The sequence below is a fragment of the Girardinichthys multiradiatus genome, chromosome 6, assembly GCF_021462225.1.
Source record: "Girardinichthys multiradiatus isolate DD_20200921_A chromosome 6, DD_fGirMul_XY1, whole genome shotgun sequence".
In the NCBI taxonomy this organism is placed as follows: Eukaryota; Metazoa; Chordata; class Actinopteri; order Cyprinodontiformes; family Goodeidae; genus Girardinichthys; species Girardinichthys multiradiatus.
Genome location: NC_061799.1, coordinates 2,052,012 through 2,196,190, shown reverse-complemented (window position 1 = coordinate 2,196,190; position 144,179 = coordinate 2,052,012). Strand labels below are relative to the sequence as shown.

At 41.4% G+C, this 144,179-nt stretch overlaps 1 protein-coding gene across 1 annotated transcript; it reads left to right on the top strand.

Moving 5' to 3' along the window:
• The first annotated feature begins 72,355 nt into the window (after positions 1 to 72,355).
• On the top strand, positions 72,356 to 143,805 carry LOC124870278 (proenkephalin-A-like). Its single transcript, XM_047368870.1, has 3 exons — positions 72,356 to 72,586; positions 72,957 to 73,103; positions 143,016 to 143,805. Exons 2-3 carry the CDS (start codon positions 72,960 to 72,962, stop codon positions 143,598 to 143,600), a joined length of 729 nt encoding a protein of 242 aa, XP_047224826.1. The 5' UTR covers positions 72,356 to 72,586; positions 72,957 to 72,959; the 3' UTR covers positions 143,601 to 143,805.
• Positions 143,806 to 144,179: the final 374 nt, after the last annotated feature.

The following is a 144,179-nucleotide window of genomic DNA, read 5'->3' as shown; positions in this document are numbered from 1 at the left end:
AGATCATCTTCCACTTTTTTTAAAAGCGGGTTGAGGTTTAGTTTTGTTAAGTCTGCAACTCTAGGAGAAACATTAATACCCAAGTATGTAATGTTCCCTGACTGCAGTTGTGCATTAAGGGAATTGTGGAAAGAACAATTAATTGGAAGAACTGTCGATTTCAACCAATTTATAGAATAATCCGAAATCTTGAGAAATAATTTATCAATCCAATTACCTAAGAGACAGAGCTTTGCAAATGCTAGAGAAAGAGTAATACATAATCTGCATAAAGACTGATTTTATGTTCAATATTCATGCATTTGATGCCTTTAAAATCATCAGTTTGCCTGATTGCTGCCGCAAGTGGTTCAATAAAAATTGCAAATCATGAGGGGGAAAGTGGGCATTCCTGCCTGGTGCCCCTCTGAAGATAGAAGCTGAAAGATGTTTGGTTATTGGTCCTGATAAGTGGCATTGGGGAACTGTATAATATTTATAACCAGTTTATGAAAGCTTCCAAACCCAAATTTAGTCAAGGTTGCAAACAAGAATTTCCAATTAACTATCAAATGCTTTTTCTGCATCTAGAGATAATATATTAGTCACAATAGTTTTTACTGAAGGAATAGTCTATTAAATTAAGTAATCTGCATGCATTTGTGGATGAATGCCTCCCTTTTATGAAACCAGTTTGGTCAAGATGTATTATGAGAGGAGTTACCTTTTCTAGTCTTTTTGCGACATTAATAAGGGATATGGGACAGTAGCTGGTAGGAAGTATTGGGTCTTTTCCTGGTTTTAACAGGAGAGTAATGTTGGCACAATTCATACTTAGCGGAAGTACTCCATTTTCTTGAATGTTGCTGGAAATATTTTCCAGAATTCTTTGTAGATCTCTGTTGGGATTCCATCTAGGCCTCGAGTCGGCGCTGTTCTGTAAACATCTGAAGCTTCAGCCCCAGAGGTCCAGGAGATAGGTCTAACAAAGCACCTGGGTACCACTGTATTTAGGAGCTAGTCTACGTGCACCGCCATTCAGTGTGTCTGCATGTACAGGCCTCTGTGAACGGCTTAGAGAAAACTAACTTAACAAAACATATATATATACCTCATCTTGATTTTCGCTCATTTTACAAGGTGTTGTTGTCGACCAATAGTGAAAAATCGTCTGTCCGCTTTTCTGAGAGTGCAACCACTCTCACCAGGGACTGAATCAAAAGTACAGCAAACAGTGAATGCTTGGTGGAGAAAGCGGGTTGGGTGATACCAACTTTTTGAAAGGAAGTTTTTCCCTATAAGTTTTAAGCATGCTAGGTCCCCAGTTTTTTTCCCTGTACCTGCGACCCTTGGGTTCAATACTTAGAAATCATGGAATCCTCTTTCACTGTTATGCTGACGATACTCATATATATATGCCATTAAGAAAAGAAGCCCTCTTCATTAAACACCTTCTGTTGTGCCTTAAGGAGTCAAAGCCTGGATGGCAATACATTTCTTAATTTTAAATGATAAAAAAACTGAAGTGATGGTCTTTGGTCCAAGTGGCTCTTGTAAATGTCCCTATATTAATTTGGGCTCCTTAGCGCCATATTCGGCAGGTCGGAGCAGTGGTCAAGTCTAGTTTTTATTATCTTAGGCATCTGACAAAGGTAAAGACAATTCTTTCAAAGCAAAACTTTGAAACAGTAATTCATGTCTTTATTACATCATGCCTCTATTACTGTAATGCTCTTTACCTTATATTCAGCCAGTCTGCCCTAAAACGTCTCCAGTTGGTCCAGAATGCTACTGTCTGTCTGTGCACTTTAGAGTCCATTTTAAGATCTTTTTATTTGTTTTTATATGTCTACGTGGTCTTGCCCTGTCTTACCTCTCTGAGCTGCTTCACTTATATTTTCCTCCTCGATGCCTTAGGTCAGCTGATAGATCCTATCTATCAGCTGACCTGATGACCAAGATGCTTCTGGAGATGCTGAGGTCTAAACGTAAATTTGGAGAGGACAGAGCCTTTAGTTTTGCGGTGCCCACCCTATGGAATGAGCTCCCATTGCAAATTAGACGTGGCCCCTCACTGTCCATTTTTAAAAGTTATCTGAAAAAGCACTTTTGTTCCTTTGCTTTTGGCAGAGTCTGAGACGTCTTCATTTTGTTGGTTTTACCACTGTTTCTATTGTTTTGATCTTATTGTTTTTGTTTTTAACTCAATCTTTTTAACTTGTGTTATGTTTTAAATGTTAATTGGATTTATCTGTGAGGCACGTTGTTGCAGATGTGGTTGTTTTAAAGTGTGTTATAAATAAAGTATTGGTAGTAGTAGTTTGTTGTACAATCTCCACATACTCTGTCAGTTCTCATGTTTGACAACCCAGTTTCAGGCTTGCTCTGCTTCTACTTGTTTCCACATGTGCACACAAACTGTTTTGCACTCTCTGCAACACTGATGCATGGGCCCTCTCTGTTCTAGCTATACTATTCACTAGGAAAGCAGCTGCATGACAAGTAAGCCTTCCTTCCTTCTCTCCCCCATCCTCCAAACACACACGCACAAACAGTGCTAGAGAGATGACAGACTTCATAAGGTTAATCTTTATTGAGATCTGTGATAATGAAAGCTGAAATAAACAGAGCACCTTGGTGATGTTAGCAGAACACCTTTTTCCAAATTAAAAACATGTTTTGTTATACCTATGCTGATAATGACAGGAATCTGGACAATAGAACTAAGGGTATATAATGTCTCAGCTGTGTTGAAAGGTAGGACATTTGGCTGTGCCTTATTTTTTATAAATGTCTACATATAGATATAGATACATAGATACCCATCTATATATATGTTGTTACGGCACTTAATGTTTTGACAGTAAGCTGACAGGAAAGGGGTGGAGAGAGGGGGAAGACATGCAGCAAAGGGCCCCTGGGCCTGGAGTCAAACCCACGACAGCTGCGTCAAGGACTGAAGCCTCTGAATATGGATCGCATGTTTTACTTCTGCGGCACTGCCATGCCCACGTTTATACTTTTAAGTGGTATTCTATATGAACATATTATGTAAAGACAATAATCCTTGAAAAAAGTAGAAAAATGTATCTATTAAAATAAAACTGGTTTAAGCAACTCCCAAAGAAGCCTATTATAACTAGCACATATCATGGGGTTTTACAACTGCAGCTTGCTACTCCTCACCAACTGATGGCTGATATCGCTGTTAATGAACATGAACTAAGAAAACCAGAAATGCAGCCCGTGCTCTAGTTCATTCCAAAGGTTTTCAAAAAGGTTGAGCTCAGTACTCTGTGCAAGTCAGTCAGGTTTCTCCACACCAACATTACTTCTGGCAATGCAGTGTATATACTGTATACTCTACATTGATGCCCTAGGTCTGGTCGCTTGGCTCTTTGGCCTGGGGGCTGCTGCTCCTGTGCTTTTGTTGACAACATACCTCTATGTGGCTGCGTATGACTGCCCTGGGTTAATGCCTTGTCTCTGCCTGCCTGGGGCTGCTGTGGCCTTCGGGAGCTAAGTCCACTTATCTTTTGCTGCTTCTGAAGCTGTCCAGGTGTAAAGTTTTTTAAAAAACAAAAATTTTATTTAGCTTTCCTCCTTCAAGGAAAAAACACAATTGCAAATAGCACCGCCCTGCTATGACATCACATCGTCATGTGACAGTGGAAGGCCAATGAATATGCTATATAGACAGGAAGTAGTGGCTGCTGGGAGATGCTTGGGTAGGCGCTGGGAAAAGTTTGCTGTAGGAGCCTCCTACAGGTGCCAGATTGTGCAAAAAGTAGCAGGGTTTTTTGGTAAAAACCACGGAGTGGTTAAGTTTGCTAACATTAGCCTAGTAGCTCATTCATTTCAATGGGGTAGCTTAGCCTAGCCATTCCACCTATATTGCATGGAGCGGTTAGCCTTGGATATTAAAGCCAGTTTCTCCAAATATTCTTAATTTAAAAAGTCTCTATTATTGCCCAATGTTTATAACATTGATACACACATTTGTGGTATTTAAAAACGTAGCTTTGAATGTTATTTGCCTATTTTGGATTTATGTATTTAAGCTATGCATCCAAAATACATTTGTGTGCATAGCATACATTACTCTTTATTGTCAATCTACAGGGGTTGGACAATGAAAGCTGCATTTTATCAGCACAACAGTGAAAATGTATCTTATGCTGCCTGATGATTTTACCCACTGCAAGCATATACAGGGGTTGGACACTGAAACTGAAACACCTGGTTTTAGACCACAATAATTTATTAGAATGGTGTAGGGCCTCCTTTTGCGGCCAATACAGCGTCAATTTGTCTTGGGAATGACATATACAAGTCCTGCACAGTGGTCAGTGGGATTTTAAGCCATTCTTCTTGCAGGATAGAGGCCAGGTCACTACGTGATACTGGTGGAGGAAAACGTTTCCTGACTCGCTCCTCCAAAACGCCCCAAAGTGGCTCAATAATATTTAGATCTGGTGACTGTGCAGGCCATGGGAGATGTTCAACTTCACTTTCATGTTCATCAAACCAATCTTTCACCAGTCTTGCTGTGTGTATTGGTGCATTGTCATCCTGATAAGTGGCACCGCCTTCAGAATACAATGTTTGAACCATTGGATGCACAGCTCAAGATTTGCGCTCCTTGCACCATTGAAACCGAAGTTTGCCTTTGGGATGAGTGACCAAAGGTTTGGCTATAGCAGCCCGGCCGTGTATATTGACCCTGTGGAGCTCCCGACGGACAGTTCTGGTGGAAACAGGAGAGTTGAGGTGCACATTTAATTCTGCCGTGATTTGGGCAGCTGTGGTTTTATGTTTTTTGGTACAATCCGGGTTAGCACCCGAACATCCCTTTCAGACAGCTTCCTCTTGCGTCCACAGTTAATCCTGTTGGATGTCGTTCGTCCTTCTTGGTGGTATGCTGACATTACCCTGGATACCGTGGCTCTTGATACATCACAAAGACTTGCTGTCTTGGTCACAGATGTGCCCGCAAGACGTGCACCAACAATTTGTCCTCTTTTGAACTCTGGTATGTCACCTATAATGTTGTGTGCATTTCAATATTTTGAGCAGAACTGTGCTCTTACCCTGCTAATTGAACCGTCACACTCTGCTCTTACTGGTGCAATGTGCAATCAATGAAGACTGGCTATCAGGCTGGTCCAATTTAGCCATGAAACCTCCCACACTAAAATGACAGGTGTTTCAGTTTCATTGTCCAACCCCTGTATTTTTGATAGTATTGATTAATAATTAATGTGAACCAGACATTATTTATAAGGAAGGTTATCTTTTCAACAAGTATATTGTACAATATTTGTTACTTTTTGATGCATTCATTGTAATACAATTTTGTATTATTTATTTGTGATGGTTATGATGGATTACGTGCACATGGATTTATACTGGTCCTGTTTTTATATAGGCCAGGTATTGATGGCGAGCTAGGAACCTACTGCTAAGGCAAGAAAACCTGAAGCTCTACTCAGCCCAGAATTCACTTGTTGTACATCACCTGCTCTGATTGGGCCAGTAGGAGGCTTCACAGCCACCCTTTTAAATCACTGTCCGTTTGCACCTCATTGCTCGCGGCCTTTCTACATAAACTCTGAAGATCTTTCCCTCTGTTGTTGAACCTCTTGGACTTTTGCCTGCTGGGCCGTTGAACTGGATGTTGCATGTGGCATATACTGCAGCTTGGACTTGGATTTCTCTTGAACTCGTGACCTAAGAGAATATGCAGAAGTCTTATTGGATTTTGAACTGATGAACTGTGATTTAAGATTTGAATGGCCATTTGTCTTGATATCTATTTGTGTTATGTTTGTTTTCCTGCACAATATATGGTACCAACTAAAAAAAATCAATTGCTGGTGTTCAGTCTCTTACTCCTCTCCTAGAGTCAACCTTTGAGAATCTTCTGTTTCTAGCCTAAACCAAGTTAACACACATTGGAATGAAAGCTTGTCCTGGAAAAACTCTTCTGAGGAAAAAATACCAGTCATTGTCAGTAAACCAGCAGAAACTGCATGATCCTAAATATTATCAGTGAATCAGTAGAGGACACAATCTCAGTGACGTTGATCATGTGATAATTCTCTTCAGACTTAAAAAAAAAGACAGCTCCAGACAGCCAAGGTAACCCAGTAGAATTAATGTGTGTATCATACGCTTTGTTCTGTTGGTGTTTATACACATGCTTGTGTGACTATGGCAGGGGCTGATATTGCAGCAAGCAGCACAAACTGGGCAGGGCTCACAAGACGGATAGAACATATAAAGCTGCTGGTTATTTATTTGGTGGCTTTTAGAAACTGTGTTTAAGAGTCAAACAGCAGGGCTCTAATAACAAGTTTTATCAACAGAAAATAATTTCTTCTTCTTATGCTTAACTAACTGGTGAGGGCCTGATTTTGATGGTAAGTAAAGCCAGCACCTGTGTCAATACAGCAGATTTTAGAGACTGAGGAATACGTTTTTCTACCCACAGTCTGACTGCAGCTGGTGCAACCCTGTTTTTTAAACATGTTATATCAATAATTGGGTCAGATGTTTTCTAATTTTAGACCACAAAAGCTCAAAGAACCCAACTCAAAGAAGATGGATGGACGGACGGACGGATGGTCATGTCACAGTGAGCTGAAAGCAGTACACACTGACGGATGTAAATCTTTCATCTTAAAATGTTTTGTGCTAACATAAGTATTAGCTTTAATGTTATACCACTCTTTATTGCACTTTTCACACATAATGCCACTTGTTGCAAGAAGCTCGGGAATGTACAAGTGCATTTCATTGTTTAGTCTTTTAATTTAAATTGTACTGTGTAAAAACAATGCTCACACATTGAATTCCTAAATGTGTGTGTCTTTATTTTGGTATTGCAGCAAAGGCACTTTACAAAACATCCTAAGCCTTCCTCCTGTTTCCTGCTGTCGTTTGATGGACCTGTTTGCTATCTGCCAAGCCATATAATAGTAGGACTCTTGTGAAGGCTGAATAATGTAATTTGCTTAATCAAGAAATGGAATTTGAGACCCCTAAAGTCTCAGTGCTTGTAATGTGTTGTTTATGGTTTTCACATGTTGTGCTACAGTCCTGTATGTATACATGTAACGAAGGGGTCTTCATTACTGGAACTATTTTACTGTGGTAATTTGTACAGCACTTTATAGGCATCTGTGCACTTTAACCATTTTTACTGCTGCACTTTGAGCATTGATTAGGACATCAATAACCAATTCAATGCAAGAAGCTCTAAATATATTATTTTGACAATTAACATGTAGCCTCAAGTTCCAGGCCCTGAACAGCTGCTCCTCATTAAAGTGTGGTGGTTGTCTGTGAGGAAAATGGAATTACTTAGAAAAAATGAAGTGAACTGGTTGGTAAAATTTAGACAAATGTTGTGTAAAGTAAGTGTAAAGTGTTGGTTAAAATGTGATGACTTTGTTAGGAATAACCTTTATTAATATGACTCATAGCTGTTTTTCCCAGTTATAACATAGTGATATAAAGCATAAGTTCTAATGTTTCCCTTTTGTTAGAATAGGATAAGAATGCTCATCAACACACAGTACAAGGATAAATGGCCCAAGGGTTGTCATAAATGACCTGAGGCTGGGGCACTGGGTTTGAAAGTGGAGCAGCCTTTATAACTGGTTTGATTAGAAAGCCACGGCACACTTAGATTAAGGATGGACACCCGCTACTACACAACTTACCAGATAGACACCACAATGGTGACACATAGTCTGCTGGTAATCAGTGAGGGAGGGCACATCCATTGCATTGGAGTGCCAGATATAAAACTACATGTGACCTTCTTTCGGGGCTCTCGTCATCCTTTCACAGACGGCGACGGTACGAGACGGGAGCTCCGAGACGTCTGACCACCAACAGGGTGCGGTAGCTCGGACAACTTGTTGTCTTTTCTGTGTCCTCTCCAGGGTATTTGGACAAATGCTTCCCCAGGGGTCCAGACACCCTCGAAAGGTTCGGGACAGGCCGTGGGATAAGAGCGTGTGGGATTTCTATACATGGGTTTTTGGTGTTTACATAATGGCAAGGTAAAAATATTTCATTGTAAATGGTAAAATGCATATTTTTGTATTAAGTTGGATGGATGGATGGATGGATGGATGGATGGATGGATGGATGGATGGATGATGGAATTTGGTAAGCCTGCCTGTCAATAAATGGTTTAGTCCTTAAACAGTTGAGATTCTTTAAGGCTGCCATTTGTCATTTGAGAAGAGAGATGGTTATTGCTGTTGAAAAGCTTGACATTAATTGTCCATAAAGTTGTGCTTCAGGAAAACAAAGGAAGACCTGCCGTTTCCACCATGCTCTGCCTCAGGCTTCATCTCAACTGCAAATCCAACTGCAAATGGCCACCTTGTTATAATACACATAGAAATTATGTAATACTTCCAAATTATTCTTTCACATAAGAACAGGATAAAATTTCTTGTATGAACCCTGTCTGTGAAAAATCCTACATATTATGCTGTTGTCTTTAATAGAGTTCCAAGCTGTATGTGCTGAGTAGCTGAATAAAAACACATGAGACCTTTAACTGTTTAATCTTTTCTGATTTCTCTTCAAGGCATGTGTGAGTTGTAAATAGCCATGACTATGCATATTGCAGAAAATGTAAGTTTTATGTTCCTAAAAACATCTCTAGACTCCACGGGGCTAAAGACTACAAAGTAGGCAAAATAAAATCATCATAGACTCAGACCAGACTATCAACCAGATAGTATTAATAAATTAGCCTATCATAAAAAAATTAATAAAATAAAGGGTTTTGTATTCAAATTGCAAACACAAACTGGTGCATGCTTTTATTTTCAGTTTGCTTCCAAACAATCAGGAAGTTGAACCTCTTTAAAAATGAAAGACATTACATCTAAGACTTCCTCGGTTGCCTGTTTGTGACAGGATAAAATTAATTTATACTTAGTATATAAGGCACTAAATGGAAGTGATGGCTGATGGAGACTTTGAAGCTTCGTCGTCTGAATCAGAATATGATTTAATTTAAATGCACTTTGGGATTTAACATTTATCCGCATTTACAATGGTAACACAGAGCCTAGATTAAAGTGTTGGACTAAAATCTTCATTTAACATTTATATCAGGGAAAAAATATTTTTCTGTTGGCCATCACAATAAATTCTATTGCAATACATTAAAATTAGCAACATTTTAACATATTGCTCCCATCTAATAATTCATATTACATAATTCAATTATTTTTAACATAGTTATTTTCCTTCACAAGAGGAGGATGGTGTCATATTAACTTCAGAACCAGGAGACTCTAGTTCAGCACAACTCAGAAACAAGACAGTTTTAAGCAGGTTTATTGAAATTATGTTTTCTGGCAGTAACAGGACTCTGTAGGCGTCTGGCTTCCAGGAGCAGCTCACTATGAGAGAGAGGAAGATTAATATCCAGTAAGTGGATTTCAATGATGAAGATGATGAAGCAAGGCTTACTTTCTGATGATTATGTTGAGGCTGGGGAGAAGTGAACAAACCACAGAGAGCGAGGTTGGCAGGCCGGTGTGCTGTGTGAACAGGTTTCTCCAGTTGTTGATAGGTGTACGAGGGTAGACTAGCAGGGCATGTTGAGCAAGGACTTAATCTGCGATTTGGTCAGGTGGATCCAAGCAGATTCTTGGGCTGTGGTAAATTCATTGAAGTATTTACCAGCTTCATAGGAGACGTGAGAGACTAAATGGACATCCTTCAATCAAACGAGATGAGAAAATGTTGACAGGTGGGTGAGACTTCCGGTGGCGGGATATTCTAGGACGGAACTTCCAGTGGCGGGACATCCTAGGGCGGGACGTCCGGTGGCGTAACCGGATATCGTCATTAACCGGATGTTATCATCACAAGGCGACAAATCTAGAACCAACCAATTAAAACAAAAGTATGTGTTTAAGGCTGTTATTTAATTTTATTATTTTACTGTATTATGTAATTGTATGTTTTTAGATGTTTTTACATCTAATAAAAAAAGAAAACATGCAGTCTCTTTAAAGGTACCATTTAATGCAGGCACGTCACACGAAATTCTGATAAAAAGAGAAAGCCTGACAGAATTGTAAATTCCCTTTGTTTTAGCGCAGGAGTTATTTAGATGGATGTTTTTACATCTAAAAAACAAGGAACACAAAAAGTAGATACAGAACCTTTCTTCCTCTGCTCAAATGTTTGAGTAATCGAATCTGCACCAGCAACTTGTAGAGATGATCTAAAACAGAGAAATAAATGAACTAACAAAAAAAAAAATTGTTAAAAAGTAAGCCAAACATGGAATTATCTAAACTTTTATGACTGCTCAATATGCTGTTTCCACATTAGAAATGGATTCTACAGCTAAAAGACTTTGTTTGGAATCATGAGAGACTCCATTTGGTAAAATGGATGATAGTTTTAGTTACCTTAAACTTTTCTTTTTTCATCTTAGAGCAATAGTTATTGAGGATTTAGAGAAAACAGTCATCCTGCAACTGCTGCCTCATCCTTCTGATTCAAAGTCTTCTTCTCATACCACGTAGGAGGCGGAGGTTGTATCCTGTAGATGTGGTCTATGTTAAACGTCACAAGAAACTGAAAAAAAAAAAAGTTAAAAAGTACTCAGACATGTCACTGTTTATTGAATTAAGCCAGACATCCACAGCTGTTTCTTGCGGATTGCCTCAGACAAAGTCTTCACACCGACTGTATTTGTGAAGTAATTAAAGCGACGGGGCTCCTTCCCTGCCCAAAGTGTCGACCATTGTCTCAGACAATCCACATCCACTGTTTATTGAACAGGTGATCATACCTCAGACACGTCACTGTTTATTGAATTATGGCGTCTGTGGTTTTGCGGAGGTGTCTCGGGAGCTGTGTGTATATTCTTTAATGCAAAACACAAAAACCAGAGAGCAAAGTGTACCGGAGTCAAATTCTTTGTTTGTACATACAAACTTGGACTGAAATGTATTTATTGATTTACTGAATAACAGAAGTATTTTAAAGTCTATTCTTTGAGATATGGGGAGCCAATGTAATGACTTTAGAACTGGGGTGATGTGCTTCACTTTCTAACTTTTAGTGAGGACTAGAGGGTGACACGGGAGTGGATTTTCTCTCCTGTCCCATCCCGCTCCCACAGAAAAATGCCTTGTACCATCCCAATACAGGCCAGCATACAAAAAAAAAATCCTGTCCCATCCCACTCCTGGTAAATTGACTCCCACTCCCATCCCGCTCCCATTTAAGGTAAGGTAAGTTTATTTATGTAGCGCTTTCAGCAACGAGACACTTAAAGCGCTGTACATATAATTACAATACAATCACAAAGCAAACTAGAAAATTTCGGAAGAAATTTAGACGGGGCCTGCCTCTTGGTGCGTGCTTCTCGGACCGGAGCTTGCTATTTAAAATTCATTGTCTATGCTATTATCAGTTTAAAAAAACTACTAGTAACTCTGGAAGACTGAGGCTTTTATTTTGAAATTTTCAGTAAGCCTTATTTTAAAAAGGGCCAACATAGTCCCATTTCCAACACTTGATGAGTTCCAAAAGTAATGTGAAGCCCAGTACTCCAATTATTTATAATTTAAAATGTAAAGGCATGTTTTGTCTTATTTTGAAAATCTAGCATTGTTGTCCTTTCAGCTCTGGGTTACTTCCATTAGTTATATACAACCTACTTGCTATTTTAAAACCATTGTCTATGCTATTATCAGCTTTCATAAATCATTAGTAGCCATGGAGGGTTGATGAAAGAAGTTGCCCTTTAGGGTTAATCACTGTAGTCTGGGTGTTGGAACAACAGTACATGCTGTTTAAGTACCCCACACAAAATGGCCGCCGTGTAGTTGCCTCCTATGAAGATGGTCAAAGGGTTAGGGGTCAGGTCAGGTTTAAGCCATATAAATGAATGAAAATCAATGGAAGTCAATGCAAAGAACTCAGAAAGATAGTAATCCATGGATGTGTGTGAGACACAGAGAGGCAGAAAGAAAGACAGAATCACATATAGACATATAGAGTAGGAGATACACAGAACTATAAATAGAACAGTGAGGAATGAATCAGCCAATCAGCAAAGAGCGTTAGTGTAACTTGACACCTGCCGTTTCTCACTCACGCAGCAACCTCACTCTGTGTCTGCCTCTGGCCTGGCTTTATAACATGGAGGCGCATTCTCCCGAACTACTGCCCATAACTCGGAAACCGAAGGGGCTATCGATGTCATTCTTGGACCAGTTTTATCAGAACGGACAGGGGAACGAGAATATTAACACATTTTTGCTGAGAATATAAAATTAAGGGCACAACACTAGGTGAAAAGAAAGGGAAATTGGAGAAAAAGACCAAAATGCCTGAACATGCTCCCAAACAAAGTCTAATATCTCGGAAACCGTACATTGTATTTGAAAAACATTTTAACTGTTGGTGAAAGCCATCCCTCGGCCCCAATCATGGAGATTTTCATAGCTCTATGTCATTCACAGTATAAAATAAGATGATGGAAAGAAAGGGTTTCACTCATGGATTACTGGTCAAACTCATTGAAAATACATGGGAGAAGGCCTACAGAATTCCTCTGACTCTTGGCAATCGAGGGGGGTTTGACAGAAAACCGTGAGAGCTAGAAATATTTTAAAGATATTGTTTGAACGGAAAGGCCTACCCCTACAAACTGACCGAAAATGGTGACTTTAGAGGGAATTTTGTGGCCGTGAGGACGAGTTAAACATAATTTTTCCTGAAAAAATCCCCTCTTTTTACACTCTAATAACTGCCGTCTCCACTGTTAAAGAGTGTGATTTTTGTTTTCTTCATTTAGTCTTTTGGCAATTTCTTTGAAAGACCAGTTAAGTCCTTGTTTTTAGTTGTAGTAAAGGCCAGTTAAAGTAAAAAGAATAATAATCAAGAAATAAAATATCAAACAAGGAAACAAATCATGCCTATCTTAGTTGAATAAACAAAATGTACATAGTTGTATTTTACTCATTTATTAAGTGATTGTTTCCTTTGAATAATGACATTACGTTTATGTTTCAAATTGCTGAAATGAAAGAAAAATGCAACTAGCAAGAGAACTGTACTTGGTGAACAAAAATGCAAAAAGGCATTACCTTCACAATTTAGAAACTGTACCTCAATGGTTCACAGCCCTGGTCCTCAGGGACCCCTTCCCTGCAAGTTTTAGATGTGTGCCTGCTCCAGCACACCTGCTTCAAATTCTGACATGACCTCCTATACAGGCATCAAGAATGGAGGGTCAAACTGGACAAAATTAAAACAATAAAATCATCATTAAATATTAAGTGTACCACTAATTACGTCATGTCATCTTTAAAAGTATACTTAATTATTCAGTGGCACATTTAATGGTACATTATCCCTTGATAAAGCCTTTCCCCTCTACTGTTGCAAAGGCTCTTAAATCATTAGTGCACATGCGAGCAATTTTGTTGGTCAGATGAGACTTGACATGTGATGGTACTTTCGTTTGACGAATGAAGAGATGCAGGGCTGATTCAATCCAGAATCTGCCTAACAAGTGTGCCTTAATCACTGGTGTACTTGATTACGACTAAACACGTTTTACAAGCAGCATAGTGCATGTTGACAGCACTACATTCAACTCTCCTGAAGTTCAGTAATATTTGCGACTTTCCTGTCAGCTCTATAAGTTTAATAGATTAGTTTAATATAAGTTCCTTTTTTTTCTAATTTCAAGTATGAACTCTGACAGCAAATAAACATGTTTAAATCTTTGTAAACAGATAACAGTACCGTTGTGAAAATGAGAGGAATAGGCATGTAAATGCCAAGTGTTACAAAGTATTAGAACCTAAATACTCAAATATAATTGTACCTGGAGTTGTAACAGTTGTAAAGCTGTGTCCTTTTTGTTTGTTTTGTTTTTTTCTTGTTTTGCCTTCTGTTTTTGGTCATTAGATGTAATAAGCAAAAGAAGAGTGTGGAACTCTCTTATACAACTTTAAAACCTAAACGCATGAAGCAAAACCAAAGAGCATGAATAATACATACAAACCAGAACTTGAGGACCTCCCACAATCATTAGTCTGCTGTTTGGGAACATGATTGTTTTTCAGTCATACACAATATTGTAGAAAGAAAGGTGGTTTAATTAAAGTTGAGACCGGCATTGTTGAACAAAGATAAGGTGTGTAGCTGGCTCTATGTTGAACTTAATTTCCCCCTTGAACTGGTATAACTCAACTAAATGTAACTGGTATAAAGAAAAAAAAAAACTTAAGTACAAATTCAGCTGCTTGTGGCATTCAAGTAGTCCTTTGCTAACAATTCAGACCATACCATACCAAACCAAACTATACCAAAGCCATAACAAATGCTTTATAGCTGTAGATGTGGAACGTAACTTTGTCAAAGCACCACATTTTAACACATATAGAAAGGTATTAGAATTACATTGTGTTTTTTTTCATGCTGCTCCTCAATAGATATATTTTGCAGATTATTGAAAAAGCCGTGTTTCAGCAGCAAACAACTTCCTAATAATGACCAGCCTCTTTGATGTCTTCCAGTCAGGCTTCCTTGCTCACCACAGTACGGAGACTGCCCTTGTCAAAGTGTTCAATGACATCCGTATAAATGCAGCCTGTGGAAGAACCACAGTGCTGGTATTATTAGACCTTAGTGCAGCATTCAACACTGTTGATCACTCCATTTTATTAGAGCTCCTGGAAAACTGGGTCAGCCTTTCTGGAACAGCACTCAATTGGTTTAAATTCTACTTGAAGGACAGGGTCTTTTTGTGTCTGTAGGTAACGTTACATCAGAGACCACAAAAATCACATGTGGCGCTCTCCAAGGGTCCATCTTAGGGCCCCTTCTATTCAATATCTACATGCTCCCCCTAACTCAGATTTTAATAAACAACAACGTAAGTTATCATAACTATGCAGACGACACACAGCTATACGTTACGATGTCACCAGGTGACCATGAACCCATTCAAGCGCTGGGTATATGCTTAGAAGAAATCAATGCTTGGATATGCCAACATTTTCATCAGCTGAATCAAAACAAAACTGAAGTAATAATCTTTGGACCAAAGGAAGAGCGTTTAAAAGTTAGCACACAGCTTCAGTTAATATAGCTAGAAACCACCAATCAGGCTCAAAACCTGGGTGTAGTGATGGACTCAAACCTGAACCTTCAAAGGCACATAAAGGTAGTAACAAGGTCGGCCTTCTATCACCTAAAGAACATCTCCAGGATTAAAGGACTAATGTCTCAGCAGGACCTTGAAAAACTAATTCATGCGTTCATCTTTAGTAGAATTGATTACTACAACGGTGTCTTCACGGGCCTGCCTAAAAAGTCAATCAGACAGCTGCAGTTGGATCCAGAATGCTGCTGCCCGCGTCCTCACTACAACTAAGAAAGTGGAGCACATCAACCCGGTTCTAAAGTCCCTACACTGGCTCCCTGTAGCTCAGAGAATAGTGTACAAAAGACTCTGAATGTTACATAGGTATAGTTGGTTTGAATTCAGTGTTGAGCACTAATGTTCATGCTGCGGTATTCTGTTTAATGTTATTTTGTCCCTTACGGGATACCGTAGTTAGAGTAGTGATGACGTCACGTGGCTGTACCCAACATTACTGATATTTCGGTGGATAAATTTGGCACGAACTGTTGCGCTAATCCAGAGGGAGGGATTTTTCCGTTGTTGTTGGTGTGTTTTCCTCATGTATGCATTATTGACAAGTAAGTTGTGGGATTTTTGGGTGTTTATGGGGACTATATGAGCAGTTAGAGGTTTATCTATTTTATGTTGTTCGCCTGTTGCTAAGTCCGAGCTAGCTGTATTGTATCCACTCCGTTCATTATGTAATGTGTAATGATGTGGTGTAATGTGTAGTGGCAGGACTACTCGAACTTATTTTGTGTATTCTGTTTGTTCTAGGAAACCACACACACCCACACATACACACCCATCTGCACGCTATGTAAATGGACATGAACTCAGCTGAACCTGTACAGCAAACACTCGCTGCTGTAAGAGACCTGTAAGTTGTTTCACCCTAAGTTCGGAATACAGAGCAGTTGAAAGAGTTTGCCTCCTGTCTTCATTAATCTGACTGCTGCACCTCAGTCTAACATCCCGTGATGAGCTGAATCCTGGCCTAAGTGGTGTTCTTGCCGACACTCCAGATTGAGAGCAGTGCTAAACGCGTACAGTACCTTACAGCCCTCTAACATAAGCTACCTCAGCTACAAATAGAGTTTAAAATACTTCTGTTAGTCTATAAATCAGAATCAGAAAAGCTTTATTGCCAAGTACGTTTTTGGACATACAAGGAATTTGTTTTGGCGTAGTCGGTGCAATACAATACAAATTAAACAGTATAAATATATCTACAATATAATATAAATATATGTGCACAGTTTTAAGTGAGTGAGAGTAAATATAGAGCAGTATAAGATGCAAGAGCAATACAACAGTGCAGGTGATCATTGTGCAAGTATGGCAGTGCAAGTAAAGCAGGAGTCCATGCTGAGCGTTAATGTAACGCTCAGCATAAATCACTGAATGGCTTAGCATTAAATGCATTCCAGACTTGTTGTCAGTGTATCAACCAGCCAGACTTCTCAGGTCATCTCGCTCAAATCTACTCTGCATACCCAAACCAGAACCAAACATGGACAAGCAGCTTTTAGTTCTTATGATCCACTAATCTGGAATAAACTGCCAGAAAATTGTAAAAGCGCCGAAACCCTAAGTTGCTTCAAATAAAGATTAAAAACTTATTTGTTTAGAGTGGCCTTTGACTGTGCCATCTAGGCATGATTATTTGCGTTTTCAATTTTCCTTTCATTTTCTTGTCCATCATTCTATTCGCTTTATTGTATTTAACTTTTTTAAATTACCTCTGTTGTTTGATTTTATCATTTGATTTGTTTTTCTGTGTTTATTGGGGCCTGCCATAGCAATGCATAGGAGAGTCTCCCATGCAATGCATGGCAGGCACCTATTATTATTCACCTGGTCAAAACCTATCCACTTTAATGCGGCCCGAACTGCAGCGCGCACCCCCACAATATGCAGGTCCTTCTCAAAATATTAGCATATTGTGATAAAGTTCATTATTTTCCATAATGTCATGATGAAAATTTAACATTCATATATTTTAGATTCATTGCACACTAACTGAAATATTTCAGGTCTTTTATTGTCTTAATACGGATGATTTTGGCATACAGCTCATGAAAACCCAAAATTCCTATCTCACAAAATTAGCATATTTCATCCGACCAATAAAAGAAAAGTGTTTTTAATACAAAAAACGTCAACCTTCAAATAATCATGTACAGTTATGCACTCAATACTTGGTTGGGAATCCTTTTGCAGAAATGATTGCTTCAATGCGGCGTGGCATGGAGGCAATCAGCCTGTGGCACTGCTGAGGTCTTATGGAGGCCCAGGATGCTTCGATAGCGGCCTTTAGCTCATCCAGAGTGTTGGGTCTTGAGTCTCTCAACGTTCTCTTCACAATATCCCACAGATTCTCTATGGGGTTCAGGTCAGGAGAGTCGACAGGCCAATTGAGCACAGTGATACCATGGTCAGTAAACCATTTACCAGTGGTTTTGGCACTGTGAGCAGGTGCCAAGTCATGCTGAAAATGAAATCTTCATATCCATACAGCTTTTCAGCAGATGGAAGCATGAAGTGCTCCAAAATCTCCTGATAGCTAGCTGCATTGACCCTGCCCTTAATAAAACACAGTGGACCAACACCAGCAGCTGACACGGCACCCCAGACCATCACTGACTGTGGGTACTTGACACTGGACTTCTGGCATTTTGGCATTTCCTTCTCCCCTGTCTTCCTCCAGACTCTGGCACCTTGATTTCCGAATGACATGCAGAATTTGCTTTCATCCGAAAAAAGTACTTTGGACCACTGAGCAACAGTCCAGTGCTGCTTCTCTGTAGCCCAGGTCAGGCGCTTCTGCCGCTGTTTCTGGTTCAAAAGTGGCTTGACCTGGGGAATGCGGCACCTGTAGCCCATTTCCTGCACACGCCTGTGCACGGTGGCTCTGGATGTTTCTACTCCAGACTCAGTCCACTGCTTCCGCAGGTCCCCCAAGGTCTGGAATCGGCCCTTCTCCACAATCTTCCTCAGGGTCCGGTCACCTCTTCTCGTTGTGCAGCGTTTTCTGCCACACTTTTTCCTTCCCACAGACTTCCCACTGAGGTGCCTTGATACAGCACTCTGGGAACAGCCTATTCGTTCAGAAATTTATTTCTGTGTCTTACCCTCTTGCTTGAGGGTGTCAATAGTTGCCTTCTGGACAGCAGTCAGGTCGGCAGTCTTACCCATGATTGGGATTTTGAGTGATGAACCAGGCTGGGAGTTTTAAAGGCCTCAGGAATCTTTTGCAGGTGTTTAGAGTTAAGTCGTTGATTCAGATGATTAGGTTCATAGCTCGTTTAGAGACCCTTTTAATGATATGCTAATTTTGTGAGATAGGAATTTTGGGTTTTCATGAGCTGTATGCCAAAATCATCCGTATTAAGACAATAAAAGACCTGAAATATTTCAGTTAGTGTGCAATGAATCTAAAATATATGAATGTTAAATTTTCATCATGACATTATGGAAAATAATGAACTTTATCACAATATGCTAATATTTTGAGAAGGACCTGTATACATCAAAACGTCCGGCTCGGTCCCGGGAGGTGTGCTATTACTTTTATTGCCGTTTCGAGTTACCATGGCGACGTAATTTACAAAAAACCACCCCCCAACATCCCCATAGGAATGAATGGAGTCAGGGGTGGAGGAATCCTCAAAATTCCATGTTTTTGAGGCACTACTGTATCACCATACTTTCACTTAGAAACACAGTTTGACTTTCAGTTTATAGACAAATCCGCCGGCTTTTCAGAAGTGAAAACGGTTTGTTGATAACTGCTACGGTTTCGCTAAAATTAGACTCCAAGCGACACAAAGTTTGCGAGAAAATCACACTCGTAACAGTGAAGATGGCACTTACTAGAGTGTAGAAAGAGGGGATTTTTCCAGAAAAAATTAGTTTCAACTGGCCCTCACGGCCACAAATTTCGCTCTACAGTCACAATTTTCGGTCAGATTGTAGGGCCGGGCCTCTGCTTTCACACAATAATTTCAAAATTGTTCTAGGTCTCATAGATTTCTGTCAAAACCCCCTCGATCACCAAGACTCACAGGAATTCTGTAGGCCTCCCATGTATTTTCAATGACAGTTTGACCAGTAATCCATGAGTGACACCATTTCTTTCCATCCTCTTATTTTATACTGTGAATGACATAGAGCTATGAAAATCTCCATGATTGGGGACGAGGGATAGCTGTCGCCCACAGTTTAAAAACATTTCAAATACCATGTACGGTTTCCGAGATATTAGACTTTGTTCGGGAGCATGTTCAGGCATTTTTGTCTTTTTCTCCATTTTCCCTCTCTTTTCACCCAGTGTTGTGTCTTTATTATTATATTTTCACAAATAAAGGATGAATATTAATGTTCCCCTGTCCGTTCAGATAAAAACGGTCCAAGAATGACATCGATAGCCCCTACGGTTTCCGAGTTATGGCCAGTTGTTCGGGAGCATGCGCATCCATGTTATAAAGCCAGGCCAGGGGCAGACACAGAGTGAGGTGCTGCGTGAGTGAGAAACAGCAGGTGTCAAATTACACTGACACTCTTTGATGATTGGCTGATTCATTCCTCACTGTTCTATTTATAGCTCTGTGTATCTCCTACTGTATATGTCTGGATGTGATTCTGTCTTTCTCTGTGTCTCACACTGGGACACACACCCACCCACACACACACACCCACACACAGACACACACGCATGCATGGATTACTATCTTTCTGAGGATTTTGCATTGACTTTCATTGATTTTCATTCATTTCTATGGCTTAAACCTGAACCGACCCCTAACCCTTTGACCATCTTCATAGGAGGCAACTACATGGCGGCCATGTTGTGTGGGGAACTTAAACAGCATGTACTGTTGTTCCAAAACCCACACAACAGTGATTAACCCTAAAGGGCAATTTCTTTCATCAACCTTCCATGCTTACTAATGATTTTTGAATGCTGATAATAACATGGTTTTAGAATAGCAAGCATCTTCTATATAACTAATAGAAATAACCCAGACCTGAAAGGACAACCATGCTTGATTTTCAAAATAAGACAAAACATTCTCTACAAAATAAAAGCCTTTAAACAATAGATGATTGCAGGAGTGGGCTGTGGGGTGTAACCTGTGGACTGATTAACAGACATCCTGACAGACATTAAAGCATCTGGCAAAACATCCACTCAATTTAATTTGGTCTGTGCACAGATTTTAGCCAATTTTGTTTTCAATGTTTGGTTCATTCTTTCAACCTTGCCCTGTGACTGAGGATGATACACTGTACCAAAAGCATGTTTCAGTCCCAACATTTGCTCCACCTGTTGCAGATCTTTGCTCCTGAACTGAGTTCCATGATCAGATCTTGTCTTTTCCGGGAAGCCATGTCTGGGAATATAATGATTAATTAAACATTTTACCAAATACTTACTGTCTTCCTTTCTTGTGAGCCATGCCTCAGGCCATCTTGAATATCCATCCACACAGACCAACCTGTATCTATATGCTCTCGCTGTGGATACCATGTCTGTGTAGGCAATGATGATCTCCTTCCCAGGTGGGGTGTGGATTTTAAACTTACCTGGAAATGGATGCACAGTAGGTTTTGGATTAAATTGTCCGCAAATAGAACAGTTCCTGATCTTCTCTCTCACCATATCTTTTAAATATGGGTGCCACCATTGTTCTGGATTGATAGGCACCTGCAAAATACCTACATGTGATGTTCCATGTGCCTCTTCCGAAATGTATTCTCTCATTTTTGGTGGCTTCACAACTTTTATCACCAGGGCCTTTTCTCTTCCACACAGTAAATTCCTCAAGTGGAGAACCCCTTTTGTGATGTTGTTTGATTTTTTCCAAGTTTAGATGTTCAAAGGTCTCAGCTTCAACACTTACCAAATTGAAGCTGCGTACATAACCTGCTACTTTTTAGGCAACAACAAGGCTCGAGCCATAAATCTCATTTAATTTTCATGTTTGATTGGCTTCTGTGCTGCAGTCACAAATCCACTTCTCAACCATTGTTTCAAATCAACATGTCTTTTTCCATATTATCTAGCACACAGCTAACATACTGAATCACCTCTATATCCCCCTTTTTCTGCAACAACATTGTTGTTACAGAAACATCTAAATAAAAAAGATAGACAGTAATCCTGAAAGAGCAATTGTGCAGCAAACCTCCGCAGCTGTTTAAACTTAATGAACAATTCTTCGCATCTGTGTTTCAATTCAGTGATGCATTAAGATTTTTCCAACCCTGCTCTTTTACCAAAAGACTCCGTGGTGCTGTCAAACCAGTGTACTCAGGGACATAGTTTCAGCTATTGGCAGTCAAACCCAAAAATGACAACAAATCTTTGTTTGGGATGATGTAAAATGGCAGATTTTGTGCAGGAAAAATATGGGTTCCTGTTGTTGAAATAACTAGTCCTAAAAAGTAACGTGTATTCTTCAATCTGTTTTTCATTTTACTCACTTCGATACCTTTTTTTTTTTTTTGCAAGATGTAAAAAAATAGAGTTGGTAGCTTCAATACATGCGGTTGCTGTTTTGGTTGTAATCAGAAACCACTTCCGCTGGCAACATGCAGTCCTGGAGCTGGCAACCTGGTGTCTCTCAGTTGCTGATTCCAATAAGTCGGATTATTAGGGTGGATGTACGGTGGTGAAGGCGGCATTAAACGCTTCCAATTTCTCTCTGCCTTTTCCTCCACATTTCGTGCATATTTGGCCTTATTCAACACACCCTCTGACAATTTACAGGTAATTTAACATTAAAATAATATAGGACATATTGTATCAGTTCTTTGTCTCGGCTGGTTTTAGACTGAATGTAAATTATTGTGAACAAAAAAAGTTTGCAATAATTGTACTGTTTATTTGGTTAGAAGCTGAATGAAGAACAAGGAGAAACAGAGTTTAGGACTGAAGAAAAATAATGAATAACTGAATAACTGAAGCAAATAATGACACATTTTGAGGTATTTAGAAAAGAACTTAATCTGAATTTTGCTGACAAACGTTTTAGCCCATTCAGAGTTAGCATTCAGGTTCTATCACTATCTTCGTCTGAGTTATACCGCTCTGCTTCCACCTGTTCCTGAACACACCAGCACCAGCCTCCCACTCTTCGGTTGGCTCCGTGGTTGCTCTGACATGAGCCGTAAGCGCGCAAATAACAATGTTTTGTCTTCTCCTTTCACCTCATTGTCAGGTTATTGTGGAGCAGGACGTGAGTATATGGAACACAATTTAAAAAGCTAATTGTTTTTAAATAAAAATGTGAAGTCCAATACCATTTTGTGGCTGCATTTTTTTTATATTTCTAAATGTCTTTTATCAAGAAGCCTGCCCAGGCCTAACTACGCGCCTGGTTATACGTATTTCCCTTCACTTTGACAGCATTTTCCAGACATTCATTTACTTTATTAGCGTCGTGTGAATCTATATGATTAATCCAAATACGCTACAATTCATCTATTTTGTTTTGCAAGGGGTTTCCAACCATTTCCCCTGTCAGCATCCTCAAACACCTTATAATACTCCTCCATGTTACTATTTGATAACTGCAGCACAAAACCAACCAGTGTTCGAATCACAATAATTGTTTCCTCAAAATTTCACAAACAGCTCACCATGCGCAGCCCAACATACACAGTCACACACATGCACATACACTCATACATACACTGTGTACAGCAAGGAGAGGAAAGGGAAATACAAAGAAATCAAAGCAGACAGGTGAAACCCTACGGTTACCGGCAACAAAGAGAAAGGGTTTCAGTTAACTGAGTGTAAGTCCTGACCAAGGGAGTTACCCCGTACCTCAATGGCCACACGTTTGGTCGCTTTCGACACGGCGGGGCAAACCGCTCCTATGAGTGCATCCTGTTCGAGGTGAGCACAAACCTCTGGGTGAGCCAACCCGTTCCTAAGTCCAAACGTCCCCAACTAAACTATATCCACGTTTTGGGTGAGCCAAATCCCGAGTGTGGAACTCTCAGCACGATCCACAACTCTGCGTCCGGTAGAAGGGGGGCTAGGCCAGCGACCAGCTCTGGGGCACAGAGTTTTTTATCCTAACTGCTCTTCTAAACCGCCTCCGTGCGGCCTTTTAAATACACCTCAGGTTAATCACATCATACAGCGGGGAAACAGCCAAGTAAAAACCACTTACCTTTGTCCCCGCTGATGATGCAATCTCCTTCGGTTATGCTCACGACATCCGGGTAGCGGCACCAAATTGTTGAGGTAAAATAATGCTATCACTGATATTCTTGCGGCCTCAACCTCTCCCATTCCGGATGTCGTGAGAAAGAACAGATGAAGAGCAGGAAATTAAGATTAACGCAAGTTTAATTTGGAAGATAATAAGTCCAATGATTTCTAATACAAAATGAATATACAAAATAACACAATGAAAGAAAATTACATGAAGAATAGAACATTTTCATAAGGGCCCTTACGGAGAGAGATGGATTTTCAGCAAAGCATGGCTGTCTTTACCCAGATGTATCTGTCATTTCAAGTTCCAGGTACATCTTTATACTGTGGACTTCAAAGCTTACTCACTGTGCCTTCCCTTTTTCCGTCAGGTGTTTTAAATCAGCCAAGCTCCCTTGTGGCATCTATACCATGGCCAAAAGTTGACATTTATTGCTTTATTGTCCAGCTTTTATGGCTTGCAGCTGCCGAGAACCTTCTAACCCCTGTTGAACCTTCTAACCTCTGTTTCACCCTGACCCCTGCTGTCCTCTCTCCCCAAGGCTCACTCATGTTAAATCTCAGTTCAATGTTCTCACATGCAAACTAAACTGATAGCATGAAATTACATGATTTTAATTCTCAACACTGGTCATAATTTAAGAAAAGGATTTTCGTCGCACTAGGTTTATGCATTTTCCTAATATCTAACAAGCAGGGGGCAACATATTAGCTACACACATGTACTGTATAGGATAGGGCAGTGCTTTTCAACCTTAGTCCTCAACACACACTGCCCTGCATATTTTAGATGTTTGTTTCTAGAATAGAAACAAACCAAGCAGCCCAGGTATAGACAGCAGCATCACCGAAATTAAGTTTGTTGACTGGTTTGTTGTGTTAGAATCTGATCCAACAGGATCTGATTAGAAACCAGCAACAGCCACAATCATGTGACAGAAACCTGAATACATATTTGCTTTATTAAAACATTAGTGTTCTGTGTGAATGGGCAAATATACGGCAGCAATTCAATCACAAAGCTACACTGATGTTAGCAAGTCTAATATTATATTAGCTTATACAGCACACTGCTATATACTCACTACTGCAAAGTAAAAAGTTCACATATTTATAATCAGCTCCATCTCAAAATGGGAAACTCATAAAGATGTATCTTTATTCTCAAAAATACCTAAACTAACCTTAAGTACGACTTTGCTACAGCAAATTAGCGTCAGCTGCAAGAATATGCAAGTTTAGACAAGGGATGGATGGATGTCTCCAAGCCAAACAAGTACCTGCTGCTGCTTCTTCTTCCTCTTTGGTTTAATTGTGGTGCCCTACAAGCAGCGGAAGAGGAGATGTGGCAATCTACAGTAGCCACGTAACCACACCCAGTAGAAGGAAAAACAACCGCACCCCAACTGAAGCTGTGAGCTTGTAGTTTCACACTGTCATTCTATTGGCTGGAACAGTTGCTAGGTGATGGTCCCGTTCCAATCCAAGACAGAGCAAAACAAATCCACAAGCAGGGTAGAGGTGATGAGGCATATTTTTAATGCGTACGGAGAGGAAGTTTGTGTGCGAGGAGAAAATATCTCTTCAAGAAGCATGAAACAAAGAAATTAGGCAGAGCAAAATATATTTGAAAGAGAGCAGATTTATTGAGTGCAAGCATCACAGGTTTTGAGTGCAAGCAGAAGTTTTGAGTACAAGCATTACTAAGTTTGCAGAAAAAAATTCTGCTCTTAAATTGAAAATATGTGCTCTTGATTTTTGGCAGTAAATTTCCCCCATACAAAATTGATGTTCCCCCAGAGCACTGTCAATTCCATTATCTTCAAATGAAAAGCACCACAGTAACATGGTATCATGGTACAATAAACCTGGCAAGAGAGGGACACCCACCAAAACTCACAGACCAGGGCAGGAGGGCACTACTCAGAGAGGCAGCACAGAGACCAAAGGTATCCCTGAAGGAGTTGCAGAGTTCCACTGGAGAGTGGAATATCTGTCCATATAATAAGCTGTACACACCATAGATTTGGGCTTTATGAAGGAGTGGTCACAAAAAAGCTGTTATGACTTTGCCAAAAGGCATGTGGGTGACTCCTTATGAGTACAGGGAGCTGGTTGCCCGCTTTGTGGCATGGTGTGGAAACAATCTTCTCATCTTGAACGTGAATAAAACAAAGGAGATGATTGTAGATTTTAAGAGAAACAAGGATTGGTCAGACACTATTTCCATCATGGGAGAAGAAGTGGAGTTGGTGGAGAAGTATAAATATCTCAGTGTTCACCTGGACAACAGCCGAGTGGAGATTCAACTATGAAGCTGTCTACAAGAAGGGACATAGCAAACTGAACCTCTCGAGGAAGCTTAGGTTTTTCAGTGATTGCAACAAGATGCTGTAGATCTTCTATATGTCTGTTGTGGAGAGTGTGATTTCTGCCATCATCTGCTGGGGTAGCAGCATCAGAGCTAGGGACTTGAACAAGCTCAACAAGCTAATAAAGAAGGCTGGTCCTGTTCTGGGGACTCCTCTGGAACCTCTGGAGATTATTGTACAAAGAAGGATTCTTCATAAAACGAAGAACATTATGGAGAACCCTAAGCATCTGTCAGGATCTGTGCCATGTCTGTCTGTTTTGGTGCTATTTCTGCTCTTAACCTCTAGATGGCGTTTTGAACCGGAGGAGAGGTGACAGGTTTTCTCTATCTCCTTGATGATCTGCTGAGGAGTATTTAAGGAGGAGGCTGCCAGCAACTCACTGCCAGAGTGCTGCCCTTTGTGGTACAGCTCAAGCCACATTACTTTGCCTTTGCCTTGACCTTGCTTTGCTCTTTTGTAATTTTGGATTTGTTGCCTTGCAGGTAACCTGAACCTCACTTTGCCTTCAGCATCGAACCCTGCCTGGATACCGTCTTCTGGAAAGAAGCTATCCAACCCCATGAACCAAGACTCAAGCCTCCTGTTTCCTCATTGGATCAAACCAGCTGGCAGGCTTCTGATTCCTGCGTTCCATGGATCTACCTCTGTGAACCCTGTCCACCCTCCTCCTACCATTGCACCAACTACAGAGACTCTTGGACCATCAATCATCCTGGCACACCAGTGTTCACTGTCTCCGGTCCCACGGGTCAACAACCTCCTGGTCTCTCCAGCCCCCCTCTGGCGGATCTCTCCCTCAAATCAGTAAGGCAGAAATATATTTTGTGAATATAGGTCCAGAGTTTCCCCTTGCTTATAGTTCTGTTTATTTTACAGTTGGTGTCCCAGTTCCAGTCTCCTACACATTTCAACATACTGTCAATAAACGTCTTACCGTTATAACTCTGTCTCCTGAATTGCTTTCTGCATGTGGGTCAAATCCGTTCGAAACATTATTACAGAACACTCTGGCCAACCCGACCCAGCAGAAGCATTCAGGAGAACTCTCTCAGAACAACATCATCAAATCACCACTCATGACTCTTCCCTCCGCTCTCTTTTTGAACAGCAGAAACAGACTAACCAGCAGATTGAACAACTAACCTCCCTGTTTCAGCACACCCTGAGCAATCTCACCGCCCCGCCTTTAGAGGGCGCTGCAACCTCTCCGGTCTCCCAGCAACTTCCGCACTCACGTGATGTCACTTCCCCTAACCGTGTAAAATTCTCTGGGGAGAAAGGTGATTGTAAGGGTTTCCTCCTCCAATGTACTCTTGTGTTTAATCGCTCCCCACAGTCTTTTCCATTTGACTCAGTAAAGATTTCTTATGTTCTGGGGTTACTCACTGGTAAAGCCCTGAGATGGGCGGAGGCGCGTTTTCCTGTTTACATTTTGGTTGTACATTCTCTGATTTTGAGGAGGAGTTTCAACAGGTTTTTTCCTGTGAGATTGATTTAACCGCCACTGCACGAAAATTATGTCAGTGGCAGAGTTCTCCATTGATTTTCGCACCCTCGCAGCAGCCTCTGGCTGGAACGACTGTGCACTCAGAGCAGCCTTCTTCCAGTCTTTAAACGATCCATTAAAGGATGAGTTATCATTAATCGACGAGCCCAAGACTTTGAATGGACTAATCAATTTAGCGGTCAGACTCGATAATCGGATGAGAGATAGAAAAAGATCTCGACTTGAACAGAGCACCGTTAGGATTCGTCCTCCTGGCCTAATCACTGAAACATCTCACCCCACCTCAGTTTCACATATTACTGAAACAGAACCCATGCAGATAGGGTGGACTCGACTTTCTCCAGAGGAAAGATTGAGACGCCGCCAGACTAATCAGTGTTTCTACTGTGGCTCATCTGAGCATTTCCTTGCTGACTGCTCTATTCGCCCCACGAGACCAAAAGACCAGGTCCGTCAGTAAGTAAGGGGAGACTGACGGACCGTCCACTTACCCCTAGGCTCTGTTTACCGGCCACAATAATTTCACACCGCCCTTTTCTGAACCTATCTGCCCCTTATTGACTCTGGTAGTGATCAGAACCTTATTGATCAAAGGTTAGTTAATGAAGCACAGATCGAGACTGAGCCACTTTCTGCACCCCAGTTGGTGTCCTCATTAGACGGACAAAATTTACCACTAATCACTCATCGTACCAAACCATTGACATTAATCCTTTCTGGAAATCATAGGGAGGAGATTTTTTTTTTGTGTTTCCCATTGCTTTGAATTCCGTTCTTTTAGGTTTTCCCTGGCTAAAGAAACACAATCCTCACATTAACTGGGCAGAGAACCGAATTGATTCCTGGTCTTCTAGCTGCCATTCCTCTTGCCTACAGTCAGCAGTCGCCTCACTCCCCTCAGATTCAGCTCCTGCAGAAGATAAGATTTCCGATCTCGCAAAGGTCCCTTCTGAGTATCATGATCTGAGGTTAGTGTTTAGCAAATCCAAGGCCTCATCATTGCCCCCACATAGACCATATGACTGTGCCATAGACTTGCTTCCCGGAGCTCCCCTGCCTTCCAGTAGGCTTTATAATATTTCAGGACCTGAGAGAAAAGTTAGGGAGGATTATATTAATGAGTCACTGGTAACTGGGTTAATTTGCCCCTCCTCATCTCCACTCGGAGCAGGGTTTTTCTTTGTAGGAAAGAAGGATGGCTCGCTTCGCCCATGCATCAACTATAGGGGATTAAATCAAATCACTGTAAAAAATAAATACCCTCTCCCACTCCTTTCCTCATCTTTTGAACCAGTTCATGGCTCTACCATTTTCTCTAAGTTAGATCTCCGTAATGCTTATCACTTGGTTAGGATCCGCCAGGGGGACGAATGGAAGACCGCCTTCAAGACCCCGTTGGGAACTTTTGAATACTTGGTTATGCCGTTTGGAATGTGTAACGCACCAGCAGTGCTTCAATCACTAATTAATGATATCCTTAGAGACTTCTTGAACATTTTTGTTTTCATCTACCTTGATGACATCCTGATCTATTCTAAGGACATTAAAGAACACATTCGTCACGTCCGTCTAGTCCTCCAGAGACTTTTGGAAAACAGACTGTGAAAGCTTGTTGTGGAATTTTCTTATCAAAGTGGGTAGAAGTTGACTCATAACAAGAGAAAATCTGGACTTTGTCTTTATAAGTTTTATTCAAAGGCATTCAGCATTTGAAGACCCTGTCACTGAGTGAAGCAGAGCCCCGATCAACATTTACACACAGTATTTATACCAGAACATGACAGTGTTATCTCAACTTCAAAGAGTCTGTGTTTTATGACCCCAGACCCTTCTCGGGTTCAGAGGTGAGAAGGTTACCTAGGAACAACCATCTACTCTCCCCGAGGCATCACCGTAACAAATGTCCTTAACCATTAAACTTCTGACAATGGCTTTTACAGCTTCCTCCTCTAACACAGATGTTCACTGGAGTGAGGTAAACCAAAGGTCATACACTTTGGAACACTTAATAAAAGAATTTCCATTACAACTCCTTTCTTCTGATTAGAGATAATCACAACTAAAGGAAAATTCTTCAAAACCATCACCCTCTCAGCTAACAGATAATCCAAAGCCATTCTAGTTTGCAAACTCATCGTTCTAATAGCTTAGGCTGATTGAAGTATAAGTTGTGACTGTAGGTAGTAAATGAGCTAGATAACATACTCCAGACCAAGTAGCAGGCAGATACAAATATGATCTATTTCCACACATCCAACCCATGTTCTGAGGACATGAGTACCCATCTCATAAAGGAAAAGTAACAAAAACCCTGGTTAATTTACCTGCCTGGCCATACAACTAACCTCCATCCGGTAAGGCTGTAAGATTAAAAGTTAACACAAAGGGATCTGAAGCCAAAGATTCTGAAATAGTATAAGGATCAGTTCTGATAGGACATGACACAAATTTATGTCTGTTGATTAAAGCACATAAAACACATATAATAGCTTCGCAACCTACTGTCTTCCCAAGGAAATAAGGTGTACTTTCCTCCTGTGTAATACAAATATCTGGATCTTTAATCGGATTTCTAATACCCCAAATTCTATAAAGAGTTCCTGTAGACGCACACGTTAAATTAATCTCACTAGAAAATCTACTAACATTTCTGCTGTCCCTTACAATATAATTCCTCACAGTTTTGATGCATCATTTGCCACCAAACATTATCAGTACGATCATAGTAGTCAGAAAAGTGATGAATCTCTCTTCGAATTCGCTGATGAGTATTATTAGTCAGATTAAGCACACATTGTCTTTGCTGTACCTTTCCCAAAATGAACACAAGAGTTATAAAAATACTTGCAATACCAATCATTAGCATCAGAACAGACCATCTTCCATATAGCTGCATCTTGAAGTGGAATGTCCTTTCTTCTGGTACTGAAAGCAAACAGCTTTTCCCAAAGAAAACAAATTATAAACACAACTTAAAAAACAAAAAATCCTGCTGTCTCTCCTGAGTGGCTTCAAGCTGACCTGTTACTAGTCTGGTACAGGTGGGCGGTCGTAGGAAGCTCCTCTAGAAATATATTTAGAAACAGGAACTCTAACCTGCTGGAAGTTAGGCTTCCATAGTCCAACTAAACAACAGTGGAAATGAACACATTCAAACTTGTAATAATACCATAATGATAAATATCAAGCAATAAACATAAAAGTTAGACAAAAGCATCCGAGGTTTCCTCCTCAGAGTCAGTCTCGCTGTCAAAGTGGGAGGAAAGAATCTCTCACTGTGGTGTGTGTGCAGTGAGGCAAATGACCTTATGATTTCTAACTTTCAGGCAATGCGATGGCCTTAAGTAGATTCTGAAATAACGTTGCACTGCCCAAGAGATTATTGTGCCCTTGTAAGAACAGTGTTCTTCAACCACCTCTTCAATCACTCGCCAGTGATCAGCTTACAGTTCTTTGTCTTGTGGTGGTCCACTGTCCTCAAACCTTTCAAGCCGTGGATGATCCAGTTGGAAGATGACTTGTCCTGGAAGCCAGATGAAGCTGGAGGAGCTAGAGCTTTCCTGCAGCGTCTAGTAGGATCTGATATGGGCCATTCCAGCCCTGGACTTCCTGTGTTTTCTCCTAAATTCTCTGACCAGAATCCAGTCGCCAGGAATAAAGGAGTGGAGGGTGGAAGTGGCTGTTTCTGGTAATGCAGCCTTCACCGTCTGTGAAACTTGAGAAAACACAGTGGACAGGTTTTGACAGTAAAACAACATCCTATCTTCACACAAAGATGTGGAAGAAAATGATCTTGGCAATATCCCCATGTCCAAATTAGGAGACCTGCCACACAGCACTTCAAAAGGACTGAGATTTGCCTGTGTCCTTTGTCTCAATCTCATATAAGTGAGAAAAATAGGTAGAGCCTTCACAACACTTGGCTAATTTTCAATTCAAAGTCCCATTCTCAAACCTAAGTGCTTAACTACATAAACTTCATCAAAACATCCAACAAAATCAAAAGAATTTATCTTCAGACTTCACCTGATATACTAGCAGTGACCATCAGCTAAACATTCTGAATATCAAAAATGTGACATGATGTTTGAGGAAGGTCTGATTACAGGTCAACATTACATTGTTTCAGAATACCCAAAAAGAATTTCAAAAATTGTCTAATCTGTGGAGATATAAAATTTCACAAAAGAATCAACACCATAATTTCAGAGAGGTTTTCAGAATGTGGTCTTAGGGAGCTATGCACCATTTATATAAACAAAGTACGTCTCTTTCGCATTGTCACTAAGTCTTCAGTGGAGGTATGAGCTACCCTTTGTTTTCCATGAGTGCTACAACTTTTGGAACCCCATGTTACTTTATTCTGACAATCCCCTCTTCTGGCGCAGGGTCCAACCCATGCGACAATTCAGCAAAAAGTTTGTACAAAAATGTTCTAGTAACCAAGATCACATTACATAGAACCAAATAAATGAATTCTGACATAACTATGTGTCACTATGAATTTAACGAAAGCAACATAAAAACAAATCCAGATGTTTTTAACTGCATTTCAGTTCCATTAACAACAAAATACAAACTTTAGTTATTCAGTTAATCAATGTCTCACTTAGAAATTAGTCACATATCATCCTGATTTGTCTTGTGCAAAGATGAGTATTAGATTAATGGACATCTAATCTAATTCAGATGCATAAACCCTACAAATTCGAATCTAATAAATAATTCCCACCAAGTATAAAGTCATGACTCAGATTCTTTATCAAAAATATATTCCTTACTCTTGCATATCTTGAACTGTCAGCTAGTTTAAGGGCACCAGGGAAAGCTTTCAATCTAATAAATCACCAATGATTCTGCATGCAAAACTAATTCTTCAAACTAGTTTAAACTATTTCATTAACCTTTTAATAGTAAAACACATCAATCCAAAAGTCATCCTACATCCAAAAAAACATGTTATTAAGGCAACAATCACTACAAGCATTTTGATTCTATTGTCTTTTAAACAGTGTTAAAACTCAGGAAGGGAGGTGCTGAGTGTTACCATGGGAGCAAAGGTGTGAACCAACCTGGTAGGTGGGCGGAGTCAGGCAGAACTAACCTCTGATTGGCAGCCTATGGGCTTTACCACAGTTTCTTCATTCCAACCCATCTTAGTGATCCTTAAACTACAAAACTGTTAACATGCACCTACCTCAGAAACAAGCTGCTTCTTAACTCTCCTGAAAACTCAAAGTTTAATCAATCTGGGATTTAGAAACATTATTCTAAACATGGATTATTGTTTCATGCAACATATATAACAAACATTCACTCCAACAAAAACAAAGACAAAACATCAAAGACAGACAAATGGCCAAATTTGAAGCTTCAAGAATTCAAAGACATTTTTAACAATCTCTTTTCAGAATATGTTTTCTCAACCATATCTTTTAATGCCATAATTGATCAATGTTGTTATGACAATCTTCAGGATCCTTTTTGTAAAAATGAGTGCACATAGTCCAAAAAATCTCAAAGTATTTAGAAGCACTGCAACAGTTTTCTCTTAAATGAATCCAAATTTACTGATGCTGAAACCTTTTGCTAATTCTTTATACTGTAACTCTATAATAATAACTACAATCCTGAGAGTTATTGTTATAGTTCTCTTTTTGTTTGGCTCAATTTGATCGCAGCTGTATTGCGGAATTTCGAGTTAAATGCAAAGAAGTATTTTAATTCAATTCAATTCAAATTCAAAGATACTTTATTGATCCCCGAGGGGAAATTAGAAAAGTTGGCATTGACATTTTTATGGTATACCCAAACTAAACAAAACTGCAGTCTTTGACTTAATCAGAAATTAAGATAAGAAGCTTGTTTCCAAACTGGACTTTTTCCCACATAGTGTTTCAAAAAAGAACAAACATCATTTTCTTTAATTTGGGCTATTTAAATTTTGAGAGTTGGGGAGAACCTATTACTAGAACCCCTCTTTTACAATCCAAATGCTGATAAATGTTCCAATATTTTATCTCTTAGTAATCTGAAATCACCTTGTGTACCTTTGTACTCATATGTATTTCTTTAATCTTTAAACCCTAAGAAATCAAACAAGGAGACTGGAGTTTAAGCCGACCATCCTCTTTAGTATTGAGAGAGCCTTTATTTCTTTTCTTTTCCTAAAATGAAGGATTTTACTTGTCTTTATTCCGTTATAAAAATCCTAACCTTGGTTCCAAAATTAAACTCTTCAACCCCAATCTGTGTTCCCCAGAGTAGAAATTTTGAGTATTATTGCATTTCAAAGCCACCAAATGACTGGAACTCATCATTGGCTTAGATCTATTTTAATAGGTAATCAGTCTACCTTTAATTAAATATTATAATTTTATGGACCCAAAATCTATGGCTTATGGGCTTCAGGAGTCCAGCAACCACAAGTTGAGTACTACTGCATTGAACAATGGTGTTAACTTTCTGCAGAGATTGAAGGATTGGCTAAATATATTATTTCTGCTTGGACAATAATCAGATTTAAAATCACTAGTTCACAGCTCCTAATTTACCTCAGATCATATTTGCTCCTATCCCAGTTCATAAGAAGCCTGTTTTAATGAGGTCTCTACCCATTAGATTTATGGGATACAAACTGACAACAGAAAATAATATCTGAAGGAGAAACCCATCAGGTTTTACGCATGCGCTGGGTTTTAAAAATGCTCCTTCATGAGATCTGTCCTGAGAATAACATAGAAATACATGGTTACTGCTGAGTTTTGGAGATGTTGTAACTTCCTCTACTTTTAATAACTTTTAATAACTAGAATAATTGACCCTGAATATTCCATGACAAAAGAGAACTTGTTTCTCTAAAAGAATTAACCGCAAAATATCAAATGAGCTAAGTTATCACCCTTTTAAAGATACTTTTCTAAACCTAAAATAATATTTTAAACCGCTATATCTGTCAACGTCAAGCAAGCGTCACATGAGCAGCGGTTAATAAGCGTTCTTCATTGCAGAAAATAGGAAAAGATTTATGCAAATGTGTGTGTGTTTGTACGTTACCCCCTCAGTTTCTTAATCGCTCCAGAGTCAGACTGTCAGGCACACAGTCCTCTATCAGTCCAAAAAACAACCCAGCCCTTCCCCGGTCTGTTGGTGAGACATTGAATCATTCTTTGTCCACTTTAACTTCTCCAGGAGGGAGAAAGAAGAAACTTTGCTCCGGTTTCTCTTCTGCCCACATACGATGGTTTCAATATAAATCCAGTGTATTGCTCTTCTGGCTCTTGCAAACAGCACGGATTGTTGTCCATCTCAGTGGGTCCAGACTTCTTCTGAGTTTCGTTTTTTTTTTTTGTAGAAACTCACTCTGTAATTTGCAACAAGCAGGCAGACATGAGGGCAGATCTCTCTCTTTCAGGCCGTGCTGAAGAAGCGTCTCTGGCGGAGTAGCCATGGAGAAGGGCAGGTTTCTAAAATCCAGACTCAAAAACGCAGATGTTGAACTCAAATCCCATATATGTGTGTATATGTGTGTGAGAGAGGCAGAAGAAAAAGTTTAGTATAGTTTCAGATTTTGCACAAATAAATATTATCAGTCAGTCAGTTGTCCACCTGCCTGTCACTTCCTTCCACAACATGAACTATACTCCTTTCTAAAACAACTTTCTTTTCGACTCTCTAATGTCCCTTTTCACTTTTTTACCTTCTTTTCCGACTGATCGCAATATTTAAGACAAACGAAAGTTCCTTCAGGAAAGTTTTAACTCTTTAACCCCTTAATTGATGCACTCTGTGCTTTTTAATCTTTTCCTTATGTTTTTTTTATTTTTCGATCAACTGTTTTACTTGAAACTATTTAAACTATTTAACTTATTTACACTCAAACTTCCACGCTGTGAAAAACCAAACTTATCTTCCAAATTAAAGCACATTTCACACAATCATCCCCACTTTTTCCTTTCATTATTTTATAAATCAGAGTATGAAGAAAGAGACACCCCTGATGCCTCAAGGTTCCGGAACCATTTTTTTTTTACCCGTTCAACGGCACGTCTGCCCTCTGGCTTTTCTCCTTAATGAGGTGTAGAAAATTGCTAAAAACCACCCGCAAAACCCTGTGTTCTGCTTTATCCCATTGTTACCAATGAAAACCTCCCTGCCATTCCTTTTGCAGGGTAACCAGGCCCTCACCTGATGTCCTCCCTCTCGCAACTCTGGAACTTAATTAATTAGTTAGGAGATGATGGTTAATGTGTAATAAAAATGATAATATACATTATATCATACAGAGCAACTTCTCACCCAGATATATTTGAAGACAAATAGTTCGGATCCAATCGGCCAGAAGCCGCAGGCGGGCACCAGAACTCCCCTCCGTAAAATGGAAGTGGACTGAGAACAACTCTCAGGCTGGCCAGGCGTCCGTGTCCCATCCTGCGGTCTCCTCTGGCACGTTAGATCTTGTTCGTGATGCCAAAATTGTTGTGGAATTTTCTTATCAAAGTGGGTAGAAGTTGACTCATAACAAGAGAAAATCCGGACTTTGTCTTTATAAGTTTTATTCAAAGGCATTCAGCATTTGAAGACCCTGTCACTGAGGTTAGTCAGTGAAGCAGAGCCCCGATCAACATTTACACACAGTATTTATACCAGAACATGACAGTGTTATCTCAACTTCAAAGAGTCTGTGTTTTATGACCCCAGACCCTTCTCGGGTTCAGAGGTGAGAAGGTTACCTAGGAACAACCATCTACTCTCCCCGAGGCATCACCGTAACAAATGTCCTTAACCATTAAACTTCTGACAATGGCTTTTACAGCTTCCTCATCTAACACAGATGTTCACTGGAGTGAGGTAAACCAAAGGTCATACACTTTGGAACACTTGATAAAAGAATTTCCATTACAAGCTGAAAAGTGTGAATTCCATAAGACATCTGTCACATTTTTAGGCTGCATCCTGGAGGGTGGACAGGTTCGCTCGGACCCCAAGAAGATCAAGGCAGTACTGGAGTGGCCTGTTCCGTACTCCCGCAAACAACTACAACGGTTCCTTGGATTTGCGAACTTTTATAGAAGGTTCATCAAGAACTTCAGCCTAATAACTGCCCCTGTCACCGCATTGACTTCTACGAAAGTAAGATTTTCCTGGACACCTGACGCAGATAAGGCTTTTCGGACCTTAAAAGAGAGGTTTTCTAAGGCTCCCATACTGGTTCACCCCGATTCCTCTAGACAGTTTATTTTGGAGGTTGAGGCCTCAAGATACAGGGCTTGGAGCCGTACTTTCTCAACACTCTTCCTCTGATGAAAAACTCCACCCATGTGCCTTCTTTTCTCGTCGCTTAACAAACACTGAATAGAATTACAATGTGGGAGATAGAGAGCTACTTGCAATCAAGTTAGCTCTCGAAGAATGGAGACATTGGCTAGAGGGTGCTAAACACTCCATCTTAGTATGGACCGATCATAAGAATCTGGCTTACTTACAATCAGCCAAAAGACTTAACTCATGACAATCACGTTGGTCACTGTTTTTCTCTCGTTTTGATCTCACCATCTCTTACAGGCCTGGCTCAAAAAACCTCAAACCAGACGCGCTTTCCCGGCTTTACTCACCAGACACCACCGAGAAAGATGCAGAACCCATCGTACCATCCCACTGGACTTTTGGACCCGTAGTTTGGGAGGTGGAGGAATTGGTAAATCAAGCTCAACGTAACGAACCAGACCCAGGCACTGGCCCAACAAACAGGATTTATGTTCCCACATCTGTTAGGTTTAGGTTAATCCGGTGGTTTCATACAGCAAAATTCTCAGGTCACCCAGGGGCTAGCAGAACCATCTCACTCATCTCCAGGCGATTTTGGTGGCCATCCCTTCACAAAGATGTAAAGGAGTATGTGTAGGCTTGCTCAATCTGTGCCAGGCAAAAATCGAGCAATCAGCCTTCTTATGGGTTACTCCAGCCTCTCAGCACTCCCAAACGCCCTTGGTCTCACATTGCTTTAGATTTTGTAACTGGGTTACCCATATCAAAGGGAAATACGGTCATTCTCACGATAGTATACCGTTTTTCTAAGTCCTGCCACCTTGTTCCTTTAAAGAAACTTCCATCTGCCTTCCAAACAGCCCAGCTGTTAGTTCAGCATGTTTTTCACCTCCATGGCATACCTCAGGACATTCTGTCAGATCGTGGTCCCCAATTCATATCTCGCGTTTGGAAACAGTGTTGTTTGGCTCTTGGAGCCAAAACCTCTTTGACGTCTGGTTACCACCCCCAATCTAATGGTCAGACCGAACGCATGAACCAACAGATGGAGTCTATACTCACATGTATGACCGCTACAGAACCTTTGGACTGGTGTATTTATCTCCCCTGGGTTGAGTACGCTATCAATTCCCAAATCTCATCAGCTACTGGTCTCTCACCCTTTGAGGTATCCATAGGTTACCAACCTCTTCTGTTTCCCGCGGATGAAAGGGACATAGCTGTAGCGTCCGTTTGTCACCATATACGTCGATGCAAACAAATTTTGGGTAACACTACCAGAGCCCTCCTTCGCACAGCAGACCAAAACAAAAAGTACGCTGACCACAGACGGCGGCCTGCTCCGGTGTACAGTCCTGGCCAAAAGGCTTAGTTGTCCTCTCGGGACATCCCATTGAAGGCTATGTCCAAGAAACTGTCTCCTCGCTTCATTGGTCCCTACACTATCGACTCAGTCATCAGTCCCTCTGCTCTTCGTCTACGCCTGCCTTCCAGCCTTCGCATCCATCCTGTGTTTCATGTGTCCCAAGTCAAACCTTTTGTTTCCAGTACTTCTTGCCCTCCGGCCGAACCCCCACCACCCACCCTATTTTAATGTGAAGATGCACAACAGACTTACAGGTAGGCAGGCAGAGTACTAAGTATAGGCAGGTAATCCAAGGAGAACGGCTTCAGGAGGCAAAACAGAAAACGAACCACTAGGAAGAACTCGGGAAGATAACAGGGGAGTTGACGAAAGGAACCAGCGGGGAACACTGAAAACTAGAGAGCTTATAAACTGAGGGAAATGGAGTGTGGACCAATGAGAAAGGGAGGCAGGTAATCAGAAGAATAATGAACAGGTGTGGAACAGGCTGCAGGGAGGCTAAGGGAATGTGTCAGGTTAAACCAATGAGCAGGAGGAAAGGAGGGACATGAGGAACTGAGCAAAAACTGGACCAAATAACAAAACCAAGGAAAAACAGATCTGTTAAAACAAACACATGAAGCACAAGAATCTAGAAAGTAACAACTAACTGAAGTAACCTGAGAAATTGGAAACAGAAAAAACACCTGACTGAACAAACACAAACCATTAAGTGACAGATCGTGACACCTGCTCCTTGTGTAGCGGCAGTCAGTCCCCGTTTGCGATCTTTTTTTTCCTTTGCGAGAAACACCGTTGACATAGGCACAGCTTTTATTTTGGCTCCTCTTGGTTTGTGTCACTGTTGTGGCAAACTAATGTGAGCTTTCACTGAGCTTTCCTCTTGTGCTCTGATCAGATCCAATGTATTGAACAAACCCAATATGTGGGAACAATATCCTGGTGTGCTATAAACAAACAGAAAGCATTAAGCAACCGGCTAATAGCATAACAGTTACCGAAATCTAGCTTATAAATTAGTTTCTGGCTGAAACCAGAAAGTTGGCATATAATAAAGTAATATATTCACTTACTCTGTGATGCATGAACATTATTGTTCCTTTATCTGTTTGTTCTGTACTTGAATTATCAAGACATATGGTGTCTGAGTTGTTCAATAGGAATGGTGAGCCTTCGCTTCGCTTTTTATGTCTTTGTCAACATTACTCTGCTCACAAATTATGTCGTGAATATATTTTTCATTTGCATATTGCAGCCCTTTCTGACTAGTCCACTCCTTTTTTCCGAGACATTACTCCAGAAATTTGAAAAGATTTATTTCGGAATATCTGCTACCGAAATCACTGTGAAATCCATCACAATATGTGGGCGGCTAGCCATGTTTGCCAGTCATAGCAACAGTAACTATGGGGGGCGGGCCTTAGCAAAGGATCAATTGAGAATCTGTGGTCAGACTTGAAAATTGCTGTTTACATGTGAAAACCATCAAACATGGAGGGGCAGTTTTGCCATGAGGAATAGCCAAAAAAACAGTGGCAAGATGTGACCAGCTTATTGTCAGAATTGCCGCAAAAGGTGGCTCTTCAAGTACTGTCTTTAAGGAGTGTGAACAGTTATACTCATTTTCAGTTATTTTGTCATATTTGTTCTTCACAAAAACAAAATAATACATCTTCAATGTTGTAGGCATGTTCTATAAATGACAAGTTGCAAATTCTCAAACAATCCATTTTAATTCCAGGTTGTGTGGCAAATAAACATTAAAAATACTGTGAATATTTGTGCAAGGAATGTTGTTTTCCTAGTTGGTTGCTTACATGTGCATCTACGCTCAAACCCATGAAGTCACAATAGAAGAGAAAGGTCTTTGATAAGAAACTTTGCTGTTTTCACTTGTGCAATATTCTTGACAAGCATAGCTTCTTTGTCTTGTCCAGGCAGCTTGTGCAAAAAGGGGAAAAACATTCACCCTGTTAAACACTTACTATTAAATTTGTGACAGCACAACGGCCCATACCAGGATCAGGCAACAGACAATCAGAAAAGAACCAGAGGGATAGGGGAAACCAGGGAGACACCAACAACAGCGACAAACTTAAAAAATACTAAAAGAAAAAGAAATAGTGATAACAGTATTATCATTAATACTGCCACTAGTCTCGTTAGCTGAAATATGAAAAATAGTATTTACAAAGAGCAAGATGCAGACCTTTACCCCTCAACTCATGTAGCCAGTGCCAGGCCCGAAGACACCAGTGGTGATACCCCAGAGAGCCACCAGGGTGCAGGTACACAGAAGGGTACAGTGGTGTGAGGGAAAAGTGAAACCATATTTACAAAATGACAAAAAATAACAACTGGCATGGAGAGCACAATCAGAAAGCAGGGCTGGGTCTGGAACCATGATGCAGAGTAAATAACCGAAAGGCAGTACAATGTACATGGAGTGGCAGGAAAACAGAGAAACCAGCAAATGACAACCAATCAGCTTATATACAGGGAGAGTGTGAAGAGAACGGCACAGGTGAGGATAATCAGATAGGTATGAGAAACAACTGAGATCAATGAAGGCTGAGGGAACTGAGGGATAGAAAAGTAATGAGCAGAATGAGAGCAGAGTAGGAGACACAAGAAAAGATATCCAACAAAATAATATTGCAAAAATGTACACTGAAGTGAACCAGGAGGTAAAACATAAACGAATAAACTGAGAAACGCACCTAAAAATAAAATGACCAAAATTAACAGACAGATGAAAACCAAAACATAACACCAGTGGATTGTGACAAGAGACCAGCACCAAGCGGAGACCACCACCAAGCAGAGACCAGCACCAAGCGAAGTCATCCCCACAACCACCACCCACACTACACATGCCACTTCACCCTAAAATGGAGGACCAGAGGAGCAGCCAATGGCTTGCAACAGCCAAAACACAACGCAAAGCTAAGAGGCAAAGCTCAAGTTAAACCTCAACTTAACAAAAACCATAGTGCTTTGGGATTTATTTCTCTTAGATCAATGTTAATATATTTCCCCCCTTGATTTATATTTTTCTTTGTGTCTTAGGTCAGCTCCCTCTAGGTCAGTTCCATCTGTGTCAATTAGTCCCCCTCCCTCAGTCTCTCTGCTTGTATCCTATGTCATTCCCCACACCTCCCTCAGTATTTAAGCTCACTGGTTTTGATAGTTCATTGCTGGTTTCTTCTGTTACCATGTCCATTAAGCTGCTCCTTTTGACATTCTGTAACACAAAAGTTTAACTTCATGTGCTTCCTGTGCGCATTCTGGATTTGAATAATCTATCCTTAGGAAAATGGATATGTACCACAGGCTTTTAAGGTAGATGTAATTAAACCTTTACTGAAGAAACCTTTGCTTGATCGAGATGACTTGAAAGATTACAGACCTATATCCAATCTCATACTCGTACTCGTCGTCTTCCGCTTATCCGGGACCAGGTCGCGGGGGCAGCAGACTCAACAGAGACGCCCAGACGTCCCTCTCTCCAGACACCTCCTCCAGTTCCTACAGGGGGAGCCCAAGGCGTTCCCAGGCCAGCCGAGAGACATAGTCCCTCCAGCGTGTCCTGGGCCGTCCCCTGGGCCTCCTCCCGGTGGGACGTGCCTGGAACACCTCCCGAGGAAGGCGTCCAGGAGGCATCCGGGATAGATGCCCGCGCCACCTCAACTGGCTCCTCTCGATGTGGAGGAGCAGCGGCTCTACTCCGAGCCCCTCCCGGATGGCAGAGCTCCTCACCCTATTTCTAAGGGAGTGCCCGGCCACCCTACGGAGGAAGCTCATTTCAGCCGCTTGTATCCGGGATCTCGTTCTTTCGGTCATGACCCAAAGTTCATGGCCATAGGTGAGGGTAGGAACGTAGACCGACCAGTAAATTGAGAGCTTTGCTTTTCGGCTCAGCTCTCTCTTCACCACAACGGACCGGCACAGCGCCCCCATTACTGTGGCAGCCGCACCGATCCGTCTGTCAATCTCCCGCTCCATTTTTCCCTCACTCGTGAACAAGACCCCGAGATACTTAAACTCCTCCACTTGAGGCAGGAACTCCCCTCCAACCTGAAGAGGACAAGCCACCCTTTTCCGGTCGAGTACCATGGCCTCGGACTTGGAGGAGCTGATCCTCATCCCAGCCGCTTCACACTCGGCTGCGAACCACCACAGCGCATGCTGTAGGTCTTGGCTAGAGGGGGCCAGCAGGACCACGTCATCTGCAAAAAGAAGAGACGAAATCCACTGGTCCCCAAACCTGACCCCCTCCGGCCCTTGGCTGCATCTAGAAATTCTGTCCATAAAAGTTATGAACAGGACCAGTGACAAAGGGCAGCCCTGCCGGAGTCCAACATGCACTAGGAACCGGTCCGACTTAGTGCCGGCAATGCGGACCAAACTCCTGCTCCGCTCGTACAGGGACCGGATGGCCCCTAGTAAAGGGCCCCCGATTCCATACTCCTGGAGCACCCCCCACAGGGCATCACGAGGGACACAGTCGAATGCCTTCTCCAGGTCCACAAAACACATGTGAACCGGTTGGGCAAACTCTCATGAACACTTGAGCACCCTGTAGAGGGTATAGAGCTGGTCCAGTGTTCCACGGCCGGGACGAAAACCACACTGCTCCTCCTGAAGCCGAGGTTCGACTATCGGTCGGAATCTCCTCTCCAATACCCTGGCGTAGGCCTTACCAAGGAGGCTGAGGAGTGTGATCCCCCTGTAGTTGGAACACACCCTCCGGTCACCCTTCTTATGAAGGAGGACCACCACCCCAGTCTGCCAGTCCAGAGGCACTGTCCCCGACCGCCACGCAATGTTGAAGAGATGTGTCAACCATGACAGCCCTACAACATCCAGAGACTTGAGGTACTTGGGGCGGATCTCATCCACCCCCGAAGCCTTGCCACCGCGGAGCTTTTTAACCACCTCGGTGACTTCAGCCTGGGTGATGAAAGAGTCCAACCCCGAGTCCCCAGCCTCTGTTTCCACCACGGAATGTGTGATGGCAGGACTGAGGAGATCCTCGAAGTACTCCTTCCACCGCCCGATAATGTCCTCAGTCGAGGTCAGCAGTCTCCCGCCCCCACTATAGACAGTGTTGGCGAAGCACTGCTTCCCCCTCCTGAGGCGACGGACGGTTTGCCAGAATCGCTTCGAGGCCAACCGGTAGTCCTTCTCCATGGCCTCACCGAACTCCTCCCAGGAACTGGTTTTTGCCTCTGCCACAGCCCGGGCCGCAGCACGCTTGGCCTCACGGTACCCGTCAGCCGCCTCAGGAGTCCCACAAGCCAACCACAGCCGATAGGACTCCTTCTTCAGCTTAACAGCATCCCTTACTGCCGGTGTCCACCACCGGGTTCTGGGATTGCCGCCGTGACAGGCACCGCAGACCTTACGGCCGCAGCTACGGGCAGCAGCATCGACAATAGATGGTCCACTCGGACTCTATGTCTCCAACATCCCCCGGGATCTGGTCGAAGCTCTCCCGGAGGTGGGAGTTGAATACATCCCTGGCCGAGGGCTCTGCCAGGCGTTCCCATCAGACCCTCACTATGCGCTTGGGCCTGCCAAGTCTGTCCGGCTTTCTCCTCCTCCAGCGGATCCAACTCACCACCAGGTGATGATCAGTGGACAGCTCAGCCCCTCTCTTCACCCGAGTGTCCAAAACATGTGGCCGAAGGTCTGATGATACGACAACAAAGTCGATCATCGACCTCCTGCCTAGGGTGTCCTGGTGCCAAGTCCACTGATGGACACCCTTATGTTTGAACATGGTGTTCGTTATGGACAATCCGTGACTAGCACAGAAGTTCAATAACAAAACACCACTCGGATTCAGATCGGGGAGGCCATTCCTCCCGATCACGCCTCTCCAGGTGTCACTTTCGTTCCCCACATGGGCGTTGAAGTCTCCCAGCAGAATAATGGAGTCCCCGGGAGGGGCACTATCCAGCACCCCCAACAGGGACGCCAAGAAGGCCGGGTACTCTGCACTGCCACTCGGCCCGTAGGCTGAAATGATAGTCAGAGACCTCTCCCCAACCCGAAGGCGCAGGGATACGACCCTCTCATCCACTGGGGTAAACCCCAACACGAGACGGCTGAGCTGGGGGGCAACAAGCAAACCCACACCAGCCCGCCGCCTCTCCCTGTGGGCCACTCCAGCGTAGAACAGAGTCCAAACCCTCTCAAGGAGATGGGTTCCAGAGCCCACGCTGTGCGTGGAGGTGAGCCCGACTATTTCTAGTCGATATCTCTCGACCTCCCGCACAAGCTCAGGCTCCTTCCCCCCCAGCGAGGTGACATTCCACATCCCTAGAGCCAGCCTAAGCATCCGAGGATCGGGCCGCTGAGGTCTCCACCTTTGTCCGCCACCCAATCCTCTTTGCACCGGTCCCTCACGGTTCCCCCTGCAGGTGGTGGGCCCACTGGGGGATGGCCTCGCATCTCTCATTCGGGCTTGGCCTGGCCGACCCGGCGAGGAGCAACCCGGCCACCAGGCGCTCTCCGACGAGTCCCGACCCCAGGCCTGGCTCCAGGGTGGGACCCCAGCTCCGCCGTACCGGGCAACATCACGTGCCTCGATATTTTGCTGCTTGCTTATACACCTGAAGCTGTTTTTTTTTTAACAAAATAGCACACGGTATTTATGAATGTAAAATGTACTTAGTGAGAGGTGCAGCCCAATATAAAACATCTGTGTATCTGTCAACATCTGAAGCTTAACACCTGTGAGTATGAGTGTGGACGCGCTTTGTATTCTAGGTTTCTCTACAAAAATATGCAATAGGGAGTTTGAGGACCCGCCGACCTGCCCCGTGGTCCCTGGGCGGACACTGAGGAGATCCGAGCCACAGACATCCAACGGCCCCCAAAGCACAGGAACCCAGACATCCAACGGCCCCCAAAGCACAGGAACCCCAGGAGAACCACCCCCGGGACTACAGCAACCCCCCCAGAGAAGAGCAGTGGAGAGTCCAAGGGGAGCCACCCAGCAGCGACAATGCAGAAGCCCCAGGGAGCTGCAGCGACAAGCCCACAGGCCCCGCCGGCAGCTGTCCACACCTGAGCAGATCCAGCCATGGACCCGGAGACCCAAGACCCCGGGACACACCACCCCCCAAGCAGAGGCCCGACAGAGCCCAGGGGGCCAGGCCTCAGCAAGCAGCCACCAGGAGTGAGCCAGCACACAACAAAGCACCCAGCCCCGGACACCGAGAACCCCAAGTACACCAGCGGGCAGAGACTCCAACCACCGGTAGTCAGGTATTTAGGTAGTGTAGCGGGGAGGAAATAGGCCCCCCATAAGATGGGGGGGGCCTAGGCTGATCCAGGAGAGGGAGCAGTCCATGACCCAAGCTGTCACAAAAAAATAAAAAAGAAAAAGAAAACAGGCACTTGCAGTCACAATCACCCACTCCCACCCTCATGCATAAACATAAAATCACTCGCACCCAAGACAAACAACAATGGACATCATACACTCATTCACACTCCCCATGCATACTTTATACTCCCAGGTCCAGGCGCCGGTACCCCCTAGGGGCAACCATCCCTCGGACCCAGGAGGTGGTCCCCTTCCCTCCTGGGGCAGAGACAGGCAGACAGCGCCAGCGCTGCCCCGGCCCAGCCCAGCCCCCGCCCCGAACCCAATCCCCAACAACCCCCATCGACCTCCGGAGAGGGGGCTATGTACAAAAGAGGGGTCCACCTGGCCCAATCCAGCCCGCCAACCGGAGTCGCCCCAGGACGGAGCAGTCCCGACCCCCCAATGAGCTCCGATCCCAACCCCATGAGCCTCCCACCCCCAGTGAACCCCAACATGAACCTCCCCACAGGGCCACCCCCAACAAGGACACCGATGTCGAACTCATGCCCCCGAACCCAAATGCAATTAATCCCCTCCCCCACAGGTGAACTCCATAGCCGAGAGGCCGATGAAGCCACACCACCCAGCGCAAGCTCCACACTCAGCCCCGCTCTAAGCACCCCTGCAGCACCCCGCTCCCCCACCACACAGCGCGCCGCAACGGCAAGGCAAGGACCTCACGCAACACCACAACAGTGCAGACCTCACCAAGCACCGCACCCACAACAGGACCCCCGACCCCGCAGCATGACGGGACAAACTCGCCCACCCGGTACCCGGGGCTAGTGTCCCCCACCATGCCCACACAATGCCCCCGTCGGCCACAAAAAAAAAAAAACACTACATCCGTGCCACTGCAACGACCGCCCAGGGAAAAACACTATCCAGCTCAGCTCCACCATCGCCGCCCAGCCGATCCAAACGCCGGTGACTTCACATACCAGAAGTGGATACAACCCCTCCACCCACAGGCTGGTTTAAATGTTATTTGTCTGAAAGATTCCAGTTTGTTCATGTACATGATAAATCATCTTTAAACTCCAGGGTTAAATGTGGAGTACCACAAGGTTCAGTGCTTGGGCCGATTCTCTTTACTATATACAGGGGTTGGACAATGAAACTGAAACACCTGTCATTTTAGTGTGGGAGGTTTCATGGCTAAATTGGACCAGCCTGGTAGCCAATCTTCATTGATTGCACATTGCACCAGTAAGAGCAGAGTGTGAAGGTTCAATTAGCAGGGTAAGAGCACAGTTTTGCTCAGAATATTGAAATGCACACAACATTATGGGTGACATACCAGAGTTCAAAAGAGGACAAATTGTTGGCGCACGTCTTGCTGGCACATCTGTGACCAAGACAGCAAGTCTTTGTGATGTATCAATAGCCACGTAATCCAGGGTAATGTCAGCATACCACCAAGAAGGATGAACCACATCCAACAGGATTAACTGTGGACGCAAGAGGAAGCTGTCTGAAAGGGATGTTCGGGTGCTAACCAGTATTGTATCCAAAAAATATAAAACCACGGCTGCCCAAATCATGGCAGAATTAAATGTGCACCTCAACTCTTCTGTTTCCAACAGAACTGTCAGTCGGGAGCTCCACAGGGTCAATATACATGGCCGGGCTGCTATAGCCAAACCTTTGGTCACTCATGCCAATGCCAAACATCGGTTTCAATGGTGCAAGGAGCGCAAATCTTGGGCTGTGGACAATGTGAAACATGTATTGTTCTCTGATGAGTCCACCTTTACTGTTTTCCCCACATCCGGGAGAGTTACGGTGTGGAGAAGCCCCAAAGAAGCGTACCACCCAGACTATTGCATGTCCAGAGTGAAGCATGGGGGTGGATCAGTGATGGTTTGGGCTGCCATATCATGGTATTCCCTTGGCCCAATACTTGTGCTAAATGGGCGCGTCACTGCCAAGGACTACCGAACCATTTTTGAGGACAATGTGCATCCAATGGTTCAAACATTGTATCCTGAAGGCGGTGCCGTGTATCAGGATGACAATGCACCAATACACACAGCAAGACAGGTGAAAGATTGGTTTGATGAACATGAAAGTGATGTTGAAGGCCTGCACAATCACTAGATCTAAATATTATTGAGCCACTTTGGGTGTTTTGGAGGAGCGAGTTAGGAAACGTTTTCCTCCACCAGTATCATGTAGTGACCTGGCCACTATCCTGCAAGAAGAATGGCTTAAAATCCCTCTGACCACTGGGCAGGACTTGTATATGTCATTCCCAAGACGAATTGACGCTGTATTAGCCGCAAAAGGAGGCCCTATACCATACTAATAAATTGTTGTGGTCTAAAACCAGGTGTTTCAGTTTCATTTTCCAACCCCTGTATATGCTTCCAATGGGTAAAATCATCAGGCAGCATAGGATAAATTTTCACTGTTACGCTGCTGATACTCAGCTTTATTTATCCATAAATCCTGATGAGCCCAACTAGTTAGACAGATTACAGGCATGCCTTGAATACATAAAAACTTGGATGACTTTAAATTTTCTGCTTCTAAATTCAGACAAGACAGACGTTGTCATCTTTGGACTGGAATCTTTGAAAAAGAAACTGCTTAGTCAATCAAAATATGTGGATGGGGCACGGCGCTGATGGTGTGGGGGTTAACCGTGCGACCATATACAGAGGCTAGAGTCCTCGAAGCGGCCGTCCCGGGTTCGAGTCCCGGACCCGGCGACATTTGCCGAATGTCTCCCCCTCTCTCTACCCCTCTTTCCTGTCTGCCTACTGTCAAAAAATAAAAATAAAGGCCACTAGTGCCGAAAAAATATCGAAACAAAAAAATATTTGGATGGCATTAAATTGACCTCTGGTAATCAAGTAAAAAACCTTTTATTTTTGTTATTTTTTGACCAGGAGATGTCATTTAAATTTCATGTTAAACAAGTTTCTAGGATTTCCTTAATTCACCTTGGGAACATTGCCAAAATTAGAAATATCCTATCCAGGAGTGACGCTGAAAAACTAGTCCATGCATTTGTTACTTCAAGGCTGGACTATTGTAATTCTTTACTATCAGGATGTCCACAAAATGCAGTTAAAAGCCTTCAGCTGATTCAAAATGCTGCAGCAAGAGTTCTGATGAAAATTAAAAAGAGAGATCATATTTCTGCTATTTTAGCTTCCCTTCATTGGCTCCCTGTTAAATCCAGAAAATAATTTTAAATTCTCCTTCTCACATATAAAGCCTGTAATGATCTAGCTCCATCATTCATCAGAGATCTGATTGTTCCAGATAATCCTAACTGAGGACCTTGTTCTCAGGTTTATTGGTGGTTCCTAGAGTCTCTAGAAGTGGAATGGGAGGTAGATCATGTAGTTAGCAGAATACTCTCCTGTGGAACCAGCTCCCAGTTTTAGTCCGTGAAGCAGACTTTTAAGGCTAGGCTTAAAACTTTCCTTTTTGATAAAGTCAGTAAGTAAGTAAGTAAAAGTTTATTTATAAAGCGCCTTTCACAGACATTAAATGTCACAAGGTGCTTTACAGAAGTGCACAATTATACATTAAGATGAAACAATAAAGGCACAAAACATTTAATAAAAACCATCACTATGAGTGTAGTGGTAAATATAATAGTCACAAGCCTATAGTAGCATAACAGAGAGACATTAAGGACATCCTTCAATCAAACGAGGTGTGAAAATTTTGACAGGTGGGCGGGACTTCCGGTGGCTGGGACATCCTAGGGCGGGACTTCCGGTGGCTGGGGCTTCCTGTGACGTAACCGGATATCATCATTAATCGGATGTTGTCATTAGCCGGATATCATCATTAATCGGATGTTGTCATTAGCCGGATATCATCATTAATCGGATGTTGTCATTAACCGGACGTTGTCATTACAAGGAAGCGAATCTTTCTAATTGTATGTTTTTAGATGTTTTTTACATCTAAAAACAAAACATGTAGTTTCTCCACTTTAAAAGGTCACTCAATTTAATGCAGGCACATCACACGAAATTCTGATAAGAAGAGAGAACCTGACAGATTGTAAATTCATTTTGTTTTAGATGCTATTTAGAAAAGAAGGATGAATTGGCTTCTGTTGTAGAGATGATCTAAAACAGAGAAACCAATGAACTGAAAAAAAATGTTATGAGTGCTCAGCATCCTGTTTCCAAATTAGAAATGGATTCTACAGCTAAAAGACTTTGTTTGGAATCATGAGAGACTCCATTTGGTAAAATGGATGATAATTTTACTTACCTTAAGCTTTTCTTTTTTTTCATCTTAGAGATCTTGATGATTTAGAGAAAACAGTTTTCTCCTCATTCCACGTGGAAGCCAGAGGTTGTAACCAGTATGTCTATGTAAAACGTAACAAGAAACTGAAAAAATAAAAAATAAAGGTTATAAAATCCTCAGACATGTCACTGTTTATTGAATTAAAGCAGACAACTTGTGTATTGTCTCAGACAGTCTTCACACCAACTGTAGTCAAAAGTAATCAAGAGGAAAATAGCACTTTCCTGGCTATAAGTCTGGAGCATTGTCTGACAATACACTGTTTAATGAATAGATGGGCAGACCTCTAAACATCCACAGGTGTGCATTGTCTCAGACAGTCTTCACACCAACTGTAGTCACAAAGTAATTAAGAGGAAAATAGCACTTTCCTGGCTATAAGTCTGGAGCATTGTCTGACAATACACATCCACTGTTTAATGAATAGATGGGCAGACCTCTAAACATCCACAGGTGTGCATTGTCTCAGACAGTCTTCACACCAACTGTAGTCACAAAGTAATTAAGAGGAAAATAGCACTTTCCTGGCTATAAGTCTGGAGCATTGTCTGACAATAAACATCCACTGTTTAATGAATTAACGCATCTGCGCTGTTGCTGAGGTGTCTCGGGGGGGGGGGGGGGGGGGGGGGGTATGGCCAAGGGGCGTAACTAAGCGCGCTAATAGGATTTTGTCATTAGGGGGCGAATCTAGAATCAACAAATTAAAAAACAGAGGGGCGTTCTTCATTGTTTGTTTTAAACACTAGCGGAAAACGCAACAATTTACCTGCAGCATTCGCTGGAAAAGAACGCTTGTTGAACAATGGTTAGAGTTAAGAGAGTTTTTCATCAAACTGGGGAGAAAAGCAAGATGTGCCAAGATGATGAACAACCATCTACATCATCTATTTCCTCGTCTGAGATACCTATCGGAATTCCTATCGTAACATACTCTGCAGATGATGATTCAACTTCACCAACAACAATGGATGAAAAACAGGCCTCAGGTCAGCTAAGACGTACATCTCTTCTGTGTGAAACCCCAGTAACCGTCTACAGGCATACGCGCCGTGAAATGGATGCCCCGAAGAAATCAACATATTACCTATGCAAGGTACAAAGGCCTCCGTTCGACACTCTGCAGGAAGAGTGGTCTTTGGAACCATATGGACTGAGCGGTAGCTGGGGGTATATTTTCATGTACGAAATAGGAGAGCTCTGCCTGTATCAATTGGATCAAGACGAGGTATTTAATGGATCATTGGCTCTGTGTACTCTCACCCACAACGACTGGGCTGTGTTACGGCTGGCAATCCCACACCTTAACGATAACCCTGAATCAGTCTCAGTGTACGAAAGGGAGGATGAAGATGAAAGCTCTCCTCGACCAGCAAAAAGGATGAGAATGTGTCCTTCTTATGTCGAAATAGCTGCGAGAGAACCTCTCTTTAGTGCAGTGTGGGGGTCAAAAACCACAGCAAATGGCCGCTGGTCTTTTCAGGCAAGCAAACGCAAGAATAACCAGACGACCCCCTCAGATCTGTTTGTGTTGGAGGCATTCAATCAGAACTGCGGTGTATTCAAGACTGTGCTGGCTCTACCGTATGATGCTTGGGTTGAGAAGATGAATGAAATTGGACAGCGTCTTTCCAACCTTTTCGAAAACTCACGCTGCTCGATTGATGTTATGTCAGTGAAAAGAGTCCTGACGTTCCCTGTTGTGGATCTAAAGCCCACCCTCTTTTGAGGACCCACCCTCTTTTGAGGACCCACTCCCCTTCTTGAGGACCCTCCCACCTTCCTGCGCTATATATCAGGGTCTAACTGCGAGCTCACAGACTCTTCTTCTTCATAACGGCGGGCGGCAGACCTTGAGAATGTATGGAGCGTACGGGAAAACACCATACTGGGACCTCTACAGCCAGCAAGAAGAGACCGTCTTCTCTCCTGATCATGATGATAAAAGCTTCAACACCGGGCCGTATCATCCACCTTCTCCAGACCTCTACTCACCAGCCGCCTCATCGTCGCAGCTCTTTGAGTCCCTATTCAGTTCAGGGACACCGACAGGATACAACCTCAGATCATATCATCCGCCTTCACCCGGCCTCTATTCACCGCTATGCGTGGCTGAGTCTGTACACACAGATATCCAACCTGAAGACAAGAGGGTGATAGTGGAGGACGAGGCAACCATCAGCTACTCACCCTCCCCACAAACTCCAGACCCGATACCTGCCCCTCAGCCTTCACCAGAGGAGGAGGAGAGTAATCAGGGTGATGAAATTGATCAATACGGTGAAAACAGCAATACTTCATTTATTCAACATAACCTGTTTGAACTATGTCAAAGAAACCTGTTATGTGTGCATTACGAACCACCCGAGCCAACGACAGCATCAGTGCCTGGAGATATTGGAGGAGGAGTATTACCTAGTCAACTTTCAACGCATCGTGCGACGACTCGTAAACCCCAAGCTCCTTCCTGCTATTCGGAAACTTCTGACACTTCGACGCATACAAGCAGATGACTTCAGAGTGAAAACGATTGCTGAGACGGTTTTATATGAACTGAAATCGGTACAAGGCTTCTATAGTGCAATCACTGATATGTACGATAAGATGAGCGGTAATGATTGTCTCAAGCAGCTTAACTCTGTCTCAGAGTGCTACGATCCGATCTCAGATGATTGATGACTTGTTTTGTCTTTTCTGTATTCTCTCTCAGCTTTCTACTGGTATACATATATAACAGTTTTGGTTTTTCTTTTTAAAGATTGCAATGTTTGAATTGATCTTTATTATCTGAATGTGTTTTTTTTCTGTTTCTCTATTAAATACGGGTACAAAATAAAAAAAGAAGTATAAATATACCCTCAGGTGTTTGTTTTATTCATTATTTAACAAGTAGTCGTCAGAGTGAGCATAAAACTGGGATGTCTGAAAGAAGGATCATGAAAAATGTATATTACAACCCATCAAATCCTGGAAGTTTAGGGGGTTTAGGAAGGTTGAGGAGGGTTATACAAGATGAAACGGGGAAGAAGGTAGCGGTTGAAAAAGTTAAAGATTTTTTATCGGGAGAAGATACCTATACTCTACATAAACCTGCAAGAATAAAGTTCCCGAGAAACAGAGTTTTTGTCACCAGACCATTGAGACAGTTCCAAGCCGATCTCTGTGACATGCAAGCTCTGGCCAAGGAAAATGACGGTTACAATTATTTATTAACAGTCACTGACATCTTTTCCAAGAGGACGTATGTACGTGTTTTGAAGAGGAAAACTGCTGCAGAGGTGCTAAAGGCTTTTGAATCAGTTTTTAAAGAAAGTCTGATGCAGGGAAAGAATGTTTTAACAAGAAATTTAAGCTTCTAATGGAGAAACACGGTATTGAACATTTTGCCACAGCAAGTGAAGCAAAAGCCTCTGTGGTTGAGAGGTTTAACCGTAGGTTAAAAACAAGGATGTGGAGATATTTTACTGCTAACAACACCCGGCGGTACATTGACGTCCTGCAAAATGTAACTAGAAGCTACAACCACAGCTACCACACCAGCATTAAGATGAGCCCAATGGAAGTGACCTCAGAAAATGCCTTTCAAGTGTTTCAGAATCTGTACGATGTTACCTCCAACAGATATTGCAGGGACTCAGTGACAATGTTTAAACAGGGGGATCTTGTCAGAATATCCAAGGTACGTGGAGTGTTTGACAAAAAATACAAACAGAGTTTTACGGATGAAGTGTTTACAGTGTATGAGCGGATACCCCGATCTCCTCCTGTATACAAACTCAAAGATTTGGATGGAGAACCTATTGAGGGTTCTTTTTATGCTGAGGAACTTCAAAAAGTAAAAATATTTAAGGACAAGATGTATCAAGTGGAGAAAATATTAAACAGGTTTTTGTACGCTGGAAAAATTGGCCTGAGAAATTCAACAGTTGGATCAAGTTTGATGAACTACAAAACGTATAAAATAGGTGTGTACTAAAACCTAATGATTCATACAGCATCATGGAACACAAGGCAGAGGATGATGGTTTTTACATTACCCTTCCCTCTAATGCTAGCATGGAAGTGTTTAAAAATAATACCAGTTCGAGTTTCCGTGTAAATTTAGCTCAACATATTAATTTAGAAGGCCAATGGATGGTTGCATTAGCAGAGATTTCATACCCTCATACATGGCATAATTTACCGGATTATGATGCCTACTTTGAATGGAGGAAGGTTGGCGATGTGGAGATCAATACGCAAAGGATCAGAAGTGGCTACTATAACAGCGTTATTCAACTCGAGACAGAGATGGAACTGTTTTTCAAAAAAATAAACTCGGGTATCCGCATTAAATTCAGCAAAGTTCAAAAGAAATTTGCATTTCAAGCAAGCGGTCCGTATGAAATACGCTTCTTCAACACTCTGGCTTGTATGATGGGTGTGAAACCAGGGGAATGGATTAATGTATCTGTACCAAAACTGGATCCTTTTCCGGCAGATATAAAGGCCGGTTTCTATCACCTATACTGTTACAGCGACGTGGTCAGCCCGCAAATAGTAGGCGACACTTTTGCGCCTTTACTGCGGACCGTCAAAGTGCAAGGCGACTTCAGTGATATGGTTATTCTGACGTTTAACCCTGCCCACTACCTTCCAGTTTCCAGAAGACATATTGAAAATATCCATATAGAAATTAAATCGGACCAAAATGTTCCTGTAAATTTCGTCTATGGTAAGACCATCGTAAGACTACACTTCAAACCGGTGATATCACAACGTAGCCTGAGATAAATTTTATTTGTATAAACAGAGATATATATAACCTCTAAGACTGATTGATTATCATTCATATTACCCTGGTCCTTCAACACTGCATCAAGCAGGCAAGAGAGAACATGGCACATCTAAGTCTGAGACGTGATCCAAATCGCTTTGTAAATTACTATGTAAGTCAATCAGGCGGTAATCTGCCAGGGTTTTATGGGGCCCCGGTCATGTACGGACGTGGAATTGGATCATTATTTTCAAAATTATTCCGCTTCGTATCCCCTCTGGTTAAAAAAGGATTTGCTATTGCAAAACCCCATCTTAAAACGGCTGCATCAAATATCGCTTCGGATGTCATCGGTAGAGCCGTGAGTAAAATGAGTGGTTCTACACGCACCGAAGGTCAAGAAGGTTCAGGAATTATGGTTTTATCCAAAAGACCCAGAACAAGACCCCCTGGTGATTGTTTAAGGACAGTTAAAAAACAACGACAAACGCGAAAAAGGAGATCAGTTGGAGCTGACAAACGAAGAGGAAGGAAGTAGTCCGCATGTTTTGATATATTTAAATAATGGCTCTTTTACATAACAAATCATCAGAGTGCACGCTGGCAGAGTTGGACTTATTTTCTGCCCCGATGACGCAGCTATTGATTGAAGATAAAATTTACACCGAGATCCAGCCTTTATCAGCAATCACCGATGGAGGCCCGATCGAGTTTTTCATTCCGGGAGATGGAGAAAAGTATCTAGATCTCAACAATACGCTGTTGCATCTCAGAGTGAAAATTACTAACGAGAATGGAACAAACCTGCCGGATGATGCACCTGTAGGGCTCATCAACTACCCGTTAAACACCATCTTCAGTCAGTGTGACGTCACTCTCGGAGATCGATTGATTTCACAATCCAGTGCTACACATCCATACAGAGCCATGATTGAGACATTGTTAAACTTTTCTGAGGATTCTTTAAAAAGCCAGTTTAGCTCTGGTCTTTTTTATAAAGACACTGCAGGGGCTCTGAACTCTATTGTTACAACTAACGGCCCTAACCAAGGTCTTAACAACAGAGCAGGCTTTACGGCAAATTCCAGGGAGGTACATCTCCTAGGCCCCATGCATGCAGACATATTTTTCTGTGAAAGACTTCTTTTAAACTCTGTTGACCTCAAAATTAAACTTACAAGAGCCAACGATGCCTTTTGTCTCATGGCCGCAAGAGACTACTTTCAAACTCAGGATATTAGGAGCATCTCTTTTTATCAAAAAAGTTACGGAGGTTCAAAGAGGCGTGTGCTGGTGGATTATTATTAATCTAATCAGACATGAATAATCATGAAATTGAGAACATACTGCATCATCTGCTGGGAGATTTGTTTTGCGGTGTGTGGCCGTGCGACCAGCTCCCGCTGCTAGCTGACAAATTCCCAGGGCCGGCCTACTTTATTGTGAACACACATCCTTCACACATGCCTGGAGAACACTGGTTAGCTCTGACTTTGGATGAGAATGGTCAATCCAGCTTTTTTGACTCTTATGGATTCTCTCCGGATTTCGAGTTCTACCCGTCAAGCATCGTAACATTTTTAGAAGACAGATCCTCAAAAATATTGTATCATAATAATCAGCTTCAAAACACTATGTCCACTGTGTGCGGTCACCATTGCATTTTTTATCTATGTCATAGAGCGTGCGGATTATCACTGCAGCAAGTGTTGTCAAAATACACCGGAGATGTGATTAAGAATGATTTAATGGTATCTAACTTTGTGAAAAAATATCAGAAATGTGTCATTAATCAAAGTTGTACATTTTATACTCATGGAACATGCTCTTTGGAGATGTTTCTGGATTGTTATGGAATTTAAATTGTCTTTTTTTTTTTCCATTGTTTGTTTTTTCTTATGATATAATATTTTTGTAATGACATCATATGTTAGTGTGTGAAGTAGAGAACGAAGCTAGACTTGAAAATATAATCGATAAATATTTTATTGAATAAAAGAAATAGGCTACATGTTTCATTTTCTTATAACGGTTTATGGTGAAAGTGTAATCCATCGGGGTGGTAGTGTCGTCTTACGAAGAGACTTTTTTGACTTCCCATCAGCATTTTTTGGATCTTCCAGCTCGGATCTCGACCAATGGGGAGAATGAGTTATCTGCCTTCTTCTTCTTGTTCTTCTCTGCTTAATGCTGGGTGGTGTACCCCCATTTTCAATAGATGTACCCCCTGTTTTGAAATGTCTATATTCTTCATGAGCATAAGGGTTAATGACTGAAGATATGGGGATGTTTACCTCTGACAAGGTATGTAGAAAGTCTGACCACACTTGGGGTAGCCATGCTCCAGATTTGTTAAACGGTAGCATGAGATTTTTCAACAAGTCAATCATGTGGGACCCCTTTACAACATTCCCTTTATATACAAATTCACCTCGCGAAGTCCAACTCACTTCTTTCGGATAATTTCATCAAAATGTACTCAGCATTTTTACGGTTATGCTTCGGTAGGCTTTTCAGTACATCCGTAACAACCTGATCCTTAGGGGCCTCGTCCTGCCCTGGGCCTTGTTTTTCTTGGGACCGCTCATGTTCAGGAACCTCTGTGTCACGCTGCAGCGTTAAACTTACCCGCTGTTCTTCTTTCACACCTTGCTTGAGTAGAGTCAGATACCTCTGGAAAAGTGCATAATATTTCTTGATTTTTTCATAAGAAGTCAAACCGGGCTCATTTATTATCGCTCTCATTTCAGCATCCAAATTCTCCTCCGCCGCCTGTCTGATGGACGTGTCTGACTGGGTCAGACGCTTGAATTGATGAGGGGAAATGAGAAACATCTTCTGTGCCCAGAACATCTTTTGCTCTGGGCACATACACAGCAGGCCACTGGTGAGGAAGTATGCCTGTTCTCAATCTGGAATGTTCTGGGCAGGTAGGTGTAAAATCGATGATTAAATATCCATGAGCTTCTCTCGTCGCATCTTCAAAACTCTCCAAGAAGAGACCCTTTTGAGATGGAAACATTTGACGGGCCAGTATATTCAGCTGCAGCTTATCTCTCGGGTTCTTAAACAACACAATATAATTACAGTTCAAACTAATAGTGCGACTGAACTTTCCTTGATGAAAAACATTCTGAGTCAACATCATAACACTCATATTACGATGGTGACGAAACTGGGTAAAGACCTTCATCACGTTTTTATCATCTGAGGCTTGAGCGATAACATCGTCTAGAATAATCAGATGATTCTGATCAGGAGGAAACAAGTTTTCATCTTCAAAAGAATGAGGCAATCCTTCCACAAATTTTATATTTTTATTCATCTTCTGCAATTCAGCATACATCAGCTGAAAAGATGTGTAAATCCACACAATATTTTCTGGAACAACATCCATGACATGGTTACAGTTCTGCAAAACACTTTTTACAAAAAGGTTTTTCCACAACCACTGGGTCCTATTATCATACATGAGAAAGGCGCTCTAAATCTAGGATCAAAATCAACCTCCTGTAAATTGGCAGATTGCAACATTTTTATTTTATCTTTCTTCTTCTTCTTCTTATGCTCTAATAACCGAAAGGCAGAGTTGTCCCGTCAGAAAAAAGGCATCTCTTGTCATACACCAACCGAAATCTTTTAACAAATGCAGCATTTCTTAAGAGGAATCTCTTTTTATCCCTCCTGATCGTGTGCTGAGGGATTTCAATGACACCCTCAGTTGACCCCTGTAAGTAGCCCTGGACCAGCCCTTTCATGCTGTCCAAATTGACCCTCTCGCTGCATTCATGCATCTGAGTGATACCCTTAGCACGTATCACTAGCTTTTTCTGGTTTTTGGTTTGATATGCATAACTCTTGGGTCTTGTTGATGCAAACTCCGAAATGCTGTCTCCTGCGAGCTCGTCAGTAAGATCACCCAGATAATTCCCCAACTCCAGAGGAGTTTCACCACTTTTTGTCACATAAATCAAACTGTCTGTGTCAATATAAATCAATCTGTCCTGCAATTGCTCCATGCTGCTGAGAAGTTTTAAACGCACATAAGCGGTGGTGAATGCTGCAATAAACACATTGTTTACCTTGCTTGGGGGGGAGATGACACGTTTGCTGTAGTTCCACTGCACTACACACATTTCAGGGTTGAAGAAATGGAAGTAGTTAACCCTGTATTTACTCGAGAACATGAAGCTGAAAAACTCATCAGGGTTAGTGATGACTGTGGTCTGAGACAGATCACTTCGCTGCGCTAACTTTCCCCAAAAGCTGTTTAAGCACAGTTTCGCTACCTGTCTTTTGGCAGGGTTCAACTCAATTTTGCCTGCGTCTAATTGGATACCCTGGTGAAGTTTGTAGTCTGCGACATACTTTGACCTGCTCTCCTCATCCACCGCTTCAGATGTGTAGCCTGAAGCCTCCTGCTTACCCTTTAAAAAGCAGTGAATGTAACCTTTAAAGATTGTGTCGCTGGTCTTCTCAAAATGCCAAACTTCAGTGATTTTAGCTAGGCGATAACCACACTGCAGCGCTTTACAAAACTCTACACTCACCCACACAACTGTCAGAGCTCTGTCCTCATCATTATGCCTGCAGGGACCTGACTGGTTATTTATTTCAGCACATGTGCGGCAGAGAGTAAACACCGGTTTACCTTGGGATGTTCTGTAAGGCAAAACAGGGAAAAAGAGCCCTCGTGGGGGGTAGACCACAGCTCTGATGAGGCCAAAGTAGCTGCTGGGGTCATCAAAATCTTTGTAAATGATGGTGGGGTGCCCGAGGGGAAAGACGCAGCTAGCATTTACATAGGGGTACAGAGATGTGTAATCCACATAGTGTACAGTTTCACCTGCCCCCGCTGTGTACCTCAACCTCATAGGACAGGTGCTCCCGAGATGCTCTGTATGGTGGATACAGAGCATCTCGGGGGGATAACGGTTCGGGTGCATTAACTTTCTCAAGAAAGCTGATCAACCCTGGGTCTGATTTTTTCATTTCAGTCCACTCATGCTCCCAGATAACCTCGAGACGAAGACCGTACACAGTTTGGAGCACCTTGCTTCTCTCAACAGTGGCTGCGTAAAACTGTTCAAATGCGACCCCTCTCAACGGACATTTGTCATGAGGCATGTAACACTTTTTACAGCCGTGGAAAAAACAGCCGTAAAATTCCAACGCAACTTTGACACCGTTAATCTCTGCATACCCATCCACAGAATATGGACCAATTTTCCTTTCCCCATGTTTAATGCATGTTCGATGTCAATTTTTCTGCTGTCTGAAATCCAGCCAAGCCATTGAATGGACGTGCTGGAAAACGTCTTACTACTACGCCTGTAGTCCAGAGGTGAGGGGATGGCCAAGGTTTTAGGAGGAAGGAAATTGGTTACAAAAATCTTCATGCAGGCTGAGGCTATCGTGACGCATTTAAGCGGATCCACACTTGTCTCCTTAAAGAACTCATCCCTGAATTTAACACAACGTTGATAAAGAATGTCCACATCATTTTTACAATAACGAAGAGCTTCTTTCTCAAAGTCAAAGACCCCTTTGCTCGCTTCTCTGTACCAGCTGCTAAACACCTGTTGTTCTTGAAGGCTCATGCGTTCTACAGCGTAGGAGGATGGAGGAGGAAAAGACCCCACATACTGGAGATGTTGCTCAGACGAGAATAGGTGGAGGAAAAACCTTTGGTCTTATCACTAAAACCTAATGCTTTCGGCATCGCACTAAGCTTCAGGACAGACTATCAATGTATTTTAACCTGTAATCAGGGTCGGTTAAACAGAGAACTTTACTTCCCTGCATGATGAGATGAGGTTTAATGCCTAACTGCAGCATAGCTGTGATAATCAGGTAGCTATCATACCCACGTGCGTTATGAGCTATTAAGGTAAAGCCTCTGTACATCGGTCTCCTGAAATGGAGAAGTAATTTTTGGGTGCAATTCAATCCATAAGCATGCCATTCCTCACCTTTCAACGTTTTAACACAGACCAGATAGGGGATGTGCACACCGTTCTCGTCAATGAAGCATTCAAAATCATAAAAAACCAGTTTATCATCTAACTGATTACAGGCTTGGGCGGTTTGAATGTAACACAGATGACCATCGCACGTCACATCTAAATCAGGAGGTATATTCTCACCACAAATACGGCATTTTACATTACACACGTGTGGTTTATCCTGCTTGCTGATCGGAATAACGTATATCCTTTTGCACACCTTGCACAGTTTTACCAACTCACAGTCACTCATGGGCCTGTCAGCACTAGGTCTTTTGCGAGGTTCCCTGTGTCTACTGAAACAAGAAGAGTTACGACAGATTCTGTGACAACCTGCACAGGCGACAGGTTCGTTAATTTCACGCATACACTGGTATGAGTGACACACCGGACAATAGCCTTCACAATGGTGTGTGTCTGGCTTTTCATAGCTCCCGTAACAATATGCACAGATGTATCTCGATCCTATAAAACCCTTGAGATTTTTTATCCCATAATAGTGACCTTGAAATAACAGCAGAAAGAGAGGGTTTGATCAATCAGGGAAACTGGTCTCAAATTTACACAGAGCTGCAGAGTCTGTAACGGTTCTGTGAAACACTACAATTTTTCTCTTTAGAATGTTTTCAAATTTACCAATGTCGCTGAAAGTTACTGCTGTCTGATCATCTAAACCAGCCCTGTGTTGCCACTCCCTCCCCAGCTCTAAAGCCTGATTATCAGTAAGGTTAGAGTCAGAGACGTGTGCAAGACTTATGGCAAAGCATAACTGATTACTGATTAGTATTATCTACAATATACAGGTGACGCTTTTTCTTATTAATCAGTTCACAGTCTAACGTTCCTTTAACCTTAAGTTTTGACCCTCCTGCAGGGTCATTAACTACCTGTAGAACAAATTCCAGGTTATTATCTGCAGGCATTTCAGCGTTGGACTGTACTAACTCAACCAGAAAATTCTCAAAAGCAGGCAGAATCATATTCCCATCATCGTTAATGGTAAACGTGACGTTATGGTTCAGATTTTCCCCGACTAACTCTAGCTGCACAACATCGTTACGTCTGGCTAAAGATCTTGCAGTATCGGCTAATTCAGTGAGAATATGCATGATGTTTATATAGATTGTAGCAAGATCAGGAACATGACCAGGGCAGGGAGGCGGGATGGTAAAAGGTCTCCTTATTTCAATGTTATTAAAACGTTCACGTTCAACAGTCACAGGAGGATCTCCCTCAATCTGATCAGGGTTGACTGCAACCTCTGGATTGAAATTACCGCCATGCTGCCCAGTATGATCAGCGGCGTGTGACGTTGAAGGAATTTGTAAGTCAGCTGATTCATTTTGCTGAATGCTGGATGGAGATGGTGTTCTATTTAAATCTTCAACAGCCTGTTCTAATGAGCTAAAAAAGTCACCGTACAGATTTTGATTTATTACATTTTCACTGTTAGCAGGAGATGCATTTAACCCGATGTTATCTGCTACATCAGCATTAACAGGAATTTCATTAAGATGAGCAACAACATTCCTTATCTCATTCAGCGCATGTGTGATCTGGCTTTCCATATTAACATGAGTATCAGAAGAAGACCCAGGGATCAGTTTAAATTACCTTGATATCAGCGCAATGTTTCACTAACAATGTCTGACATGCTGCCAGAAGCGTTAAACATGATGCTTTATTACAACGGTCACGTAAGGATAGGGGAACTCACTGTCTGCGATGTTGCTGTCCAGGTCTCGATGAAATCTGCTCCACCATCAACGTTGCCTCTGGAAATATAAAGAAAAAAAAATAAATTAATGAAATATGCGAATTAATTCAGTAGGTAAATGAGTATAAGAAGAATTAAACTTACCATTCAATAAACCTTTAACAAGCCTTGCCCTGGTATAAAGAGCACAGAGTCGCCGTCTTTTCCTCAATTTAAGATATTCTGTGAAACAAAATAAAGTTACCTTACATTGCAGGTCTTTTGAAAACAAAATCTTGTTTCTGTGAAGATTTGAATATAACTATAACTTACTCCGTACACGGGGTATTTGAACGGTTCCGGGCGGTTCCAACTCTTCCTGCACTGAACTGCTACAGTTCTGCTGAATGTTATCCAGGCTTGGGTTCTGGATTTAATCATTCGATATATCTGTAAAATATTTTATCAGGGGTTAAAACAAGTCTGCAATATCGCATAGACTTGTGAAAACATATGCTTAGAAATATATATATATATATATATATATATATATATTTTTTTTTTCTTTTTTTTTTTTTTTTTTTACTTACTCTCCTCTTCCGGAGCTGTTAATTTTTCCGGCGCACGGTCAGGTGACTGTGGTACATGAATGGTTTCGCCCTCTATTTCATGTTTCGCTGGGATCGGATTGTCTTTTTTAAAGACAAGTTTCCCTCTCAACTTTGATTTTTTCGGAGGCAGACGGTTACAAACGCTGACCTCTCTAACGTTCAGGAATACGTCTCTTGTTAAATCTGTAAGTAGAATTTATCTCATTTATTTTTTTAATCACAAAATAGCATTCACCAGTTGACTAAACTAGATGTTGTTGTTGCAGTTAATAATTACCATAGTCAGACTGTGTAAAAACGATACCATCCAGCTCATCACTCGTGGGTTCTAAAGAATATAAGTTAAACAATATTATTATCTAACGAGCATTCACAAGCACTTAAAGAATTCTTAAAGATGAATACTTACTACTGAAGATTGCGTTGTATCTTTCGATAGAAGCAGAATGTTCACCTTCTTCGTTTCCTGAAATATTTTCCGACATTTTTTTTTTCAGCTTCTCCTTACAAGTGTTCTAAAAATATTTCAGTGTAATTGGTTAAAAATAAACTTTTAGCTACCAGATTTGAAGCCGATCTCCCAGTAAAGATTGCGCTGTATCTCTCGATAGAACCAGGGATGACTGACTGCTCCACCTTCAGCGCGCTTAGTTATGCCCCTTGGCCATACCCCCCCGAGACACCTCAGCAACAGCGCAGATGCGTTAATTCATTAAACAGTGGATGTGTATTGTCAGACAATGCTCCAGACTTATAGCCAGGAAAGTGCTATTTTCCTCTTAATTACTTTGTGACTACAGTTGGTGTGAAGACTGTCTGAGACAATGCACACCTGTGGATGTTTAGAGGTCTACCCATCTATTCATTAAACAGTGGATGTGTATTGTCAGACAATGCTCCAGACTTATAGCCAGGAAAGTGCTATTTTCCTCTTGATTACTTTTGACTACAGTTGGTGTGAAGACTGTCTGAGACAATACAAAAGTTGTCTGCTTTAATTCAATAAACAGTGACATATCTGAGGATTTTATAACCTTTATTTTTTTTTTTCAGTTTCTTGTTACGTTTTACATAGAGATACTGGTTACAACCTCTGGCTCCCACGTGAAATGAGGAGAAAACTGTTTTCTCTAAATCATCAATAACTATTGCTCTAAGATGAAAAAAAGAAAACCTTAAGGTAAGTAAAATTATCATCCATTTTACCAAATGGAGTCTCTCATGATTCCAAACAAAGTCTTTTAGCTGTAGAATCCATTTCTAATTTGGAAACAGGATGCTGAGCACTCATAACAATTTTTTTCAGTTCATTGGTTTCTCTGTTTTAGATCATCTCTACAACAGAAGCCAATTCATCCTTCTTTTCTAAATAGCATCTAAAACAAAATGAATTTACAATCTGTCAGGTTCTCTCTTCTTATCAGAATTTCGTGTGATGTGCCTGCATTAAATTGAGTGACCTTTTAATGTGGAGAAACTACATGTTTTGTTTTTGGATGTAAAAATAATCTAAAAACATACAATTAGAAAGATTCGCTTCCTTGTAATGACAACTTCCGGTTAATGACAACATCCGATTAATGATGATATACGGCTAATGACAACATCCGATTAATGATGATATCCGGCTAATGACAACATCTGATTAATGATGATATCCGGTTACGTCACAGGAAGGCCTAGCCACCGGAAGTCCCGCCCTAGGATGTCCCAGCCACCGGAAGTCCCGCCCACCTGTCAAGGTTTTCACACCTCGTTTGATTGAAGGATGTCCTTAATGTCTCTCTCATAACTCCATCCAACGCACTGGAACTGTTAAAAACATTTGCAAAAGAGATAGGTTTTAAGTTTGCTCTTAAAAACTTAGAACAAGAGCGGGAGATCGTTCCAAAGCTTTGGCGCAACGGCCTGGAAGGAACGATCTCCTCTAGTCTTAAAACGGGTGTAAGGGACCTTAAGAAGATTCTGATCCAATGACCTTAGCCTTCGAGAAGGGATATACGGACACAACAGGGCTCTAATGTATCGGGGAGCCTGACCACATAGAGCTCTAAAAGTCAGAACCAGGATTTTGAAATTAAAGCAAAAAACCACTGGAAGCCAATGGAGATATTTTAAAATTGGGGTAATATGAGCCCTTCTGTTGGTGCGAGTCAGCACCCTAGCTGCCGCATTTTGGACCTGCTGCAGATGAGACAGCTCCTTTTTGTTAAGACAAGAAAAAAGGCTATTACAATAATCTAAACGAGAAGACACAAAAGCATGAATGATCAGCTCAAGATTATCTTTGGAAACAAATCTTCTTAGTTTCGAAATATTCCTGAGCTGGAAAAAACAGTTCCTAGTGAGCTGCTTTGAATGATGTTCAAGTGACAACTCTCTGTCAAAAATCACGCCCAGATTTCTTAGGCTTTGTTTAGCAGACGAGCTCAAGTCACCCAAATACTGGTTAATTCCAGGAACGACATCGTCTGGAGCAATCACCAGCACCTCAGTCTTATCGGAGTTTAACTGCAGAGAGTTATCGCCAAGCCACTGTTTAATTTTCACAAGGCAGTTCTTTAAAGAGTCCAGTTTATGAATCTCAGTGGGCTATTGGAATTATGAATCTGAGAATATTATTTAATATTTAATATTAATATTTTAATATTAATATTTTAATATTTTACCAAATAATATTCCGGTCTATTAAGGATTGTCCTGTGAATACCAGCCCCATTAAGGCGATGGTATTAGGACAGAATAGAAAGGTGTGAGACGAGCTCTGGCATTATTGAACAGCATAAACTCTGCACACTTATGGAATGAATTCACACAATTTCTTAAAATACAAGAATTTATTAACAAAAATAAGTCAACTCAAAGTCAAACATACTTCAATCAACAAACTCTTTACTATGCTAAAACAATCCAACTAAACTACCAAGCAGAATTAAAGAATAATAAAGACTAATGGGCTATGTACAATATAAACAAGTTGATTAAAGATGATTAGAAATCATGACCAAAAAGAGTGATGCAACATTACCATGCAATGTTTATGTTTGAGAACCAAGGATTATCTTGAAGAATCTGGAAGTGAAGTCAAGTTAGATTTGGAACTAACTTAGAAAATAATCCCTTCACAATAAACCCTTCACAATGCAAGATCAGATTAAATATTATTTTAATAAAATAATGTTTTAAATAATGATCTGCTGAATAAAACCAACCTCCTGGATGACTACTTCTCAACGGTGTCTAATTAACTGCCTTTATTTATTAAAAATATTAGAAATATTATTGAGTATTTTGGAAAAGAGCCAAATCTTTCTGGAGAAATTGGGCTTAATGGTGTTTACTTAGTTATCAACTCTAGCAAATGATGTTCAGGGACTATTATTCACTAGCTTGAAAACTAACAACCTTTCTGTTGACTAGCCTTAATGCTAGCACACGTGTTCTTACCGGCTGGCCGTTGGGCTGACAAAGAAGCTAGCTAAAGTGCTAAGCTAGAAGATAGCTTAGCACCAGAATCAACACATACCTTTAAAATACCAGGGTTAAAATGCATAAGCGCGGACGGCGCGTTATGAGCAATGTTCTGGTTAAAACCACCCTTTAAATAACGTTTATCTTAGCTTTAAAACATACAAAGAACATGGAACCGGCTCGTGCCGTAGCTAGCCTACTAGTGCTAAAGATCGCCAGGTTCCACAAAACAAACTTCATAGAATGAAAACGTCCAGATTATTTCATCCTAACTGTTAATCTGCCCAAACCCAACCTCTGAACCTGTTGAGGGAATGTTGTCCAAGGGCGAAGTTTGAAGAAGATATCCGTCGTGAACAAAGAGTTAGCTTCCCGCTAACTTCCTCAGTTTCTTCCGATCAGAAGGTGCGTTCATTCGGTGAACAAAGAGTTAGCTTCCCGCTAACCTCCAGCTGTGGATGAAGAACGAACGTTGTACGCTGCGGTCTCTGCCGTCTTCGGGGCTTCTCTCGAACAGTTTTGCTTCTGTGGCGCCTCGAAGAGAAAATGTAAGCAACTCTTACACCTTAATTTCCCCGTTCATGAATGAAAATACTGGATACACAGACAGTATTTCAGTCTACTTAACTTTGCATATGATCGGTGATCGTATGGCTTCCTGGGATCCAGTTGAATTTATGTCTTTTTGCCAGCAAAAGACATCAGCGCGCTGTGTTTCCCTCCTATCCAGTACCTCTGGAAGGCCGTGTGGAAGAGGGCGACTTGTGGAAAGGTGGGGGCTTATATGCGGGCAGTCCTCTGCTACCCCCCTTTCCCCTTCGGAATTGTGCTTTTATTTGGGTAATGGTGCCATAGGAAGTCCGCAGTTATCCCCTTTTCTGGCTGTGCCGGAAGAAGGTTAATGCACTTTATTTTGAAAAGTTCCAGAAAAGTATGTACCGGAGTTTTGGTGTCAAAATCCATGGCTGTATGGTCCCAACAGGGCTTAAAAGTGCAATATAGCTGGATATCATCTGCATAAAGGTGATAGGAGACATCAGCAAACTCTTGGAAAATATTACCCAGGGGAAGAACATATAACAAAAATAGAATAGGTCCCACAACAGAACCCTGGGGTACTCCACACACCAAATCTGCAGAATCAGAAATAAACTGGTTAGCCGAGACATTAAAACTCTAGTTTACTACAGATCCTGTTAGACCAACCAGATCACGCAATCTTCTCAACAGGATTTCATGAACTACAGTGTCAAATGCTGAAGAGAGGTCCAGCAAGACCAAAACAGTGCATTTCCCGGCATCCGCAGCCATCATAATGTCACTTGAAACTTTGATCAGGGCAGTTTCCGTAGAATGGTGCTTACGGAAACCAGATTGAAAATGGTCAAAAATCTCAAAATTTTCTAAGAACACAATAAATTGTTCAGAGACCACCTTCTCCAAAAGTTTGGACAAAAACTTTTGAAATTGGCCGGAAATTACCTAACACAGTAGGGTCCAAATTGGGTTTTTTAAGAAGAGGTTCCACAAAGGCATGCTTAAAAAAGCTGGGAAATATGCCAGACGATAATAACAAATTATCGTCTGGCAACCCAGGGGCCAATAACATCAGATACTTTTGAGAATAGTCCAAAAGGAAGAGCATCTGAAGGACAAGAAGAAGGCTTCATCTTGGCTACCAGGGCTAAGATATCAGCCTGAGATACAGGCTTAAAAGAGGATCAGTTATGACAAGCAGGCTCAACAGCAACACTGCTAAGCATGGACTGAGTTGGAGGTGAAAATGTAATATCCTGGCTTTTGGAGACCTTAAAAGTCCATTACTCTCTGCTTTGCAAAAAATGGGGGTAACAGGAACAGTGGGACACACAATAGAGCTGATGGTATCAAACAAAACCTGTGCTCTCCTCTTATTCAGAATTATCAGCTGGCAAAAATAATCAGATCTAGAGTTTTTAATGGTTTCATTTAAAGAAGACATAAGTTCTTTAAGGTGCAATCTGTGGACCTCAAGTTTATGGGACTTCCACAAACGCTCAGTTCTACGGCATAAACGCTTTAGCTCCCGAATGGTGTCTTTGATCCAAGGGCGTATGGTCTTCCTAGTCACCAAATTAGATCTAACAGGAGCAACTTGATCCAAAATGGCCTCACAATGACTGTTAAAGGTAAGAAGGAAACTGTCCACATCATGACATTCCACAAACAATTTTGGATCAAATATAGAAGAAAACCTAGTAGCTGAATTGTCAGAGATAATACGCCTACGCAACCTAATTAAAGTAGGCTTAGGATCTGAAGAAAAGAATACATCAAACAAAACACAACAATGATCACTTATAAGGACATCCTCCACAGATAGATTGGCAATATTTAGGCCAAGAGAAAAAACTAAATCAAGGGTATGGCCTTTTTGGTGGGTGGGACCAGAGACATGTTGCACAAAATTAAATGTTTCAGTCAATGTTAAAAATTCCAATGCTTCACTTGAAGCACTATTATCAATATGAATATTAAAATCACCAATTAATACAACATTATCCAACTTAATTATTGAGGATAAAAAGTCACTAAAATCCTTTAAAAAGACAGCTGCATGGGCAGGAGGGCAATAGACTAGCACACAGTGGAAAGAGTCTTTGGAGCCCACTTTGACCATCATGAATTCAAACGAAGAAAAGGACTGCATATTCATCATCTTACAGGTGAAACTGTCTCTGAATACCACCGCAAGACCCCCTCCACGTCTCGAGCGGCGGGGTAACCCGAAGACTGAGCATCCATCAGGACAGAGTTCATTTAGATGAATGAACTCCCCTTCTCTCTGCCAAGTCTCCCTAAGAAACAAGAAATAAAGGTCTCGTCTGCTAAAAAGTGCATTCAATAAAATGATTTATTTGCAACTGAACGGACATTTGGAAGACCAATGCGAGGCGATGATGACGTCACAATCTTCGCATCAACAGGACACAGCGGGATCGGTCGAAGGCCGTGGAGTCGCCTGGGAGGCCAGACTAAACCATCGAGTGCCAGAGCCCGGCCACCCCAGAAAGGGCCACGTGTAGGGGCACTAACTGATAAAGTTTGTCCATCTAGAGCCCACTGATGGCCATTGTTATACTAAAAACCACAAGGATTGGGATACCTCTCTCTGTCAGACTGATTATAACCATTGGAAAAGAGAAGGGGTCATACAGGTAGCAGAAATGGAGGGTGTGTTTGCACCTCAACCATAACTGAGCCGGTTTAGGCTAAACCTGACTCTCCCTTACTCCATCCAACAGTGAGGGAGGAAGGCGGAGGTAAAAAATAAGGAAGATAGCTCAGGATAACCTAAGCCACTCTAACTATAAGCTTTATCAAAAAGGAAAGTTTTAAGCCTAGCCTTAAAAGTAGACAGGGTGTCTGCCTCACGGACTAAAACTGGGAGCTGGTTCCATAGGAGAAGATTCTGCTAACTAAAGGATCTGCCTCCCATTCTACTTCTAGAGACTCTAGGAACCACCACTAAACCTGCAGTCTGAGATCGAAGTGCTCTGTTAGGAATGTATGGAACAATCAGATCTCTGATGTATGATGGAGCTAGATCATTAAGGGCTTTATATGTGAGGAGGAGAATTTTAAATTATATTCTGGAGTTAACAGGGAGCCAATGAAGGGAAGCTAAAATAGCAGAAATATGATCTCTCTTTTTAATCAGCTGAAGGCTTTTAATTGCATGTTGTGGACATCCTGATAGTAAAGAATTACAACAGTCCAGCCTTGAAGTAACAAATGCATAGACTAGTTTTTCAGGAGGTGAAAGAAGGAAATCCTAGAAACCTGTTTAATATGGGATTTAAATGACATGTCCTGGTCAAAAATAACACCAAGGTTTTTTGCTTTATTATCGGAGGTCAATTTAATGCCATCCAGGTTAAGTGATTGACTAAGCAGTTTCTTTTTTAAAGACTCCGGTCCAAAGACTACAACTTCTGTCTTGTCTGAATTTAGAAGCAGAAAATTTTAAGTCATCCAGGTTTTTATGACTTCAAGACATGCTTATAGTCTATCTAACTAGTTGGGCTCATCAGAATTCATGGATAAGTAAAGCTGAGTATCAGCGTAACAGTGAAAATTTATCCTATGCTGCTTGATAATTTGACCTATTGGAAGCCTATATATAGTAAAGAGAACTGGCCCAAGTACTGAACCCGGTGGTACTCCACAATTAACCCTGGAGTTTAAAGATGATTTATCATTTACATGAATAAACTGGAGTCTGTCAGACAAATACGATTTAAACCAGCCTAGTGCTGTTCCCCTGATCCCTACAGCATATTTTAGCCTTTCTAAGAGAATATTGTGATTGACTGGATCAAATGCAGCACTGAGATCTAACAGAACCAGAACAGACACAAGTCAATTATCTGAGGCCATAAGAATATCATTAGTGACTTTCAGCAGAGCTGTTTCAGTGCTATGTTGAGCTCAGAAGCCTGACTGAAACACTTCAAACAGGTCATTGCTGTGTAAATGCTCACACATTTGACTAGCAACTATTTTACTATTTTTTCTAAGAATTTTAGATAAGAATGGAAGATTGGATATAGGTTTGTAATATTTCAAGTTATCTCAGTCAAGCGAAGGTTTTTTAAGTAAAGGTTTAATTACAGCTACCTTAAAAGCCTGTGGTACATATCCATTTACTAAGGATAGGTTAATCATACCTAAAATGGGGCTGGTAATCAGAGGGAACACTTCCTTAAATAATTTGGTTGGGATTGGGTCTAACATACAAGTTGAAGGTTTAGATGAAGCTAATATTTCTGATAACTCAGGAAGCTCCGCAGGATCAAAACAGTCCAAACACAGATCAGGTTCTACAGTTACTTCCAATGTTGTCTCACTTACTGAGGATGAAGTAATCATCTTCAGGAGTATGTCAAAGATTTTCTTTTTAATAGAATCAATTTTATTTTTGAAGAATCCCATAAAGTCATGACTGCTGAGAGCTAAGGGAATGGATGGCTCAACAGAGCTATGACTGTGCAAGATTAGCAACTGTACTAAAGAGAAACCTAGGATTATTCTTGTTCTCTTCTATTAATAAGCTGTTCTAGCTTGGCGAAGTGTCTTTTTATACAACAGTAGGCTATTTTTCCAGATTAAGTAGGAATCCTCTAAGTGTGTAGAGCGCCATTTTCTCTCCAATTTTCTAACATTGTGCTTTAAAGTACGCAGCTTTTAATTAAACCAGAGAGCTAGCCTCCTGTGAATAATTACCTTCTTTTTCAAGGGGGCTGCATTGTGTAATGCACCACGCAATGATGAAGTAACACTATGAACAAGAGAATCCATTTGTTAAGGGGAAGGAACAAAATTATTGCCCTCCACTGTGTTTTTCTGTGATAATGAGGAAATCAAAAGTGGAACAGATTCTTTAAAGGTTGTTACAGCATTGCCTGATAATGATCTACTATAATGAAATTTTCTTTCAGGTGTGGCGTATTCGGTTAAATTAAACTCAAAGGTTATTAAAAATGGTCAGACAGGACAGGGTTATGAGAAAATATTGTTATGTCTTTACACTCAATGCCATAAATAAACATTTGAAAAATATCAGTCAGTGTGTAATGAATGAATATCATATGAGTTTCACTTTTTGAATGGAAATACTGAAATAAAGACATTTTTTTTTATATTCAAATTTTATGACCAGGACCTGTATATGTTGTGAGGTCGTTGCATTGACTTCGATTGATTTTCATTCATTTTCAAACCTTTCTATGGCTTAACCCTGACCCTGCCCCTAGATAGCTAATTCACACCTTAGTTCTAAACCTAACCCCTAACAAAATAGCAAGTAATGATAATGAAAATGTCCTCTTTTTACAACAAACGGTCCTTACTTTGCCGGTGAAATAGAAAAAGGGTCCTCACTCAGCCGCAAAAACAGGACCACACAGATACACACAAAAGAATGTCTCCAAGTTTTTCCACAAAGAAGTTTTCCAACAGACGTCTTAAGAAAAAACACAAAAACAGAATAACTCAGACGCGTGACATCTTGGAACCTGCTTGACAGAAAAGTGGAAATGGTGATGTTGACGGTGGGCTCCGGTGGGAGGTGAGTGGGCGGCAACGTCACGGACTTCATCTCCTCCTGGCAGTTTTACATTCGGTGACGTAAGGCACACGAAGTAGTTTAAAAAGCTTCCGGACACCCCGCTGCAACACTGCATCAGGTTCAGCTCACTGGGTCCTTGTTTGCGTTCTCTTCGTCGGGAATAGTTGGACCTTTGATCGTGTTCCATAAAATCGTGGACCAGCTCGAGTAGAAACACCTTGCTGGGAAGAGACCGAACCGCTCCGTTTTATGCGCAGATTTCTCAATCACAGACACAGGTCCCCCGCCTCCTATTGATCCTTGTTTGGAGATAAATTGTAGAAAAAAGTCTGTCAGAGGTAAGACACGAATACACATATTTTCTTATTTGCAGTTACACCTATTGCTACGACAACTGAACTAGTGTTTGTCACAAACAACGAATGAAGACACTATGATTTTTATTGCACACATCATATAGGCTAACATTAGATTTATTCTAATAAATATTAATGATGGCTGTACTGGGGTGGAGAACTTGTGATTGCTGTAAAAACATAAAAAATAGATAATAATGACGGCATTAGAAGTTGATGGTTGTGACATTTGCAACAGTTACTGTGTATCAGGTTCAAGTTTTACTTTTCCAAATAAAGTCTTTGTCAGAACTCTCCTAGTAGTACTCGGAGTTTTTCAGTGAAAATAACTGCTGTGATTTTCCTTCCGTAGTCAATGGCTTTGATCGCTCAGCGCAGCTGCCTGTGGATGCTGCTTACGGGCACATGCGTATGGCTGGTGGCTGGAACAGATTGTGGAACGGAGTGTGCACGCTGTGTGAACGGTCTGCAAGGACAAAACTCTGCTTTCTCAATTCTGGTACTGTAGTTATTTATTTTATATTTTCTGTACTTTTAACCAAATTATTATACCTAGGGTCAGAGGGACAGAACGGCGTCTTGCCTTGCAAATGTGATCACTTACATACAGTGTTTTCTACCTCACCACATAGCCATATTATGGCAATTACTGCATTAATATTTTAAACTGGTATTAGATGTCATCTAATACATATCCTTGCTACCTAGTTATCACTTCAGTAATTATGTTCAGTTTGTTATTCTCTTGTTAAAACCGTCCTTCTTCCTCTTCTGGGTTTCCAGTCCCTCACTTTTTTAATTAACTCTGAACGTGCATTATTTTAATCTCAACTCTATAGTATGTTTGTAGTAGCTAGGATTGTTTAGACTAGACTAGACTAATTGTTTAGGGTATTTTTAATTAATGATACTAGAGGGGACTACATAAAAAAAACTGATTCAGCCACGGTACATTCTCTATAACATTGTTCTGAGGCGGTGGCAGATTTTCTTCTCTGTGGTTTCCATTTTCATACTTGAACAATTTATTATTTTCTCTTCTTTCTCTTTACTGGAAGGAAATGTATTGTTTTAATTCTTCTCCTACCAGTGTAAAATATCAGTAAAATATCCGACACCAGTTGAAATAAATGTCTTGGTAATAGAAAAAGCTGTCTGAATGTTAACAGTGTTTGTGTGAGGTAGTGAAGTACCCCGTTAAGCACTCTGCAGAACATTGGCATGGTTTAGTGGTAAGTAAGTAGTACTTTCTTCTGCCTTCATGGTCTGTATTTTTTTTTATATTTGTTTCCTTAACATCCAAGGACCTTGATTGTCAGACAGTAGTAATCTTGATTAAAACAATTCCCATTCCCAGTTACATTGTTCTGTCAATTACATCCACTGAGTGGCATGTACAAGTAAAATATTTAATTAAAAAATTGAAACAATTCCTTCACATTCTCTGGAAGTTGCTCAGAATTTTATACTAACTTGTCCATGCAGGTCAATTTAACACAGGAAAACCCCACCATCCAGGCAGTCCTGCCCATGACCAAAAAATGATTACATAGGTAACCTATAGAATATGGCTGAATGGAAATAAATGCTACGGTTTGTTGTCCTTGTATTTTCTTTATGTTTGGCAGCATTCCCTCTGTCTCTCAGGTACCAGTGTGTTCCCATTACGTTCAATTTTCCTGTTCATTAATTCGGTCCTCATAAGCCTGCAGTTGTGAAAGCTCAGCAAGAATCCTGTCAAGACAATGAAACAGATTTTTCTGATGGCAATTTTCAGTCAAATCCAGTCATACTCTGAGATTTGTTGTCTTGACAATGTGCAGCCGCTGGGGTTTAGTGGTTGCAGTTAGTGTCAGTGTTAAATATTGAATGGGGTTGGACAGAAACATGACGGACACAGTTTTTTCACTAAAAAAATTTTTTCTTTATTTCTGAACAATTCCTTTTTCCAAGATGTTTTACTGCTGCTTTTAAAAACTTTCTGGGGAACCTTGAGACGTGTTGATCATTCATATATTTGGAGACTGTGAACTCTTCTTTATGTTTTTTTTTTTTGTTCTTTTTTATGCTGTATGATAATATAGTTATGAAAAGAAAAAAACAAAGTAAATGATGCAGTCTTCTCTATGATTGGGAGCTGCGTTAGCTTTGTTTTTAAATCAAATATTTATACAAATTATAGCATCTGCATTCATTATATGTATTTGGGGATATTATAACACTGATAAACCAGAACATCTTTAGTGACCAAAAAAAAAAGAGATTTAGATTATTTTTTTATTCTGAGAAATCTTTATTATTCTAATTAAAAAAAGGTGCCCTAAAGCAACAGTAGCAAAAATCTAAAGCATAAAAACATACTCCATTTTTAGACTTACAACTGCCCTGTAGTGCCTAAGGCTTGACAAACCAGCCACCTGGTTTGTCGGGGAGGGGGGTTGCTGCAGCCTTTCCTGGCAGTCACTGCCACCATTTTTTCACATTGTTCTAACACTAATGTTCATCTCCAGTTTGGTGCATCATAGTGCTTTATGAAATTAGCAACTTAACATAGCAAGAAATCCTTTCGCTCCAGCTCAATTCAATGCACAAGTAACAATAAAATATATTACTTCATAGGAAGTTTTGGACATAAAGAGTCTTAATTGTTCACATGATTTATATTATAAAATTAAAACAATATGAACATGAATTGAGAAAGCAATTAAAATTCATTAAAATCTAAAATGAATACATTTTAAAAATAGAAATATTTGAAAAATCCAAGACTATTACACCTCAATAGCAAACTCAAAACAACCTTCTAAGTAGTTACATGTAACAGTGTTACATAATTTGTTTATAAGATAAAAGTAGCTGTAAAATATGTAATTAAATTATTTACTTTTGAAAATATCGATGATTACAGTTTGTGTAAAAAAGATCTGCTTTGAAAAATTAAGGCTGTATGTTTGCTAGGATTTAGTTCTCTTTTGCATTTATTCATGTATTTTGCCAGGTGCTGACAGGGGTAAATGGCAAATTTGCGTAATGGAATGCTATGCAAGCTATGTAGTTTATCCTAGCCCATAGATATAAAAATGTAGATGTCACCTTAACTGCTCTTTGCAGCCAGCATCTTGGTACATGGGAACTGTCCTTCTTAAATCATGGCACTCTCTTGTAGCCAAGGGCCGTCTACAAGTAAAGTTACTCACAGTTTTCAAATGATGTTAAGCTGTGTAAGCTTTTACAAAGTTACGCACGTGTTTGACATAGAATAACAATATCAATTCAATATCAGTTCGATTCAGTTTAATTTATACAGCGCCAATTCACAACACGTCTTCTCAAGACATTTAACAAAGTCAATTCAATTAAATCATACAGATTTCAAGTCAGGTACATACATTCCAATTAATCCTAACTATCAAACAATTGGTTAAATGGTTTTCTATGTAAGGAAAGCCAGTTTTTCACTTGACTTCAACACAACTCAATCATTTTACTTCAACACAATTTGATCATTTAAATTCAACATAAATTTTAAAATAAATGTTGTTCCAAAAATATGCATTATTCTAAATTAAAAACAGATTCTAAATGTTAATCAAGTTAATTTTATTTTCAACATCCTGTTACCCACTTTCTCCCCACCAAAAGAGTTGACAATTAGAAAGAAATTGTGAAACAATAAAAACTCTTGTTCAATGACTTGGAAGAAGTCACACATATTACAGCCATTATAAATGGTGTATTGATGAACACAAAACATGAAACAAAATGGTATCTGGTCCGACAATACACATATAAATGTATGTTTGTTTATTAAATGCAAATGCTCATTAACAATTACTGCGCTGGCAGTCCTTAACCTGGAAGAACAGTCAAAATGGCACATTTTATAGCCATTATACAGGGGTTGGACAATGAAACTGAAACACCTGGTTTTAGACCACAATAATTTATTAGTATGGTGTAGGGCCTCCTTTTGCGGCCAATACAGCGTCAATTTGTCTTGGGAATGACATATACAAGTCCTGCACAGTGGTCAGAGGGATTTTAAGCCATTCTTCTTGCAGGATAGTGGCCAGGTCACTACGTGATACTGGTGGAGGAAAACGTTTCCCGACTCGCTCCTCCAAAACACCCCAAAGTAGCTCAATAATATTGTGCAGGCCATGGGAGATGTTCAACTTCACTTTCATGTTCATCAAACCAATCTTTCATCAGTCTTGGTGCATTGTCATCCTGATACTCGGCACCGCCTTCGCCGTGTAAAAGTAATCATTCCGCCGAATGATGACTTTTCACCTGTTAAGAAGTGATTTTAGCATCTACATGGGTTGGACAATGAAACTGAAACACCTGTCATTTTAGTGTGGGAGGTTTCATGGCTAAATTGGACCAGCCTGGTAACCAATCTTCATTGATTGTACATTGCACCAGTAAGAGCAGAGTGTGAAGGTTCAATTAGCAGGGTAAGAGCACAGTTTTGCTCAAAATATTGAAATGCACACATTATGGGTGACATACCAGAGTTCAAAAGAGGACAAATTGTTGGTGCACGTCTTGCTGTCGCATCTGTGACCAAGACAGCAAGTCTTTGTGATGTATCAAGAGCCACGGTATCCAGGGTAATGTCAGCATACCACCAAGAAGGACGAACCACATCCAACAGGATTAACTGTGGACGCAAGAAGAAGCTGTCTGAAAGGGATGTTCGGGTGCTAACCTAGATTGTATCCAAAAAACATAAAACCACGGCTGCCCAAATCACAGCAGAATTAAATGTGCACCTCAACTCTCCTGTTTCCACCAGAACTGTCCATCAGGAGCTCCACAGGGTCAATATACACGGCCAGGCTGCTATAGCCAAACCTTTGGTCACTCATGCCAATGCCAAACGTCGGTTTCAATGGTGCAAGGAGCGCAAATCTTGGGCTGTGGACAATGTGAAACATGTATTGTTCTCTGATGAGTCCACCTTTACTGTTTTCCCCTCATCCGGGAGAGTTACGGTGTGGAGAAGCCCCAAAGAAGCGTACCACCCAGACTGTTGCATGCCCAGAGTGAAGCATGGGGGTGGATCACTGATGGTTTGGGCTGCCATATCATGGCATTCCCTTGGCCCAATACTTGAGCTAGATGGGCGCGTCACTGCCAATGACTACCGAACCATTCTTGAGGACCATGTGCATCCAATGGTTCAAACATTGTATCCTGAAGGCGATGCCGTGTATCAGGATGACAATGCACCAGTACACACAGCAAGACTGGTGAAAGATTGGTTTGATGAACATGAAAGTGAAGTTGAACATCTCCCATGGCCTGCACAGTCACCAGATCTAAATATTATTGAGCCACTTTGGGGTGTTTTGGAGGAGCGAGTCAGGAAACGTTTTCCTCCACCAGTATCATGTAGTGACCTGGCCACTATCCTGCAAGAAGAATGGCTTAAAATCCCTCTGACCACTGTGCAGGACTTGTATATGTCATTCCCAAGACGAAATGACGCTGTATTGGCCGCAAAATGAGGCCCTACACCATACTAATAAATTATTGTGGTGTAAAACCAGGTGTTTGAGTTTCATTGTCCAACCCCTGTATATCTATGATGCAATTCCTCCTCACACGTTTTAATGGCAACTTGCATGCCCTATCCAACAGGCATTGGGGAATAAGGAGTGTGGCACCGTTTAGGGTTGGTGCTATTAAGTCTTAAGTTTTTGCGGGACATATCCAAGTCAAGTCTCAAACTGAAAAAAGTACTTTCTGATCAACTTAGTGACATCTGGTGCACCTCTAACTTTGAATTTCTGTAGGTTAGGATTCCAAACCTGAACTTTTTGTCCTTAGCCCTAAATCATATCAACATGATAATTATCTATCCCAAAACTGCAAAAGGCGGATTCATATTATTTTTTTAAAATTGATCAAAGGTAATGTTTACTCCATTAGAAATAAAAATAGGTGTATTCACAAAAGTGAGTACGCCCCTTACATTTTTTGTAAATATTTTATTATATGATATGACAACACTTTTAAACAATGTAAAGTAGTCAGGGTACAGCTTGCATAACTTTATAAATTTGCTGGCCCCTCAAAATAACTCAAGACACAGCCATTAATGTCTAAACGGCTGGCAAAAAAGTATGGCAAACCTGAACACACTGCCGAGCACATAATTACAGGCTCCCCCCATACAGCCCACTCTTTGGAAGCTGGCCTCTTCGACTTAGGACCAGAAATGAGGGCATGGCTGCATGATACCAATTGGCCATCTAACAATATACAAAAGAGATAGAGAACAACAAAAGTGAATACATCCCTAAGTGAAAATGTCAAAACTGTCGTCAATTAGTCATTTTACCTCCCCGGTGTCATGTGACTCGTTAGTGTTTCAAGGTCTCTGGTGTGAATTGGGAGCAGGTGTGTTAAATGTGCTGTTATCACTCTCATCTGGTCACTGGAAGTTCAACACGACACCTCATGGCAAAGAACTATCTTGAGGATCTAAAAAAAAGAACTGTCCCCTTACATAAAGATGACCTATGCTATAGGGAAGATTGCCAACACCCTAAAACTGAGTTGCTGGATGGTGGCCAAGACCATGCAGCAGTTCAACAGGACAGATTCCACTCTGAACAGGCCTCAGGGTCAGCCTGTCAGTGCTCAGACCAAATGCTGCACACTTCATAAAATTGGTCTGCATGTCTGTCATTCAAGAAGGAAGCTTCTCCTAAAGATGATGAACAAGAAAGCCTGGAGACAGTTTGCTGAAAACAAGCAGACAAAGGACATGGACTACTGAAACCATGTCCTTTGGTCTAATGAGACCAACATAAACTTATTTGGTTCAGATGGTTTCATTTGTGTGTGGCAGCAATCAGGTAAGGAGTACAAAGACAAGTGCGTCTTGCCTACTGTCAAGCATGGTGGTGGCAGTGTCATGGTTTGAGACTGCATGAGTGCTGCCACCTGTGGGGAGCTACAGTTCATTGAGGGAACCATGAATGCCAACATGTGCTGTGACATTGTGAAGCAGAGCATGATCCCCTTCCTTAGGATGTTGGGATGAAGGGAAGTATTCCAACATGATAACGACCCCAAACACACCTCCAAGATGACCACTGCCTTGCTAGAGAAACTGAGTGAAGGTGTTGGATTGACCAAGCATGTCTCCAACCCTATTGAGTATCTGTGGGGCATCCTCAAATGGAGGGAGAAGGAGTGCAAGGTGTCTGACATCCACTAGCTCCATAATGCCATCATGGTAGAGTGAAAAGAGGATTCCACGGGTGCACTCACTTCTATTGCCAACGGAAATTATTAGCTGTATGTTGAGTTATTTTAAGGGCAGAGGAAATTTACACTGTACACTGATTACTTAACATTTTATGAAAGTGTCAAATCTTGAGCGTTGTTCCATGAAAAGATATATATAAAAAAAAAAAATTCAGGGTGTACTCGCTTTTGTTAGATACTGTATTCTAAGAAAAAATAGAAAGAAAAAAAATAAAAGCTGTTAATGTTGATTTTCTGTTTTTTTATTTTTGTTCATGTCTAAGTTAACATTATCTTCACATCTTCAAAGTTAAGGTATAAATTACAACATAATGAACAAGGTGAAGGGTAGTAGTAAATAAATGATTGTTGTTGATTGTTGCAGCTGACTGAGCAATGACAGAATGTCAGAGGTAAGTTATCTTTATTTTGTTCTGAAATTATCAAAAGTTATTCAATGCAGTGTTAAATTTGAGACATTCTTGTGGTCATTATTTTGAAGCTACAGATAACCTGAACATATTAGTATGAGCCACATACACCCCTTAATTTACCAACATCAGCAGCTAATAATCAAGTCCATCCTTCTAGAGTGAAACAGCAGCTGCAGTCTGTAGGCTTTTAGCTTTTGCTTCCTACACTCTGTGACCTTTAGCATTTTGGCCAATGTGACTTGTGTCCGGTGTGAGCATCAGCTGCCGAGAGACTGTCCAACCGGCTAAATATTACATTAGCATGAAAACTGCAAATTTACAGGTCCTTCTCAAAATATTAACATATTGTGATAAAGTTAATTATTTTCCATAATGTAATGATGAAAATTTAACATTCATATATTTTAGATTCATTGCACACTAACTGAAATATTTCACGTCTTTTATTGCCTTAATACGGATGATTTTGGCATACAGCTCATGAAAACCCAAAATTCCTATCTCACAAAATTAGCATATAATTAAAAGGGTCTCTAAACGAGTTATGAACCTAATCATCTGAATCAACGAGTTAACTCTAAACACCTGCAAAAGATTCCTGAGGCCTTTAAAACTCCCAGCCTGGTTCATCACTCAAAACCCCAATCATGGGTAAGACTGCCGACCTGACTGCTGTCCAGAAGGCCACTATTGACACCCTCAAGCAAGAGGGTAAGACACAGAAAGAAATTTCTGAATGAATAGGCTGTTCCCAGAGTGCTGTATCAAGTCACCTCAGTGGGAAGTCTGTGGGAAGGAAAAAGTGTGGCAGAAAACGCTGCACAACGAGAAGAGGTGACCGGACCCTGAGGAAGATTGTGGAGAAGGGCCGATTCCAGACCTTGGGGGACCTGCGGAAGCAGTGGACTGAGTCTGGAGTAGAAACATCCAGAGCCACCGTGCACAGGCGTGTGCAGGAAATGGGCTACAGGTGCCGCATTCCCCAGGTCAAGCCACGTTTGAACCAGAAACAGCGGCAGAAGCGCCTGACCTGGGCTACAGAGAAGCAGCACTGGACTGTTGCTCAGTGGTCCAAAGTACTTTTTTCGGATGAAAGCAAATTCTGCATGTCATTCGGAAATCAAGGTGCCAGAGTCTGGAGGAAGACTGGGGAGAAGGAAATGCCAAAATGCCAGAAGTCCAGTGTCAAGTACCCACAGTCAGTGATGGTCTGGGGTGCCGTGTCAGCTGCTGGTGTTGGTCCACTGTGTTTTATCAAGGGCAGGGTCAATGCAGCTAGCTATCAGGAGATTTTGGAGCACTTCATGCTTCCATCTGCTGAAAAGCTTTATGGAGATGAAGATTTCATTTTTCAGCATTCAACGTTGAGAGACTCAAGACCCAACACTCTGGATGAGCTAAAGGCCGCTATCGAAGCATCCTGGGCCTCCATAAGACCTCAGCAGTGCCACAGGCTGATTGCCTCCATGCCACGCCGCATTGAAGCAGTCATTTCTGTAAAAGGATTCCCGACCAAGTATTGAGTGCATAACTGTACATGATTATTTGAAGGTTGACGTTTTTGGTATTAAAAACACTTTTCTTTTATTGGTCGGATGAAATATGCTAATTTTGTGAGATAGGAATTTTGGGTTTTCATGAGCTGTATGCCAAAATCATCCGTATTAAGACAACAAAAGACCTGAAATATTTCAGTTAGTGTGCAATGAATCTAAAATATTTGAATGTTAAATTTTCATCATGACATTATGGAAAATAATGAACTTTATCACAATATGCTAATTTTTTGAGAAGGACCTGTATAACACTTGGAATATATTAGCCAACAATTATTGCACTCCAAACAGTCCTTTGTGATATGAATATCAATGCCAATGTCAATGCAAGCGACTGTCCACTGTCTCTACATGCCCATCCAGGAGGAGTAAATGCTGACTCGATGCAATCTGCTGGGTTTCCTTAGAATTTTTTATTTTTATTTGAATAATAAACGTAATCTGACTGCACTGTTTGATAGTTAGGATTAATTGTAATGAATGTACCTGACTTGAAATCTGTATGATTGGATTGAATTGACTTTGTAAAGTGCCTTGAGATGACATGTGTTGTAAATTGGCGCTATACAAATGCATTGAACTGAATTGAATATTGCACACACTGATATTGCAGTGATGAAATTTACACAATATATTTTGCAGCTGTTATGAGGACTACGTATTGATAGACTAAAACACAGCATCAGAATGTTGTCTTTTTACAAAATACTTGTAGAACTTATGCTGCTTTCCATTTGTACTCGGAAGTCGGAATTTCTGACCTCCGAGTACATAATTTCAACTGGAACACCCGTGAAGGTCGGAAAGTCAGGGCAACATGACCTATCACATCAATAGTAGTAAAACATTCTTACTGTGACTGTTTTTAATGTTCTTTGTTATTTATGGAACATTTAGTCAGTTGTACATGTGCTACCTTTTAGTGTTTATAAGACGAGATGTTTCAACACTGTTTATATGTACGAAATCTCACATACAGTGTTATTGTCATTGTTATTGTTGTAAGACTGCTGTTACAGTTGCTAGCAATACAGAAAAAAAATAAGCAGGAAATTGGAACGCTACTCAGAGATAACATACAATCCAACATCCCAGTTCCGACTTCCAAGATTAACGGAACGCGGCATTACCAAAGTCACATCAGAATGTCCTACCTCTTTAAAATTCATGGGTATCACATATTGATAGACTAAAGTACCTTGACAGAATTTCCTAAATTTTTATTCCAGGGACGTACACCTTGATGCATATATAAACATGATCATATGGCGCTATTGTTCAAATTTAATGTAGCACATAATGATAGACCACATAAATAATTATAATAATCACTGAACAGAAAGTGTAACATTATACTTTAAGCTACATATAACTTCCATTTGATGGTATTGTAAGGATGAAGCAGTGTCAGAGAAACAAAAACCATTATTTTACAGAAATTATTGAAGCATATATTGTCTAAAAATGTTTGTATTTGGCACAATTAAGATTACATAGATCCCACACACCTGCAAAACAAAATAGATAAATTGCTAAGTTATAAGGGGATTATATTGGGAAAGGGGGTTAGGCTTAGGTCCTTGTTCAATTTGTTCAAGTGCTCCTTTGTTTATGTGTGTTGGAACTCAAATTTACCTCCGGGAATTGTGAGGGTTTACAAAAACCTAAAAAATGTATGAGTTATAAATACGTTTATAGATATATACTCTTACAAGAAACTCACACCTTAAATGAAGAAAATATACAAATTACCAGGAGGTGGCAATTAAATATTTATGCAAGTCTACAGGTGTGGATCAAACACATAGCAGGATTAGAACAGTTATTCATCGGTTGGAAGAATGAACTGATTGCTATTTGGTGGCATTTGAAGCCTGCTGATACAGTTTGCTCATTTTATTTCAACACTTCTCAGCGAAGCTCATGTAAAGAATATTTTCTGATCTCAGCACATCTAATTTCCAAAACATGATGGTTATCGTAACAATCACAGTCAATGTTGGATATGTCCAAACCGTTAATTTCCATAATGATTTTTGAAATCATCCCCAGAACCAAATATTTGCATCGTTTTCCATGAATGTGTCTAGTTTTTGAAGAAACAACTTTTCAAGTATCTTAATAATTTGATTACATCTATCTAAATTTGACCTTTATGTTCCTTTTCTGTAATATCTACCCCCAACACTAGATAAAAGTCATTTTCATATTCTGGACAACCTGAATAATACCATAATTTGGTTATTCAATCCTATTAAACATCTGATCACCATAACTAGTCATTACCCCAATTTTTCCTTTTTTTTCCCCCACCCTAGGATTTTTATTATTTCTTTTTGTTTTCTCTGAAGTTTACAGATTAGTCAGACAAACATCAAAGACAAATATTGAGACAGAAATTTAGACAAACATAACACATGCCGACTTTCGCCTCCCCTATTAAAAAAGATTGGGCGACCAAATCTTTTACCATAAAGTTATTAAATCATAAACTTATGGCACAATGACATGTTCTATTGGGTTTTGTTCCCACCTCAAAAAGAATCTGTATCCAATTTCACCGTCAGAAAATTCATAAGAAATTAGTTTTTACCCTCTGAAACTAAAACCCAGATGACTGTTTCAACTTATGAGCATCTGAACACATATTGTCAACACCTACATTACAGAAAAAGACATGTGAAAAATTTATATTTTGATTCACACAAATTTCACTCAGATGGCATCCATCAAAACATCATTCCTACCTTGGGCCTTCATTCATTCCTCTTACACCCTGTTCAAAAACACGTTTCTTTCCATCCTCCAACCCAATCTTTCCAGTCATACTGTTTCTGAACCCCAGAGATCTTATGACCTAAGTGATAATGTGTCAATGGACCCATTTGTTGGGCTGCTCCCAGCCACCTTTTTTAGGCCTTCTTCACCTAGGAGAAAAATATATGTTTAGAGTTATTGCTCAAATCAGCAGACAATATAGTGTTGGATGACTCTTCATAGACCTTTCCAGAAAAATCATTAACTTCCGAGTGTTGTGACCTGCAAAACCTAAGCATAAACAAGTTGATCATACAGCTGTCCCATTACAACAATCTAACAAGAACAAAAATCACAAACTTGGGTAGTGAAATCATTATTTTTTTGCCCTCTTCATTTCACAACACATATTCATAATTGTACATTGTTAGTTCCACTATTATTAGATTATTATTATTATTATTATTATTATTAGAAGACAAAAATAAACAACATTCAAGTTTTTGGCATACCAGCTAATGAAGGTAAAGGGAGATAAAAGGGCAGATAAATTAGCTATAAAGGGTAACATTCATTTTAGAAAAAGGAGAGGGTATTCTGTCTAGGAGTCGTTAGTATCTGGTGGTCTGATGCAAATACTATAGATACATGGCATCTCGTTACCCTTTGGCGCCAAGTGATGAAAGTTGAAAAATGAATTCGTAGTTAATGCCTGCCACAATAAAACTATTCACGCATAAATAGTTTGTACAATTGTTTTTTAATGCCGTTAAATAAATCAAATATATCATTTAATGCACCTACCACTCTTGGTGAAAAACCAAGTCTTAATTAAATATATGACGTTAATTTTAATCTGGTCAGAAGGCAATGGTGGGTGTATTCTTTTTGAAACTATAGAATTAGCAGCATTTTTCCTCCTATCTGTAAGTCTTAAAAGGGTGAAAGTCTAGCCAAGTTTAATCACTGTAATTATTTGTTGTGAGGTTTTTGAAAAACCCAACTTTTGGAGTCAGATAAAGATGAGGCTAAGCAGTTGAGCTGAAATCCTTAATTTAATATTGTCTGTAAGCTTGTTGCCTTAAAATTGTCACTTTGTTGTTCTGTAGAATGTTTTTCCCTTCCAGTTTGTAAAAGAGTTGTCACACAACTGCTGATGCCAGTTCTAGAACACAGAAATGTTATTTATGGCCATGCCACAGAAACTAATCTTCATCCCTGCAATGCTTTTTATCGTAGTCTCTGTAGATTTATTTTTTGAGGTGTCCATATAGGACTCATTACTGCCTTATGTAGTAATTGAACTGGTTAGCTCTCAAGGCCAGATAAAAAAAAGAATTGGGTAGCTAGTTTTTATTAGTTACAATTATTTTAATGTCTTGGATAACTAGATTAGTCTCTTTTTAGGTGCAGGATTCAAAAAGGGTTAGAGGATTGTATTCAGTAAATTGTGCACGTATTAAATCTCAACCCTAGATGCCATTTTCAAAATCTATTCAATTCAATTACAGCTGACAGTGAGCCCTGTGGAAAAAAAACCACTCCACATCAGTTTACAAGGCTTAATAAATATTGATAAACAAAAAATGAAGGGCATAATCTTAGTTTGTCTTAGGCGGTTTTAGAAACAAACCACACAATTTTAACTACAATAAGCCCGCCCAAAAATTCTGTTAAAGCGTCCGTTTCATCTTGTGTTGAATTTGAGTCTAATTTTGTCACTTTGAACCTGACAGGAAATCACGTTTTAAGGGTAAAAATTGTCCCTGCCTAGACACTTTACCATAAAGAACCGACTTAATGTTATTATGGTACTGTTAAGGATCAGACATGCTTTTGTAGTCTCTAATTGCTATTGTGACAACCTTTTGTTAGCATAAATGTTGTAGTTATTGGGCATAGATGACTGTATTCAATTCAATTCAAAGATACTTTATTGATCCCTGAGATATCGTAACAAAAAACTATGAGACTACATGATGGCATGTTCAAGGAAATCTTGTAAATATTAGAATTGTGAAAAATTAACCTATTATAATAAACAAACACCCAAAACAAATAGTGGGGGGTGGCTATTAACAGTTCAAACACAAAAACAGATAAATTCTGTCTCTTACACTCTCTCACACTTATGAAATGTTGTCCCGACATCCAAATGTACATTTCAATTAACAATGCTTGGACACAACAGAATGGACTGTGTAACAGGTTATATTCAATTCAATTCAGTGTATTTATATAGCGCCAATTCACAATGCATGTCGTCTCCAGGCACTTTACAAATGTCAGGTACATACATTCCAATTAATTTTAATTATTGAACAGTGCAGTCAGATTCAGTTATTTATTCAAATTGGATAAAAGTTTTTCTGTCTAAGGAAACCCAGCATGGAATATTTATTAATAATCTATCAATAGCAGTATTTATTTATTTATTTTTGAATGAAACGACTCTGCATAAAACTTTATAGAGGTGGGTTTTCCAGTATATTTTCTGTTCCTCTGTTAGGGTCCTTAACATAGAGAGAAAAATCATGTTAAATCTTTCTGTTTGTCCATTTCCTTGTTGGTGATAGGGGGTGGTGTGTGATCCCTTAACACCAGACAGTTCTTTCAGGCAATGTATCAACCTAAGTCATGGTGTATTTTTTTCTGGAAAGACAATCCTGAGACAAAAGTCATTAAATAGTTTACCTGCCACTGTCTTTGCTGACTTATTTGTAGCTGCATAAGCTTGAGCAAAGCGGGTGTAGTGGTCCATAACTACAAGGATGTACTCGAAACCATGTTTGCATTGTTCTAAGTGTAAAAGTCAACTGACACTTGCTGAAATGGGTGAGTGGTCTCTATACTCAACATAGGGGCCTGTACCTGCCTTTTAGGTTTTCTTTTTTTTAGACACACACAAACATTTGTGCAAAATGTTTAATGTCGATTTGCATCTTAGGCCAAAAGAAACGACCTCCGATAAGATTTAATGTCCTTTCTGATCCCAAATGACCCATTTGTTTAAGCAATTCGTCTAACACTAGAGGGTGCTAAAAGTAAGTAAGAACAAGTTGGTTTTTGTTCAGAATTTTTCTAAACATAGTTCCATCCTCCCTGATTTTAAGCTTCTTCCACACTCTGGCCAGTGCTTTAAACTCAGGACTTTCAGTTTTAAGTTTGTGTGCAGTGGGTCTTCTGTTTTGCAACTGCACCCATACATTTTACCTATAACAGGGCCTTGCTGTCTTGTCCTCCTGTCTTGGTATGAACTGAATTGTGTCCAAAAGTTTCTCTGCTCCCGTTTGCTGCTGAAGGACCTTAAATCGGAATCAGAATCAGCTTTATTGCCAAGTTCGTACATACAAACAAGGAATTTGACTCCGGTACACTTTGCTCTTTTGTTCTGTTTTTGCATTACAGAATATACAAATTTACAATGTACAATATACACATATCTAATAAAAGGTGCATTTGCAACATCTGTATGCCGTTGTTTTGTACTCTATTAAATGTTCATCAGAGAAACAGCCTGGGGGAAAAAACTGTCTCTGTGGCTGCTGGTTTTAGTGAACAGTGCTCTGTAGCGCCACCTGAAGGTAAAGCTCTGAACAGTTTATGTGCAGGGTGTGTGGGGTCTGCAGAGATTTTAGCAGCTCTTTTACTGACCCTAGACCTGTATAAGTCCTGGATGGAGGGAAGGTCAGCTCTGATGATTCTCTCTGCAGTCCTGAGTTGCCTCAGGAAGAAAAGTCTCAGCTGGGCCTTCTTTCGAACAGTGTCTATGTGTGAAGACCATCTCAGGTCCTCAGAGATGGTGGTTCCTAAGAACCTGAAGTGGTCCACTGCCGATACAGTGTTGTTGAGGATGGTGAGGGGGTGTATGGGGGTGGTGTTCTCCGAAAGTCCACCACCATTTCCACAGTCTTGAGTGGGTTCAGTTCAAGGTAGTTCTGACCGCACCAGTGTACCAGCCGATCCACCTGCTGTCTGTATGCAGACTCATCACCGTCCTGGATCAGTGCAATGACAGTGGTGTCATCTGCAAACTTAAGGAGTTTCACGGACGAGTCTGATGAGGTGCAGTCATTTGTGTACAGGGAGAAGAGGAGTGGGGATAGAACACACCCCTGGGGGGCACCAGTACTTATTGATCTGGATCGGGAGAAGATGCTCCCCAGTCTCACCTGCTGCTGTCGGTCTGTCAGGAAGCTGTTGATCCACTGACAGGTGAAGGCTGGGACGTTGAGCTGGGTGAGCTTCTGGTGGAGGATGTCTGGTATGATGGTGTTGAAGGCCGAGCTGAAGTCTACAAACAGGATCCTGGCGTACGTCCCTGGGTGGTCGAGGTGTTGCAGGATGAAGTGTAGACCTAAGTTAACAGCATCATCTGCCGACCTGTTTGCTCGGTAAGCAAACTGCAAGGGGTCCAGCAGGGGGCCGGTGATGTCTTTCAGGTGCTTCAACACCAGCCGCTCAAAGGATTTCATGATCACAGACGTCAGGGCTACAGGCCTGTAGTCATTTAATCCTACAATGGTGGGTTTCTTGGGTACCGGGAGGATGGTGGATCGTTTGAGGCAGGAGGGGACCTCACATTTCTCCAGTGATTTGTTGAAGATCCTTGTGAAGATCGGAGCGAGTTGATTTGCACAGGCTTTCAGGCATGATGGGGAGACAGGTTAACAGGTCCTCCAGCTTTCTTTGTTTTCATGCGCTGAAAGAGCCTGTTTACATCTTCCTCGGAGATCTTTAGTGCAGGCAGAGGATCTGAAGGTAGGGGGTTGGTTGCTTTATGGGAGGAATTTGTTCCTGAATGGGATGTGGAGGGGATGATATGAGGTGTGAATGGTTTCTTGTCATGTCTGCAGTAGAAGCCATTCAGATGGTTGGCCAGGAGACGACTCTGTTCAGGATGGGTGGAGGGGCTCTTGTAGGCAGTCAGGTTTCTCAGACCAGTCCATACAGCTGAAGTGTCACCAGTAGAAAGGCTGTTCTTAAGCTTCTCACTATAGTTTCTCTTGGCTGCTTTGATCTCTTTTGTTAGTCTGATCCTGGCCTGCTTGTACCGTGCCCGATCTCCACTGATGTGAGCTTCTTCCTTTTCCCTGCGCAGATTCTTGAGGTGTGGAGCAAACCATGGCTTGTTATTGCCAAAGGTGCAGAAGGTTTTGATCTGCACACACATGTCCTCACAGAAACTGATGTATGATGTCACCACATCAGTTAGCTGGTTTGTTGGTGGCTGAAGTTTCAAAAACAGTCCAGTCTGAGCATTCAAAGCAGGCCTGTAGCATCGGCTTTGATTCCTCAGTCCACTTCTTAACAGTGTGAACCTTGGGTTTGGAAGCTCTTAGTCTCTGTCTGTAGGTTGGGATGAGGTGGATTAAGTAATGATCCGAAAAACCCAGAGCAGCCCTGGTAACAGCATGATATGAGTCCTTTAAAGCTGTGTAACAATGGTCCAGTGTGTTTTGGTCTATGGTGGGACACTTAATATGCTGTCTGTATTTGGGGAGTTCATGGGAGAGGTTTGCTCTGTTAAAATCTCCCAGTATTATGATGAAAGAGTCCGTGTATTTTTTCTCCACGTCTGTAATCAGCTCAGTAAGATGTTTTTCCGCGGCCGAAGTGCAGCCATGCGGTGGAAAATATGAGCCAATTATTATAAACGAGGAAAACTCTCTCGGTGAATAAACCGGTTTACAGATCATGGAAAATGACTCCAGATCCGGGCTACATGTTTTTCCCAGCACTTTTACGTCTCTGCACCAACCTTCGTTTATATAAAAGCAGATTCCACCTCCTCGCCTCTTCCCGATAGCTCCGCGCTGCGATCCGCTCTGAACAGCTGGAAGTCCGGCAACAGCAGTGCGCGGTCCGGGATGTTTTCACTCAGCCATGTCTCGGTGAAGCAGAGAACCGCTGATCCGCGGAGGTCCGTGTTTTTACCGGTGAGGAGAAGCAGCTCGTCCATCTTGTTGTTGAGAGAGCGGACATTTGCCAGGTGGATTGAAGGCAGTGGTGTGCGAAGTCCTCTTTTGCGGAGCTTTACCAGCGCGCCAGCACGCTTTCCCCTTCGACGTTTTCGGTGCAGTATCCCGTATAGAGCCGCAGCCCCGCTCGCCAGGAGCTCAGTGAACCTCGGATCGAGGAAAGATGGTGAAAAAATCCCAAGAGAGGACTCTCTGATGTTGAGAAGTTCCTCTCTACCGAATGAGACCACAGGATTGTGGCCCGACACCACAGAACTGTGGCTCGAAAAACATAAAAACACAGAAAAAATACAAAAACAAAGAGAGAGCGAAGCTCCGAGGTTGCCATCGTCGGCGCCATCTTGGTGGTGAAAGGAGACAACGTTAAACATTCTGCTTGCTGCACTAAGATACCCTGCTGTGTGGCTGCTACACCTGACTAACTGTGTACCCCAGTTCATATAGTCATCAAAATCAAGAGGCATTCTAGAGAACCCATCTGCATCTGCATTTTTTTCTAGGTCTATATTTTATTGTAAAGTTGAAATATGCTAACTCAGCAACCTAGTGCTGCCCGTCACATTTAACTATGCTGTTGTCAAAACATAAGTGAGTGGATTATTGTCTGTGTAAACCACAAAAGATGGTGCATGAAACAAATAATCTCTGAAGCACTCACAGACAGACCATTTTAGGGCTAAAAACTCAAGTTTACCAGCATGCATATGATAGTTTTTCTAAGGTGGGGTTAAAGTTCTAGATCAATAGGCTATAACCCTTAACTTGCCATGTCTGCACTGATAGATCACTGCCCCAAGCCCTGCTTCAGAAGCGTCAGTATGCAGAACAAATGGTTAATTACGGTCTGGTTATGCAAGGATAGGAGGGTTAGACAGTTTGTCAACTAGGTAACACAAAACCTGATGATGAGTATCTGTCCATTTTACAGGGGATGATGAGGGCAATTGTGCCCCTTTTCAGTTAGTTTTTCCTTTTTTTGTATTTTTCATTGTCTTTGAGTCTTGTGGTGAGTTTTGAGCATCTGTTGGGGCTGCTAGCTATTCATGCAAGGGCTTTGCAATGCATGAAAAGTCTTGTATGTAAGATTATAATAAGATAGAAAGCCCAAAATTTGTCTCACCTCTGCCACTGTGCTGGGTTGTTTTTCTTTGAGTGACAGCGAATGGTAAATGGATTGAACTTATATAGCACTTTTCCAGTCATACAGACCACTCAAAGCACTTTACACTAGAGCCACATTCACCCAATTGCACTCACTAACGCTCACACATTCATACACCAATACGCAGATCAGTAGGCAACTTGAGGTTAAGTGCCTTGCCCAGGGGCACATCAACCTATGGCAGGAGGAAGCTGGAATCAAACCCACAACCTTCTGATTGCAAGACGACTACTCTTCCTACTGAGCCACAGTCGCCGCCACAGTAGCGACCTCTGCTATGACCATCTTTTGACACCATCCTACACAAATATCTGACTTTTGGCTTAAAAAGTTCACACTTAGCAGTAAGTTTAACCCCATGTTTCAGATATGTTTCAGACTGTTGTTACATGTTGTACATGGTCCTCAAATGATTTACTGTGGACCAAACTGTTATCAAGGTAAGGTAGGCAGATTTCATCACGTAAACCCCACAAACACTCTTCCATGCTTTTCTGAAATTCTGCTGGGGCAGAACTGAGTCAGAACGGTATTTTAACCCACTGGTACAAACCCCAGGGAGTGCTGTAATTGGCTGGCTGTCCTAATCTAAAAACCCTTGATGAAAAGCTTTCCCCTGATCCAATACTGTAAACCAAAAGCTACCAGTAAGACTGTCCAACATGTCTTGTATCCTTGGAACAAGATGTTTGTCAGGCATTGATTTGTGATTAAGTTCTTGGTAGTCCACGCAATGTCTAAGCTTTTTCCTCACACAGACTATTGATGAAGAATATGGTGACTTTGATTTTGTAACCCCTCTGGCAGTTCTTGCGTTGTCCTCTTGGTGATGACCATCTAGTTTATCTCTGCAACCTTGTTTCTCAGTTCTTTCACAAAGGCGTGCATTTCAAGTGGGGCTGGAGTTGTCATCCTATGTTCTTTGGTCTTTGAGCTGCTGCATGGTTCATCTTTAGTTGGCAGCATGTTGATTCTTACAGCTTTTGAGTTGTTTCTCTTTAGTTTGTATAGCTGTTCTGTCTCGAGGTTAGTAGTTTCATAAAAGTTCTCAATCAGCATTCCATCAGTCACATCCGGGTTATAGAGAAGTGTCTTAATCTGGAACTTAATGTTATTTTGTGGCCCTGTACCCACAGATCTCAAAAACTTCCTTTTTACCAGGTCCTCACTGTAATGTTCCACTTCTTTGCTTTTGGGTGCATACAGAAGTCTATCTTTAAGCTCAAGGGCCCTGAATTAGAAATCTTGAGCTGACTCTTTTGGGTCCTGGGAAAGATTGAGCAGTTTATGGTACAAGTTTGATGTGTCATCTTCACTGTAATGTCTCTCTCAATATTATCTTTAACTGTGGGATTGTCAAATCAGTCTTTATCTCAAGCATATCACGCAGTTTGAGACCAGGCTTGATATCTCTTATCACCGCTTCAATAACTTCTAGCTAACTGTGGCCTTTGTGTAGTCCATTTCCTATTTGGTGGAGCAGCCCGCCCTTTCCGATTTGACCACAGATGCAAAACTCCCTGCGAAAAGTTACTTCTGGTACTTTAACTGACTGCAGGTTCCGGCCAAAGCTGGAAGCAGCACCGCCATTTTAAGTTTCTCCCCCATTGCTTTGATCTCTCCTCGCAGCTCCTCATACTTGTCTCTTAAGTCTGAAGGGCGGGAAATTTGGCGCACCTCGCCTTTAGCTGCAGATTCATTCAAAAACAAAAGATGTTGGGCCTTTCTCCCTTTGCATGTAGATGTTTAGATGAAGAATTTGGTAAAAGATGCCCCTAGGCATCATTACATTAGAAATGGTTAGGAGATGCCGAATTTCTTAAATACTGTGTGCAGGGATATAAATCGAAAATAAAAAAATTTTAATAACACGAAACAAACAATGATGGCAAGAAGTTGGATGCTTTGAAAGCCTATTTAGGGGCACATAATATGTTATGCTTCTTCCCAGCCAAGAGAACGTCATAAGAAAACTGAACAGTGAGAATCCAAGTATTCCTTCCTCCATCCATGCACCCACCCATCCATCCATCCATCCATACATCCATCAATCCATCCAAGTTCTGGGTGTTCCCTGGAGTCTCCTCCCAATGGGACATGCCAAGAAAATCTCTGAAGGGCACATCCTGAGCCCTAAGCACCTTCAGCTGACTCCTTTTGATGCGGAGGAGTAGAAGCTCTACTTCGAGCTACCCTCAGATGATGGAGTCAAAACGTAGACGGACTGGTAAATTAAGAGCTTTGCTATTTGGCTAAGCTGATTCTTCACCACAACAGACCGGAGCAGCACCTACATTACTGTAGACAAAGCCTCTATCTGTCTGTTTATCCCCATTTCCCAGATTCCCAGATACTCCTTCATTGAGGCATAGATGGACCCCCAACCTGCACCATTTTCCACACCAATCACTGTTTCCAGTGCCAAAGGAGGGGAATCCACCAAAACCGATTGTGGCCTGATTTCATTATTACCAAAATTGTGCAAGCATCCTTCGCCTCGCCTGGGAGAAACAATGTGTTAAGATTAATGACGCAACCATTTCAGACTTCCATGGCTACACATCTAAAGTAGCCAAAGCTCATGCTGCATTCAATGACACCCAAAACCAGCAACGGGAATTTGAGAGGCTGCGTTTTGGCATCATTTATTCAGCTCGACTTAAAATCACTCATCAAAATATGCAAAAAACCTTCTCCACTCCAGCAGAGGCTCAACAATTAATCTCACTCAAAAATTCAAAATGACAAATAACTCACTGATTTTGTGGCTGCTAGCTAAAGCTATAACAAATACATTACCTCTCAGGGATTGTAAGTAGATAACCATATTTCTTCTTCTTATAATAGCATACTGTCTTATATTGTAAAATATCAGAACAATCGCTGGACCTCTCTACACATTTTCTTACAGTATTTATTTATTTATTAATTTATTTATTGTTGTTTTTTGTACTTTGGCAACGTGACCAGAGGTTAGGTAGATATACTTTTTCACAGATGGCGCCTTTATCTAACGTCTCCTTCCTTATTTTTCCGTGTTGCTCTCCAATGTTTTGTGGGTAGAGATCGGTAGACAATCCTGTTCTTTGTTCTATGGAGAACATGTTGGTGCAATCCCCGTTGTTCCCATCGTGTTTGGGGGGATCTGCACACTTTTTGGTTACTGTTTTTTCAGGAATATTTTTCTTTTCTTTTCACTCTTCTTTTTCTTCCTTCCTCATTTATAAGACCAGGCATCTAAATCTAATCAAGGCAGTTTAGTCTACGGCTAGTCCTAGTTCATCATCAGTCGCTACAACACGTTTTATTAGCTGGAATGCTAAAGTATTACACCATCCTATCAAATGCAACAATATTTTTGCGCATCTGAAATTCTTAGGGGCCGAAATTGTCAGGATCTGGCAGTTTGGCTTTGTTTTTGTTTTGCTAATTAGTGTTGGTTCCTTATGTTGAGTAGTTTTCCTATGTTTAATTCTTCCTTCTGTTATCCCGGTGTGTGGCTAAATTCTGTCTGTACTTCTGCCCCTTTAGTTCTAGCGGTTCGTCCTTCCCTTGTCCTTAGTTTCCCTTTTGTTATGGTTTACTTAGTTGTTTCTTCCCCAGCCTTGCTTTATAGTATGGTTACCTCTTGGTTAGTTTTTATAGTATAGTTCTCTTCGTTAGTCCCTCATGTTTTAGTTCCTGTCAGTCAGTTATATTCTGTTATTCAGTAATTCTGTTCATTTATGTAGTTCTTCCACATCTTAAGATTTAGTTTCTTCTATAGTTTCATTTTAGCTTATGTTTAGGTTTTCTTATCCCTGCTCCTCCCAGTTAGTTTCCCCCAGAATTGCCTATAGTCTAGTTTCTACTCTTGTCCCTGTGTTTCCCAGCTCCATTTCCATAGTAACCTAATTTCCCTCAGTTCCCTACACCTGGTCATCACACCTGTTCTCACTCACTCTGATTAACCACCTCTCTCCTTCCCATCGGTTCACCATTCTCCTTCCTTGTACATAAGATCACGGTTTCATTTGCTCCCCGTGGCCTCATCCTTCCAGATACCTGCAAATCACCTGACATGGTACTCTGTGTTTCCAAGAATTCCTGTCAATCTACTTCCTGTTCTGCTCCTGTAAGTTCTGTACATCTTGTTTACTGCTTCCTGAACTACTGGCCTAGAATCCTGCGCTGCTCAAACCTCCTAAATAAATAATGGATCAAAACATTACCTTATGGCTCCCGAGTACCTCCATGCAAGCGGGTCTGACCGAAACACATTCCATAACAGACATAATATTGATAAAGAGACCCATCTTAAATCTAATGAAAACTCAAAGTTTAAAAAAGGGTGGATAGACCAGATTTATAACTCAAAATATGGAGATAGATATAGAGGGAGTTTGGCATGCAATAAGAAGAGGAGTATCGTTTACATCAACCAGAACCATATTTAGTGTTGAACTCGGATATAGACAGGTCAAATTCTAAGTTAACCTATAATGCGTCAGAATCCACAGTTTTATCCTTTATTGATTCCTATAAATTGTTAGACCCTTGGAGAAATACTAATCCTATCACAAGACAGTATTCTTACTTCTCGCCCACTCACCACTCATACTGAAAAATTTATTTCTTTTCTGATCGACACCAGAATTCTCCCCTTTGCCATTAAATTGCAGTATCACAGCATTGTGATTTCTGATCATTGGCCTGTTAAGTTAGACATGAGTTTCCCAGGTGATATTGCATCTCATCGTCTATGGCGGCTGGACCCACTATTACTGTCCTATACTTCATTTAATGACGGCTCAAATTGACTTTTTTATGAACATTAACACTATGCCTGTTATGTCGTACATAACTATTTGGGAAACTTTGAAAGCCAATCTCGGAGGACAATAATTTCATATGCAGCCTTTACAAAAATGAAATGCAGTTGTGATCTTACTGATCTATCTGACCAGATCGAACAACTTGATGATCAACACAACTCATCTCTTAACTGAACAGACTGAACGATTTCCAATCAAAACTAAACAAATCCACCTTGAACGCAGCAAGAAAATAGGCAGATTACCATCACATTAACTTAGCTGCAGCCAGCAATGCTATAAAAGAAATTTGGACAACACAAGGACAACTATCCTCCCATTCTATAACTATAAATGAGCAATTTAGAGAATTTTACACTAATTTGTACACTTCACAGGGTCCTGTCATACATTTGAGGATTCAGCATTTTTTGAACAATTGAAAACTCCTAAAGTTAACTTATCAGACCAAGCTAGCTTGGATTTCAAAATATTAAATAAAGAAATAATACTAGCTAATAATTCTATGCAAAATGGAAAGATACTCGGTCCTGATGAACTACCCATATACTTCTACATGTCATAATGTAGCATTTCTTTAAACTCTGAGGAGAACACAACCACAGATTCAGGACAGCGTTTTAACAGATTTATTTTGTGAAAAAAAAGGAACAAGGCGAGACAGGGACCCAGGCAATGACACCAGGAGACTGGTTCTTTTCTGGAAGGGAAGGTGACAAGGTTATAGATATCCCAGAAGAATTTCAAGGTGTTTTCTTTTAGAAGGGTTTGTTCAGGAACTTACAGCCAGAGCGGTTGTGGTTTAGCTGGGGAGGTAAGTCTTTCCTCTGAGATGGAGGTTGGCAGGATGAGTGTGGTAGGCGGTAGTTTCCTTTCTTTCCTTTAGCTCTCAAGTGATGACTCAGTTTAAGCATTCCCATGTAGGAGGGTGGACAGGCAGGTGACAACAGAAGTAAGGTTCTCCAAACAAAACTCACCCAAGCCAGGGCCAGAAGCTGAGAAGGCAGGGAGACTCACTTTCGTTCCCCATCTGGGAGATGAGGAACGAAACCTTGAAGCTCATTCAGAAAACAGATCACAGGACTAGGAGCCTTAAAAACACATCAGGCAAGGTCTGGGGAAAAAGACAAGAGAAAATTCCGATTAAGTTCAGCAAAAATGTATGCACAAGCACTGCACATCACGGTCAGTACCACAAAAATGTAGCAACGGGTTGACGTCTCCCTCCTGGTCTCAGCTCCTTAAGAAGGCCAGTGATTAGGCCCTGGTCAACAGCACCTGCGAGGAAGTGCTCTAGAGCACAGGGTGGAAAGAAACACACACACACAGACACAGAGCCCTGACACTACAGGACATTCTCATCCAAACGCTCTCCTATTCTTGAAAAATTGTTTGAAGACATTCCTAAAGACAAGAAACTACCTCACTCCATGACTTAAGCAACTTTTACAGTATTATATAAAAGGGCAAAGACCCCTGCGACTGCAGCCTTTATAGACCAGTCAGTCTTCCTTGTTGGAACTTCAGAATTCTTATTAAGTATTATCCAGACATCCTCAAGCAATGATTCCCAAAGTTATTGACCCAGACCAAACAGGCTTTATTCCAGGCCAGCAGTCATTTTATAATACGCGCCGATTATTTAACATATACTCTCCCCACTATGTCCAAGATGCTGAGATTGCAATCTCACTTGATGCTGAGAAAGCATTTGACCGGGTGGAGTGGGAATATCTATTTGCCACTTTAAATTTTTTTTTGCTTTGGCCCAACTTTTATCTCTTGTATTAAAATAATTTACTCTTCACCTGCAGCCACAGTCTGTACCATTTCTGTGACATCAAGCTACTTGCCGCTACACCGTGACACGAGACGGAGATGTTGTTTATCCCTGTTTCTTTTTGATTTGGCTATAGAACCTTTAGCTATTGCTGTTAGAAAAAATGATAAGCTCAGTGGGGTGGCCAGATATGGAAAATTACATAAGGTGTCACTATATGCTGATGACTTAACTATTTCTATCAAACCCAGGGCAATCCTTATCAGCACATATCAACATGTTCCAGACTTTCAGTCAAATTTCAGGTTACAAATAATTACAATAATTAAAAATAATAATTTTCCTAAGAGTACTGTTTTCCCATCAGTAATTCATCATTAACAACAGACTTCAGCGCGTTCCCCTTTAGTCAGGCTGAAGAATTTAGAAAAGGTTTCTGGAGGACTCAAAGTTAGCATTGGGTGTGGGCCTGCCTAATTTTATTTACTAACATTGGGCCGCAAACATCAGGAAAGTCACAATTTGGACATCTTTCTGGAAGACCAATCAGGGCCCTTTATGAACTTAGTATGAAGGTAGACAATGATCCAGCATTCTCTGTTATTTCATTGCTAAGCTCAACAATACCTGCAGGCCCACACTCCTCAATTATTAATCCTGTCACACAACACTCTCTGAAAATCTGGTTCCAATTTAGAAAGCACTTCCATCTTAAACAGTTAAGAGTGTTTTCACCTTTGATGAACAATCATTTATTTCAGCCGCCCAAAAATGACATTGCATTTCAAATCTGGCATAAAAAATGCATGGTCTTTCTCAAAGACCTTTGTGACAAAGGTACACTTATGTCCTGTTGTAGAAATGTTATAATATTCCAAAAACCCACTTCTTTAGATTCCTGGAACTTAGAAGTTTTATCAGCAAACATTTTTCTCTGCCATCCTTGCTTGTGAAGACAGGTATTGATGACATTCTTGCCCTTAATCCCTATGCAAAGGGTATTATTTCAAATCTATATGTCATGATTCAGAATATTAACCCTTTGTCATGTAAAAATACAAGAATAGCATGGGAACAAGACCTTTTCAAGGGATTTCGCAGCGCTGCTTAGAAAGTTTTCATGGTTCTTTTATCTGCTTTAGACAGTGTCTAATACAATTAAGTATCTTACACTGCCTGAATTGCTCCAATGAAAAACTTTCTAGAATATACCCCAATGTGGATCCAGCATGTATAAGATGCCATACTGAACAACCCACACTGGGTCATATATTTTGGAATTGTCAATCATTGAACAGCTTTTGGGAAAACTTCTTCAAGGTCATTTCACACAAGTACATGAGAACACTAACACCCTCTCCCCATGTTGGCATCTTTGGAATCTTCCCTCTGGGAGTTAGAGTAACTAAAATAAAGGACAAATCAACAGCTTTTGCCTCATTAATAGCTCATAGACTCGTCCTTCTCCAGTAGAAGTCTAACAAACCCCCTGCTTTTGATAGTTGGATTGAAGAGATGCTGTCCATGCTGCATTTAGAAAAAATTAGTTTTAGTAGAAAGGGATGTCATTAAAAATATACTGAGACCTTGTCGTCATTTACCGAGTTTGTCAAAAAAATATAGATATTCCATAAAGTTGTACAAGAATTTCTAAAAATAATTTGTAGCCTTCCCTAACTTATTTTTGAAAATCAAAAATATTAATAAAATAATAATGTTGAGGGATTTCCGGTTTAACACTGCGCTAATATTGTTGAGGTGAGCCACACCTGCGAAACCCAGAGAGAACCTGCAGGTCAGATCTGGAGGATGTAGAAGCTGCTCTCCAGAGATTACCTTTCCAGGCTCATAGGGTTCCCCAGACATCCACCGAGGTAAGAACAGGGGTAAGTAGTCACAATAGGTTCAGTGGTGCGGTGCCCCACCCCACTGCAATCAGCAGCCATGAACGGTACCTGGCTGGGGACCCAGCAGGTGTAAATAGTTCACGGTTCAGATGCGTGCAGCCGTCAAACGTGACTCGCAGTACGGTCCTGTACGATCCCTCACCTCCGCCACGGCGGCAGGAGTGCCGCCCCTGGGATTCAGGTAGCTCCTACCGCCCTCAACCACTGCACAGGGCCCACAGTTATACCGGGAGCAGCCTCCACTGCCTCCTCCGAGGATGAGGCATGATGCACCGATACCCTCTGAGTGCAGCCGGAGTGAACTCTCCAATGATGACTCAGATGGGCTGGGACCAATCCCTGAGAGGGGATTGCGCACCCGCCAGCTTGAGTCCCTTGCTAAAGACATAGAGCGTTTCGACCCTAATAAGGCAGAATCAAACATTGATGATTACCTTAGGGAAGTGGAACGCTGTCTTCTAATTTGTACTGCCCATCAGCACGGGAGAAACTGAAGCTCATCTGGAAGACAACGTCCAGGAGCAATCATGTTTTCATGGAGAGCCTGACACCCGCAGTCCGAGACCGTTATTCAACCCTTTGCGAAGCTTTAAGGGAGGAATATTCTGTGTACACGGACCGGGCCTCAGCCACACTTGGTGCTTTCACGATCCAGCAAAAGAAAAGAGAAGCACCCAGGGAGTATTATCGGCGCTTGAGAGCCGTTTACTTCCAAGGACGCAATGCGCCAGGCATTGAGGAGGAACATGCTTTTAAATCCCTGTTCCTCCACAACCTTCATGAAAGTGTGCGATACGATGTGACTATGTATTGCAGAACCAAGGCCATGAGCATGCAAGAGATCCGCAAATATGCTCAGATGGCGTGGGAAACACGTGCTTGCCCGACCACGGGAAGAACCAGCCATGCATTAGAAGGTCAGGAAAGGCCTTCAACCAGAACCTATGCGAAGAACAGGTTCAGGGAACAACATAGGTTTGGTCAGCTGGACTGGGGGGGTGGTACTGAATACCAACCACAGTCAAAGTTGCCGGACCACTTCCGGTCGAACAGACGACCTGACCATCACGTGAAGCCTAAAGGTAAACCTGATGGAAGAGGGTGGAACCGACACGCAGAAGGGATTATGGGGAAAGAGATGGAGGAGGCCTTGCGTAAGATGATGACGGAAGCGGTGCGTCAGGCCACCATGCCCCCACAACCCTTGAAACAGGAAGCTGACCTAGTTAATCCAGACCCAAACTTCCCGTCAGCATGACTAGGCGTGGACCCAGTCTCCACAGCCATCAGAGTCTACCTGATCAGATGGGGAGACAAACCTGGGAAACTCCAAGAACCCCTTGGGACTTCTCCAGGAGAAACACCACAAATCATTGCTCCAAGGTTCTTAGGTAAACTGAACCATAATGAACATATAGGTTACCTATACTATCTCACCAGTATAGGAGGACAGGTCAAACTGAGGTTCCATTTTAAAACAGGATCAGAGATCAGCCTGTGGTTCTCGGTCTCGTTTGAGGAGGCGAGTAGAGCCATGCTCTCCCTCCGTAAACCACTTCAGGCTGAATTTCGTGATGTAAGTATCACCAGCTGCACCCAAAACCGATCATGCATCACTAATTGGGTGGAGCTGGACATTACACCCGAAGACACGGTTCTGGTGCACCCCATCTATAGGTGCACATTAAACAAAGACCTTTGTCTTGGTGGCCAGGACCTGCTGGACAGGCTGGCCCCACTCATTGACCACCACCAGGACCAACTCTGGGTCCAGGCGGAGGTGCAAAACCCACAGGGTGCACGCAGCGAACGATTCGTTGTGACCAATCAGGTCACCAGCTTAGAGGAGCCCGAAGGACCTCTCAGGCCCTCATCAGAGCCGGTCATGTGCACCTCCGAGACACAGCTGCACCCAGCCATCCAGGAAACTCCTGCCAGAGGCAGTCATGCATTGCTTGGCTCTTTAAAGAACCCAGGTGTGAACACTTACAACCCCAAAGTGGTGGAAGGTGTACACCTGGAAACCATGTTCATACCAGAGGTGCTACTAGCATTCTGGCTGGGACATCCATCAACCATTAGAGAGCTGTATGACCGTTTGTGCCAAAAAGACCCCTTTGTAACTGAGGCACAACACAGCCACACACTCCTTTTAGTAGACGGGCTCCGCCCTCTCCTCAAGACAGCCAGTGTGCATATTGGCATCAAACAGCTCTCCCATGCTGTGGACATTGTTCCAACAGACCAAAGGGGGGTCACGTTATCCGACGCCCATTACTCTCCTGTAGGGTGCCATAGGAGCTACAAAGCCACACTCCACACCCTCCAGCAGATGGCGCACTGGCCTCCAAGGTCTCACGACACCCAGGTCTACATCAAAGGATGTTTAACCTGCCGCCAGTTTCAGCCATCCCAGCCAACCAGTAAACCTCCGCTTCAGCGAAGGGGGGTTACATTACCTTGGTTCCACCTTCAGACCAACTGGGTCGAACCAGCTCCAAAACTAACAGGAGGTAACAAATTCCTCCTAACTGTGACATGCAGCTTCATCAAGTGGGTTGGATGCTTGTCAGAAAAGGTTGACACCATCATCCCAGCTGCTGCTCTTTGGCTGAACCGGATTAAGTCCTACATCGAACTCTCCTCCCCAAGAACAGAGCTTGTCTCAATGTCCGGGAAAGGAGAGACCAGTGCGTAGGACTAGTTAAATAGGTGCATGTTTCATTAACTCACACTAACATGCACTAATCACTAACAACTTTCTTCAACAGAAACAGTTAAACATATAACTACCTTCTAGGACACAGTCTTAGACTGTAAGTTGACACGATAATTTCCCATAACACTGCATGCACAGCAGACCTCACAAAAGTGTTTAAGAATGATGTAATGGACACACCCATGCTGCCCGAGATTTCATGCAAAACCGTGTTAAAGGAGGTGGGTTCATCTGTAGACAGTCCCACCAAGGCACAGATACCCATTGACCTAGTTCTGCTGAACTTAGTGGAGAAATCCTAAGTCCAACACGACAGACACCTTGCAACCTCCACAAACACACCTGGCTTATAGCCTAAATACTGCAATTCGTTTATTCTTTTCTCCCTCTTTCCACATCTAGATAGTTTAGAGACAGGAGTCCTATTAAAACCCACCATCATCCGGAAGAGCCAATGGTTTAAGGCTAAACCTGTTTTAACCTTTCGTTTTAGATTACACACCGCATACAGGCAGTTAAGCGTTTACAGGTCAGGATTGATTCCCTCACATTCATTCCCCCACGGTTCATAGCACCGCCTTTGCCAACGACACAGCCAGGGTCCAGTGCCTAATAGAAGTTGGATGAATAAGCTATGAACCATGATTTTGTTTTGTTCCTTTTATTCTTATATATACATATATATGTACGATATCTGTTATTGTTTCATTTTGTCTCAGGATTACCAAAGCTGATGACCAAAGAATGTAATGATGATATGAATGTATTGTCCTGTATTTTTCTCATTGAACAATGTAGAAAGGGATGAGTTTAGTCAGAGTTTAGTCCTGCCCAGGCTAACCTCTATCCTGCCCAGTCGTAGGTTTTGAGTAACACAGAGACAATTTTGTTTTGTTCTGCTTCGCCACGGATCACTGATTGCTCAGCAAAGGACTGAATGGTCCCAGTAGCTTCAAAGACTGCGATTCATCTCACCCTTTGAACCTAGGGGGGAATGTTGAACCACTTGTTTGCTGAGTATTGGATTATCTGCACGTTGTTGGACGTCACTGTGCCCCTCCAATGGCATCGGCCATTTTGTACCCAGGACAGCCCGCTCCTACATATCCCATCGAGCATTGCGACTGATATGACAGGGCGTCCCCAGTCTGACGTCACAGGGTGCTATATAGGAGGCGCCCATGTTTGAAAAGTCACCTTCTGCTAGAAATCATCTGGTGATTGAAGCGCGTCACTTTAAGAGAAGAATTCTGTGCAGAGTTCATTCATTCTCTCTCGTTGGACAACGAACCATTAATAACTGAAGTCTGTGGACTAAGAAGGCCAGAGATTTCACTTTGCCGATCGAAGACATGAGTTAACACGTAACTGGAGACACGGAGTTTCGGAGAGACGAACCGCTACCGTGTTTCATTTTCAAGTCGACTTTGATGGTCAGACCATATTTTTCCTTTTTGTCAAGAAGACCAAAGGACAAAGACTGACCGTTCCCCTGAAGTTAATTGTGGATGCACATTAACTTAATCCCACTTTTCCTCGCTCGAATTCCCTCATTCGGAAGAAGATGACAAGTAAACCCATTTTCTTTTATTTCTTTATTAGAAGGCCTGGGCAGGGTCAGAGGTTGTAGAAGCGATCAGAATCGCTGGTTAGGATCTCATGTGTTCTGAATAATATGTACATGTAACCTTGCTTGTTGAAACTTTGATGTGTTATGTAATATCGGGATCCGCCGTGTCCCCCAGAGCTGTTTGTGTTTACTATCTGAACGCGGGTGCGTTGCAAGACTGGACTGTTAAAACAACCTAATGGTAAAATTCTCCATTTTACCTTTGTCTTCAATCTCACTGTGCTAGCTTGCCGCCAAAAGTTATCAATCCTTTGTGGTCAGGAGTTAGGGGGAAGTTTTATGATCAGAAGACCATAAGGACAGTCGGAGCTGCGCTCCAACCCCCACCACTCGCCACCACTCATATCCCCCTCTCCCTTCGTCTGTAGTGCCATAAACTGCTGGTTGACTCAATACATACCCACTACCGTTTGTTGATTTTGCTTATTTAGATGTGTTACCCCTGTGTTTGTAGAATTTTGCATGTTGAGTAGGTGAAAATCAATAAATATTCACATAGATAAAGAGAGAGCGTTTGGTGTTTCATTGTGTGCAAAAAGTGATGTGTCAGTCAAAATAAGGTTCAAGTTCCACACATTTCGGCAGAAACGGTCGATTAAACAGTGACATCTCCGGCAATAGTTATTAATTATTACGGAGTATTTAACGGTTGTAATTGTCAGAGGCGTTGAGCCACAATTACAACACCAGAAACATCTCTGGTCTCGATTCGTAAATGAGGATTTATGGTTAAGAAATTGATTTTGTCAGATTATGATTTGTAATTATAATTATTGATCAAGATTATTCAATCAATAATCATACTCCCAACAATATACAACACTTTTAGGCATATTTGAACTGCCCTCTTTATTTTGAAAGCTTGGTAAATTAATCTAGAATATATATATAGTTTTTTTCTCTTGATGTCTGTAGTGCAGCAAAAAGTCAGTGAAAATGTAAATAGCTGTCAGGTTAACCCGCAGTCTGCTGCTGTGCATTCCTGCATCATGGTGGATTTGCCTGAGCATGGGATGCCCATCCTCCCAGTTGCTGATATAGATGACCTGATAAAGCTTCTCCTTGAACTTTGTGAAGAGATCTCGACCATATTTAGAAAGGAATTGAGCACTGCTCTTGGAGACAATCTCTCGTCTATCGAGTCTGAAATACACACAATGAAGACTGAACTCAACACTGACATTATTAATATGCAGCGGTGGATGAAGCAGTTTCTTTCTGCATGAATCGATGATATTGTTTTCCTCCAAGCTAAAGTGGAGACCAGGTCAAAGGAACTGGTCAGAGTGGAGAATAAATGCAAAGATTTGCACTTGAGGTCCTGGCCTAACAATATCCGCATTGTTGGGGTGCCAGAGGAAAATATCCTGTCGACTGCTGACGTGTGCACACTTTCTGAAGAAGGCCTTCAAACTCGAGAAGGAGGACAGAGCTCACTGGACCTTGGCACCCAAACCCAGCCCTGGTGGTGAGGTTGTATTATAATGCGGACTGTGTCAGAATCCTTCAATAGAACAGAGTTGCAGCAGATAAAAATACACAACATGACCATCTCTGTCTTACCTTACCATACTGCTAAGACAGCACATGCCCGCGTAGCTTTCAATGAGGTTAGGCACTAGCTGTGGTTCATTTCTGGAGTCGGGTAGGTAAGGGGGAGAAGGAAGGGAAAACAAAAGAAGAAAAGGGTGGAAAAGAAAAAAGGAAAGGAGAGATAGAGAGAAAGAAAAGAAGGAAAGGAAAAAAAAAGAGTAGAAAGGAAACAGAAAGAAGGAAAGGAACAAAGAAGGAAGATAGAAAAAAGGGGGAAAAAGAAAAGAAAGCTAATTCTATTCTTATTGATCCTCCAGTTCGAAACCCAGGAAGTTCATGTGGCGCTAGATATATGATTGGAAAAGGTATGAACAGCCCCATTAAATGAGGTAAAACTGTTTTACACGTAAAACATCTGAAAAGTGATATGTTTTTACAAGAGACCCATTTACTAGACAGGGACCATATTAGACAGATGCCCATTTCATTCAACATTTAAATCAAAAGCCAGTGGAGTGACTATTTTAATAGCTAAAGAGTTCCGTTTACAGTTTCAAATGTTAATGCTGACCAAATTTGGAGATACTTAATAGTGTTGATCTTGCTTTTGTCTTGCTAGTAAACGTGTATGCTCATAACTTTAACAATCTCAGTTTTACAGACAAGGTATTGAGCAGCCTGCCCCTCTTGATACCCACCTTTTGATATTAGCAAGGGTCTTGGGCTTTGTTATGGATCCCATTTTAGATCGGTGGAACCCTCGGACCACAACCCAATCCTCTATGGCCAAGTCTATTTCAGAATTTATGCTTTAAAATGGGGTTGGATGTAGATCCCTGGAAGTACTTTTATCCAACTACAAAAGCCTATTTATTTTTTTTCCGCATACATCAATCTTTCACACGTATTGATTACTTTTTGTGGATGGTTCCCTTATTTCAAAGGTATTGTCCACTGAATACCACCTAATTGTTTCTGATCATGCACCACTTAGTGTTGTTGGGAACCAGCCATGGTTACAACATGAAAGTCCGGTACGATCTTTTCTGGAACTTTCAAAATAAATTGCATTAACCTACTTCCAGCACAGCCAGGAAAAAGGGGTAACAGTGGACTTCCCGTGACGTCACTGTCCAAATAAAAGCACCGCTCTTGCTACATCCTGTCTCTTCTACGCGGGTCCCCCAGGGGATCTGGACAGAGACACAGCGCGCTAATGTTTCTTTGCTGGCAATCAGACATAACTCTTCAAACTGGATCCAAGAGTGTCATACGATCACGTGATCATATGCACTAAGTTAAGTACGAATTAATTGCTGTTTGTGTATCTGGTATTCATTCATGAACGGGGATAATTAAGGTACAAGCGTTGCTTGACTTTCTCTGAGGTCTACAGAAGCCCAACTGTGTTCTAGAGAGTTCCCAGCAGAGACCTGTCTCTGCAACGCCGAGTGCCGCAGTTTTCCCAGTCTGAAGGAAGGACAACGGGACCACATCACCATGGCTACAGCAGTAATGTGCAGTTTGGCCGGCCGACAGAGCCAGCCGCCCCACCCCACAGCTACGGAGCTGCAGCTAACCCTTTGTTCACTGTAGAAGCTTTCTTTAAACTTCGTCGCCCAGACAACTTTTCCTCAGCATGGTTCACTTGAGAGGTTAGGTTTGGACAGAGAGAAGTAATTTAGAATAAAATAATCTAAACATTATTTGTTTTATGAAGTTTGGTTTTGTTTGTGTTGAAACTCAGCCATCTTAGTACTAGCAGATTATCTGTTCAGCACATGTGTGTTCTGTGTTTGTGTGTTTTTTTTTAAGTTAAGACAAACTTTATTTAAAGGGTGATTTTAAACACAGAAGATCAGCCATAACATGCCATCCATGCTTATGCATTTTAACCCTTTTATTAATGGTATTTTAAAGGTATGTGTTTGATTCTGATGATAAGCTATGAGCTCTTTTGTTAACTTTAACTGTTAACAGCTAAGAACACATGCTTGCCTGCTAAAGATCATTTACCCAAAAAGGTTGTTAGTTTTCAATCCAGTAATAATATTTCCCTAAATATTATTTTACCAAACTTCAAAACTAAGTAAACACCATTAAGTCTATTTCTCCAGAAAGATTTGGTTCTTATTCAAAATAATATGTCTTTAAATATTATTTTACTAAATAAAGGCAGCTAATTAAACACCGTTGAGAATTGGTCATCCAGAAGGTTGGTTTTATTCACCAAATCATTCTTAAAAATCGTTTTATTAAAATAATATTTTATCTGATCTTGCATTGTGAATGGTTGTCTAAAGGTATACCAATTATTGCCTAGGTTAGTTCCAAGACTAACTTAACTTCATTTCCAGATTCTTCAAGATAATCCTTGGTTCTCAAACATAAATAACATTGAATGGTAATGTTGCATCACTCTTTCGGTCAGGGTTTCAACCATCCTTGATCAACTTGTTTATATTGTACATTAGTCTTCCTTATTCTTTAATTCTGCTTGGTAGTTTAGTTGGATTGTTTTAGCATAGTAAAGAGTTTGTTGATTGAAATATGTTTGACTTTGAGTTGACTTATTTTTGTTAATAAATTCTTGTGTTTTAAGAAATTGTATGAATTCATTCCATGTTTGTGCAGAGTTTTGCTGTTCAATAATGTCAGAGCTTGGCTCATCCCTTTCAATTTTGTGCTAATACCACCGCCTTATTGGGCTGGTATTCACAGGACAACCCTTAACAGACCGAAATATTATTTAATAAATATTAAAGTATTAATATTAAAAATGAAATAATATGTTCATATTCATAATTACAACAGTGTTGACATCAAACTCATGAATCAACCCTTGTTTTTTTACACCTTGAATGATTAACTCGTTACTTACAGATGAGGTGCTTGTTACCTTTATTAATTCTACAATTGATGAATATGAAGCATTTAATGAAGGTGACACGGTCATTGCTATAGGAATCTCTTAAAGCGTATCTACGTAGGCAGATCATTTCCTTCTCTGTTTATTTAAGTAAAGATCAAAAGCCAAACTCCATAACCTAACTGCACATATTTGTGACATAGACAGACAAACTGGAAATGATCCAACTTCAGAATTAAATAAAAGACCACTTGATTTGCCGACTAAATTTGATTAGTTTTCTACAAAAGAAGCTGAGCGCCTCTTACTGTGGAAAGACAACAGGTATAGATGGATTCCTGGTATAATTCTTTAAAATTACTAATAAACCAGCCCACTAGGGCTATTTAGTAAGAGGTGACTGTGGCTCAGTAGGAAGAGTAGTCATCAGAAGGTTGTGGGTTCGATTCCAGCTTTCTCCTCAAGTTGTTGATCTGCGTATTGGTGTATGATTGTGTGAGTGTTAGTGAGTGCGATTGGGTGAATGTGGCTCTAGTGTAAAGCGCTTTGAGCGATCTGTATGACTGGAAAAGTGCTATATAAGTTCTGTCCATTTACCATTCACTACCTCTCAGTTTATAATGAATCTTTGGAATGTGGCTCATTGTCTCAAGTTCTTGTCACTGCCCTTCTAAAGAAAGACAAAGATCTTTGTCTTCCTCTTCTTGCGTCTTTCACTTCTTAATGCAGATGCCAAAATCCTGGAGAAAGTATTAGCAATTTGCTTTTATTATCTCGGAAGAATATAATGCCTTTACTAAAGGCCAGCGGTAATTTTTTTGTGTCTGTACACTATTAAATTTGATTATCTTTCAGCATTTAACCTCAAGCCCAGAAGTTGTAATTTTGCTTGATGCAGAGAAGGCCTTTCACCATGTGGATTAAAACATTCTCTTTGTTGTCCTACATAGATTTGGCTTTAAAGACCAATTTATGTCATGGATTCGATTACTGTACAATTCCCCACAGGCTAACTTTGCACTGTCACCTGGCACAAGACAAGGAGGCCCTCTGCCCCCGTTTTTTTGCTATTGTTGAGTCCTTATCAGTAGGGTTGTGATCCATCACATGTTTTAATGGCATCTCTCGGTTTGATCTCGATTTAAAATCGTCTCTCTATGCAGATGACCTGCTCTTATATGTCTAATTCATAGAATAGTGTACCACCGATTATGTCTTTATTGAAGACGTTCGGGTCCTTTTCAGGATATAAAATAAAAAAAAACAAAAAAACTAATTTAGTAAGTAAAATTAAGAGTAAATGTTTCCCTATAAATTCACTAGTTATTGCATTTAAATAGTCTGGCAATCCTTTCAAGCCTACTCCCTTGGGATGAAAATATTTGGGAGTTAATGTTACTCAAAACTTATCTTCCTTCCTCATCCAATTTCTCCTCTGATTATTCAGATTAAGTTGGATTTTCAGAGATGGAGTTCCTTTGTCCTCTGTCATTAATTGGTCAGATTAATGCAGTTAAAATAAATATTTTACCTTGGGTTCTATTTCAGTTCCAGTATGTTGTAGTCCTTTTACTAAAAGCCTGTTTTAAGAAACTGGAGTAACAAAAAGTTACGTCATTGTTTTTTGGGAGGAAAACATCCCAGGGTGAAGAAAACACTGACATTTGACGACTGATGATGATTTACTGATTTACAAAATGATTTACTGGCTTCACTAACAGAAAAGTTATGGTGCAAATTAGAACACATGTCATGTACTTCTTTATTGTTTTCCCATCTTCCAATGTAACCCTCTCGCTTTACAAAAAATCCTGTGCTCCAATCTAGTCTTAGAATATGGTCACTATGAGAGTAATTTTAAGTTTATTTTAGCACCAGTAAAGATGCCTATTACACAGAACCATCTGTTCATACCAAGTCAGACTGGCTGTACTTATGTGCAATGGAAAAAGCATGGATTAGACACATATTTGGAGATCTTTATAAAGATGGTACATTCTCCACCTTTTCTGATTTATCTCCTGAAAAAAATATTAATGACATTAATTTTGTTACTTTTCAAGTTCGACTGCATTTCTGCCCTTTTTCCTTCTTTCTCTGTGTCCAGTCATGGCAGGAATTGTTATTTCTTAAACCTAACAAAAAATCGGGTATATTTCTGATATATAAAGAACCTGTGGTTTCAGATATCCACTCAGTGGTTAAAATTAGGATGATTTGGGAAAAACAGTTGGGAATAGTCTTTTCAGATGAAGATTGGAAGAACGCAATTTTTAACATTCAGTATAGTGTGTCCTGTTCTAGTTTACAATTTATTCAACTTTGGATCCTATATAGAGTTTACCACTCAAAATCTCGACTGGTGGATCAGTGTAAAATATGTCATGTGACTCCATGTAACATAAGCCATATATTATTTTTATGCTGTTGTGGAAAAAATTCATATTTACAAAAGGAGATCGATGATCATCACTTAATCAGCTTTAATTAATTTAGCCTTATAAGGGAGACAGTTTACAGGTCAGACGTGTTGCTGAGCTGATTGAGAAACTGTTCTGACCAACCTGAAGGATACCACCTCCCTATATCAGTATTGTAAAAACCCATGTAGCCTGGCCCCCCTCTAAGAAGAGCAGAGGTGAGAACTAATTTAATTCTCACCCAGAACTCTCGACTCCTCTGCAATAAATGTTCTCTGTATCTTGTATTTCACAGCAGGGGTTCCAGCAGGAGGGAGCAGGAAGGGAAGTAAAAAAAACTTTTGTCAGCCCAGACAGAATGTCATCTCAATTAGCACAAAAGGCACCTTCCAAATTTTCCATCACAATGCCAAAGACTTAGATTTGGACTCAATATTCAGCCATTCTTTGCAAAGGTCTTGGATCCCAGATTGACATGAATCCTTTCTTAGCTATCGGGCATCTTGTTGATAATGTAATATCTGATCCGGCTCACATTAGAATATTAGCTAATACACCCCTTTTAGCCAGGCGTCGCAGTTAACTTTTTTGGAAATCTTCTAAGACTCCTTTAACTTCTGCGTGGTTTCAAGATGTCATGTCATTTTTAAACCTTGAAAAGATAGGTCTAATAACTAAGACCATTTTTGAAAAATCTAATCAGATCTGAGGCTCTTTCGTGAGCTACTGCAACTCATTGAATTTTCTTTCATCTGACTGATTACTCACCGGCCATTCCCCCACCACCCTCTTCTGTTCTTTCTTCCAACTTCTCCTCCTTCTCTTTTTTTGAATGTGTCTTTGATGTGTGTGTGAGTTTTTAAGTATCTCTTGCTGGTTTGGCCACTGCAAACTACAGCCAAAACTGTAATGTGTTAGGAAAAAAAGGGCCAAATACAGGTCCTTCTCAAAATATTAGCATATTGTGATAAAGTTCATTATTTTCCATAATGTCGTGATGAAAATTTAACATTCATATATTTTAGATTTATTGCACACTAACTGAAATATTTCAGGTCTTTTATTGTCTTAATACGGATGATTTTGGCATACAGCTCATGAAAACCCAAAAGTCCTATCTCACAAAATTAGCATATCATTAAAAGGGTCTCTAAACGAGCTATGAACCTAATCATCTGAATCAACGAGTTAACTCTAAACACCTGCAAAAGATTCCTGAGGCCTTTAAAACTCCCAGCCTGGTTCATCACTCAAAACCCCAATCATAGGTAAGACTGCCGACCTGACTGCTGTCCAGAAGGCCACTATTGACACCCTCAAGCAAGAGGGTAAGACACAGAAAGAAATTTCTGAACGAATAGGCTGTTCCCAAAGTGCTGTATCAAGGCACCTCAGTGGGAAGTCTGTAGGAAGGAAAAAGTGTGGCAGAAAACGCTGCACAACGAGAAGAGGTGACCGGACACTGAGGAAGATTGTGGAGAAGGGCCAATTCCAGACCTTGGGGGACCTGCAGAAGCAGTGGACTGAGTCTGGAGTAGAAACATCCAGAGCCACCGTGCACAAGCGTGTGCAGGAAATGGGCTACAGGTGCCGCATTCCCCAGACCTGGGCTACAGAGAAGCAGCACTGGACTGTTGCTCAGTGGTCCAAAGTACCTTTTTCGGATGAAAGCAAATTCTGCAAGTCATTCGGAAATCAAGGTGCCAGAGTCTGGAGGAAGACTGGGGAGAAGGAAATGCCAAAATGCCAGAAGTCCACTGTCAAGTACCCACAGTCAGTGATGGTCTGGGGTGCCGTGTCAGCTGCTGGTGTTGGTCCACTGTGTTTTATCAAGGCCAGGGTCAATGCAGCTAGCTATCAGGAGATTTTGGAGCACTTCATGCTTCCATCTGCTGAAAAGCTTTATGGAGATGAAGATTTCATTTTTCAGCACGACCTGGCACCTGCTCACAGTGCCAAAACCACTGGTAAATGGTTTATTGACCATGGTATCACTGTGCTCAATTGGCCTGCCAACTCTCCTGACCTGAACCCCATAGAGAATCTGTGGGATATTGTGAAGAGAACGTTGAGAGACTCAAGACCCAACACTCTGGATGAGCTAAAGGCCGCTATCGAAGCATCCTGGGCCTCCATAAGACCTCAGCAGTGCCACAGGCTGATTGCCTCCATGCCACGCCGCATTGAAGCAATCATTTCTGCAAAAGGATTCCCAACCAAGTATTGAGTGCATAACTGTACATGATTATTTGAAGGTTGACGTTTTTTGTATTAAAAACATTTTCTTTTATTGGTCGGATGAAATATGCTAATTTTGTGAGATAGGAATTTTGGGTTTTCATGAGCTGTATGCCAAAATCATCCGTATTAAGACAATAAAAGACCTGAAATATTTCAGTTAGTGTGCAATGAATCTAAAATATATGAATGTTAAATTTTCATCATGACATTATGGAAAATAATTAACTTTATCACAATATGCTAATATTTTGAGAAGGACCTGTATACAAGGAAAGTGGATTATACTAAACTTGCAATGAATACTGTATTTTCTTTACTTCTCTCTCAATAAACAGATAATAAAAAATGTTAATAATAGTGGCGAGACTGCAGTAGACTCCGTCAAAATAAATAACTAATTTAGGAATTACAATAAGAAACTATACCTATCTATCTCAGATTACACTCGACCAACTATCCCAAGATGAGTTTCTGAATAAATTTAAAATACCAAATATTCAGCGTGAGCATTGACATAATCTACAAGAACAGCTTAATAGAGAAACAGTCTGCATTTGACAGCCTGAAATCTGGAAAATGGCAGGAGCAGATGGGCTCCCAATTGATTCGCATAAAATATTTAAAACAAAACTGGTGAAGCCACTGTTAGAAGCAGGAGTCGCTGGAGCTTGGTCAAGTGTGGGAGACACCAATGCTAATGGTATGTAACTGTTGTGTGCCCTGGTGATCAGAAGCGGTAAGGAGTAGGCTCTGGTTCTCCAAGTTGGTGACAGCAGGTTGAGGCTAGGAGCGGGCTCTGGTTCTCTGAGTAAATGAGAAGCAGGCTCTGGTGCTGACAGCTGCACAGAAGAAGTTCTAGGAGTTGCACTCAGCTGCAGGCCACAGAAAGGCATTGAAGAAGCAGCAGGAGGTGCTGGAGAAGTCTGGGCTCCGGAACGCTGAGGAATAACCTGTGATGAGGAGCCAGGTTGTGATCTGGACGCCTGAGATTAGGTCAAAGGCACTGGAGAAGGAGATAAGACGTCGACCTGACTGTCTGGAACGGAAGCAGACGTGTTCAGCTAGACCCTTTCGGAACCCAAGAGGAAGGTGGCAATGGGGGCTCTGATAGGTGGAGAAAGAAACAGGAGGTGTTGAGACAGGTGGCAAAGAAGGTTGAAGTTTTGGCGCATAAGGCATGGCCGCCAGAGCACGTGACCACTGGGATTCTGGAGCGAAAATCTCTGCCAAAGCTTTATGGCGGTCAGTTTTCAATAACTTCCAGTGGAGCTCTCCAGCTTTCGGTCAGATTAGTAAAGCTTTTTTTTTTTTTATGTACCCACTACTCTGTTTAATTTTTCAAAACTATTTATAAATAATAATAAAACATAATAGATTTTAATCAAATACTATTATTAATCCTTGTCAAAACCATAACCTTATAGCAGGCAAGAAAACCTTTCGCATTCTGACCAATGGAATGCGATGACATCATCACCACCCACGCATTCAGAATACTCGCCGTCAAATTGATGGGCATGGGAGTTCTAGTAGTGTTAGAATTCTGGGTGTCCTAGTGTTAAGAATTCTGTCTGCTTAGTCCAAGTCATTGCTTGATTTTTCTGTCAAGTTTGTGGGTTTAGAGTTGGATGAAAACGCAGACAGGAACTGGGAATAAGCATAGCGAATATATCATTAAAATAAGAAAAATTACAGGAGTAGTACAAGGAGAACAGCTCATGAAGCATGGGCAAAGAACCAGGCAATGCAATTAGGCAACTGATAAATAGGCAGGATCCAGCAAAGAACAATGCCCACCAGTAAGCTTATATACTGAGGGAAGAGTCCCGAATGACATTGAATGTGGGTGAGTTAATCAGGGGTTATGTGGAGCTGCTGAGGTAGAAGGAAAGTAGAGAGACTGAGGGAAGGAGTTAACACTAATGGAGCTGAACTAAGAGACAAAGCAACTACATAACCAAGGGGAAAAGACTAACAGAGACATAATAATATAATAAACAAGGAAATAATCAAAACACATACAAAAAGAATAACTGACACAGTCTGAGAGATGTTTGGTGATGAATTCCTGATAATCAGGTGCTGCCCCAACTTGGTAGTTAAAATGACTAACTTTGTGAAGGCTACAACATCAGCTGTCGATGCTTGTATATAAAAATAATAGTTCAAGATTTCAGACTATTGCCAAAGTTGTTAAGGACTCCAATGATCTTGTTTGTGATAACGAACTCATATGCTACGCAAGCATTTATTCAGATGCCTTGACTCATTTGGGTTTGTTTTGTGTAAGCCATAGTTTTGACTTGGTTTACCTTTACATGTAACCTGTCTAATCCAAATATGCTGTACATTAGGGCTGCAACAAACGATTATTGTAATCAAGTATTCTATCGATTATTTTAATAAAAAAATTGCCACATTCTGGAGATTTCTGATTTAACTGCTGAAGCTTATTTTATAAGTAATAGAAATATATGAAAGAAAATGCAAGTAAACAAGTAATTCAATAAATGTTTTTTTAAGTCAAACTTTTGTTGGATTTCTTGTATTTAGGGTGCACTTTAACATTTGTTGCAAAGAATGCATCTACAGCTAAAACAAAAAGTTTAAACATCAGCATATCATAAGCTCAGCCCTTTCCAGTTGACTTAACGTCAATACAGTGCTAGCTGCCTCAGTATTGAAAATGGTCACAAACAAAAAAGTGTCACTTGCATTTTGCATTCTGGATTTTTAAAGAGATTTTTTAACATCAAAAAAAGAAACCGTTATCCAAATTAAATAGAACCTTTGTAGTCATTAAAAGCCAAGTAACACTCGTTTTTTTTGCACAAAAACAGAGAAGAAATACAAAATAATTAGACAATACCTATCAAATAGGTAAAGAGCAATTTTTTTTTCTCTCTTTTTCTTTTCTCAGCAAACAGCAAATTTTAATTTAGGGTTAATAAACAGTACTTTTTAAATATAAAACGTCACTGTCATTTTCCTCACTCTTCATGCATGGGAGTGGTTTCGTTCTGCAGACATCTGTTGTTTACGAAATTGTTCCTTCAGTCAGAATCTACTGTTTCCTGTTTAGGTGGTTACATTTCCTTCCCATAGTAAAACTCAAAGGGTTAATTACATAATTGCAAATAAAGTCACGGGGCAGTGTGGCAGCGTAATTGGCTCCAACAATAATAACTAAAACACAGCAGTGGCATGTCACTTGCTAATCAAACCCATAAACACACCCCAACAATTGTTTAACAACAGAAACATACAATCAACACTAAATGCACAAAATACACAAGAACGAAAGCTACGTATGTAACTATGGTTCTATGAATCCCGGATGACCGCCAGAGGCGGTGCTTCAAGCACTGAATGATCATTCTTGCGCATGCGCAGGTCAAGAAATTAATAACAACATGGTCACATGTGACCTACCGGTGGCTCACGTGAGTCTATATAGTCACATGACACCGGGAACCCAGTCCCGACAATCTTCTCGCGAGCACGTGGAGACCGAGGGACCGACCGCTCTGGCGGTCATCCGGGATTCATAGAACCGTAGTTACATATGTAACTTTCATTCTATTTAATCCCTACTGACCGCCAGAGGCGGTGCTTCAAGCACTGGATGACGCATACCAACAGGGTCCCGAGGGATCCTACGGAGGCCCCAAGGAACACAGCAACATCACTAACCTCAGCGGGACGCAGAAGGCGGTTGCTCCAGTATTCCCTGCAGGGGATGCGGCGTGGCGACGTTCACCCTGCAAAACCTGGCAAAGGTGCTTGGCGCCGTCCAGGAAGCAGCTTCATAAATGGCCTCCAGAGGCAAACCGGTCATGGCAGCCCACGAGGTGGAGAGGCTCCTAGTGGAGGGACAGCGCACGCCGCTCGGCAGGGGCTGATCTTGCAAGGAGTAAGCCACAGAGATCATCTCCACAATCCAAACTGCTGTCTAGAAAGGGCTTGACCCTTCTGAGAGCCAGCATAACAAACGAAGAGACAGTCAGTCCGACGAATGGGTGCCGTGGAGCGGACATAGGCCTCAAGCGCTCGGACAGGGCAAAGGCACCTTTGGCACAAAGGAAGCATTAGTCCACAGTGTAACACCGGAGCCATCCGGGTTCCACCGACAACATGGTTCAGACACAGACAGAGCATGCAATTCCCCCACCCGTTTGGCAGAAGCAATGGCCAACAGGAAGTTGGTTTTCAGGGAGAGCCACTGTAACGGGCTCAAAAGGGGGGGACTGAAGAGCCGCAAACACTAGCGACAAATCCCACGTAGGGGCCACAGGGCACCTGGGCGGACACAAGCGCCTGGCACCCTTCAGGAACAGCGCGACATCCCCATGCCGGCCAATAGAGCAACCATCAAACCCAACATGCCAATGGGAAATGGCTGCTACATACACCTTCAAGGTGGAAGGGGATCGCCATAGATCCAGCAACTCTTGGAGGAAGGACAGCAAATGGGAAACAGGACAGCGAATAGGGTCCAGTCCCTTACCACGGCACCAGCTGGCAAAGACCGCCCACTTAGCACCATATGCAGCCCGCGTGGATGGTGGCCATGCACCAGTCATGGTCTGTCCAACCCTGAAGGCAGAGCCTGCACCCGTAGAGGCCAAAGACAGAGTTTCAGGTAGCCCGGATGGGTGTGGAGAATCCGGCCTCCCATCTGGGAGAGGAGGTCTCTCCTGGAGGAGAAGCTCGTGCCTGTCCTGAAGAACCCTCAGAAGCGTCTGGGGGATCAGGGGAAACGGGGGAAAGGCGCAGAGAAGGGTCCGGAGCCACAGCCCAGAGGACTGGCATTGTCCATCAGGGAAAACCAGAGGGGACAGTGAACTGCATCTCTGGAGGCAAACAGGTCTACTTCCGCCCTGACGAAGGTGGCCCAAATGCGATCCACCCCCTCCGGGTGAAGTCGCCACTCCCCCGGAAGTGGCACCTGCCGAGACAGAAAGTCCGCGGAGACATTCTGCGGACCCAGAATATAGGCTGCCCTGAGGCTGGCAAGGCATGGTGCCGCCCAGACCAGGAGCCGCCGGACCAGAGACAGTAGTCTCAGAGACCTGGACCCCCTTGGTGATTTATATGGAAGACAACCGTGGTGTTGTCCGACCGGACCAACACATGTCGTCCTAGCAGCCCTGGGAGGAAAGCACGGAGCGCCGGGAACACAGCCATCAGCTCCAGAACATTGATATGGACCCCGCACTGCCATGGGGACCAAACCCCCTGAACCGCACAGTCTTGCCAGGTCGCTCCCCAAGCCTTGGAGGAAGCATCCGTATGGACGACTTCCCTCCGACACGGAAGGGGGCCACCCGCCATGATGTAGGACCCGCTCTACCAATGGAACAGAGACTGTAGGCACCGAGGCACAACCTGAAGCCGTCGGAGCCGGTGCATACGCCGGGAGAGGTCAAGGCCGACCCCGTTCAGCCACATCTGCAGGGGCCGCAATGAAAGAAGCCACAGAGGCACCACGCTGGACGCAGCAGTGAGCATGCCCAGAAGATGCAGCCACTCCACAAATCGTGGAGCCCTGCCAAGACGGAAGCTCGGAAGCACGGCCAGGATATTGCCGACGCGCCGAGGAGAAGGACAGGTGGTCATGGAAGAACCCGAACTGGAAGTGCCTCCCGTGAAAGGCAAAGCGGAGAAAACGCCGATGGTCCGGAGCAATGGGGACATGAAAATAGGCGTCCTTCGGGTTGATAGCCGTGAACCAGTCTCCCGGGGAGATCACCTGCAGAACCTCCCAGGTGGTCAACATATGGAAAGGCAGAACCTTGAGAAAAGTGTTCAGACCTCGGACGTCCAGAATTGGACGAAGACCGCTGGTCTTCTTGGGAACCAGGAAATAAACGGAATAAAAACCCCTGGGATCCCGCAGGGGGTCCACCGGAACAATTGCACCCTTGGCCAGCAAGGTGCAGATCTCCCGGTCCATGGCCCCAGCCTTCATCGGGTCGCAGATGACCGTCATCTTGGCCCGGCTGGAGGTAGGAGGGCGGCGGCGGAACTGAAGACTGTATCCCCGGGGCGTGAACAGCCCAATAACTGAGCTGGCCCGGGGAGAAAAACCCTACCGCCGGCTCCAGAACATCACCGGAGGGCCCCCTGGCCCCGGGAGGGCCTGGGGATATGCCGACCGGGATGAGCACACCGAACTGGGCGCAAACCCTGGGCATGGTCCCCTTGGGCCCTAGTCGGTCTCGGTCTAGGAGCCATGCTTGTGGACCCCAAGAAAGGGACAGGAGGGGGGAGGGAACCCCGGAACGAGTCCCTAGCTGCCCCAGCAGCAACTGGCTGGCGGGGAGGTCTATGGAGACCCGCCAGCTGCTGCCGTGTTCTTGAGGCCTGGGCTGTACGCTCCAAGGCCTCCAGCGCAGCGGAACCGAAGAGTTCCCCCGGAACCACAGGAAGAGCCCTCAGCGTTCTCCTGCAAGGCTCGGTCAGGGGTGATTGCGCCAGCCACACCTGGCGCCGAGCATGGACCAATGTAGAGAGCGTGCGACCAAGCTCACGCGTCATCAGGGCGAAGGCCTGCAGAGAGGCGTCCAACAAGCCCTGAGTTGACTGGTCCAAGGGACCGACTCCAACGAGGAGCAGAGGCCCAACATCAGATGGGAGAGTGAGTTCCCTATGCGGCCCATCCGGGCACCTGAGTTGTAGGCCCTACACAGTAAATCGTCTGTGACACGGCATTGCGGTCGTGGACAACTGGCATTAGTCCTCAACGCCTCATCGGGAGGAACAATGAGGGAGGCAATGGCAGACTCGGAAAAGGCCCTTGTGTCCGTCCAGCAAGCATGCAGTTCCTGGACATATTCTGCTGAGGGAGGAACAACAAAGGCAGCCTCGGCATTACGGCGCCTAAAAAAGGCGCTAGATGGAGCAGGCTGGGCCAGGGGAACGTCCAGCTGCAAACGGCCCAGAGCCGTTTTAATAGCTGCAGACACCGGTTCCCCCGCACCTCCCAGGGAAGCACCGGAGCCTGAACCTGAGGTCCGGGAGCCCAATTCTGGAAAGGCCTCTCGAAAGAGGGTGCCCGTGGCTGCAACTGAAATAACATCATCCTCGCAATGCGAGGACCCGGCCTGTTCAGGATGGGAAGGCTCACTACACCCCCGGAGAGACTGAAGGAGGGTTTCTAGACACCCAGGTGAAATGTGGTGAGCTGTTCACTCTAAATCACAGCTGCCTTTAGTGGCAGGTGCACAGAGTTTATATAGAGCGATCTCTTCAATGATTAGCGGCGAATTTGGAAGAACCAGGAAATGAATAGTCCAACATGAACTCCTGGAGACGTCCAGCAGGAGGAGTGCAGAGCGCGCTGGGAGATCCGAGTCCGTCAGGAACAACAAAAAAGAGTGTATCCAGCGAAGACGAGAATAACCAGCGAAGGTCCAGAAGGAGGGTAGAAGAAGAAATCCGATCCCATCAGAAACAATGGTACCAATAGCACGGTGGAAAGCGGCGCTTTGGAGCGACATTGGCGGGCCAGTGTGTTGATGATGGTACAAAAAAACCAAAAAAAACATACGTACATACGGCCACCAGCTGTAACAATTATTCTTGTTCTTAATTTGTTTTAACGTTAATTTGACCTTAATCCCAATTCCTCAAAGCAAACCTAGGTTATTAAACATATATATTCACACAGATCTGTGATGTCTCTGTATCGTTTTATTGGTTTTCAATGTAAATATATTTGTAGCCTACAGTAGAAATACATTTAAACATTGATTGTTTTTTTGTTTTCAAATCAACATCATCCTTTGTCTCAAAGTATGGGTCTTGGGGATGCTGAGTCAGGACTACTTTTTAAGGTCAGTCAAGACCACAGATGCAGTTACCCTCTTTTATTGATGTAGTCCAGAAATGTAGAAGTATTTCAACTCCTTACTACATTCAAATGCAACCAATAAAGTTTTTTCTTCTAAAATTGTAATACACCTACACCCCTACGTACCAAAGATGAGAAGACAAAAGAAAAGAGAGGAAACAGTGTTTCTCTTTCCACAACACGAAGCTATACAGTGGTGTGAAAACGTGCTTGTCCCCTTACAGGTTTCTTTTGGTTCATTTGTCCAACTTTAATGTTTCAGATAATCAAATAAATTGTTATATTGGATAAAGATAACCTCAGTAAATACATAAAACAGTTTTGAAATAATAATCTCATTCATTAACGGAAATAAGCTATCCAAACTGACCTGGCACTCAGTGAAAAAGTCATTGCCCCTAAACCTAATAACTAGTTGTGCCACCCTTAGCAGCAAACATCAATAGTTTGTGATAACTGACAATAACTCTTTAATATTACCACTGAGGTATTTATGGAGGGTTTCTAAGTATGAAAAGATGTGTTTTAAGTCATAATGCAGTATGATGATAATAATGATGCAGTGTCCAAATTGGACTTAATTCCAGGATTTTGCAAGGGCAATGCAAAACCCTTTTTAGTCATTAAGAGGTGGTCTTACTACTGTGCTTTGGATCTGATAATGATGGCTGGACATTCTCCTGCAGGAGTTTCTGGTAGAGAGCAAAATTCATGATACCATCAATATTGGAAGTCATCCAGATCTGCAGAAAAGTCTTAGAAATTCCTTAGTAAGTTGTCTTTTGGTGCATGCAGGATAGACCAGAAGATGGTGGCTCTGCCCCTTTTCTACAAGTCACATGTAACCGTTACAGTCTAAAAAGTGAGTAGAGCTGTGCCAAACAGTGCTGAGTAAAGACTGGTGGAAAAGGGCCATGATTCTAAACAGTAACCAATAATTATTTTCTTATACATCCAGTGAATTTAGACATCTTGTATAGGGCTGGGTAAAAAAATCAATTTAATCGATTTCGGATCGATTCCATTTAAATTAAGCAATATCAATTAATAAAGCATGAAATCGATCTTTCAACATTCTCGCGCGTGAGGTCAGGTTCACGTTCAAACACGTGCGTGTGTATTCACAAAATGGCCACCGCAAGTAAGGCTGCACTCAGCAAGCTATCCCAACTAAAATCTGATGTCTGGAACCATTTTGAATTTAAAACGAATAAAAGGACAAAGACCTGGACAGAACCAAAGTGGTTTGCAAGATCTGCCAAGCAGGGGTCAGTTATTGTAGAAATACTACAAACTTAAGAAACCACTTGACGAGGCATCATGCTATGCTAACGTTAGCATCTGACAACAAGCCTTCTGTGGTAAAACAAAATAAACTAAGAAACTCGCTAGCATTACCATCCGATTCTCCGCGGGCCATTAAGATAACAGAGGCCATCGCAGCTTTCGTTTGTAAAGATTTACGGCCGTACTCAGTAGTGGTAAACGAAGGCTTCAAATGACTCTTTCATGTGCTCGAACCACACTATGTTATGGTGCAATGTAAACATCTGACTGAAACGGTCATCCCCATGATGTACACACTTGTAAAAGACGACATATTAACGAAAATGGAACCAGCAGAAAGAGTCGGCATAATGTGTGACACATGGACGTCACTGTCAACGCAGTCGTACATGACAGTGACTTGTCACTATATTGACAATGAGTGGTGCCTCATCTCTCATCTGCTAGAGATCACCAAGGTTCACACAAGCCACACAGCTAGTAATATAGCAGATATGTTGATGGGATCCATTCAGAAATGGGGGTTGACCAGCAAAGATCCAGCAGTCGTTACGGACAACGCTGCAAATATAGTTGGTGCAGTGGAGATAATGCAGCTAATGCATGTTGGCTGCTTTGTGCACAAACTGAATTTGGCCTCACAAGAGGTCTAAAGATCCCAGCTGTGTCACGTCTGCTTGCTCGTGTGAGGCGCATAGCAACGTTTTTCCACCAAAGTACGACGGCAAACAAAATACTAAAAGAAAAACAGAAGCTACTTCAACAGCCAGCGCACAAGCTAACAGTTGACGTTGTGACTAGGTGGAACAGTGTGGTGGACATGCTGGAGCGCTTTCAAGATAGGAAGGTTTTGTGGTCCGCTTACCCTTATTATCCAAAGTTGAATCACTGATCAACAGCCTGATGCTTCTCACTTGTCCGTCCTTCCCTGGATACAAATTAGTGACGCTTGCCATTTTCCACTGATTACGTGGTGCAGAATCATTCTTAAGTAGCACAATATTTTTGACCTTTGCATTTCTTCTCTCCTTGTTCCATTTTTGCCTGTTCTGAAGATTTAACAAATATTCCTTCTTCCACCGTGCCAAAAAACTATTGGCTAGGAACTGTACTCTGCACCACCGTTTTTGAAGGTACAGATCTTCCTTGATAAACCTTCCAGGTGGGGGAGCAATAATACTGGACTTCATTGTGAAGATGTGATTAGTTGTCAAAGGTTCTGGACCAGATGGGTTATGCACATGTTCTGTTGTCAATGGCCTGCTGTTTACAATTGCCATAACCTCGTAGATGAAAGTTCTTAAATAACTGCTGTCAAGTCTTCTATCCGACTGGTCAAGGATGGGTGAAAGGACATTACGTACCATTCGTATTTGCTGTTCCCAAAGGCCACCTTGATGACTTGCAGATGGAGTATTCATAATGAACTCGGATCCAAAGTTTTTGAGTTTCTCTCCATCCATCTCCTTCATAGCTTCAGCAAACTCACGCCTTACACCCATAAAGTTGCTGCCTTGATCAAGCAAAGCTGTCTGACACTTCCACACAATGCAATGAATGAGCGTGGAGAATTGATAAAGGCATCCGTACTTAAGTCGCTGAGCATCTCAATATGTATGGCTCTGGAGCACATGCATGTCAGCATAAGTCCGTAACGTTTTAGCTCCTTTATTCCCTCCTTAATATAGATGGGTCCAAAGCAGTCCATCCCACAGTATATAAAGGGTGGAGTCAACTCTGCACACTCTTGTGGGAGGTCTGCCATCCGTTGTTCCTCAGTGCAGCGTCTATACTTTCTGCACCTTGTGCAGTTGTAAATATGTGAAGATACTGCCTTACTGCATCCAAGAATCCAAACACCATTGGCTTGCAGTTCATTGACAGTCATACCCCGTCCCTGGTGTTGCACTCTTTCATGATAATGCTTGATAAGAAGTGTTGACAAATGACTTTCTTTGGGAAGGATAGCTGGGTGTTTCAAATGAGGGTGAAGACTGGAGTGGGTTAAACACCCTCCGACCCTTAGCACACCCTGCCCATCAAGGAAAGGGTTTAATTTGTGCAATTTGTTTGTCTTGTCAGTTGCTTTGATTTGTCCATTTTGCTTACGACTTATTGTGTCCTTTTGGAAGTGCATGGCTTGAACCAGTCTTAAAACGTCTGCTTCCTTACGTTCTTCCAAAGTTGTAGGTGCGTTGGATTTTTGTTTCTGGCCCTTTGCTCTACGATTCAGTGTGGCTACTGCCCAGACTACTCTTGTCCAATCTGAAAACCTTTCAAGACGATCAAGTAGCGACCCTTCTTCTCTTGATTGAATGTTGTGGACATGAGTCATAGTTCTGGGTCATTTTCTGGAATCTCTCCCACCATAACCACCCTACGTGGTAGGTGTAGTTGCCACAGAAAATCTGGGCCTCTAAACCAGTTAGATGTCTGTAACTGTATGGCTGTCAGTCCCCTAGAAGAGTGGTCAGCAGGATTGTCTTCTGAGGCAGCATAGTTCCATTGGTCAAGATGAGTGCTCTGCTTAATACGCTGGACACGATTTGCAACAAAAACATGAAATCTCCTTGAATCATTGTTGATGTAGCCAAGGACGACTCTTGAATCTGTCCAGAAGTATTCCTGCAGGCCTTATATTTCTAGCTCTTTCCGGAGCATGTCACTTGTGCGTACAGCTATTACGGCTGCTGAGAGCTCGAGCCTTTGTATAGTTGTCACCCTTGAAGGACCCACCCTTGTTTTCCCCATCACTAGGGAACAGTGCACTTTGCCAGAGGTACTTACGATTCTCAGGTATGAACACTCTCCATAACCTGAATCACTGGCATCCGAATAATGGTGAAGCTCATAACGTTCAATTTCACCAAAACTTGATGGTGAAAAACAGCCTTGTACCTTTATGTTGGCTAGATCTTGAAGACCTCTCAACCAAGATTCCCAATGAGGCTGCAGATAATCTGGAAGAGGATCATCCCAGCTAACTTTCTCATGACATATTTGCTGAAGGATTTTCTTCCCTAGCTTTCTCTTTAAATTGTGGCAAAATGTTTAAGTCCATAGTTGGCACAGCCTGGGGAAGAAGCAGCACCAATTAAATGGACTTTCATATGAGGCACTGATGGCTTTGACTCCAAATCTCCATTCTTCCACCAAAGGAAGCAGAGGAAATCTTGATCCTCAGTCCTGACATGAAATTGGTGGAACACGCGTTCGTTGTCGCACATGATCGCAATTTTTTCCTTGCGAAACCGACACAGGACACCAACAAGGGAATTTGTCAGTTCTGGACCTGTCAAAAGGTGATCATTTAAGGATGTTCCTTGAAACCGGGCAGAACAGTCAAAATCAATGCGTATTTTGCCAGGCTTTTTGTTGGTGATAAACACCATGGTGTGGGATATAGCACACTGGGCATTTGCGGGATCTTCATCTGGGACCTTCTCAGCGTCTCCGCGGGTAATAGTCTCCTCCATAAAGGTTTTGTAGTCCTGATAATACTGTCTGTCTCTCCTTAGCTTTCTTTCAAGGTACTTGAGGTGATGGACAGCACACTGGATATTGTCTGGCAAGTTTAGGAGCGGGCGGTCTTATCACTGAGCCAAGATAATGAAAACAGAACTCAGAAATATCTCTCATCAAACAATCCCATGGGGGGAACTTTATTCTTCAAAAGGCGCACAGAATCATCTTCATCAAAATTCCAAAAGTATCCCTACCGTTCAGTCTTTACGGGGTGGTTTTTATACAGATACATAGCATTGGTGTGTATTTGGGCCCTCTTGACCAATTGAAATCATTCATTTACGTAATACTTCTGGCATCCACAACATTGCTTTTTCTACTTTTCCGGGAATACACATTCAGCCAAACATCTGGAAAACATGAGATTGGGCTACGTGACATTTTATAATAAGATTCTCATGACTTATCTGGATGCAAACTCTCAGGTCAAATTGACCTGGCAGGGGCCAGCATATCACAAGATTTCCTGCAATAACAAGCCCATCAATCGTTTCTCATGCCAAGAACTTTTCCCTAATGTAATCTATTATCAGAAGGCTTGCATGTTTACTCAGAGTGAACAGTATTAATCTTATAATGGTAAAAGCAATAATGACTTACTTTTTAGTCTAATCAAACAAAGCTTTAAGCTTCCACACAAGTTTGGTCGTTCCTCTTTAAATGGGAGAGGCATCTCAACATGACCATCTTCTTTGTGCCGGATTCCTTGTTTCAGTTTTGATAAAAACTGAAGATCATCTTGGGAGAAAGTGGTTGTCCTCAGCGACCTTCTCATTAAAGTCACATTATAGTGCCTTAATTATGTCAGATGAGATTACTTCTTTGATCTGTGTCCTGCACACATAGTGAACTTCATGGCTGGGACTGGATGGAAGCTGAAGTGATGGTATCACTTGCCTTGTAATAACTTGATGGCTCACTCCAATAACATCTCCACCATCTATGTATGGGCTGCCATATGAGGATGTGGAAGATGTGTATATAATTGGATGTTTGATATCAGGATTTCTGCTTTTTGGAGTCAGCGGTTACCTGGCATATCGAGAAATTCGGAGAATGTCAGCAGCTGTTCTGGCCATTGTAAGGCTGCCTGGCATGTGTGATGGGATCTTCAGAGCGATCAACACTCAGACTGAGATGTTACGTGAGCTAAATCGCAGACTGGATGTGATCCTTATACAGGATCGCAGGCAGGTTGCGGTTCCTGGACTCAGGGGTGAAATGGTATAAATCTTGGAGAAAGTTGTTCGCTTGAATCTGGCAGAAAGACCAGGAATTTGGCTGTTTGGATTCGCCTTTGTGAAGCACCAGCAAGACTCTCAAGGCTGACGGAAAATTAAGAGTCAGCCTAACCCAAATAATTATTGTTTTTCTGAATCTGGCTCCCCTGCGCGGCCTTGATGGCTGGTTATCTTCAACTTCTCCTGGAAGTTATGTAAACATGACGCTCTGCTCCCTCTGCCCCCCTCCCTTCCCTGAGGACATCTGTGGACCTGCTCAGAACTTGGCCGGTTGATGAACATTCCAACGAACCATCAAGGACAATGGCCTCTGTGACAGTGCTTCATGGAATTACTTGCACACACTCACTCGCACACACACACACATGCTCAAGATAAACATATGCACCCCCTCACACCACCTTCACCGTTCCCGGCATGATGTTGTTTTGTCAACTGTTGCTTCTTTGTGCTGAGGTTTTTTTGCAATCTCAAACTCTATCCTGCTAAGGATAAAGTGTGAAATATGATTTTTTTTCCCTCTACTTACCTAATGTGGCCTCTTTTCTCATCTAACAAGGGCAGCGCCTGTGAGTGGGCAGCAAAGCCTCGGTGACCCGTCTCCCTTGTCTTGTGTCATGATGTATGTTTGGATGGGTTGTACTGGATTTCTAATTTCCCCTCGGGGATCAATAAAGTATCTTTGAATTTAATTTTGAATTGAATTGAATATGCAATTATACTCCATCCTAAGTCCGTTCTCTGTGCAAATGGTTGATTTTCTTCACCAGACACCACTTCTCTAGGTAGAAGAGCTTGTGAGCAGTTGTAGCCAATTAGTAAGCCAACCTTGAAACTTTGAGGAAGAGCTAACTTATCAGCAGTGTGCTCAAGATGAGGACATGCCCTAGCTGTCTCTGGTGTAGGGATATGATCTCTAATTGCAGGAATGAATTTCCTTGTGTAAACTGTCGGAAGAGTTATTTTCTTCTCTGAATTGGATCCTCTGACTTGCAAACCAGAGAGCCTTTGGCATGCTACAACAGTGGTCTTAGAGGGCATGGTAGATAACTTGAGTTTGACTTGTTCGCCTTTTGCCTTTAGAAAACGAACTGTTTCTTCAAGAATGAAAGTTGTGTCACTTTGTGTATCAAGGAGGGCACAGTGTTTCTTTGTCTGGCTCCTTTTTTGCTGAAACCCACATAGGAATAATTGCCGATGTCTGAGTACTGGTGTTGTCATGCTGAACTCATTTGTCTTGGTCCATCTTCTTCTACTGGTTCATTTCTTTTCCTGTAGCTATCACCTTCCTTTACTCTTTCAAACTTCTGTTCTCTTCGATCTTCATGTAAGCAAGTCGGGTGCCATTTCTGGCATGTGCTGCATGTATTTCTATTCTTACACTATCTCAAATGATGAGACAGCCAAAGCAAAGTTTATTTTCTTGAACAAACCTGTGTCTTTCTGCTGTGTTTTTTTCCAGAAATCTTCTACACTTGTACAAACTGTGACCTGATCTTTCACAAAATGCACAAGTTAACTTGGCACTCTTCTCATCACTGTTTGTTAATAGAACTTTCGCTGCATGACCCTGCTTTCTTTGCATTTTGATCCTTTCCCCATCACATTGTTTCAAAGCATGAAGTGACGTAACCGGATTGCATGCAATCTTTGCTTCCTTAATGAGAAACTGTACAAACTGGCTAAAACTTGGAAATCTTCCAATTTCTTCTTCTATTATCAAGACCTTTCGGTTCCACCTTGAAGTCAGCCCGTCGGGAAGCTTGGAGAGGATTTTTATTGCAATCATTAAGAATCTCTAATCAATTAATCTGGGTTACAACAGCTTCACAGTTATGCAGGAAGTCCACAAACTCCTGAAGCTCCAAGCTGTCCTTGGAGCCAATCCTGGGCCATGCATTTAGCTTGTCTCTGAAGGCCTTTGCAATAAGGAAAGAGTTTCCAAATCTTTCCTCTAAAACTTCCCATACTTTCAATGGCCTCCTTAGCTGGTCCACCAACGTACTTGCCTAAATAGTAGATTTTTTCAGATCCCAGTATATTTTTTCTATCTATCAAAGTTTGAAAGGGAGCCTTCCAGTTCTTATACTTCAGTGGGTCACCACTGAATATAGTCGGCTCTGGCATAGGAAGTCGACTGGCACTGATAGAATCTGCCAACACCATAGCAAGTGTTGCAATACTGCCATCATGCGGTGGCTGTGTAACAGTATGTTGTGGAAAAGGAAGCTCTGGTGAGTTAAAATGTTGACCCTTGTAGGTAAATCTGTCCCTTTCCTTCTCCCTTTCCTGTTTGCAATTATGTAGCAACTGCCTGATTTCATCTTCTGAATCTTCATGTTGTTCATATACAGGGGTTGGACAATGAAACTGGAACACCTGGTTTTAGACCACAATAATTTATTAGTATGGTGTAGGGGCTCCTTTTGCGGCCAATACAGCGTCAATTCACCTTGGGAATGACATATACAAGTCCTGCAGAGTGGTCAGAGGGATTTTAAGCCATTCTTCTTGCAGGATAGTGGCCAGGTCACTACGTGATACTGGTGGAGGAAAACGTTTCCTGACTCGCTCCTCCAAAACACCCCAAAGTGGCTCAATAATATTTAGATCTGGTGACTGTGCAGGTCATGGGGTCACTTTCATGTTCATCAAACCAATCTTTCGCCTGTCTTGCTGTGTGTATTGGTGCACCGCCTTCAGGATACACAGCACCGCCTTCAGGATACAATGTTTGAACCAGTGGATGCACATGGTCCTCAAGAATGGTTCGGTGGTCCTTGGCAGTGACGCGCCCATCTAGCACAAGTATTGGGCCAAGGGAATGCCATGATATGGCAGCCCAAACCATCACTGATCCACACCCATGCTTCACTCTGGGCATGCAACAGTCTGGTGGTACGCTTCTTTGGGGCTTCTCCACACCGTAACTCTCCCAGATGTGGGGAAACCAGTAAAGGTGGACTCATCAGAGAACAATACATGTTTCACATTGTCCACAGCCCAAGATTTGCGCTCCTTGCACCATTGAAACCGACGCTTGGCATTGGCATGAGTGGCCAAAGGTTTGGCTATAGCAGCCCAGCTGTGTATATTGACCCTGTGGAGCTCCCGACGGACAGTTCTGATGGAAACAGGAGAGTTGAGGTGCACATTTAATTCTGCCGTGATTTGGGCAGCCGTGGTTTTATGTTTTTTGGATACAATCCGTGTTAGCACCCGAACATCCCTTTCAGACAGCTTCCTCTTGCGTCCACAGTTAATCCTGTTGGATGTGGTTCATCCTTCTTGGTGGTATGCTGACATTACCCTGTATACCGTGGCTCTTGATACATCACAAAGACTTGCTGTCTTGGTCACAGATGCGCCAGCAAGACGTGCACTAGCAATTTGTCCTCTTTTGAACTCTGGTATGTCACCCATAATGTTGTGTGCATTTCAATATTTTGAGCAAAACTGTGCTCTTATCCTGCTAATTGAACCTTCACACTCTGCTCTTACTAGTGCAATGTGCAATCAATGAAGACTGGCTACCAGGCTCGTCCAATTTAGCCATGAAACCTCCCACACTAAAATGACAGGTGTTTAAGTTTCATTGTCCAACCCCTGTACTTGCCTTGATGCCTTTGCAGCACTTAGCTGTTTGATTGCTTCCAACCGTTCAAGTTCTTTTCGCTTGTCTTCCAAAATTTTCCACCTGGCAGCATTTTCCATCTCCAGTTTCACCTTTATCAGGGCTTCTTCTTCTTCCATCCTTAAACGTTGTCTACAAGCTTCAACCGTTTGCTCTGCAATCTGTTTTTTTACCTTCAGCTTCTAGTCTTAATAGCTCTGCTTGTTGACACTGTTCTTCATGTATAATTTCCAGAGTTGCTTCCGCTGCAGCAATGTTCGCTGCAGCTTCTTGTTTGCTCACATATGTTGCACTGGAATGCTTGGAGGTGACTCTTGATGATGTTTGTGACTCTTTGCATGCACTAGAGCTCTGTGAGTGCTTGCTGGTGTGATATGATTTCTCAGACATCAAGTCAGATTCATGTCCAATAAATTGCGTGTTAACTGGTTTCTTTCCTCTCAAATAACATCTTGCAGTCTCAATAACATTTCTTGTTATCTCTTCACTACTATCAATGCTGCGTCGTGCATTATTATCAGGAATGTCCACCTTATGCCAATTTTCATATGCTGTATTTAGTTCTCTGGACACAAGAGATGTTTATTATGGTTTGTAGCTCTTCATCTGAACAGCTGCCAGAAAGTGAATGATGTGCATCCTTTCTTAGAACTTTCCACTTTTCATACTTAATCTTGAAGCTTTGTCCCAACTCTTTAATCCTGGTTTTCAACATTTCTCTTCCCTTTTCAGTTAATGTTCGTGATCGATGGCTTTTGCGAGGTGCTTGTTCTACATCCTGCATAGTTTGTGGACACTTACTCATTGATGGCTGAACCTCTAATGTTGCTTGGTTTTCTTGCAGGCCATCTATGTCCTGTGGAGGAGAAGTGCACAGTGGAGGATGTTCATGGGTTTTGGTATTATTCCTTTCCTCATGTTTATCACCATCTTTAGATACATTTGTGAGTGACATGTTGGAGACAGTTGGGGAATGAATGTGCTTGGGTTGATTTAGCAAAAGCACAAAAATGAACAATGCATATTCAATTTCTGATTGCCTAAATTAGCACCTCTTAGAGACTGATAATATAAATATAGTTAAACTGTATTAATGACAGAAGATAAAGTTGCAGAATATCAGTGAACACCTTGAGTAGTCTATTCTTACAAACTTAAAGTCTAAAACTTGTGAAACTTAAATGTTAGCATGGGTCTGAAATTACCAACAATAATGTGAAAGCACAAATATTTCAAGTCTTTAAATTATGGTAAACTTGAATGTTCTTGATAGAGATATAATGAGAACACCTTAAGACCTATTTGCTTGCACTTTAAAGTATCCCAACATGCAGGTGATCTTCAGCTTAATTTTCTGCATCGCACTAGAACACTGTGTCTTTCCTTAGTACTGTTAGGACATTCAAACCTGTTCTTGGCTGGAGGCAGGAGTCATGTGCAATGACATCTCTTGTGGGCACCTTGGACTTGGGTTGTGTTCACTTCCTTCTCGTCCACTCACACGGAGCAGCCAAGTTCTCACTGTTGCTCCTGTCAGTCACCACAAGGACAAGTTCTTTATATACAGATGGTTTATTCCAAGCTTTCCAACAGGATCACTCAGCATTGCCATCGTGAGAATAAACAAAAATTGCATTTAGAACGTCACAATTCCTGAACAGCAACCAATAATTACTTTCTTATACATCCAGGGAATTTAGATATCTTGTAACATACCTTACAATAACACCGTAACTAGTACATATTGAATTTTCAAACCTAAAATGTCTGTTTCATTACATTACATGGAAACTCAAATTAACAGACACCTTGACTGCACCTCATTGCCTGCTGTAACCAAACGGGAGAAATACGATCAACTTCAGAGCTGCACTTCACACTTCTCAACGAGCAGATCAAAAAGTTGACTCAACATATAACTTAACCATAATATTTGACACGTGTCCTTTAAACACTTAAGCTCTGTATGAAGATGGCGATGAGATACAGAAATCCGCACTGAGCATGGTCGTTTCTTGCTTGTGTCACACTCTAAAAAGTCCGGACTGAACATTACTTCCGCTCCACTGAGTTCTGTATCAAATACGTTAACTTAAAGGAACATTACAAATATTTGTTGCAAACATACACAGAAAAGCATTTAGAAATTCACTGTCAGTAACACTTTTTTTTAACTTTGCTATCAGTGGATCAGAGTCCTAAAGAGAAAGACACGTCTGACCAGGGAACAGATATGGGACATAAATAATGAATAATGGGACAAATGAATGGTTTACAGCTCGTGGATGCAATGATGGCTAGGGAGGAGATGATACTTTCGAAAATTGTTGCTGGTCTAGGTAGAAAGGTGAGAGATTTCGAGAGATTATTCCAGCTGGGTTCCACTGTTGCAGGGCCAACAGGCAATGGAAGGTGAGCTGACAGGTAAGTTAATTTGAATATATTTTTTTAGCAGAACGGAGCTGTAATAAGATGATATTGGGAATCAGGTGAGCAATCCAGGTAAGTGTACTGCAGTTTGTTTATTTGTGTTTTTGATTCACGAGAGGATTACTTGGGCTGACACCCAGATGTCGAATAATACGGTGGCCGGGAGGTGCAAACCAACATCACAACTTTTTTTTATGTCCCCAAACTAATTTACAATTGAGAAAACACAACAATTTTAGAAAACAAACTTACATTTCAGAAAACAAATTTACATTTCAGAAAACTCATTTCAATTTCGGAAAACAAATTAACATTTCAGAAAACAAATTTAAATTTGAGAAAACACATTTCAATTTCAGAAAACAAATTTAGTTTCCATCTAAATACAGCCACCTTATATCATTGGTCAACACTGTTTATTAAGTAATAACTAATAATGACATCATCATTTGAAAGTAACTACTGAATAACAGTATGTTAGGTATTATTTAGTCAACTCAGAGGCAAGAACGATACAGTCAATTTACTTGCAAGGGTAGCTCTGCAGTACAGACTACGAAGTATTAGCCCCCTCTCTCTTTATTTATACATGCTTGGTCACGCACAGTTCAAACAACATTCAGGGTGGGTGTGTGTGTGGGTGTGTGTGTGTGTATGTGGGGTCAGAAAGGTTAGGGTTCATTTGTCTTGATTATAAACAAACAGAGGAAGTGGGAAGTGGAGACCTGGTGAATAGCCCCCAGATGCTGCTAATAAAATAATAAAAGCATAACTCATTCTTGTGACCATCTCCCTTCCTGTAACATGTAAGGAAGGAAAAGCACTTACATGAGTGATAAACAATACAAAAGATATAAAAACCCTAACAGTCCCCCCTGTTTTATCACGAATAAGTCATGAGTAATACATATAAAAGAAAACACTCTGTGTGAACACAAACCCACAGGACGGAAAGCAGATTATTTTGTGGGAAACACTTACACGGTCCCTCCGCCCCTAGGCGACCACCAATCATGGCAGAGTGAAACAATATAATAAAACAAAGAAAACAAAATTTAATAAAAGTAAAAAGAATTAAAACAAGCCTTGTTCATATCATCATTGCACTTTTTCTCATTTCACTTAAACAGCAACTTCTTTCGATTTTCTGCTATAAGGTTATTTATGAAGTACAACTATGAATACACTCAGGCATTGAAGATATATTCATTTACAACATGTCATCATAGGAGTAGTGGTCTTTATTTTGTAGCTCGGTAAAATATACCTTTTCTGTGTCAGCAAAGTCATCTGCTTTGGGTTCAGTGTGGTGTCAACATTTGCACACAGTATTTAAAGAGTATATGGGTGTTATCTCAACTTAAAAGAGTTTGTGCTTTATGACCCTAAACCCTCCTCAGGTCAGGGATAACAGACCATCTGCTGGTTCCTGAGACATCACCCAAAAGGAATGGGTTTTAGCCATTAAATGTCTGATACTGGTTTTTCAGCTTCCTCCTCTAATACAGATGTTCTGAAGTAAGAGAGGTAACCTAAAGGTCATACACTTTGGAACTCCTTAGAGCACTTAATACAAGAATTTCCATTACAACTCCTTTCTTCTGGTACTGAAAACAAATTATAACAACGGCGGAAATGAACACATTTCAAATTTGTAATAATACCATAAAGTTAGATAAAAGCATCCAAGATTTCCTCCTCTGAGTCAGTTTCGCTGGGAGAAAAGAATTTGGCTGACCCTTGCTGTCCAGGCAAAGGAGCGCCTAGTAGCCACCAAATGTTAAGAAATTAAGGAGAATAAGCATCATGGCGCATGTTTGACTGTCTCTCTGTTGCAGACGTCGCCAGTCCATCATCCAGAGAAAGGTTATGTGCAAATGTGTAGAGGTCTTCTCTGTATGTTTCCTATGTGTCTCTCACTGTGATGTGTGTGCAGTGAGGCAAATGACCTTATGATTTCTAACTTTCAGGCAATGCGATGGCCTTAAGTAGATTCTAAAATAACATTGCACTGCCCAAGGGATTGTTGTGCCCTTGTAAGAACAGTGTTCTTCAACCACCTCTTCAATCACTCGCCAATGATCAGCTTACAGTTCTTTGTCTTGTGGTGGTCCGCTGTCCTCACACCTTTCAGGCCGTGGATGATCCAGTTGAAAGATGACTTGTGTCCTGGAAGCCAGATGAAGCTGGAGGAGCTTTCCTGCAGCTTTCCTGGGTGCCTAGTAGGATCTGATATGGGCCATTCGCACCTGGACTTCCAGTGTTTCCTCCTAGATTCTCTGAGCAGAATCCAGTCGCCAGGGATAAAGGACTGGAGGGTGCAAGTGGCTGTCCCTGGTAATGAAGCCTTCACCATCTCTGAAACTTGAGAAAACACAGTGGACAGGTTTTGACATTAAAACAACATCCTATCTTCACGGAAAAAATTTATCTTGGCAATATCCCCATGTTACTTTATTCTGACATTCCCCCCTTCTGGCGCAGGGTCCAACCCATGCAACAATTCAGCAAAAAGTTTGAACAAAAATGTTCTAGTAACCAAGATCACATTACATAGAACCAAAGAAATGAATTCTGACATAACTATGTGTCTCTGTGAATTTAACGAAAGCAACATAAATAAAATCCAGATGTTTTTAACTGTAACTCAGTTCCATTAACAACAAAACACAAACTTCAGTAATTCAGTTCATCAATATTTCACTTAGAAATAAATCACACATCATCCTGATTTGTCTTGTATAAGTATTAGATTAATGGAAATCCAATGTAATTTTGACGCATACACTCTACAAATTTAATCTAATAAATAATTCCTGTCAAATATGAAATCATAACTCTGATTCTTTATCAAAAATATGTTCCTTACTTTTGGCATATCTTGAACTGTCAGCTAGCTTAAAGGCACCAGGGAAAACTTTTAATCTAATAAATCACCAATGATCCAGTATGTAAAACTAATTCTTCAAACTAGTTTAAACTATTTCATTAACCTTTTAATAGTAAAACACATAAATTTAAATATCATGCTACATCCTTAATTATTATACAAAAAATATGTTTTTAAGGTAACAATCACTACAAGCCTTTTGATTCTATTGTCTCTTAAACAGTGTTAAAACTCAGGAAGGGAGGTGCTGAGTGTTTCCATGACAGCAAAGGCATAAACCAACCTGGTAGGTGGGCGGAGTCAGGCAGAACTAACCTTTGATGGGCAGCTTATGGGCGGACCCACAGTTTCTTCATTCCAACCCATCTTAGTGTACCTTAAACTGCAAAACTGTTAACATATACATACCTCAGAAACAAGCTCCTTCTTATCTCTCCTGAAAATTCAAAGTTTAATCAATCTGGGATTTAGAAACAATATTCTAAACATGGATTATTTTGTCATGCAACATATAAACAAACATTCATTCCAACAAAACAAAGACAAAACATCAAAGACAGACAAATGGCCAAATTTGAAGCTTCAAGAAGTCAAAGAAATTTTTAACAATCTCTTTTCAGAATATGTTTTCTCAGCCATATCTTTTAATGCTATAATTGATCATTTTTGTTATAACAATCTTCAGGATCCTTTTTAAGATGAGTGCACATAATCCAAATAGATCTCAATCTATTTAGAAGCACAGCAACAGTTTTCTCTTAAATTAATCCAAATTCACTGATGCTGAAACCTTTTGCCAATTCTTTGTACTGTAACTCTGTAATAATAACTACAATCCTGAGAGTTATTGTTATAGTTCTCTTTTTGTTTGGCTCAATTTGATCGCAGCTGCATTCAAGAATTTCTCTGCTCAGGTTAAATGCAAAGAAGTATTTTAAGCCGGCATTGACATTTTATGGTATACCCAAACAAAACAAAAACTGCACTGTTTGACTTAATCAGAAATTAAGATAAGAAGTTTGACTCCAAACTGGACTTTTTCCAACATAGCGTTTCAAAGGGAAGACACACATAATTTTCCTTAATTTGGCTATTTAAATTTTGAGAGTTGGGGAGAAAATTATTACTAGAACCCTTCTTTAATAATCCAAATGCTCATAAATGTTCCAATATTTTATAATTTAGTAATCTGAAATTACCTTGTGTACCTTTCTACTCCTATGTATTCTTTTAATCTTTAAACCCTAAGAAATCAAACAAGGAGACTGGAGTTTGAGCCGACCATCCTCTTTAGTGTTGAGAGATCCTTTATTTCTGTTCTTTTCCTAAAATGAAGGATTTTACTTATCTTTATTCCGTTATAAAAATCCTAACCTTGGTTCCAAAACAAAACTCTTCAACCCCAATCTGTGTTCCCCAGAATAGAAATCTTGAGTATTATTGCATTTCAAAACCACCAAATGACTGGAACCCATCATTGGCTTAGATCTATTTTAATAGGTAAATCAGTCTACCTTTAATTAAGTATTATGATTTTATGGACCCAAAATCTATGGCTTGCGGGCTTCAGGAGTCCAGGAACCACAGGTTGAGTACTCCTGCATTGAACAATGGTGTTGGCTCTCTTGGAGGATTGGCTAAATATCCCCAGACCTGTTAGTGTATTATTTCTGCTTGGACAATAATCAGATTTAAAAATCACTAGTTCACAGCTCCTAATTTACCTTAGATCATATTTGCTCCTAACCCAGTTCATAAGAAGCTTCAGACAAACATTATGCTAAAAAACCAAGAACAAAACAAAAACATAGATCTGTTTTAAAATAAAGAAAAAGCATGCTTAAAAACTTGGTACTGTGTTGGAAAATAACTCCACGGTTCTGAAGGCCTTTTCATGCAGTCTTTTAGGGAACATGAGATTAGTTTAATTTTTGTGTGGTACCACTGTCTTACCTTCAAAAATAACCCAATTTTTCCCATTCTCATTTTAAAGGTTTGTTTTTTCCAAGGAAAATGTGTTTAACAAAACCAGTTACTCTCAAAATTCTTAAGAGTTTTAGCTGGTTATATCTTAGAAAACAACAAGTGTTTTAATAGTTTTGTGCAGCACAGAACTGATTAGGTTTCCTTTCCTTCCCCAAAGGGAGAAAAAAGAACCTGCAGAACCAAGCCTTTAATAGTTTTTTGTCAGGACCTGATATAAGGTACAGTGTAACTCAACACGCTGCATGAATCAGAAGAGGGAAGAAAAAAGAACCTAATATAACCTCTTCCCAGCAGCTGCTGTGAAAACAATGAATTTGTACTTTCCATAAGAGTAAGTTAGCACTTGCGGACAAAACTGCACCCCACTGTAAGTACTGTGTCAGAGACTGTATGAAGACCATCTGCAGTAAAACTAAGCCTGTTTTAATGAGGTCTCTACCCATTAGATTTATGGGATACAAACTCTGACAACAGAAAATAATGCCTGAAGGAGACCCGTCAGGTTTTACGCATGGAATGGGTTTTAAAAATGCTCCTTCATGAGATCTGTCCTGAGAATGACATAGAAACACATCGTTACTGCTGAGTTTTGGAGATGTTACTTTTTCTGCTTTTTAATAACTTTTAATAACTAGAATAATTGACCTTGAATATTCCACGACAAAAGAGAACTTGCTTCTCTAAAAGAATTAACTGGAAAGTATCAAATGAGCTAAATTATCACCCTTTTGAAGATACTTTTCTAACCCTAAAATAATATTTTAACCCACTATATCTGTCAACGTCAAGCAAGCGTATCACATGAGCAGCGGTTAATAAGCGTTCTTCGTTGCAGAAAATAGGAAAAGATTTATGCAAATGTGTGTGTGTTTGTACGTTACCCCCATCAGTTTCTTAATCGCTCCAGAGTCAGACTGTCAAGGCACACAGTCCTCTATCAGGCCAAAAACAACCCAAGCCTTTCAGGTGTGTTGGTGGGATATTCAATCCTTCTTTGTCCACTTTAACTTCTCCAGGAGGGAGAAAGAACTTTGCTCCGGCCTGTTTCTCTTCTGCCCACATAAGATGTGCTTTCAATATAAATCCAGTGTATCGCTCTTCTGGCTCTGGCAAACAGCGTGGATCGTTGTCCATCTCGGTGGGTTTGGGCCAGACTTCTTCTGAGTTTTGTTCTGGTAGAAACTCACATTGTGATTTGCAGCAGCAGGCAGGCAGGCAAGCAGGCAGGCTCCCTCTCTTTCAGGCCATGCTGGAGAAGCATCTCTGGTGGAGTAGCCATGAGAACGGCAGGTTTCTAAAGTCCAGACTCAAAAACGCAGATGTTGCACTCAAATCCCATACATGTGTGTATGTGTGAGAGGCAGAAGACAAAGTTTAGTATAGGTTCAGATTTTGCACATAGAAATATTATCAGTCAGTCAGTCAGTTGTCCACCATAACATGCACTATAATCCTTTCTTTTCCGACTGATCGCAATATTTAAGACAAACGAAACTTCCTGCAGGAAAGTTTAACTCTTTAACACCTTAATTGATGTACTCTGTGCTTTTTAATCTTTTTCTTATGCTTTTTTATTTTTCTCATCTCCATCCATCAACTGTTTTACTTGAAACTATTTAAACTATTTAACTTATTTACACTCAAACTTCCACTCTGTGAAAAACCAAACTTATCTTCCTAAATTAAAGCACATTTAATTCAATCATCCCCACCTTTTCCTTTAATTTTTTAGGAGATGATGGTTAATGTGTAATAAAGAAAATAAAATAATAACTATAATAATAATAATAATACAGAGCAACTTCTCACCCAGATATATTTGTAGAGTATGAATGTCCCAGATAAAAGGTATTTTTAATCTGGGCAAAAGAAAACAGGACCAATAGAATCTTGCTAAGATTCTTCCAAAAATGTTTAGTCCTCCAAACACACAACAGCATTCACACAGTTAGTATTTTAACATATTTATGTCCCTTCAGCAATATGTATGGTCGATCTAGCTTAGTTTATGAACTCCCTTATTATTCAACATTTCATTTCATTTCCTTACGGCGAAATGTTACCAACCAAATAATCCAGTTCACTTTACGGCGGAACCACCTAGTCATTTTTAATCTCCTTACGGCGAGATCCTACCTAAATTTATCGCTATTTCTTTGCGGCAAAATAAAACCTTCCCAATGCAGTGTCCTTACCGGCGACACACTACCAACGAGTTTTAAGTACTTTTCTTCTTTTATTTCTATAGCGCTTACTCTTATCTCATGTACTGTATTTTAAAGCTATCTCACCTCGGAGTTGACTTCTAGGTGACTCTGTCGGACCTCCAGAGTCACCTGGCATCGAGCAAGACAATAACCAACCGGCCAGATGCGAATATCACACACTTTCAGCCACCAGGCCTAGGTGCGGCTGTGCGGCAGCGCTTAACTCGACGTCAGGCTGTTCCCGGAGATCCGCCAGTCACTGCAAAGAAAGATAAAATCAGTTTAGTTCTTATAATATCCGGCTCGAAGGACCAGATTAATGTTAGGTATTATTTAGTCAACTCAGAGGCAAGAACGATACAGTCAATTTACTTGCAAGGGTAGCTCTGCAGTTCAGACTACGAAGTATTAGCCCCCTCTCCCTTTATTTATACATGCTTGGTCACACACAGTTCAAACAACATTCAGAGTGGGTGTGTGTGTGGGTGTGTGTGTGTGTGTGTATGTGGGGTCAGAAAGGTTAGGGTTCATTTGTCTTGATTATAAACAAACAGAGGAAGTGGGAAGTGGGGACCTGGTGAATAGCCCCCAGATGCTGCTAATAAAATAATAAAAGCATAAAAGCATAACTCATTCTTGTGACCATCTCCCTTCCTGTAACATGTAAGGAAGGAAAAGCACTTACATGAGTGATAAACAATACAAAAGATATAAAAACCCTAACACAGTACCTAAACCTGTAATGACAGCCCATTTTCCGATAATCAGCAGTGGCTTCCAAAACACAGCGGCAGCCGGCATAGCAGCATCTTAGAGGCTATTACTGCTGTTCTGGCACCCTGTTGCACCTTCTGGTGGCGGAAGGACCATTTCTAGTTGCTGCTGCCACAAATTGAGCTTCTGTCTCTCAGATTCTAAGGACCGACCACACAATTGCTGTTCATCTTGGGTCACCATGAGCGCTCCCTTTATCACCTCCGGGTCAGCGTCGGAGTTGGTACATTCCCTTTCCATAAGGTTTTGTCATTTGTAAAAGTGTTTCATGTTTTGTTAAAGTGTTTTCTGAAATGTTAATGTGTTTCCTGAAATGTAAATTTGTTTTCTCAAATGTAAATTTGTTTTCTGAAATGTAAATTTGTTTTCTGAAATGTAAATTTGTTTTCTGAAATTGAAATGTGTTTTCTCAAATGTAATTTTTTTTTTTTAACTGCAAATATGTTATCCCAAATGTTAATTTGTCTTTGGCTTTTTAAAAGTGTTTCAGATCTGGTAATGTTGGTTTTCACTTCTCAGCCACCATAGAATAGCCATCAGGCACCTCCTTAAATCTAGCAGCTTTGATAAGTTAGGAACAGGTCCATCAGGTCTGTTTGGCTCCAAACACCAAAGGGGGAAACCTGTAAACTAAGTGAAAAACACAGAGACAACAACAAACCCACAGCCATGATACTGACAGACATTTACAGTACATGAAAACCATGTCAGGCTACAGGCTTGCATCAAGGTCAGAGTCGCAACTTACAGTCTCAATGTAGAAATGCTCAGCGGTGACATTCATAAACATACAGTATATATGAATATGGATTTTTAGTACAGCAATTGTACTAAATGAATACAGAGTTTGTTTTTTTTAAAGCTGTACACATGCCTAAGATGACATTTCAATAGGATTTCAGTAGGGGCTATCCCAACAGGTGCATTAAGAGAAAAATCATTAACTGGATTATCCCAGAATCAGAATCAACTTTATTGCCAAGTTCGTACATACAAAAAAGGAATTTGACTCCGGTACACTTTGCTCTCTGGGTTTTCTTTTCTTTTTTTGTTTTTTAATAATCCATGTATCAAAACAACTCCAAAGTGATGTAAACATTTCTTATTCTCAAATATCAAATATATTCAAAAAGTCTTAAATAACAACCTTGACCATTTTCTGGTGGTTTTATTAGTGTACAATTTATCAAGGCATTGTCTAAACCTGATTATCCCAATTTAAACAAAAAAAAAAAAATAAATAAATGGTTGTTTTCAGTCCATACCTTTCCATGGCAGTGATGCTCTCCAAGGAATAAACCAGAGGTAGCCATTGCTTACCTCTGCTTGTGCCATGGCTATACATTTTTAACAATTTTCTAAAATGACTAAAAATGTTCTCATATCTTTTAATTGAGACAGTTATTTTAAGAAGTAGACTAACTGTAATACTAACAAAAATAGAGCATTTGAAAGAAATGTGTAACCTGATGGTGAAAGTCATAATTTTGAGTTCTTTTTGTTTTTGTTCCAGACATGCTCACTTGAGTGCGAGGGGGTGATGGATATCCAGAGACTTCGCATGTGCCAGGACTTTTTATTTGAGACTGATGACAATGTTTCTGTGGATGCTGAACCCCTTCAACAGCCAAACCAGGAAGCTGTGGATGCAATGATGGCTGTGAAGGCTGTCAGTTTACCTAAACACCAGATTGATAAAAAGTATGGTGGCTTCATGAAACGTTATGGAGGTTTCATGTCCCGTCGTTCGTCGTCTGCCCAGGGGGCACTGAATAATCTGGAAAACAACAATGAGGAAGAAAACATTCGACTGGGAATCTTGAAGAGTATCAGTACTACAAAAGACCATGGCATGGATGAAGGTAGTAATGAAAAGAAAGCAGTGAAGAGGTATGGAATCGGTCATGTTGAAGGGGACGTGGGCAATCTCCTTCAGTCAGTTTTGGGTCATGGTCTTAAGAAGCGCTACGGAGGGTTCATGAGGCGTGTGGGAAGGCCCGAATGGCTCGTAGACAGCAGCAAGAGTGGTGGGGCTCTAAAAACATCTTGGGAAAATGGAAGTGGGCTACAGAAGAGGTACGGGGGCTTCATGGATTAGGTGCCAAAGTGATGACACCCCAAATTCTTTAAGCGCTTCTTGTTAACCCATGTCGGACCATGTTTGTGCTTGCATCAACGTTTTGCCTCGTATATTAACTGCAGAGTAACATCTTGATTTATATAATGTGCTCTGTATACTTTATTGGTTTTCCTTGTCCAAGTATGATAAAAAACTAAAATAAATAAAAATATACCACAATACAGTACCATTTTATTTTTAGAAGACTTTAACAACAACAGCAAGGCTGTACCATGACAATCTAATTAAATGACAAAGAGTAAAACTTAAGCACACACAGATACACGTTTTTTCTTGACTGATACAGTTTTCATGTAACAAAATCTTAATTTTGGAATGTTAACAAAATATGTAATTTTATAAAATTTACCTGTAAGGGTGAGTATGAAGTTCCATGGTCCAGAAAAGGCAATGAAAGGGGTTCCTTTTTCTGTCACAGCGTTTCCGACATACCATATCAGGGTTCTCACCAGGAATTTTTATAATCGTAAGGGGGAAAATTTTTTTTTTAGGGGGGGGCTAATAAGAAACAATTTTTTTTAAGTGGAGAGGTGCTAA

What these genes read in the sequence shown, in the direction of transcription:
- LOC124870278 (XM_047368870.1), top strand. Translation starts at nt 72,960, where the DNA reads ATGGCTTTGATCGCTCAGCGCAGCTGCCTGTGGATGCTGCTTACGGGC. An exon ending in ACTCTGCTTTCTCAATTCTG is followed by an intron (nt 73,104 to 143,015) that starts GTACTGTAGTTA and finishes TTTTTGTTCCAG; the next exon opens with ACATGCTCACTTGAGTGCGA.